Here is a 144,179-nt window from a genome sequence, read left to right as displayed (position 1 = left end):
TCAACTTTCATTTGTGATGGCTTAGCTATCAATTTACCCTGATAACAAGCAGCACATGAAAATTCACCACTTTCAAGAATCTTCAGGTTCTTAAGTGGATGCCCATTTGAATTTTCAATAATTCGTCTCATCATTATTGATCCAGGGTGACCTATTCGGTCATGCCAAAGCAAAAAATTACTTGAATCATTAAACTTCTGGTTTACGATCGAGTGTGCTTCAATTGTACTAATTTTTGCATAATACAGTCCAGAAGACAAAGTTGGCAATTTCTCCAAAACATATTTCTGGCCGGAGACATTCTTTGTAATAGCAATATATTCATCATTTATTTCGTTTAATGTCTCAGCGTGATACCCATTACGGCGGATATCTTTGAAACTTAACAAGTTTCTTGGGGATTTAGAAGAGAATAATGCATCTTCTATAACAAGTTTCGTCCCCTTAGGCAGAAATATAGTAGCTCTTCCGGAGCCTTCAATCAATTTCGAATTGCCAGAAATTGTATTAATATTTCCCCTTTTTCTACGCAAGTTAAAAAAGTATTTCTCATCTTTGAATATGGCATGCGTTGTTCCACTATCAATCACACAAATATCTTCATGATTGGTCATTGATCCAAATAAAATTTGAGGAATTTCCATAGATTCTTCAAAAATGAAATAATAAATAAAGTGAACATCGAAGTAGATATTATGATTAGACAAAGTATTACACACATTTTATTATATAAATATGAAAACATAACCACATACAAATGACACTTATAAAATATCTAAGTTTTCACAGATCCATCACCGATCAAATGATCTATTTTCCCTTCAGGGAGTTCAAAGAAATCTGCCACATCTAGATGCATGGACTCAACATTATCTTCAGAAATAAAATTTGCTTCAACATCTTTTTCTGCCTTTTTGAGAGAGGCTTGATATAGATCAACTAGGTGCTTTGGCGTACGACAGGTACGTGACCAGTGCCCCTTTCCTCCACATCGGTAGCATTTATTTTCTGAGTTTTTCTTTTGCACAGCTTTATGCTTTTCATCTTTCTTTTTACACTGCTGGTGGTGAAAGATATTATTTGGTGCAAAACGAGAATCATGATTAAAATTTCTTCCTCGACCACGATCATGACCACGACTGGGGCCACAATCTCTTCCACGCCTAGAATGGCGAAAATTTGCCTCATTCACTTCAGGGAATGGGGCAGTACCAGTGGGTCGGCTTTCATGATTTTTCATTAATAATTCATTATGTTGTTCAGCCACTAGAAGATGTGCGATTAGATCAGAATATTTCTTGAACTTCATTTCTCGGTATTGCTGCTGCAGGAGCATACTCGAGGCAGGAAAAGTGGAGAATGTTTTCTCCAGCATATCATGATCAGTGATATTTTCACCACATAATTTCAACTGAGAAATAATTTTAAACATGGCAGAATTATATGCTTTAATAGATTTAAAATCTTGTAGCCTTAAATGGAGCCAATCAAAACGTGCTTGTGGAAGTATGACCATCTTCAGGTGGTCATATCTATCTTTTAAATTATTCCACAGAGTAAGAGGATCTTTAACAGTGAGATATTCCATTTTCAAGTCATCATCAAGGTGATGGCGAAGGAATATCATTGTCTTGGCACGGTCTTGGTTTGATGCCTCATTTTTATCTTTGATGGTGTCTGCCAGACCCATCGCATTAAGGTGAATTTCGGCGTCAAGAATCCAAGACATATAGGTATTGCCGGATATATCTAAAGCTACAAATTCACGTTTGGTAAGATTTGCCATTAGTAAAGAAAAATAGAAAATCAATACCTTCGTGGCTTTAAAGTATTTTCTCGGAACAGCAGAGTCTCGTGCTGATAACGTGTTGTAAAATGAAGCTAAAAGAGTCACAATATTAAAGGATGAAAACCATAGAAATAGAATGACAAAAGAGGAGAGATTTTTACTATTCTTCCAAAATGTTTTTACAAGTGTATCTCATATGAAAATTTATGCCTCTATTTATAGTGATACATATGTCTTTAATATATGAAATGGTGGAAGAAAATGGGAGAGCCATTAACATGGTGGAAGAAAAAAGAAGAACCATTAACATGGTGGAAGGAGCATTATATTTGAGAAATGGACATTCATAATTTCATAACAGAATTGACTTTTTAAGCTCTTTTCTTTCCTCCAACTTGTCACCATAGTTGTTGAAGCAGATGACCCATTTGACAAGTCTTCTCTCCAGCCTGCCATTCCAGAACTAGTTAATTCCAACCTACCCCCAACCCCCAACCCCTTTCCAAGAAAAACCCAATTCATTTATTCCTTCATAACTAGCCAGATCAAATCAAAATCTTAACCAAAACTTAACTTGAGGCTTTTTCATCTATTTTTCCTAAGAATTTATCTAGTTCAACATGAATGATCTATTTTCAGCATCTTTTTCTCGTTTCAGAAATGAAGATCAACCACCAAATCAATAATCCCCTTGTATACAAATGAAACAAACAGGTGGTCATGTCAATCTTGACAAGTTCTTTGAAGATGTAGAAGCCATTAAAGATGAGCTTAAATAATTCTGAACCACCGGTATGACCTAAAAAGGCATTGAAGCAACTGAGTATGGACAAATATATAAAGTCTGGTGGAATTAAATCCTAGAGTGTATCAGTGCCAATCTTGATTTTCTGATCCCAAAATTAACATCAAGGACATGTAGTTCCCAAATGATTATGTATGCTGAGGTAACTCTAAGTAATGCTAGAAAAATGCTTAACTACTTTATGAGTCTTAATCCACTATTATTGTTGGTTTTTGAAACAAAGAAAATAAAGAGGAAGAAAACTTTAAGAATTTGAGCTGAATGCAGTAGAGTACAAGAAAGAAGAGAGCTTGTGAACTGAAGTTGAAAGATCGATACATTTTTATTGCCTTATAAAACTGCAATTTATAATAGAAAATACTAACTTAAAAATCTAAAGATAAGCAAAGAAAATTTGCTGAAAATAAAAAATTCTTAAAGACTAGGAAATACTATTTATTCAAAATTCAAATAGAAATCAACTCCTAAATACTAGGTCTAACTAGTTGACTAGGTAAAACTCAATAAATTATTGCAGTAAAAAGATTTGCAGTTCTAAAGCAAATATTCAACACTTCTCCTTGCTTTAGCAATTACAAAATTTTGGTCTTCTATCTTGGAATCTTCACACTTGATAACTGAACGTGACCTTGTGAATAAATCTGCAGATTCATCTTTGGACTTGTAGTGAATTAAATTCACTTCTCTACTTGATTGTAACGCTTGACTGCTAAAAATTTTTGACATGTTTTCCTGCTCTGTTTGCATCTTGACTTTAAGCTTGTCAATTTTATTTTCCTGAAACATTGACAACTCCTCCATTGCTTTAATTCTTTTTAGAACATTGTAAGCTTTTTTAAGCCTAGGTTCACTTTTTGCTTATACTTTTTCAATTGAAGTATCATCTTCCAATTTTTTCGGCCTTTGATCTGTTGCTTGTTCTACAGGAACATCTTCCATTTGATCAAATGAGAAATTCTTACCTCTCATCTTAATTTTTAAAATTTCTTTTCCAGCAACATCATTGATGAAACAATGCTTATCCTCAAAGGATACTTTGAATCATTTTTCTACCAACTGACAAATACTCAATCAGTTCTTATCAATATTAGGTACATAAAGAACATCTGAAATTGTCTTATTACCTGAACTTGTTTAATGACAACGGTTCCTTTTCCTTCAACAAGAATGTGGTCACCATTTCCAATCCTAACTTTAGATATTTCAGTGGGTTTTAACTCTTTGAACAAACTCTTGCCATAAGTCATATGATTAGTGCAACTGCTATCAATCAACCAAGAATTTGTTGAACCTTACTTGATATACACGTTGCAACAAAAAGATGGTTTTCTTTTTCTTCATCGGCGACACGTGCATATGCATCATGATTCTCTGACATTTGTTTTTGCAAATCACTGCTTCATGACCAAGTTCATTACACTTGTTGCACTTTGCGTTTGACCTCTTCCAACATATGAATAGTGGATGTCCCATTTTTCCACAGTGCTGGCAAGGTGGGTAATTTTCCAAATTTTTACCCCTGCTTTGAGTTTTATGGCTGACTGCTAAGGTTCTTCAACCATATCATCTTGCCTCATAAGCCTTCTGTGCTCCTGTGCCTGGAAAGAATTTAACAAATCTGCCAAGGTAATCTTGGACAGATCTTGTGTGTTTTTCAAGATGGTTATACATGTTTCATATCTTTCGAGCACTCTTACCAGAATATTTTCAACAATTCTTGAATCTTTAAATTTAATGCCTAGCAATCTTACCTTGTTAACAATGCCAAGCAATCTTTCCGTGTACTATTTGACAGTCTCAGACTCTTACATTCTCTGTAACTCAAACTCTCTTATCAAATTTAATACTTGCATCCCTCGTATTCTCTCATCTCCAACATATTCTTTCTTCAAATAATCCCAAATTTCTTTTGGTGATGTGAGAGACATAATTCTCGTGAAAATAGTTGTTGACACAGCAGCAAACAAAGTTGCTTTCGCCTTGGACTTCCTGGTTTTCTTTTCCTTGTGGCTCTTGATTTGGGCCATGGTGGGATTGTTTGGTAGGGGATTAATTTCATAATTCTCTTCCACGGCTTCCCAAAGATCAAGGTCCTCCAAGTAAGTTTCCATTCTAATATATCATAGTTGGTAATTTTTGCCATCGAAAGCTGGAGAAGCCATTCGTGAAAAACTATTTTCGGAATCCATTTCTTTACAAGTCCCTTAAGAAAAAAGGCTCTAGATACCAATTATTGGTTTTTGAAATAAAGAAAATAAAGAGAAAGAAAACTTTAAGAATTAGAGTTGAATGCAGTAGAGTACAAGAAAGAAGAGAGCTTGCGAACTGAAGTTGAAAGTTCGATATATTTTTACTGTCGTATAAGACTACAATTTATAATAGAAAATACCAACTTAAAAACCTAAAGATAAGCAAAGAAAATCTGCTGAAAATAACAAATTCCTAAAGACTAGGAAATACTATTTATTCAAAATTCAAATAGAAATCAACTGCTAAATACTAGGTCTAACTAGTTGACTAGGTAAAACTCAATAACTTACTGCAATAAAAAGATTTGTAGTTCTAAAGCAAATATTCAACAGTTATACTTATCAACTTGGGTTAATTGATTTGTTAAGTCAATACTTAATAGTTAATACTATTATATATTATCATGAATTGGTGTCTGTTAACTTGTGAAGTAGCAGTCTCAGATTATTTATTTATTAACATAAAGATGAAAGAAAATCTTACCTCCACTATTCTTGCTTGTCCCATCACCATCACAATCAAGAAATTGTTACTAATATAATTAAAGCACTTATTACATACCAAGAATTTGAGGCGTAATGTTATTGTTGTAATATTACATACCAAAGGATCTTTAACTATTAGTTGCATTCGGATATTTGACAAACAATTTCTAGTTAATGACTCGTAGAATTCATTCAGTCTAATGTCTACCATCGATTATGGTTTCAAAGTTACTAGTATGTGTTATACTTAATGCTAGAGTCTCATAAGACTTAAAGTAATACCATTACTAAAAAATGTGAATTCTATTGAATCTATCGAAATTTGGCTTGTGAGAAATGTTTCTAATGAACTTTTCGTGGAAAATCCCATATATCTGATATAATTTCGATTGAAACATTCAATAGAAAAATCACATTTTTAAGTAATGTGCAAAATGATTTGCTAACAACAGGAATATGAGTGCATTGAAAGTATAAGGAAAAATAAAATTAACATTCATCAAATAGTAGAGAGGTGTTTTCGATCCTTTTCCCCTTTCCATAAGCAAACTTCAAAGGTTGCAAATTTTCCCTGTCTTTATAATTTCTCCCTTTTCCCATTCAAAGAAGTTTTAAAGTCTTCAACATAAATGCAGATAAGTCCAAAGTTGGCTTGACCCTTTTCATAGTGGTTTAAAAGTTTTTATCATATATCCAGACAAGTCCAATGGTGGGTGCTCTCTAGCTAGTATGCTTTAATTTAGTGAAAAAGCTAAATCTTATGCAGATTGCAACAAATCTAGCAGCAAAGATAGTCATACATATATTATACAAACTTTTTTATGAGGCACTTATGATAGGATTCCATTTGTAGCCATCTTATAATTGCCTCCAGCAAATCTTCAAGAATGAACACTTGTAATATATCATCCACCAAAATGCATCTAGAAAAGTACTCTACAAGTAATTTATTTTTTTCCCAAAATTATCAAGACAGTATGAAATTTCTGAGAAAAATACTTATTCGTACAAGATATATATATTAAATCTGATCATTTAACCTTAAAGACTTATATCATAAACCATTTAAGTATAGCTAATCGACAAAATTATATGCAAGATATACTTATGTTATAAATGTTGAGTGCGAGTACCCTTTTTTTTTTTTTTTTTTTTTTTTCTTTTCAGTTCCAGGTTTGGAGAACATGCTGTTAAAAAATTGGGAATGACTTACATTCTAGTACCAAACCTTGAAACTCTTTTCCATAATTAGGAGTAGCACGTATACCGACACGGGAGATTGTAATCATATACATAATCTTTTTGCACATGTAGCCAATGAGTATTTACCAAAAAAGGTATCCTAGCGAAGTTACCAAATACGGCTTTACAAAAAGCTTTTTCTAGAAACAAAGGTCATTTTCATGGGGTTGATTGCTATGCTGTTAAGACTTTAAGTTTTAAACGGTGACAATTTTAAAAATATTTAAACAATCAGGTTACAAACTATAAGATAATTACATGCAAACTTTTTAATAAGTATTAATTGATAATTTAATGAAAATAACAACTGACCTACTATATTATATTAAACTATACTAACAATATAAAAACTTTTTACATGATTAATGTATATAATTTAAATACTACTTTTAATAATCTTCTAGAGTCTTTGAAATCTTAAATGGTTGTTGATCTTGCTTCCTAGTCACCAACCATTCTCTTTTATTTGATTTGACACATCGATCTCTTTTTAATCTTAGCTTATTGGAGTAGGTTTTATTTCATTTATATTTTAACTATATAGAAGCATGGGTTTAAACCCGTGCTTCGTCGTCCGTCTATATTAAAAAAAAAATGTGGGCCCCATACTAAACACCAACCAATATTTAAAAAAAAAAAAAATGGAACTCATCATCTCCAAACTCACGGAAAAAAAAAAAAGTAGACTCCATATTAACAAAATAAAATAAAAAAGTGAATCCCATATTAAAAAAAACAAACAATGTCAAAAAAAAAGTGCATCCCATATTAAAAAATCAAACAATATTCATGTAATTTCCAAAGTATCTCATTAAATCAATAATGATGGATTCATTGGCACATGCGTATCAACCCATTAGTAGGAGCAAAAGAAATTATTGTACAACAAAAAACATGGACCTCATATTATTGCTTTTCTTCAAAGGTTAAGTAGTCAAACCATACAATTTTCTTTCTTTTTTTATATTAGCCTGAGATGTAATCTAGATATTAAACTGTTGTATTTGCTATTCTGCCATGTTATTTATTTGTTGTGTTTACTAAAATAAATATACTTAAAATACTCATATTTTAAAATAAGATAGAATTTAATTACTTTTTCATTTTTTCCCTTACTCTAATAAATGTGAAAAGAGATTAATGTCATAAAAGAAAAAATAATATTAACTGGAGATCAAATAATTAATAAGGTCAATTAGTGAAATTATAATTCTAATTGACGTTTCCTTAAAAAATCGTGCAAAAGACAACATGACAAGTAAAATGAGCTAAATAAAAAATATTTACCAAATATTAAAAAATAGTAGTTCTTCATTTAAATAGAAAATCAAATTTCTACTTTGTTTCATTTTAAACATGTAAAATTAATACAATTTGAATTAGAATTATCCAAATCAAAATTTGATAAAAAAATAATAAGTATTGTTTAGGCCCAATCTACATACATTAACAATAGAATATTTTACACCTTTAAATTAATCGAATTAAAATTCAAAGTATCAACTGATGCTTAAATATTACTATTGTTTTATCTCAAAAAGAGGAAAATAGTTTCCTTTTAAATAAGTCTTCTCTTTTAAAAAGTATTAATAAATTTTTGCCAACTTTGTACTCGTAGCAAATAGTAATATAATAAAGTTTTGGATACGGAGCACAAACTACAATGTTATATTAATCGTGTTTTGAACATAATATATATATGCTATGGCGGAGCCAGAATTTTCAGTAAGGGGGTTCAAAAATATGAAGAAGTAAACATACAAAGAAGTCAAGGGGTTCAATATGTACCATATATACATAAAAAATTAATTTTAACCTTCAATATACACTGTAATTTTACACTTGGCTCCGCCCCTGTATATATGTATATATGTTACTTTACTACTATATAGAAGAGCCGGTTTATAAGCAAAATCGTCGTCCGTCCTTTGGTCCCACTTTTTTATTTAAGGGCAAAAAATCCTTTGTGGTCCCACCCACTTTTTTATTTAAGGGGCAAAAAATGACATTTTATACTTTATATTACCAACTCTTCTAAAAAGTAGATAGAAATACTTTATTATATTTCTATTTTTCTACTATATAGAAGCATCACCCATGCTTCGTCGTCAGTTAGTTTTTTTTTTTTTTAAAAAAAAAAAAGGCAGACCCCACGCTCTCCAAACTCATTAAAAAAAAGTGGACCCCACCCTCTCCAAACTCATGAAAACAAGTGGACCCCATATTAAAAAAAAACAAGCAATCTAAAAAAAACGTGCACCTCATATATTAAAAAATCAAACAATATTCATGTAATTCCCAAAGTATCCCCATCAAGTCAATAATAGTGGATTCATTGCCACATGCGTATCAACCCATTAGTGGGAGCAAATGAAATTATTGCACAGCAAAAAACACGGACCCCATATTATTGTTTTTCTTCAAAAGGTTAAGTAGGCAAATACATACAATTTCCTTTCTTTTCTTATATTAGCCTGAGATCTAATCTAGATATTTAATTGCTGTATTTGCTATTCCGCCATGTCATTTATTTGTTATGTTTACTAAAATAAATATACTTAAAATACTTATATTTTAAAATAACATAGAATTTAATTACTTTTTTCATTTTTATTCTAACTCTAATAAATGTGAAAAGAGATTAATATCAAATGGGGATCAAATAATGAATAAGGTAAATTAGTCAAATTATAATTCTAATTCACGTTTCCTTAAAAAACCATGCAAAAGACAACATGACAAGTAAAATGAGCTAAACCGAGAATATTTACCAAAACTTAAAAAATAGTATTTCTTCGTTTAAATAGAAAATCAATTTTACTTTGTTTCGTTTTAAACATGTAAAATTAATTTATTAATTTGAATTAGAATTATCCAAATCAAAATTTGATAAAAAAATAATAAGTATTTAACACTTTTAAATTAATCTAATTAAAATTAAAAGTATCAACTGATGCACTATAATCCAAAATGTTGGGCCCGTACGCAGCACGGGCATAAGCCATCTAGTATCATCAATATTCTCAAGCTCTGGACCATTTTGTAGTTCTTGAAAGTTACTCCTTTTTTTAGGGTGAAAGTTAATCTAATGCTCCTATTTTTTATTTTGTTGTTGTAGTTGCTGACACCCAATTTTGTCCCGCCTCTCCCCCGAAATACCTAGTTATGCTTCTAACATTTTTGGAAAATTAGAAAAAATATATATTATATTTTACTATAATTATTAATGTCGGAGTTTCACTATTCTATTACAATACTAATTATTATTATTATTTATTAATATTATTATTATTATTATTATAATTCACAATTTTATCATTTCGGCATTTTTGCCAGCTTACGCACACGCATCGCATTTATCTTTGCATAATTAAATAATAGTGTTTATTTACTGTGGATTTTCGAAATATTATTGACGCCATTTTTTATCTGAACACTAATAATTGCATATTTTATATTAAGTAATATTTTAACACAAGTTATTTAAATGGATCTTTTATTTAAATGTAGTAGCCCAATCAACTCATACTATTTTCGGACCAATGCACAAAACCAGTCCACATTTTAATTCACCTGACATCATTCTAATTTACCAGCCCAATTTAATTCACCCCAGCCCAAATAATTAACCAACATTTTCGGACCAGCCCATTCTTTTAATTTTTGCCCAGCCCATATTTTAGCCAATCCAGCCCATACCCGTTTAAACATGACCCGGCCCATCCATTTCAAATAAGGGAAACCCTAAAAGAGTTTCCCTTTCTTCTCCTTCGCCGCATCCCCCCCTGTTCTCTCTCTCTCCCTTCCTCTCTTCTCCCTCTCTTTTATCCTCATCGTCATCTCGCCTCCACCTCTTCCTGTCCCCCACGCCACTGCCACCCCCACTACTTCTTGTTCCCCACGCTCACTGTCATCTCCACATCCCTCTGTCCCCACGCTCCTCTCTCTCTTCTTCACACGAAAACCCTAACAATCCCCTATAAATAATCGTTTACCAGTCGTTGAAAGGAGAGGATTTTTGGATTGAAAGAACTCCCCCCAAGAACCCGGATGACTTTTTTTCAGTTCATGAAATTCCCCAAGAACAGATTTTTTTTCGGTTCATGAAATGACCCCAAGAAATAAGGGATTTTGAACGGAGAAATCCCCTGGAAAGAAAGCTCTCTGAGTCGCACGAAATCCCCTGAAAATTGAGTCCTTTAGTCTTAAAATCCCATAGAAATCAAGAACAAGTGGTTTAGCCGTAGAAACCCTCCCCTAGGATTAAAGCTGAAAACCCCAATTTTTTTTTTCAAATATCTAATTCGCAGTTCTTCGTGATAGTTCAAAAATATCGAATAAAAAAAGATTCAAACAATTTTCCTTCTGTTCTATTGGTGGCTGTTGAACCCGAGTCTCGCAACCTTGGATTCGGTAATTTTCGAGGTATATCGGAGACTCGAAACCCGCACCCTAGTTCGCTGCATCCCAAAAAGGTCTGTAATTCCCCTTTCTTCTCACTTTTGCATTTTTGTTCTGTCTCTTTGGTTATTTGTGGTCGATTATGTATTAAGTTAGCATGTTTTATGTGTTGTTTAGTTTAGTTACTGCATGGCATGATTTAGATGTTATTAGTCTTAAATTTTATATAAGTACATGATTGGTTCTATTTCTGCCTATCGCTTTCTCAGGCATTTGCTATATTCCTATTACGATCCTGTTAGCATATTGGTTTACTTGTGTAAGTGATTAATTTGATCATATTGTGCTAGCTTGAATATCTTGTTTAGTCAGCATCGTTGAAGATGCTTATGTAGTATGTTTGATGGTTTACCTGATCCCTTTGTAACTTGTCAGTAGTTGTTTGGTATTTGGAAGCATAAAGTAATCTTTAAGCATGCATATGTCTGGTTGCTAGTCAATATAGAGTTGTTATTTCAAATGATGTTTGGCTCTAGGAAGTTTAAATTTTTTTGTATGTTAAACCCTGATGATAAGTTGTGTACTAATTTGTATAGGGTTGCTTGGATCTAAAACTACGTTCATAGAGACTAAAAGACATGTAACTTGAGTTATTGAACTGACCAAGACCTTTGTAAACTCCTTTCCTTTGGTTTTAAGTTCCAGCATTCTGTATGTTTGTGTGTGTATAATATACTGTGTTTATAGGTGTATCAATCTAGTCTTATTTAGTTGAGGTTTTAGGCTAATATGCTGATCAAACTATATATGATCTACTTAGTCCTCAGTATGGATTTCTGTTCAGTCTTGCTTATGTTTAGTTTATCACATCTGTTTATTGTTACATCCGGCATTTTTGCATATTCGAAAAATTCGAAACAATTTGGCTTGTAATGGACAAGGCCACATTTGGACCTTGCTTGGTACGAATGTGTCGGTTATGAATACATTGGTGTGGAATTACGAAAGGAGGCCAAGGGCAAAGTTGAAATTTTGGAAACTTGTGCCATGAATTACAAAAAAAAAAATTAGCCAAGTGGACTCAAAAAAAAAAAAAGAGAAACAAGGCCCAACAAGGGAGCCCAACCGGCCATGGTGTGTGAAAATGGCCCAAGTCCATAATTTAATTATGTGATATTATATATATGCATCCCTATCCATAGAACCTTCAAGAAAAATAAAGCAAAGCAAGAACAAAAAAGAGGAGAGGGTTCGGGTGAGAGAAAGAAAGGAGAAAAAAAAATCTTGGAGCTTAATCCTTGGTTCAAAAACTCATTTCTTGTGGGATTATTACCAAGTGCAAGGTTCTCTACAAGATGGTATAATTATATTGGCAAGAAAGTGACTTTTGTAGCAAGTAAAGAACTTGGGAGAAAGGTAAGGATTTTATGCTTTTGTTGTGATATGGAAGGTATATGTATGTTGTAGTGTGTGGAAATGAATAAAAAACATGAAAATCTTGTGTGTTGAGGTGGTATGCATGTTGGCCGAAAGTGTGCATGTATTGTATGTTCATGAAGATTTGAATTTTTGTTGAAATCTAGTGTAGTTATGATAGAAATTGTATTAGAAATGAAAGTGGAATGAATTAGTGAAAGTTGGAAAATATAGCATGTGGCCATGTGATGCTATGGTGATGATGGAATGTGAATTAAATTCCGTTAGTATGTTAATTGTGTTATTGTGAAATGAATGGAAGGATAATGGTTCTTGTTGTCATGGAAAACTTGTTGTTAAGTTGTTGTAAGAAATTATGCAAATTTATTGTAACTTATGTAAATATGGAAAGAAAAGTAGTAAGAGGTAAATTATGATTGTCATTGATGAAGTTGGAAGATAGAAATATGTCATGAACATATATGCTAAAGATTGGAAGTTGTGGGTAAAATATGACTTTGGTAGTAAGCTTGTATATTGTGTATACCTTATGTATATTTGGTGAAAACAATAGGATGTGCCTCCGAATTATGTTGTAATGATCTTGATGAGTGACGAATATGAAAATGGTAAGATGGGTTTGGAAGTGTAAGGTCGGAATGAAAGATGTTATGTTATGCCATATTATGTGTTTTGTAATGCTTGTTGTTGTTATTGATGTTGTTGTTGGGTTGCTGTGTTGATATATTAAGCCGAGCTAAGTCTCGGGGATGTCACATATATAGGGGAAATGCTGCCGAAATTTCGGTAGGCAATTATGTGATTGAGTATGGAATCTTAAAGGCTTGAATTGAGAATTGGTAAGCTTGACCATTTGTAGATTCTGGACGAAATTGGAAGTGAAGCTAAGCGAGTATAAGGCGCAATTGAGGTATGTAAAGCCTACCCCTTCATTCTTAGGCATGTTCTGAACATAATAGGCTCGGCCGCGAGCCTTAAATACGACTCCGTTCCTCGGAATTCGAGATGGAAATCCGCTCCAATTCCTTCAGTAAGATTGAATCCATTTTCTTATAACTTGTCTTCAAAGTGAGCCTTAAGTATGCAACCTTCCTAAACGGAGTCCGAATACTTCCAAATCATTATGGACGACCTCATAAGGTCTACTATCTGTAATTTACGTACGCCTCCTCGGGTTGGTCCGAGGTGGGCCCACAAGGCCCCGACACTTTTTGTATGACCTAAATTGCCCTATTTCTGTCCGTTTCTCACAGGCAACATCTGGACTATTATTCTGATCATGCTATGACTATTTTTTATATAAATTTTACAAAATGGCTTTGACATCTGAAAATCTGATTCTGGTAATAATCCGTCGTGCCTTCCCAAGCAGGATATAGGCGCATATTATGAACGCTATCCGAATACTCTGATTTGACTCGCCATTTGGCCTACTTCAGTTTGATTGAGTCGGTATAACGATCTGTATGTATGTGGTTTCTCATTAATCTGTTTGTGGATGTCTTAAAGCTTCCTTTCACCGGATCCTGGGCCGGTTTATATCGTGCGGATGGGCCGCCGAGTCCCTTGTCGGGGGCCGGGTCCCATGTATGAATTCCGAAGTATGATGTGTCCGGTTCCGGGGTACTGTGGTATGTGTCCGTCCCCAGCTACCGTGAATATGTTACGAAGTATGATGTGTCCGGTTTCCCGGCGTGTGATCTTTCCCCGGGGTTACCGTGGTTATGATGTGATGTGTTATGTGACGGAGATGTTCGAAAATATGAAATCTTCTGAAATATGATATGTTGTGGCGCCAAAGACAGGAGTGGCGACCACGTTCCTATGCCCTGTTCTGATTCTGTCTGTCCGTATGGATTGTGATTCTGCCCGTCCGTCTGGACCATGATCCTGTCCGTCCGTTTGATTTATGGTTATGTCCGTTATATTTATGTGCTTCCGATTCAGACTATGATTATGTTTGTTATGTTTCTGCTTTACATACTCGGTACATTTTTCGTACTGACCCCCGGTTCTTCGGGGGCTGCGTTACATGCCCGCAGGTACAGACGCACCTGAAGATACGCTGCCAGTCTAGGGCTCAGATTCTGCTATTTTGAAGAGCTCCTTTGTTCCGGAGCGTGTACTTTTGGTATATATATCTTCTGTCTTCTGTATATTCTGTATGTATGGCAACTCCGGGTACGGCGGGGCCCTGTCCCGTCATATGACTTTGTATGTCTGTTAGAGGCCTGTAGATATGTTTGTGGGTTAGGGTCTTTCTGTACGGATGTGTGTATATGTTGTGTTTGGGGCGACCCCATTCGCCGCGGCGGCCGGTCCGCATATGTTTATATATTGCTTTGTTGGCCGGTGTGGCCTTTGTTGGTATTTTCTGTGCGCAGGGTTATTTTGGATAGTATGTAAAACAAAGGAAACTCTGCCAAAATGTTTCTGGAAATTATCTAAATTTAAAATATAGCCTTGACGGCTTCTGCTTTATACTTGAATGCGTTTGATAACAGTTGAGATAGCGTTGGATAGATGTGTTTGGGTGCCCAGATCGGGTACTAGTCACGGCCTACGGGGTTGGGTCGTGACATTTATGCTTCGCTTAGTTAATGGTTTGATCAGGTGATTCACTTGTAGGATAGCTCAAACCCATTTTTATCTCTCTTCCTGTACTTGCATGTGTCTGTTTTCTCTGAAAGTGTCTGTCTCAAACACATTGTATGAAACTGGGAATATGTCATCCTCTCAGAAAGCTATCTGAATCTTATTAAACAGGGCATTTAGTTAGTTCCCCTGTTTGTATGCACTTAACTGATTGCACTAAATACTTATGATCTTAACGTCAAGCGCTTGTCACAATGACACCCCCTTTGCCTCAACTCGTTTGCTGCTAGTGACTGCAACCATGTAATGAATAGGAAGCATCATCACTGATTAATTGAAACTTGGAAGATCCATTTGATTGAACCTATTAAAATTTACTTACCAAGTAAACTGTATGCGTGATAAGTACATTAGAGCATAGGCAGTAAGGTCTGTGTGACATATTGAAGATGTTTGAGGCCTTTCTTAAAATCATATGGTTCAGATATACACTTAATTACTGTCTTGGGTTACTTGTCTTAGTATCCTAATTCTGGGTTTCTCTCTTGAAGTGAATATATACTGATATACATAGAATATATGATTCATGAAGGCACTCGCATTCTATAAACCTCTGTTCGTGTTGTTGTTGTGCATAATATTTTCCTTAGTGCATTGTGCTTGCTTGACTGCTTTGCTGTTCCATCTCCTCATGCCTACTGTATTTTGAGATTGAATCTGGTATATTCTAAAGGACTGGTGGTTGCTGTTGTGTGGATAAACAATCGATGGCTACTTTGTCCTTGAGAAAAAAGGGATACTAGGATTGTTGTAGTTATGAGTCAATTTACTACAGTATTCTTGGACTGCCACTTTTTTGTTATACCTGCCATAGCGGTCACTGCTTATGGCTACTTAACAGTGTTCTTAGTTACTTCATTTTGCTGCTATCTAGCAGTTGCTTCGGGATTAAATTCACTACGTTCTTTCAAACTGAATATATTCTTTCATAATATGATCCTTGTTTGCTGTTCTTTTCCTGTCATTTGGTTTAAGAGATTTCGAAATACAAGCATGAACCGACTTAATTTATTTCACAACTTTGCTTTTCAATTCTGTCCAAGTTTAGCATAAAAGTCTTAGTTCTGTTTGTTTTTGAATTAGATACTTGGTCCTTTTTGTATTTGAAACATGATTTAGATGAGAATTGCTGGTTCTATTTCCCCTTCACTAGAATTAGGTTGAACTATTTTATTTCGATAATTAAGAGTCGACTCGTCATTTTTACCTATTTGCGGGTTTTGAAGCAAGTTATTACATTTTCAAAGAATAGAACATCTGGTCTGACCCTTCCTTTATTAAGATTCTTTGAATTATATACTAATTCTTTTCTTTTGTTTCATGCATGAACATCGTATACGAGTCCGAGGGACTCGTTCCTCTGCCGCGTTCGATGTCGGGTTAAAACCCAACGAGATAATCTTCTCGAGTCATCCCTCATTCAATCCATCCGCAGCAAATAAGAATTCTGGGCCGAGGCCTATATGGCAAAAACAGAGCTGCAGTCCATTTGAGGCTGTATTAAAAGTTTCTGGGCCAAAGCCCAGAGGCAGAAAAGATTGCAGCAGTGGCCTAGATGGGCCAGACCCATTTGACAGCAGCCCTTTTTAAAAAAAATGGGCTGAGCCCATTTCAAATTATCTCCTCCTTTATATATTTTTGTGCATTTAATGTGTATTGTATGACTAACATTTTTGTTTGTTAATTTAGATAACCATTAGTGACATTAAGGGTTTTAGTTTAGTAATGGGTAGTTAATGCCACAAAATGACATTCATTTCTATTTATGTTCTAAACTACTTATATAATATCTATAACATTTATTTGGAGTAATTGATTTTCAAATAGCATGGAATTATTTTTTTTCTTACCATCTTAGGATTTTCAAAACATCACAAATTATGCACTAATGTTAGCTTATTTTTGAGAAATGAAAAAAAGCAAGATAATTCAACGGATAACTCTTTCACTTTAATTCCTTCCAACACTTGAAATACATATTTGTTCAAAATAACCTTCGCACAATATACGTTGAACTAATAGTCTTTCTATAAAACTTTATTAAATAACTCTTTTAAATTTGTTAGTCATTTTCTCCAAAACATATAAACATTACACATCCTGTTTCTTTTAGAACTAAACTCTTTATGCAACTATTATTTTCTACAAGTTTTACGTTAAATAACTTTAGGAATACTTATAAGATATTTTCTTAAATATTTAACATCACATTTACACTTAGCCTAATTAAATTTTAAGTCCGGTCGGTTAACCATTGTTAATGGGTCTTAAAGGATGCCTAATACCTTCCCTTTAGACTAATTGAACCCTTACTTAGAATCTTAAGTTTCGCAGACCTTAAACAGAGTTAACTTTAAACATAATTTTAATAAACTTTAGGTGTCCTAATTCACCATAAATAATTAGGTGGCGACTCCTTAAAACAAATAAACAAAAAATAGGAATCACCAATATGTTGTACTCCTAAATCAACCCGGTTAAAATGGGGTATGACAGTAGTAATGATCAAAAGAATTTGAATTCCTTCTTGGCATACAATTCATGCTTTTAAGTTTTAACCCCAAATAGAACTGTATTTGGATTTAGATGTTTTCAACAACAAAATAAAGAAAATAACATTATTTTAATTGGTATAATAATTTGGTATCCGGAACGTACTAACCCATCTTATTTAGATTTGCACCGAATAGGATTCATTCATTGAAGAAGCGCTTCGTTTATCATGAATTTTTCCATTTCAAGGTTCGAAGTTAGACTTCGAATTAAGGGCAAAAAGTTATATATATATATCTCACGGCATTCCTGAGTGATGCATAAACTTATTATCAGTAGTGATCATGTAGAAATGCTAAGCATCCACCAACCAATTATAATAGTGGGGGCCAATTGTAAAGATCTATGCCAAGTGTAAAAACCAAAAAAGAACCACCTCAATTATCTAAAAGCCCTAGTCATCCCCCACCCAACCATTCCATGGGCACTTTATAAACAGTTGCAATGTATTTTATTGCCAGAAGGTATTCGGAGGAAATGAGATCAGCTTTTTTTAATCTCTTATGTGTTAGTTTTTAGAATCTCTTTTGTGTCTAGTTAAAGATAAAAAGATGGTATAGCCATTCAACCATAACTCTCGATAATAAGAGCTTGTTTGGAAAGCCACCTGGTAATTGGAATTGGTGTAATTAATAGGATAGTAATTACACAGCCTAATAATTACACAGTAGTGTAATTACAACGATCAATTTGTTTGTCATAACATAATTACAGTGTAATTACAAGCGTGCTGTTTGGTTGCACAACTGTAATTACACAATTAGTTTAATTTAAAAAAAAATATAAAAATTTAAATTTAATATTTAAAAAATATTTATCTTTATAAATGATATTAAATTATTTATTTAATAATTCATTGTTTCTTGAAAATATATTAATTAATAATCATATATTTGTAACTAATATTGTAAAAAATAATTGATATATATTTTTCAAATTAATAAAATTTAATTTAATTAATTATAAAACTTAAAAGAAGACTTTTTTGGTGAGAACGTCATGGATTGGATGTTTGACAAAAAAAAAATATTTATAAATATAATACCTTAACATTATTCAAATGTTTGGCACAAAAAATCCATCAAATGTAAGTGAAAAATAAACAAGATGCAATGTGAAAGCAAATAACTTAAAATTGAAAATATAACCTAAATTCAAAATCAAAAAGAAAAAGTTTAACATAATACTCTTATGACAAATTTCAACATTACATAAGTAAGTTCCAATATAACTTAAGTAAATAATTCAAAAGGAAGGGAAATATAAGCCTATAACCTCATTCACAACGAAATTCTACTTTAATAACGTCACTTGTTATATGCCAAGTTTGTTAATGACTCATTCTTTCTAATATTAAGAGGTGTAGTTTAAAAAATTAGAATAATAACACGGTTATGCCAAATGAATAAAATATAAAATAAAAAATACTGGCAATTACATGGAACCACAAGAAGCAAATGTTGGGAATGAGAAGAAAGGAAATGAAAAATAAATAATATAAAAAGAAAAATATATTTTAAAATAATAATTAAAAAGTAAAAATAAATAAAAAATAAAAAATAAATAAAAATCAAAAGAAACTAAAATAATAGAAATAAAAAAGAAATTAAAATAAACAAACTAAAAAGTAACTGCGTAATTACAGGGTGTAATTACACCCAATTCTCAACCCCCACTTGAGAATTGGAGAGTGTAATTACACCCTCTTAATTACACTGAATTCCCACCTAACTGTGAAATTACTTGGTCAAACAAACAGTCCAAACTGTGTAATTACACCCAATTCCAATTACCTGAGTGGCTTTCCAAAAAGGCCCTAATGCAAATAGTTACTGGATATACAAGATTATGGTTCCTATCCTCTTTCCATGCACCCACTAATAGCAGTAAAATTTACCACTTTCTTGGGCTCCTTTTCTTGCCCTTAACTTTTAAAATAAAATAAAAATTAAGAATATCAAACAATCTTCATCATAATTCATAAAGGTAAGAATACTAAAAGCATATGACATATCTATGCATTAGTGACGGAGATTCTCTTATTGCATCATCCAATACTGTTTCGTAAAAATTTCCTTGCTTAATGTGTAAGTAACATTGTTTTAGAAAATAGTATTGCAATGTAAGAGCTTAATATAGCGTGAATATAAATCTAACTAATGCGGATAGAGATTAATATGATGAAAGAAAGAGTAGCATTAAATTAAAACTCGAAAAATAAATGAGATTACCATAATCAAATTGTCCTTTTGAATTAGTAATATTTTTTTAAAGGGCATGCAGTAGACAAAACATAATACTAACTAAAATGGTCCGGAGGGAGTGCAAACTCCACTCTTACAACTACAAATGGGGTTTATATAAGTACTAACAAATAATTCTAAACTCTACGAACTTAATCATCTCAAAAAACAAAAAAGTATTGCCCTAGATAACATGAAAACTATACACCTAAACACATAGATATTCTAAAAGATATATGAATAATGTGATTAATTAATGACACTAACTGGGGCCCAAAAGGACAAAGATTAATTAGGAAAAGAACCAGACGTTTTTGGTGGGACAATGTGGGGTTTAAGAATAACTAAGTTTTCTTATGAAGTCTTTAGGCTATATGTCATAGGACACTTCTATCTATTTGTCCATCTCTCTCTCTCTCTCTCTTTCTGTATCCTAGCAAGTAAGGTTCCTCTTAATTCTCATACAATTACTACTGTGTATGTGTATGTCACTCTTCTCTTCTTCTTGCTGGTCTCTCTCTCTTTTTTTTTTTTTTTTCTCCAAAAAATACTGTTAAATCTATATATAGCTGATTTATTCCTCTCTTTTTTCTAGCTTTCTGCAATTTCTGGTTCATGATGTACAGTAAAGCTCTTGTTTGTTTTCAAGTATATATCTTTTATATCTACTAATTTTGTCTGATCCATATCTGATTAATGGTCTTAGTTATGTTCATGCTCTTAGAATTTTTATGTGGTGACTCATAATTTTATTTTAATTTCTTAATATGTTCTTTTTTCTAAGTATCTTGCTTTTTCTTACAATAATTATCTTGTTATCTTGGATATCTTAACTGGTATTTCTTTTGTTCTTTTTCTCTAAGAATTCATTCTCTAGTTTCTTTTCTCTGTAAATTGTGATTCCCTTTTCTCCTTTAGTTTCTTTAATTTTTTGAACACTAAGATTTAAAAGTGTAGGGGAAAACTTAATTAATAGTGGCGAAGATAGAAATTTAGTTAAGGATATTCAAGATTTAATATATATCTACTAATAATTTTTGACATATATACGTAGTACAATTTTTTAGTAAGAGGGTATTCAACTGACCATCATTCATTTTATGTGGCTCCGCCAACCACCACAGAAGAGTAGATTTAACTTATATACATTATATTTGTAACACCTCGTACCTTTAACCTAAGTTTTGACCATGATCCTAGACTTAGAAAACCAGATAAAGAATGTGGCAATTGGAATTTCCTCTTCAGTTGTAAGATGGTGGTTTACGCCCATGAACAGTGACCGTATTTCAGTATACGACTCGTATTTCAAGTCGTAAACTGGTACCAAAGATTTCTGAGCATTCTGGAATTTGACATTTGGAGGCTACATTGTTAAAACGGACCGTATTTCAAAATACGGCCCGTATTTCAAAATATATTTGAAATTTGGGAAAACTTCCTTAATGAAAGTTGTAGAGATTTGAAATACCTTTCCAACGGTATATTATGAGGGTCAAACGGACATCTGCGCAAAGAGTTATGGCCATTTCACTGAAGAGACGCAGTGCAGTCCATACGGAATACGGACTATATTTCAAAATACGGCCAGTATTTAACTGGGCGTAAAATTAAATTTTCCAGAACAGAATATATTCGTCCATATCAGTTCAAATCATTATTTTTCATTCCTTCAAGCCCTAGAACAACCTCCTACCCTCTCCCATCATCAAGAACACCAAGGTAAGCCTACTCTAATTATTTCAAGTCAATTCTAATACATACCCTTGTAATCTAAACAAGAAATCATCATTCCTAAACTAGGGTTTTCAAGAACTCAAGATTTTGGAAATCTTCTTCAAAGTTAAAATATTTAATTCAAGTTTGGAGCATTACCAGGTATGTAGAGTTACTATCTACGTGTGGGAACATCATTGTTCTTCCCCACGCCTCATAATCCATAAATTATGATTCTTTACGAAAAATAGGGTTTCTATGTCATGCTCATGATAACCCTAGGTCCATGTCCATGATTATATTATGTATGAATTGTTATAATTCCATCATTGAGTTCTTAATATTTCTTTATGATTATTAAGAATCTGTCCGTAATCTATGAAAAACCCATATATCTCATTCCATGGGTTCACGCATGCTAGTTTATGATACATTATGTTATTTTCAAGAAAATACTATACATGTTTTATAAGTTCATGCAAGCAAGCTATAATTCATGATATCCATGTACAAGCAAGTTATATTCATGAAAACCATGGCAGCAAGTGCCACTTATTTTACATGTTCATGTTTTGGGAGTTGCTTTAATTACCGAGGAAGGCTTCAGATAGCCTGAAACTACGTAGCCACCGTAGGATGAGGATCGCTCCACCCATGTCTCTCGCTCCACCCATGTCTCGGACGATCTCTCATAATGACTGGATCCTTTCATAATATTATTAAACCTCATGTCCCTGGCAAGGTATGAGTGTTCTGCTGGTAGGACGCAAGTACCAGACCATGTTATCGGTTATATTTATCGCTCTCCCTAATCACGATACTTTACGCATGATATATATGTATATGTACTCATGTTCATGATCATGTTTTTAGTTTCAGTTCTTATCATGTTATTCCATGTCCCATGTTATTTCTTCAGTTGCTTTACATACCAATATATTCAATGTGCTGACGTCCCCTTTTATTTCCTGGGGGCCTGCATTTCACGATGCAGGTACTAATTTACAGGACGACGCATCTGCTCAGTAGGATAGCATTCGTATCAGCTTATTGGTGAGCCCCATCTCATTCGGGGTTTACTCAACTCTTTATTTAATGATTAGCTATGCATCTAAGGTATGCTGGGGGCCTTGTCCCAACGAGTATGTTTTCCATGTTCAGACTTATGTTAGAGGTTTCATAAACTAGACAAGTCAGTTATGTTATGTCAGACTTTCGGAGTCGTATAGCCATTTTGGCTCATTCATGTTATTTCAGCACTCATGTTTAAACAAGTATTATGACTTATTGCGTTTTATAAAGGCTCATCATGCATTCACGTTATATTTCACTCATGTTATGCCTCATGATAATTTAACAAGTCATGTGGTTCGCTCGGTCACGTGCAGTAAGGCACCGAGTGCCGTGTTTCGCCCAGTCCATGGTTCGGGGCGTGACAAAGCTTGGTATCAGAGCCCTAGGTTCAAGTGTCTTAGGGAGTCTATGAAACCGTGTCCAGTGGGGTCACTTTTATATGTGTGTGGCGCCCACACATATAAACAGTTGACCACCAAGGCATTTAAGATTGTCTCACTTCTTTCAACTCTAGATCGTGCAATAGAGCTATGTTCTCAGAAATCACTAGGACTCGTGTGTTGTTTCCCATTTTACCGAATACACCACGTCTCAATGGATGAGAAAGATATAAATCTAATCATTATCGATGTGTTTCTTTCGGATGGAGTCATCAGGAATTATTCTAATTTGTGCCATGAAGCTTAGAGAGCAGTAAGTAACATTCTTTTTCCATCGAATTCTGAACGTATCAAATGTGTAAGCGGCAAGAAGGAAATTCGAGACCCAAGACTTGCCAAATAGTGCATGGTGTGTTTATCAGGTGTTAGTACCATTTGAAAGACAAATTTCGATATGGTAGCACACGTAGGTTATATACCCTATAGGGTAAGTTTATTTGGACTCTTTGACCATGAAGCTATAGTTTAAGGGTGATGGCTCATATTTAAGACCCCACGAGGTAGCTTGTTACGAAGTTAACCGCAGCAGACATAAATTGTCCACGGTAGTTTTGAGCAGGGGAATAGCCTAAGAGCCAACCACTTGTAATACTAGAAAGTCTCGACTTTTTGAAGGATATATATAGTTTTTCCATATGATCTATGCACATTACTAGGAAGGGACTGATGCGATAAGAAACCATGAGCAGACAATATTGAATTTTTTTTAGTATTAGTTTCAAATTATTTCAGCTTATTCAGATTAGACCTAGAGAGTATGACGTTAGTAAGTTCCTACAAGAAGCAGATATTACTATGAGATAAAAGATATGACAATTCCCTCTAAGGTTATGTGATTAAGTATTTATCCCTGATGTGTATAGTATGATATAATTTTGAAAGTGTATAGGGAGTTTGGGGTTAGTTTTTCCAATTCCTTGTTTGAAACAGATGAAATTTCCCTAAGTGCGATCCATGTCTATAGTTCAGAAAGATAGTATACAACCCCATAATAGAGTCAGATAAGGAAGAAAAGTTAAAAATAACCTTATGCTTCACTTTAGTACTCAGAGAAGAATTAGAGAATATGATGCTTGCAAGTGGTTAACAGAAGCATAGTGAGTGAGTTTGAATAGATACAGTGAATTAGAAATTTTCAGCAGAGTTAGTAGAAGTACGATTTGAGTTACTTAGTCAAGTTAGCACTACTAAGTGGATAACTATATGAATACACCGAAGGCGTATTAGAACCCAAAGGGTTTAAGTTAAATTTGAGGTATAGAAATTGGTGAAAGAAGAAAACCATCTAAGCAATAAGAGAGCAAGCTACAGAAGAAGAGCCTTTAAGGGTTATCAGAAAAGAGTTTTCCTCAAGACTGACAAAGCTAGTATGCCTGTTATGTACATTAGAAACCCGTTCATTTAAGAAATCCAGTTTTCCCAGTAAGTAAGGCTTGCTTGAAGTAAGCCGAAGAAATGAGTCATCATTATGTTAGAGGAAATTAGCAGAACCACTAGATGACCACTTATCGCTAACTCAAGGGATCCACAGGCTTTAAACGTCAACTTTTGAACTAAGGGGGAGATCGTGCGATAAGGTGTCGATATAAACTATGTGTTTTGTAAGTTGATAGGTGTTAAGGAGATTATGTTAGAGGGTCATAGTTTCATGTAGCCAAGATAAGGTGCGTAGAATGTGATTTTTGTCATGCTGTTGAGATCAGTACCAGGTAATTATGTTATAAGATAAAGTTCTAGATCGAATAGCGGGTTTTAAGGGTATAACGGTTCCAATTCCAAAGTAATTCATGTACTATGTGGTACTAATGCCCAGACGTACTCTACTCATGCCTTTCATACCCATATCATGCCCATGTTAGAGCTTTACACTCCATATTTAAGATACAAGAATTAAGACTTCATACGATGGTAAGCTATGCAAGGGAATGTCCTTTCATGTTTCGCACATCAGGTGTGCTCATGTCAAAAAAAAAAATCGCATTCAGGTCTCACATATCTATCATGCTTTTATACTCATGTTCATGTTCTAGCATCTAAGTGCTTTTCAAATCTGATGATGATCTTGACTCCTATGATTATGTTCTCTATGTTACCACATACTCGTGTCCCAATCCATTTCATTATGCATCCCACTTATAGCGGTATCGTAACAATGATGTTGTTAGATAATAATGAAGGTGAACCAAGATGGATGTCCTACCCATGATTCTATGTAATTCGTGCTTATGTTTCTTTGGCTAATGTTTCAAACCATCTCAAAGGATGCCCTTATCTTTTCCGAAGTACCGATGCCATTTTTATGTTCAAAGTGACTTTCTACCTATGTCTTAGATGCTCGAGGAACGAATTATTCATGCCTATAATCTATTTTTTCATGAGCCTTATTTATAACAAGGGCAATTACTCACGGTGATAAGAGTAAGCTATGTTGAATCATGTCCCGTCATTTCAGTATATCTAAGTTCTAAGGGTAATACTTTATCCATGCCTTACGTCTATGAGTACCCAAGAGTGAGCCTACAATTGTACTCCACGCAAATCACACGTATGTCTTATTAATAGCTCAATACTCATGAAATTAGGTCCACACGCCACGATATGCATCGATGATGTACTCATGTAAATGTCAGGTTGCTCATGGTCCCATGCCCCATGTCATGCTATTCACGTTTCATGACATATGAATCGCGTTCCCATGTACGCATGTTTCATGTTACGTCCTCCATGTACAATGCACCATGTCATGTCTGTTCTCTAAAGCAAAGTATCTCATGTGAATAGTACTAATAATTTCTTTTCTCTCAATCCTCTATAATTCGCTCACGAGAATGAGCAAGATGAGCTAAGGTATTCATAATCATGATTAACAGCTAACAAGATAATCAGAAGTAAGGTGCATTCCTATATTCAAATAGATATCTTTTCATGTACCCTGTGGTACTTATCTCAGGAGTATTCTACTCAGATTCGACGTATTCATGTCATGCCTATGCTAGAGATTTATGAATACCTATGTTAGGATCATATTCTTGTTATACCACTCAAGTTTATCGCATTCACATCGAGTTGCGTTTACATTTAAAGCCTAAGTCATACTCCTATCTCATATTACCATGCCGACATACGAACGTCTATGATCAAGTCTCTAAGTATCCAAATCCTACCCGCGCTTAGTATTCAATCCTCATGTTGTAACAATTATGTTTTCGACATTCAGATCCCATGTTACGATATCCATGTGTACACGTATTTGTATCTCATGATAGTTTAGCACTCATGTATCCTTGTCATCCAGTCTTCATGCATTTATGTCCCACGTCATGTGTCTCACGCCCAGGTAATCATGTCATGTTCGTGCCTATTCCAGTACTCATGTCATTCGTGCATACGGGTTTTCTTCCAAACCCCATGTATAGTAATCATGTAATCATTCAGCCAATATCCATGTGTTCAAGCCAGCTCAGTATTTATGTTAGCTACATTCAAGATTCAGTAATCACGTTATGTCACATCATGCCTATTAAGATACCCTGTGAGTTCTGTGTTGGTACTTTAGTTAGCTGGCAGGCGTTTGAGAAATGTCGTGAGGGTCCGAATTATGAAGGAAATCCTACCATAAATTTTGTAGATTCCAGAGTTAGTAGCGATTCTTAACCACTAGTCATAAATCGAGAACAAATATTTCATGATTCTCATTCATGTAGGTGCTACTCAGTTTCATGTTCCCCATGTACATGTTTCCATGTAATCACGTATTCAGTTCTTATGATTCATGACCATGTTCCCACGTAACCATGTCAGACTCTTATGTTTTATGTCATGTTTCTTTCATGTTCATGTATTCAAGCAATGTCCAACCATATTCTTAACCATGACCCATCATTCGAGGACGAATGATCCCAAGGGGGAGATATTGTAACACCTCGTACCTTTAACCTAAGCTTTGACCATGATCCTAGACTTAGAAGACCAGATAAAGAATGTGGCAATTGGAATTTCCTCTTCAGTTGTAAGATGGTGGTTTACGCCCATGAACAGTGACCGTATTTCAGTATACGGCCCGTATTTCAAGTCGTAAACTGGTTCCAAAGATTTCTGAGCATTCTGGAATTTGACATTTGGAGGCTACATTGTTAAAACGGACCGTATTTCAAAATACGGCCCGTATTTCAAAATATATTTGAAATTTGGGAAAACTTCCTTGATGAAAGTTGTAGATATTTGAAATACCTTTCCAACGGTATATTATGAGGGTCAAACGGACATCTGCGCAAAGAGTTATGGCCATTTCACTGAAGAGACGCAGTGCAGTCCATACGGAATACGGACCGTATTTCAAAATACGGCCAGTATTTAACTGGGCGTAAAATTAAATTTTCCAGAACAGAATATATTCGTCCATATCAGTTCAAATCATTATTTTTCATTCCTTCAAGCCCTAGAACGACCTCCTACCCTCTCCCATCATCAAGAACACCAAGGTAAGCCTACTCTAATTATTTCAAGTCAATTCTAATACATACCCTTGTAATCTAAACAAGAAATCATCATTCCTAAACTAGGGTTTTCAAGAAAACCCATCTCGAGGTTCAAGAACTCAAGATTTTGGAAATTTTCTTCAAAGTTAAAGTATTTAATTCAAGTTTGGAGCATTACCAGGTATGTAGAGTTACTATCTACGTGTGGGAACATCATTATTCTTCCCCACGCCTCATAATCCATAAATTATTATTCTTTACGAAAACTAGGGTTTCTATGCCATGCTCATGATAACCCTAGGTCCATGTCCATGATTATATTATGTATGAATTGTTATAATTCCATCATTGAGTTCTTACTATTTCTTTATGATTATTAAGAATCTGTCTGTAATCTATGAAAAATCCATATATCCCATTCCATGGGTTCATGCATGCTAGTTTATGATATATTATGCTATTTTCAAGAAAATACTATACATGTTTTACAAGTTCATGCAAGCAAGCTATAATTCATGATATCCATGTACAAGCAAGTTATATTCATGAAAACCATGGGCAGCAAGTGCCACTTATTTTACATGTTCATGTTTTGGGAGTTGCTTTAATTACCGAGGAAGGCTTCAAATAGCCTGAAACTACGTAGCCACCGTAGGATGAGGATCGCTCCACCCATGTCCCGGATGATCTCTCATAATGACTGGATCCTTTCATAATATTATTAAACCTCATGTCCCTGGCAAGGTATGAGTGTTCTGCTGGTAGGACGCAAGTACCAGACCATGTTATCGGTTATATTTATTGCTCTCCCCACTCACGATACTTTACGCATGATATATATGTATATATACTCATGTTCATGATCATGTTTTCAATTTCTGTTCTTATCATGTTATTCCATGTCCCATGTTATTTCTTCAGTTGCTTTACATACCAGTACATTCAATGTGCTGACGTCCCCTTTTATTGCCCGGGGGTCTGCATTTCACGATGCAGGTACTGATTTACAGGACGACGCATCTGCTCAGTAGGATAGCATGCGTATCAGCTTATTGGTGAGCCCTATCTCATTCGGGGTTTAGCCAACTCTGTATTTAATGATTAGCTATGCATCTAAGGTATGTTGGGGGCCTTGTCCCAGCGAGTATGTTTTCCATGTTCAGACTTATGTTAGAGGTTTCATAGACTAGACAAGTCAGTTATGTTATGTCAGACTTTCGAAGTCATATAGCCATTTTGGCTCATTCATGTTATTTCCGCACTCATGTTTAAACAAGTATTTTGATTAAGTATTATGACTTATTGTGTTTTTCAAAGGCTCATCATGCATTCATGTTATATTCCGCTCATGTTATGCCTCATGATGATTCAACAAGCCATGTGGTTCGCTCGGTTATGTGCAGTAAGGCACCGAGTGCCGTGTGTCGCCCAGGCCATGGTTCGGGGCGGGACAAAGCTTAACTGTAACGGCCCAGGCCACCATTATACCCTTAAAATCCGCTATTCGGTCTAGAACATTATCTCATAATATAATTACCTAGTACTTGATCTCAACAGCATGATAAAAATCACATTCTACGCACCTTATCTTGGCTACATGAAACTGTGATCCTCTGACATAATCTCCTTAACACCTATTAACTTACGAAACACATAATCTATATCGGCACCTTATCACACGATCTCCCCCTTAGTTCAAAAGCTGACGTTTAAAGCCTGTGGATCCCTTGAGTTAGCGATAAGTGGTCATCTAGTGGTTCCGCTAATTTCCTCCAACATACTGACGACTCATTTCTTCGCCTTACTTCAAGCAAGTCTTACTTACTGGGAAAACTGAATTTCTTAAATGAACGGGTTTCTAATGTACATAACTGGCATACTAGCTTTGTCAGTCTTGAGGAAAACTCTTTCCTGAGAACTCCTAAAGGCTCTTCTTCTATAGCTTGCTCTCTTACTGCTTAGATGGTTTTCTTCTTTCACCAATTTCTATACCTCAAATTTAACTTAAACCCTTTGGGTTCTAACACGCCTTTGGTGTATTCAGACAGTCACCCACTTAGTAGTGCTAACTTGACTAAGTGACTCAAATCGTACTTTTACTAACTCTGCTGAAAATTTCTAATTCACTGTATCTATTCAAACTTACTCACTATGCTTCTGTTAACCACTTGCTAGCATCATATTCTCTAATTCTTCTCTGAGTACTAAAGTGAAGCATAAGGTTATTTCTAACTTTTTCTCCTTATCTGACTCTATTCTGGGGTTGTATACTATCTTTCTGAACTATAGACATGGATCATACATAGGGAAATTTCATCTGTCTCAAACAAGGAATTGGAAAAACTAACCCCAAACTCCCTATACACTTTCAAAATTATATCATACTATACACATCAGGAATAAATACTTAATCACATAACCTAAGAGGGAATTGTCATATCTTTTATCTCATAGTAATATCTACTTGTTGTAGTAACTTACTAACGTCATACTCTCTAGGTCTGATCTGAATAAGCTTAAATAATTTAAAACTAACCTTACAAAAAATTCATTATCGTCTACTCGTGGTTTTCTTATCGCATTAGTCCCTTCCTAGTTATGTACATAGATAATATGGTAAAAATATATATATCCTTAAAAAAAAGTCGAGACTTTCTAGTATTACAGGTGGCTGGCTCTTAGGCTATTACCTGCTCAAAAACACCGTGAAAGTTTATGCCTGCTGCGGTTAACTTCATAATATGTTATCTCGTAGGATCTTAAATCTGAACCATCATCCTTATATTATAGCTCTATGGTCAAAGAGTCCAATTAAACTTATTCTATAGGGTATATAACCTATGTGTACTACCATATCGAAACTTGCCTTTCAAATGGTACTATCACTTGATAAACACACCATGCACTATTTAGCAAGTCTTGAGCCTCGAATTTCCTTCTCGCCACTTACGCATTCGATACGATCAGAATTCGATGGAAAAAGAATGCTACTTACTGCTCTAAGCTTCCTGGCACGAGTTAGAATAATTCCTGATGACTCCATTTGAAAGCAACACATTGATAATGATTAGATTTACATCTTCCTCATCCATTAAGACGTGGCGTATTCAGTAGAACGGGAAACAACACACGAGTCCAAGTGATTTCTGATAACATAGCTCTATTGCACGATCTAGAGTTGAAAGAAGTGAGACAATCCTAAATGTCTTGGTGGTTAACTGTTTATATGTGTGGGCGTCACACACATATAAAAGTGACCCCATTGAACACGGTTTCATAGACTCCCTAACACACTTGAACCTAGGGCTCTGATACCAAGCTTTGTCACGTCCCAAACCATGGCCTGGGCGAAACACGGCACTCGGTGCCTTACTGCATGTGATCAAGTGAACCACATGGCTTGCTGAATCATCATGAGGCATAACATGAGCGGAATATAACGTGAATGCATGATGAGCCTTTATAAAACGTAGTAAGTCATAATACTTAATAAAAATACTTGTTTAAACATGAGTGCGGAAATAACATGAATGAGCCAAAATGGCTATACGACTCCAAAAGTGTGACATGACATAACTGACTTGTCTAGTCTATGAAACCTCTAACATAAGTTTGAACATGAAAAACATATTCGCTGGGACAAGGCCCCCAGCATACCTTGGATGCATAGCTAACCATTAAATAAAGAGTTTACTAAACCCCGAATGAGATGGGGTTCACCAATAAGCTGATACGAATGTTGTCCTACTGAGCAGATGTAACGTCCTGTAAATTAGTACCTGCATCGTGAAATGCAGGCCCCCGAGCAAATAAAAGGGGACGTCAGCACATTGAATGTACTGGTATGTAAAGCAACTGAAGAAATAACATGGGACATGAAAATAACATAACAGAGACTGAGCTGAAACATGATCATGAACATGAGTACATATACATATATAACATGTGTAAAGTATCGTGAGTAGGGAGAGCAATAAATATAACCGACAACATGGTCTGGTACTTGCGTCCTACCAACAGAACACTCATACCTTGCCAGGGACATGAGATTTAATAATATTATGAAAGGATTCAGTCATTATGAGAGATCGTCCTAAGCATGGGTGGAGCAATCCTCATCCTACGGTGGCTACGTAGTTTCAGGCTGTTTGAAGCCTTCTCGGTAATTAATGCAACTCTAAAAAACATGGACATGTAAAATAAGTGGCACTTGCTGCCCATGGTTTTCATGAATATAACTTGCTTGTACATGGATATCATGAAATAACTTGTATTTAGCATTTATGTATCTTGTATCATAGCATGAAAGTAATTATATAATATAGTTGCATGAAAACTTGTAGACATGTAGGATATTCATGAAATAATCATTTTAGCTAAAACATGCATGCAAGAATCCATGGAATACAAGATATGGGTTTTCATGGATTACGGACTGATTTTCAATAATCATATAGAGCTATTAAGAACACAATGATAGAATAATAGCAATTCATACATAATATAATCATGGACATGGGCCTAGGGTTATCATGAGCATGGTATAGAAACCCTAGTTTTAGTAGAGAATCATAATTTATGAATTTTGAGGCGTGGGGAAGAACAATGATGTTCCCACACGTAGATAGTAACTCTACATACCTGGTAATGCTCCAAACTTGAATTAAAGATTTTAACTTTGAAGAATATTTCCAAAATCTTGATTTCTTAAACCTTGAGATGGATTTTCTTGAAAACCCTAGTTTAGGAACAATTATTTCTTGCTTAGATTATTAGAGTATACGTTAGAATTGAGTTGAAAGGGTTTGGATTGACTTACCTTGATGTTTTGGATTGTTGCTAGGGCTTGGAATTGTGAATAATGAAATAAAAGAACTCAAGGCTTGAATTTATACAAAAGTGAGGCGGAAATTATATGGACATATTATACGGTCCCTATAAAGTTACACGGTCCGTATAATATGACCATATTTTATCTTGGCACAAAACAGAACGTCGGGTTGAGGTTTCGTGAAGTACGGACGACTTATACGGTCCATATAATATTATATGGGCCGTATAAGTAGTTCGTATAACATGACCAGTGAACGGACTGCTCTGTACTCCTTCAGTAAAATGGGAGCATGCAACTGAGTCGTACCTACCTGAATGAGAATCGTGAAACAACTTTCCCTGATTTATGAATAGAGGTTAAGAATCACTACTAACTACGGAATCTAGAAAATTTTATGGTAGGACTTTTTTCATAATTCAGACCCTCACGGCATTTCTCAAACGCCTACCAGCTAACTAAAGTACCAACACATAACTCACAGGGTATCTTATTACGCATGATGTGACTTAACGTGATTTCTGAATCTTGAATGTGGCTAACATGAATACTGAGCTAGCTTGAGCACACGGATATTGGATGAATGATTACATGATTACTATACATGGGGTTTGGAAGAAAATCTATAGGCACGAATGACATGAGTACTGGAAATAGGCACGAACATGACATGATTACCTGGGCGTGAGACGCATGACGTGGGACATAAATACATGAAGACTAGATGACATGGATACATAAGTGCTAAACTGTCATGAGATACGAATACGTGTAAACATGGATATCATAACATGAAATCTGAATATCGAAAACATGATTGTTACAGCAGGGGATTTGTATGATGAGCGGAGATGAGATCTGAACACTTAGAGGCTTGATCATAGATGTTCGTATATCACCATCACGATTCACATATAAGATATGAGTACGACTTAGGCTTTGAATGTAGGCGCAACTCAATGCGAATGAGACAGATTTGAGTCATATAATAGGAATATTATCCTACTTACATATTCATAAAGGTCTAGCATAGGCATGACATGAATACGTCGAATCTGAGTAGAATACTCCTGAGATAAGCCCCATAGGGTGAAGGAAAGGAACTCTTGTTTGCTCTGAAACATAGATAGGAACACCTTGGCATACCTTGCTTATTATCGTGAGCGGATCATAAAGGATTGAGAGCGAGGAATCATTCGTTCGAATCATAGTAGGCACTTTGTCTTAGAACATAAACGTGGCATGCGTACATCAAACGGAAGGACGTAACATGGAACATTCATGGTAACAGGATTAATATGGCATAAAACATGAATACGTGAGTGGCAGGACATGGGACATGGGTACATGAGAAGCTTTGTCACATTCCGAACCATGGCCTGGGCGAAACACGTTACTCGGTGCCTTACTGCATGTGACCGAGCAAATCACATGGCTTGCTGAATCATCATGAGGCATAATATGAGCGGAATATAATGTGGATGCACGATGAGCCTTTACAAAATTCAATAAGTCATAATACTTAATCAAAATACTTGTTTAAACATGAGTGCGAAAATAACATGAATGAGCCAAAATGGCTATACGACTCCGAAAGTGTGACATGACATAACTGACTTGTCTAGTCTATGAAACCTCTAACATAAGTCTGAACATGGAAAACATACTCACTGGGACAAGGCCCCCAGCATACCTTAGATGCATAGCTAATCATTAAATAAAGAGTTGACTAAACCCCGAATGAGATGGGGCTCACAAATAAGCTAATACGAATGTTGTCCTACTGAGCAGATGTGTCGTCATGTAAATCAGTATCTGCATCATGAAATGCAGGCCCCCGGGCAATAAAAGGGGACGTCGGCACATTAAATGTACTGGTATGTAAAGCAACTGAAGAAATAACATGGGACATGGAATAACATGATAAGAACTGAAACTGAAAACATGATCATGAACATGAGTACATATACATATATATCATGCGTAAAGTATCGTGAGTAGGGAGAGCTGTAAATATAACCGATAACATGGTCTGGTACTTGTGTCCTACCAGCAGAACACTCATACCTTGCCAGGGACATGAGGTTTAATAATATTATGAAAGGATCCAGTCATTATGAGAGATCGTCCGGGACATGAGTGGAGCGATCCTCATCCTATGGTGGTTACGTAATTTCAGGCTATCTGAAGCCCTCCTTGGTAATTAAAGCAACTCCCAAAAACATGGACATGTAAAATAAGTGGCACTTGCTGCCCATGCTTTTCATGAATATAACTTATTTGTACATAGATATCATGAATTATAGCTTGCTTGCATGAACTTGTAAAACATGTATAGTATTTTCTTGAAAATAGCATAATATATCATAAACTAGCATGCATGAACCCATGGAATGGGATATATGGATTTTTCATAGATTACGGACAGATTCTTAATAATCATAAAGAAATATTAAGAACTCAATGATGGAATTATAACAATTCATACATAATATAATCATGGACATGGACCTAGGGTTATCATGAGCATGGTATAGAAACCTTAGTTTTCGTAAAGAATAATAATTTATGGATTATGAGGCGTGGTGTTGACACCCAATTTTGTCCCGCCTCTCCTCCGAAATACCTGTTTACGCTTCTAATATTTTTTGGCAAATTTAAAAAAAATATATTTATATTTTACTATAATTATTAGCTCATTATTAATACCGGCATTGCATTATCCCGCCATTATCTTTTATTACCGTTTCTACTACCCTTATTATTATTATTATTATTATTATTATTATTATTATTATTATTACCAGCTTTATTATAATTCATAGTTATTTTTTTTATTTTATCATTTCAGCATTTTTTACCAGCTTACGCACACACATCACATTTATCTTCGCATAATTAAATAATAGTGTTTATTTACTGTGGACTTTCGATATATTATTGCACGGCTATTATAACTTCATATAATTTTATTTTTTATCTGAACACCAATAATTGCATACGTTTATATTAAATAATATTTTGGCACCCGTTAATATATAATTAGTTAAAGTAGGTCTTGTATTTAAATTTCATTAACCCAAATCAGAGCCCAATCAACAACATTATTTTCGGACTAGCCCATTATCTCTTAAAATAATTACCAGCCCATTCGTTTTAATACCCAACCCAAAAATTGATTAACCCAACCCAATTATGTTCAAAACAAGGGAACCACTAGGGTTCCCTTCCCATTCTTTCAGCCGCACCCCATCCCGCTCCTTCCTCTCTCTTCACCGCTCCCTTCTCTCTCTTTTCTCCACCACGCCGCTCCCCCCCACTTCCGTTTGTCCCCCACGCCTCTGCTCCCCACTATCCCCTGTCCCCCGCTCCTCTCTCTCTCTCCCGCTCCTCCTTCTCTCTTCCTTCAAACAAAGCGAAAAAACCTATAAAGAGGGGGAGTTGAATCGTTGAAAGGGAGGAGATCTTGAACCCGAAATCGCTAAAAATAAAGAGGTCTTTTTTGGAGTCATGAAATTCCCCAAGGACAAGTTTTCAGCCGCATAAAACCCTCCCTGAAAAATAGTTCTTCAGCTTTGAATACCTCTGAAAATACAAAGTCTTTAATCGTTCAAATTCCCTTTTAAAATATTAGTTTCAGTTTTCTTGATATTATCTCAAAAATACTAAATCCATTCTGTTTTTGCTCGTTCGAATCTGAGTGCCAAGAACTCGGAGTTTGTGTTGTTTCGAGGTTAGATCGAAACCTTCGCCTCACTTCGCTGCACCTGAAGAAGGTCAGTAAACACCCCTTTATTTATTTAGCAGTGGATTAAGCATTTTCTGATTCTGTTATGTATTTATGTGTTTCACATATTTTTGCTGATTTACTGTTAGGTTAATTTAATAGTTTGACAGTGTCAAAAGATGTTATTCCAATTCTGTGTTGATTAGGCTCGTGTAATTTCTGCCTATGAATCAGTTAATTAGTGTAGTCTTAATGTGTGTTAGCATTAGTTCTGTCTTAGTTTACATATCAACGTTAGCAGATAGCAGCTGAGTTCGATTAGCCCATATGTAAACTTTCTCCCTTCAGTTATTCTAGTTCTGTTTGATTCTGCTTGTTGTCATGCTATGGGTTAGTTTGTTAGTTAATATGAGTAGTGCAAGCATGACTAGGGTTGCCTTTAGGTATTTGTTTGGTGGTTAAATTAAGTTAGTATGCTTAACTTGTACTGTTTAGTCAAAGCTATTGAGGAATGTCTATCCAGATAAGCTTGTTTATGGGTAGTGACTTAAATATGGTAAACAAACATTCAGTTGCCTTATTGGTTAATTTCCTGATTGATAGTTGCTTAAGCATGGTCAAATGTGTATAAGTGTGTTTGGTTGTGATTATTTAATCCATGTTAACTCTAAAAAAGCTTTGTTTGTTTGCCTAAGACCAAATGTCTGTTTATGTGATATTCTTCATGTCTGAGCAGGTCTTTTCCTTTTCTTTGAATATTAGTATTTTGTCTTAATTGTCCCATATGAATTGGGAATGCATTGTTTCCCTTTTGAAGTTTCAGTGTCCTATTTGCCTGTTAGTCCTTTATGTGGAAACTCATGCTTATTTTGGTTTCCTATGGTCATGATAAGACTGCAAATAATGAACAAGCTATCTAGCGTGCATATCCATCTGGCTATGTGCCATACTGCTAGAACATGGTGTTCATTTGCACCTGTGTTTGCTTGAACTCATCTAGACATGGATTGCATTTAGTAAAGTTTATTGGATTAAGGATGGTGTTAGTTTTTGTTTTAGTAAGTTGAGTAGGTCATTATTTGCCCAATTTATTTCCTCCAGTGCTCCCTGTTCGGTCCAATCTCCCCTCTGGGCAAAAATGTATTTTATCCAGCTTATTCGTGTACTCCTATGAAAAAAAAAATAGTGTGACTACCTGATAGAAAGGCTAGCTGTTAGTAATATTCTATCCATTTTATATTTTTTCTGTATTTATTCATGTGTGTTCTCATGTTTAATGTGCTTAATTTAGCTTGATGTGCTTGTTTGTTGCTATTAGATTAGTCCAGTTAGGTATTTAATAGTTATGCTTGGCTTAACAAATTAGTATTGCTCAACTCGTATCGTCTTGCTTTGTCTCGTCTTGTATGCATCCTTATTGGTTTGACCTTATTGTTCCTTTGACAACTGATCCATGCCTACCTATGTTGCTGTGTGATGTTGTGACACAGATCTGTTGAACTTAATGGTTTTCAGTTATGGCTTCTTGTTGCCTATCTAACAGAACTCTATATATGTCTACATGGTGAATATCAAACTTGTGTGTCTCTGCTATCTCAACAGATATCTATTGTGCTAGTTTGTTTTGATGTTACCCCTGTTATCGATTTGCTGAACACTGAATCTGTGTCCTACCTGAAGTCTGTTGAATTTACCTATCGCAAACATATTTAACTCAGCCTTAATTGTGCAATAAGATTGTTAAGAAATATTTATCTGAGGTTCTCTGTTATGTGTAGGATCTGAATTAGCCCAATAAGAGGTCTATAGATCTCTGAATATGCCTATTTCCTCTCAGTGTGATTCAGCAAGATATGATATCTTTGTGTCTTATGTTTAAGTTAGAAACTTATTTAAGAGGTTCGCATAGTTGTTTATCGCTTATATAATCTCTTGTATGTGCTATAAGGTTAATAATGTAGAGATTAAGGAATTGAGAAAGAAATCTCTTTGTCTGATAATCGTTATTGTCTCGCTAAAAGAAAAGAAGTTTATTTTGTTTGTGGCTTTCAGTCATCTTATGGGGGATATTAATAAGAATGAATGACATGAGCCACCAGTAGGCTTTGCTAGTAATGTTTGTTATGTTCAACTTCGTAAGCATGTAATAGGCTTAAATTTGTACAGGAGGATAAGTTGCAAATTCTGAGCTTGTATGTGTCATCTTATCTGTTCTGGTATGAAAAAATGAAATATTAAGCCCTATCACTTCACTTGGCTTGGTTCTGTGATTCACTGTCTCTTAAGAAGGAATATTACATGTACTTTTGAGTAGTAAATCAGTCCCTAAAAGGTAGTTTGTTCAAGGCCTTAGACTGTTAGCTTAAGTTAAGCACTTTGTCTAGGATTCGACTTATTCAAAAGAGATAAAATTGATAAAGAGGATTAGGGAAGTTTTGAAGTGATAATTTGATATTTGAATAAGTATATTACGGCTGAATCTATATGAATGGTTTAGGAAGATAATGCAAATCATATTTGTTGCAACCCCTGCCCTACTTCTTTGGTCTGTTTAGTTTACCTTGGAATACTGAGATGCTCATAAATTATTCTATTGTTTCTCTTGTCAAATTCCTTTTGAGCTGGTGTTGGTTTCAGAGAAGATGTTCATGTTTATTCATACCCTAAATAGATCTAAGGTGTAAGATGTGTTCTTTGTGTGTATTTTCCTATTAAAAGTAATAGAACTGATGTATTGAATAGTTGTTCCCTTTTTTACGTGACATGTTTTCTCTATGCTGTGGAATATAAATCTTGAGTGTTGCCTTGTTTTTCTATGCTGTAAGTATGTAGTGGCTGAATTGCGTATATATATGAAATATACCCAAATATACACAGAATATGCACAGTCTACTGATCTACTTTGAATTCATATTCTACATATTTAGCCTTACTCATTGATTAGATACTAATCCTTTTTTTTTATGCATGACCATCGTACACGAATTCGAGGGACTCGCTCTCCTTTTCCGCACTCGGTATTGGGCCCAAAAGCCCAGCGCAATCTCTCTCCCATGTCAGCCCATCCACAGCAAAATAAAAAGGAATTTCTAGGCTAAGCCCAATAGCAACAGCAGCAAACAGATCGTAGCAGATCTAAAATGGGCTGAGCCCATTTTAATTATCTACTCCTCTATTTATTTATTTTTGCATTTAATTTATATTATGCAACTAATTCTTTATTTGTTTCATTTTCTTAGTTTAGATAAATCCTAATGAATTAGTACGTTTAGTTTTAGTAGTGGGTAGCTAGTTTGATGAAGACTAACAATTAACCCCATAAATTTTATTCTCTTCTTTCCGTATTAAAACTATTTATAATGTCTAATATTTATTGTATTTGGAACAATTGATTTGCTAAATGGTATGACTAAATATTTTAAGTAAAGGGAATCATATTTTATTCTTGTTATCATATACATTTCAAAACGTCATTGATATGCAAATATAAGTATGTTTTTATAAACATTGTTTCCAAGGTTCACCCAACTATGCATATTTTAACCAAATATAGTTAAATAAAGAGAAAGAAAACTTAGTTCCTTTGCATTTTATTTAAGTCTAGATTTTTCTACACCGCCATATTCACATAACATAAGCTTGTTTCCCTCCCCTGCTTTGTGTGGGTCTGTGTCCTTGCCAGATATGTCTGAATTTTGAATAAAATTCAACCATGCTAATGTAATCCTGAACATTGTTGCCTAAATCTCTGGGGATAATTGTTACAAAAACGCGTCTCAATTACAACCAACCTCCCTCTCCTCCGTCTATTTATTTACAACTAATCCTACTTATTTTGTTCTACGAATGCTAACTAAATAGCACTATGGAGATGTAACACACGCTTCATCTCTATGACCGTCATATCTAATCTAGAACAGTAAAGGGTTCACAAACAAAATATTAATGAGTGGGGATGCGATTTGCTAAGTGTAGCTCTATATAGTTGCTTCAGAGTTAATGTTGGTACTCCTTATCATTATATCAATGCATAATAAGCTCTTCATACTACCAATTATTACTACTATTCTATAATAATATTTTTATTATTAATATATGTAATTTTTCATATTTGTCCGTTGCATAAACAACTTTTGCATTATAATCCCTCGATAGTTAATATGTGATCCAAAGCCTCTCAGATCAGAAGATTCTCTCCGTACTCAAAATTCTTTGACGTATAAACCCCGCCCCTGTTTAGACCCAATCAATCTTAACCAGACTTTTGAACCTTATCCTTACTTCCTACCCCCACAGGCCACAGTCTTGAGCCTCTCTATATATATTTATTTTTTAATTTTACTCAATGTCTGATATTGACTTGATTCCAATCAGATTAATTTGAATTCGCATCGAGAAGTTCACTCCAAGAGGTAAAATGCTCCTTTTAAAGGCTACTCAATACTCACCTCTGATTAAAAATAGAGGAATAATCATCACTCCACCACAATTTTTGGTCTCTATATAATAACTTTTTCGGTTTCTCACGATGTCGGGTCTTTTTTGGGGCCCGACTAATTCGAATTCATGTTGGGAAGTTCCAAAGCACGGCAAATGAAGAAAGATTTCATATCCAGAGCTCGAATCCAAACATCTAATAAAAAATGGAAAAGTACTTACCATTCTATCACAGTTACTCTCTTTATATTTATATTGAAGACTAATACATTAAATATGAATTGACTTTTTAAGCTCTTATTTTTCCTCCAACTTGTCAGCATAGTTGTTGAAGCAGACGACCCGTTTGACAAGTTCTCTCCAGCCTGCCATTCCAGAACTAGTTAATTCCAACCTACCCCCCACTCCCATCCCCCACCCCTTTCCGAGAAAAACCCAATTCATTTATTCCTTCATAACTAGCCAGATCAATCAAAATTTTAACCAAATCTTGAGCATTTTTTTCTCTACTTTTCCTCAAGAATTTATCTAGTTCAAGATGAATGATCTATTCTCAGGATCTTTCTCCCGTTTCAGAAATGAAGATCAGTCACCAAATCAAGAATCCCCTGGTATACAAATGAAACAAACAGGTGGTCATGTCAATCTTGACAAATTCTTTGAAGATGTAGAAGCCATTAAAGATGAGCTTAAAGATCTTGAAAACCTTCATTCCCAACTCCACAATTCACATGAACAAAGCAAGACTTTACACAATGCTAAAACTGTTAAAGATCTCAGAACCAAAATGGATAACGATGTTTCCATAGCTTTGAAGAAAGCCAAGTTCATCAAAGTGAGATTAGAGGCATTAGATAGATCTAATGCTGCTAATAGAAGTGTACCTGGTTGTGGACCTGGAAGTTCATCTGATAGAACAAGAACTTCTGTTGTGAATGGATTGAGGAAAAAACTTCAAGAATCTATGAATCAGTTCAATGAACTAAGGCAAAGAATGGCATCTGAGTATAGAGAAACTGTTCAGAGAAGGTACTGTTTAACAGTTTCAATTTTGCATCTTTGTTATCTGAAATTGAGCAACTTTGACTTTTGATTCATTTGTGTCCTTGCTGTTAGCAAATTGTTGTGTATTTGTCCTTGTTATTAACGAAGCTCCAGCATGAAATGGATAAGAATACACTTGTCCAAATTCTTTGATAAAAAAGTCAACTTTAGACTATAGTTCAAAATTACTTTCGCGTTGGAGCTTCGTTAAGGTTCATGACAAATACGAGACTTTTTTTCTAACCAGAGGATTAATATTAGACCAAAAGTCAAACAGAGGGTCTGAATTTTTATGACCGAAGATTGATAATGAGTGCCATTGAGATTCGAAATCAGGAACTCTGCCTACTTTCTTTACGTTGAAATATGTCGTATCTTATCTAAAAGTCTATACTGTTAGAGAAAGCACAATTTTGCTCTATACTGTTAGAGAAAGCACAATTTTGCTTACTTGATAAAAACGTCGTCAACACGTCCTTTCAAGACTCAAGTACGTGAAAATTCATTTTTGTAATGTATGCCGATGAAACTCGAAACCAAGATCTCTTAACTGCTCTAATATTGGAATAGATTGAAATATGTGATTAGCTCATCTAAAAATTCAAACTGCTAGAGTAATTGCACTTTTAATTACCTTAATATATTATGTGTTCCACAGGTACTATACCGTGACCGGAGAAAATCCAGATGAAGGTACACTGGATAATCTGATATCTACTGGTCAAAGTGAGACATTTTTGCAGAAAGCAATACAAGAGCAAGGAAGAGGACAAGTGATGGACACTGTTATGGAAATTCAAGAAAGGCATGAAGCTACAAAGGAATTAGAGAGGAATCTGAAAGAACTGCACCAAGTTTTCTTGGACATGGCTGTTTTAGTGGAAAGTCAAGGAGTTCAACTAGATGATATTGAAAGTCAAGTCAACAGAGCCAATTCATTTGTGAGAGGTGGGGCTCAGCAACTTGAGGGAGCAAGAAAGCACCAGAAAAGTTCAAGAAAGTGGACTTGTATTGCCATTATTATTTTGCTGATTATTATCTTGGTGGTGGTTCTTTCCATTCAACCATGGAAGAAATGAGATTTAGTCAAATGTTATTATAGGTTACGGGTTCGAATTGTGAAATCATCTGCTGCTTGCGTTAGAGTAAGTTGCCTACATAAATCCTTCTTGAGGTGCGGCCTTCTTTGGATCCTACATGAATGCGAGATGCTTCGTGCTCCGAACTATCCTTTATTTTTCATTTTTTTTAATGTTTAGTGTTCTCATTGTAATTATTGTTTTTTATAAGTAGAAATGGAGCTGAGGGAGACTGTTTAAATTTTTTCAACCCTCTATTTTGTCTTAATTGTTTGGTTATACACATTTGCATCTTGATTAAATGTAATCTTCTTTTGTCGATTCTTCTGTTTCCTTTTTGGACCTTTTCAAAGTCCATATATAAATGCATGTGGCATGCCACCAAGATTCAAGCCTTAATTGTTTGGTTATACACATTTGCATCTTGATTAAATGTAATCTTCTTTTGTCGATTCTTCTGTTTCCTTTTTGGACCTTTTCAAAGTCCATATATAAATGCATGTGGCATGCCACCAAGATTCAAGCCTGCGATTGTTTTACTAGACTTCAAAGAACATGTCATATTATACTTGTAAAAGTTTATTATATCATTAAGAAAGGTTTGACAATAGAACAATTAAACAAGACATTTAGCACACATCAATAAAGTATAATTAGCCAGCACATATGAGTTGTCTTCATATTTGTGGCATTAGCAGCCTAGCATTAGTAAATTATTCCAGATTTGAAGTGGAAACTGATTTCTACATGCCCTCTCGACGTCTTCTGTCCAGTCTTGTCCCATTAGTCAAAACCTTATTGAGGTCAGAATACTCCATGAACCTAGCAGCTTCCCGGACATTACCTCTTTTAACTTTTGCTACAAAGTCTTCAGGCGTACCTGGAAAAATTCATTTGACGGGTGGTCCAATTTTCCCCATTGCAAGATCCTCGGCCATGGCAGCACAGAGCACATCACTGCAAGCAAAAATATGTACATTAAAAGGCTGAACTGTAAAGAATCGAACAGGGAACATGGAAATGGTAGAAAACAACATTGAAGTGGTTGTGGAGGTATGCTCAAGACTCGCATTCTTTATGGGGGAAAGTGATCAAATTGAAGTATGGGGAGCTGGATTTTGGGCTACTAAGGAGGTCAATAACCCATATGGTGTGACTGTCTGGAGATCAATCAGAGCAGGGTGGCCTCTTTTAAAGAGCCACTCTGTTATCAGAGTATATAATGGCAACAAAACAATTTTCCGGAAGGATAGGTGGTCGGGAAACAGAAGCTTGGAGGAGCTATTTCCTGATATGTTTGCTCTGGCACAACAGCAGAACAAAACAGTGGCTGAAATGTGGTCACCTCAAGGTTGGGAGTTGATCTTAAGAAGAAAGTTGAATGACTGGGAAATACCTAGACTAGTTGAGCTTTATAAACATTTGGAGTCTTTCCAAGGACTGAAGGATGGGGTGGACTGTTTGTTGTGGACTGGGCATAACAAGGGGCACTACAAAGTGAGTTCAGGATAAAAGATCATGAATATGACTGAGCCACAAAACTCTAACTGGCCATGGAGACAAATTTGGAAAGTTAAGATACCTCTTAAGGTTGCATGCTTTACATGGTTGCTAGCCAAAGAAGCTGTTTTGACACATGAAAACCTGAGAAAGAGAAGGATTATCTTAGTTTCAAATTGTTGCTTATGTGGGGAAGCAGCCGAGACAGTAGGACATCTGTTTTTACATTGCAGAATTACTGACCAGCTATGGAAGACTTTTATCAATCTCAGAGGCATATCTTGGACAGTGCCTAGAAAGATTGTTGACACTCTTTCTAGCTGGGAGGAGGCTGGGATTGGGGCAAGGAATAGAAGCTACTGGAGGATCATTACAGCTTGCATATGGTGGACAATCTGGAAAGAAAGGAACTCCAGATGTTTTGACGATAGAAGAAGCACTCTACAGAAGATCAAGCAAGACTGTATGTTGCTATTTTGTTTTTGGTGTATAAAGAATCCCTCTGTAGGTGCAGAATCAATCCTAGAAGTTCTTGGCTCATGTTAGGATTTTACTTTCTTAGCTTCTTAGATTCCTTTTCTTTTGTAAAGGGGTTTTCAGTACTACCTAAGTACTGGTCTATAATACAAAGTTGTTACCTGTTCAAAAAAAAAAAAATGGTGAAAACAACTAGAATCAAATAAAAGAGAGCAAAGGGTCTGCACTCAACATCGAAGATCAATTGGAAGTACCATGTCAATGAAAAATCACAAGAAAAGAAAGTGCATACAGTATTTATAGAAGATGTCGAGGAGAAAAAGTTTCAAGACTTTATGCAAGTAAAGTCATGCATGAAGTATTTACCCTTTAAAAGAACAAGAACTTTTGCACCCAAGTAAAATTGAAATCCCCCCGGTGAGTGTACCTGTCTCACACTCCATATCTAACAAAAATCAGGTAGGACGTGTTCGTAGGGATCTAGTAGCTCAATTGGTTGGCTACCTGAACTTTCACCTTGTTGGTGGTTCGAATCCCCACATTGTAATCCCCTCCCCCATTTCCCCGTCCCCGGCCCCGGCCCCCTATGTAATAAAAAAAAAAAAAAAAAAGAAAAAAAAAAGGGTAGGACGTGTTCAATTACTTTACAGGTTAGCCTTGATGATCCTACAAATATATTTATCATCTTAATCATTGATGCATTGACAGTAATTCTAAAATCATTGTGCCACAGGGGAACAGTAAATAATGTCAATTCCATTAAAGTCCCTTAATGATGCTTTATATATCATTGGACAAAACGGAAAAAGATGCACTGACTAATGCCTATTATGCGTAACAATTTTTACATTCTTCATTAGTAAAATGTTCTACAGAAGGATTCTTACCCATGAAGAGAATCATCTGCATCATCTCTACCTCTGTACTCCGCACTTCATGACCAACTTGCCCGTTGCCAAATACATCCAAATTAAACCCATCAAGGTCAGTTTTGTGCTTTGCTAACAGATCTATCAATTCCCAATATCCCTTCTTGCAAATCATTTTGCCTAAGAAATATGCTCTTTGAGAGAAAACTTTCTGGCCGCTTTGTCTATCTGCAGCTGCTCTCTCCTATTTTCAGAAACTTTGGGATTGACACCATGAACATTGCAGACCAAAAGATTTGGGTAAATCCTGTGTAGCAGCAGAAAGGCGACGAACCTAACCAGTGAGATTGACACCTCAATTAGGACAAACATGAAATAAGAGGCAGGGTGTTTACAATTAAAGCATCTTCCATTGCTTAATGCTATGCAACCAACAGTTTTCCTTTTTCTCCTTTTCCCATGGAGAATTAGTCCATAGACTAAACATACCTTGTCAATTGTTAATGTGTTTCACAAAAAATGCTTGAAGAACCCCATTCTTTTCCCTCTTGACATATTCCAAATAGTTTGTGTGGACGATGCCAACAGCATGATAAAATTTATCAGTCTAACGTTTGCCAGGGTAGTACCAGTTGAGATGTTCTGGCTCCTCTAAAATTGCAATACCGGCATCCCTTGCTAAGATAAACTAAGAAGTGTCTCCAGCTGGTATTATATCCCGCCTTTCTTAGGAGAACTGGAAGGTAAAAAGTGTTTGTCAATAATTACATCCATCTCAACATATTTGCCTATCATATTATGATTTAGTTAGCTAGTTAAAGAAGGACTACCTTTCCAGGGTAAAACGAAATCTTGAAGTCAGCCTTGAATCCAATTCACTCCTCGAGTCAATTGTGTATGGAACCAGCAATTTAACATTCTTCTTTTCTGATTTGGCTAGTTAAGCAGCTCGGAATAGAAGATTTATAGGAGTTCCCATCATCCAAGGAAGCTTAGCAGCTGTGACTATTGCTAAACGCCTTTCATCACCTGATAGGTTCTGCTTGGTAGAATCTGCCCAAAATCCACCTTAATAACAGTGACCAGTACACTGAAGGACACTGACAATCTTAAATCTAGTTCATCATTCATAATTTCACTTTCAACCAGTTTAACAATAAAAAAGAAAAATTCACCTTTAATCAGTGAGAACCCTCCTTAATCTACCCTCCTTGAGCCGAGGGTCTATCGGAAACAGCCTCTCTACCTCCCAAGGTAGGGGTAAACTTTGCATACACTCTACCCTCCCCAGACCCCATTCGTGGGATTACACTGGGTATGTTGTTGTAATCAGTGAGGACCCTCCTTCAACCAGAAATGGGCATGACTGTCTAACTACTATGCCAACAGTTCCGGCACATCAAGTGGTGGCACTCCCTGCATAGATGAAGAACATGTGAGGATGGATAAGGAGAGGAAAATGTCTCTAGTCTAATTACTTTCAGTCTACTAGAATGGAATTTGATCCTAGTTCAAATTCACCAACAATTTAACCCTCAGAGAATAGTTCCTAGTTAATAAATATTATGTCCAATTTCCAATAAATGTTAAAATCCAAGAACAGACATTTTGTGTTGTTGACATTAGTCCACTTTTATACATGAAAGGAAAGAATAGTTCGTTTAGAATGTTCATTTCATACCTGGGGGGGGTCACTACCCAGTGTAATCCCACAATAGTGGGGTCTGGGGAGGGTAAGATGTACGCAGCCTTACCCCTACCTGGGTAGGGAGGCTGTTTCCGATTGACCCTCGGCAACCCTCCTCCTTTATCCGGGCTTGGGACCGGCAATGTGAGCGAGCTCACACAGGCGGAGTTCATTTCATACCTAATTCAATTAATTTAACCACATCAAGATTTTCAGAGAAGTAGAGGCTACGGGATAGGAGAGGGAAATGAAGAGAAAAGAAAGAGAAATGCTTTTCATTCCACTTGCTTGGAACAAAACTTGACCTCATCAAATGTTAAAAGATAAGACACCAACCTTTGTCTCTTCTGGTTCCTTCCAAACTGACTTTCGGAGAAAAATAATATATTAATCACATGGATCAACATACCTATAAAAAATAGCAAGGATCAACATCAAATATAGAAATGTGAGCAAAGACAACTTATTTAACAAAACAGCACATAAAGGTGAAGAAATCCAGCGACAGAAGGAAAGAGCCAAAAGAATTAAAATATAAAAAGCCACTATCTGTGCCTGACGAGTCGAACAAACCCAATCTTGCCTCCCAGTCGCGACCAAAACTACTCATGTACTACCATTTAACAATTAACACTACAGAGCCTGTTTGGCCATGAGAATTATTCAAAAAAATTCTGGAATAATTTTTACTTTATTTCAAAACAGCGTTTGGTTATAAAATTTCGAAATCCAACTTTGGAAAAGTGCTCCAAACCTGTTTCCCAACTCCATCTTCATAAATTCCAAATAAGGTGCTCTCTTCTCTAGGGCTGGGCATAAAATACCGAAAACCGAATTACCAAACCGAACCGGCTATTTCGGTATTCGGTATTTCGGTTTTCGGGACTGAAAATATAAAATTCGGTATTTAGATTTCGATATTCGGTATTTACAATTATATCTTCGGTAATTCGGTAAATACCGAAATAAATATCAATAAAGCCTAAAGGCCCAATTTATTAAATTACTAGTCCAACTCAAGCCCAATAGGCTAGGCCTCCCATCAGTTCACAGTGTTTCCCATAGACCAAAGGGTATATATGGTTGCTGCAGAACAACTTGATCATGACTGTAAGTCTACCAAAGCCACAGGCCCATACAGGAATGAAATGTTTTTGGTATCATTGAAGTAGGGGTGTTGGGTGTTATCCCTGTAAGTTACTGCTGTTAAAGAGATGTTGTACTTTGATACTACAATTGATAGCATTGCACTTTTGCATGACATATTTTGCTTCCAAAACTATGTTCGAAGCGTTGAATTGCTTTTTTCATGTAGCATTGGACAGTTCATTTTAAATTAGTATAGTAGATTATTGATCATTCTCTTTTGAATGGTAAATCCCGAATACCGTACCGGAATTTACCGAACCGAAGTTTAATTTACCGAACCGAACCGAACTTTTTTGGTTCGGTATTTGGTATCTATTTTTAATTACCGATTACCGAATTACCGAACCCGAAATTTAGAAATATCGAACCGAATACCGAACGCCCACCCCTACTCTTCTCTCCTTTGCAAAGAGTATAACCACACACAACTCCATCTTCAACTTCAACTTCATAAATTCCAAATAAAGTGAAAAATATTTGGAATCTATGGCCAAACGCCTACTAAGTTGAATGAAAGGAAACCATCAACATTTGACTTAATCCCACAACCCAAAAAGGAAATTCCAGAAATTATCAGCATAAAGATGAGACACCCCGTGGAAAAACTGACACCATTAGTAAGCTCATCCACAAAATGGAAGTTTCAAAAATAAGAGAAATAAAGTATCAAGAAAATATCTAGCAATATGAGAAAAACATGTGCCACCTAAAGAGACAGAGTAGTGCTTTATCCTGAAAAGGAGATAGAATTGCACATACAATCCAACTATTTTCTTGAGAAACTGGTACTGTGACATATGGTCCAACTATTGCTTTTAAAACTTTACCAGGAGAAGGCATATCAGATCATAATGAATTGTAGTACACATTATTTCTATTAAGAGAGGGGTGAGGAAAAAGAACCATAGGGGTAAACTTCCAGTGTAAATCCATCTTTAGTGCTGTATGAACTAAAAGGACACAAATGGAAAGCTAACAATGTGAATTACAGCACAATCTTAAAACGGATAGCACCTTGCTTAATAGTACTTATGTTTAAAAAATTGAAGAACGAAACTCAGACTCCATCTCTGATGAATAAGAGGTCTTTTAAGTTAATTTTCGCAATTTTTTTGGGGAGAAGAGGCAACTAGCTTGTTATTGAAAAGCTTTTGTGACTGTCAGTAGCAGCTCATAACCACTAGCCTAAACAGATCATTCATCAAAACCAAACACCTAACATATTTCTTCAAACTGAGCAATAAAATGACAAGCCTAAAGAGTTCACATCATTTGGAAATAGAATCCAAAAAAACATATTTTAGAACCAGAAAGTGAGATATAGTTTTTTCTCAATTTTATCACCCTTCCACTTAATAAATACCTTAAAGAACATGAGAAAGATGAAAATAGACGGAGGAGTGGAAGAAAAAGATAAGAAAGCAACGGAAACTTGCCTGTTACCTGTCAGAAGTAGCTGTATATACCATATGATGACTCCAAACTGATCTCATGGAAGGCAAATTCCCCTTAAAAGAATAGCCCACAGGAACGGAAATGAGAAATCATTATTCAAGCAACAGGATATTAAGGGAATTTCATACTTTATTTGTTGTCTGTTCTATCGAGTCCCTCTAGCAGCAATGAATATGTTTGGGAACTAAGTCGAGAACCATTTTTCTCCATAATATCCAACAACTCAGAACATCTATCTACAAGTCCCCTCTTAAGTAACCCATCAATTAGAAGCTTCCAAGCTACTTCATCATTATTGTACCCACAATCAAGAAGCCGGAAGAAGATCGCCTTAGCTTTATCATTGTTTCCATCATCATACAACCCGCATATAAGGAGCTTGTACGACTCTAACCGTGGTAAAAAACCTTGCGTAAGCATAGTGCCAAGAAATCTTGCTGCATCCTCATACATTCTCAACTTGCAACAACAATTTACCATTGAGGTGTATATATCTTCACAAGAAGACATTCCGCAACTCTGCATATGATCAACTAACCTCGAAGCTTCCTCGAGGCGTCCTTCTCTACAGAGTCCAATAGCAAGCGAACTAAAAACATTTGTATTTGGAGGACATCCATGTTCCCCCATTTTATCCAAGAGATTAAGCAAAGTTTCATATTTCACTACTTTCCACACGTCAGCAATATTAAGATCAAGTCCTCCTTGGGACAAATGTTTGATCAAAACGGAATAGGTGTAACCAGAAGGTTCATATCCAGCCTCAAACATACATTTTAGCATATCAAAGGCTCGATTTAATAATCGTGAACGACCATAACCATCAATCATTACTGTATAGGCCATCAAATCTGGCCTAACTCCTACCTCTTCCATCTTAGCCATCACATCTTCTGCTTCTTTCAATTTCCCTTCATTGTAATATGCAACAAGAAAGGAAGTGTAGATGCAGACATCAGGCTTGTGTCCCCTAGAAACCATTAAACTAAAAACTTTGTCTGCATGGTCAAAGGCACATTCTTTTAGTAGTTGCTCAATCAAGATACTATAGGATTCAATTGTGGGTTCAACGCCACTTTCTTTCATCCTTTCAAGTAATTGGGCTGCTTCTAGCTGCTTACCCTGTTTACACAACCCATTAATCAGCACGTTATAAGTACATGCGTTTGGGGAGCAACCTTCCTCAATCATTTTCTTAAACAATGTCAAGGCAAAATCAACTTTTTCAGCCTGGCAATGTCCATCAATTAGAGCAGTGTACATTGCAACATTAACCTTTATACCCTTCTCTTTCAGAGAACTAAAAACGGTATTAGCTTCTTCAAGTCTACCTCTTTCACATAAGCCATCAACTAGAGTACCATAAGTCCACTCATCAGGAGCCAAACCGTTCTCCTCCATCAATCTAAGCAACCTAAATGCATTATCTACTTCACCCTCTTTACACTGTCCATGAACTAACAAGTTAAAAGTGACATTACTAGGAGACAATTTACGCTCAAGCATCTTATCAAGTAACGACATTGCCTTATGCACCTTTTTCGTCCTACAAAAGCCAGAAATCAATTCATTGTACGTACGTACATTTGGGACACAATTATTCGATTCCATCATCATGCCAAAAATATCTAATGCAACATCAACCAAACCTTTCTTACAGTATCCATCAATCAAAGCATTGTACGTCACTACACTCGGAACTAACCCTTTTTCCGACATCAAACTTAATAACTTTCTCGCTTCGTCAAGCTTTGAGTCTTTACACAAACCATCAACGAGAACAGTATAAGTATGAACATTCGGCTCACAGCCTTTCTCCTTCATTTCATTAAACAAACACAACCCTTCTTCCCTCCTATCCAATCGACACAATGCATCAATAAGAACCGTATAAGTCCTAACATTAGGCGAACAAAAATCCTCTCCCATTTCCAAAAACAACTTCACAGCTTCATCGATCCTCCTCGTTTCACACAACCCATGAATCAAATTATTATACGAAACCACATTCCTTTGACAACCCTTTTTCGACATTTCCCTAAAAACCTTAAAAGCACTATTAACATCCTTTTTCCTACAATGCCCCAAAATAAACGACGTATATGTATGTGTATCGGGACTCAAACCAGCTTGCAAGATCTTACTCAAATAAACCTCAGCTTCAACAACATTACCCATTTTACAATATCCATTAATCATTGTATTAAAAGTATAAATATCAGGCTTAATCATATCATTCAACATCTCATTATACACACATTTCATCTCATCAACCATAACGAATCGCGATAACGACATCAATAAGGTATTATAAGCCCACCCATTAAGCTTAAAACTCAACCCATCACTACATTTATTCATATCTAACACAAAACCCATAACAAAAACAACATCTTCAGGTGTTACACATGATTTAATCATAGAAAGGCGGGTTTTTTCTGCAACCCGAAAAAGCTTGTTGGAAATTAAAATACGTATAAGGGGTACGTAAGATTGAACATTGAGTTTGAAAGAAGGGTGATGGGAAAGGTAATTAAAGAAAGAAAGGGCAACATGGGGATTAAGATTAGGGTTTTGTGAGAGGAAAAGGGAAAGATTTGAAGAGGAAAGTGAAGGAATAAGAGTGTTTAAGGAAGGGTGTTTTTGCCAATTCGGATGTGAAAGGAGATTGAGGAGTTGGTGTTCAATGGGGGGTTGTGATTGTGATTGTTCTTGGATTGAAGAAGAAGAAGAAGAGATGGAAAATGGGAAAGTTTTGATGAAGGAAAAGAAAAGTGAGATTGATGACTGACCTGAACGAAATGGGAATGGAGTATGCAAAGGTAAAGCAGTCCATTGTATCATTTTCTTGGAAATATTTGATTCCAAGAATGAAGAAGAAGAGAGAAGAGATCAAGTTTTGAGATTCATTGAAGAAGAGAGATTGGAAAAAAAAGAAGGTATTGCTTAAACGGAGCGGCGATTTTGTTGTGGCAAATACTTTGCTCGCTCAGTGACAGAGGTGGACTTGGGCAACAGTATGCTGACATTAGAAGGGGTTAAGTGCAAAAAAGAAAGACAGAAAACACGAATAGCCAGTTTTAAGACCTGATTTAAAATTTGGCCGAAATTTGCTAAGTTTTTAAGAATCGTTTGGTTGTGTTAAAGAGTTACTTAGGTATGAGATTAGTTATGCAAAGTATGAGTAATGTCCAGATTAGTTATATAGGTACTAGTTATTATGTAGAGATTAGTTATATAAGGTTTAGTTTAGAGGCGGAGCCAAGATTTTTATTAAGGGGGTTAATAAATGAAGAAGTAAATACAAGAAGAAGACAAGGGATTTCGGGCAATTGGCGCGAATGCCCTTCAAATGCGCTGGTCTTTAATTTTTGCCCCTGTAATGCGTGGTCTTTAATATTTGCCCTTCTGAGCTAAAAGATAATAAAAAAAAGAAGTTACTACCCCTACCCATAACATATAAAAACCTGAAAGTCTGTAACGAACCCCAAACATCCAATTAAACCTATCCATCATTCCAACAACAAACCTTTCAATCGTTCCATCGTTCCAACATTTCACCGAAGAAATCTCCATTAATTTTGCTGCTACAACGTCGGAAAAGGTAAATACATAATATATAGCGTTTCAATTTAACGTAATTCAACTCAATTTGATGCTTTATTAATTTTAGATTTGTTAATATTTGAAAATAACAACAAATCATCTTCTATGAACTAAACAACTGATATTCAGTTGAGATTCAACATTGTGAATCATAATTTTACTCAACAACATAGAATTGATCAAATTTATTACTTTGTTCTGATTTTGATTAGTTTATACGTTCCATTTGATTAGTATACAATGCTCAATGACTTACACTTGAAATTACAGTAACTTTAGTTGACAAAAAATAATCAGGCAAAGTTCTGAACAAGTATGTCAGAGGAGGCAGAAGTTCACCTTGCAAACGAACAAAGTATGCCGTTAGAGTCAAATTTTCATTTTCATAAGCAAAACATTAAGTATACAAGTGTTAAGAACTAGAAAAGTATGTCAGAGGAGGCAGAAGTTTACTTTACAAAAGAACAAAGTATGCTGTTAGAGACAACTTTCATTTTCATAAGCAAAATAAAAAAGTACACAAGTGTTAAGAATTAGACAAGTCTGTCGGAGGAGGCAGAAGTTCACTTTACAAAAGAACAAAGTATGCTGTTAGAGGCAAACTTTCATTTTCATGAGCAAAACAAAAATTTACGCAAGTGTTAAGAACTAGAAAAGTATGCCGGAGGAGGCAGAAGTTCACTTTACAAAAGAACAAAGTATGTTGTTAGAGGCAACTTTCATATTCATAAGCAAAATAAAAAAGTACACACGTGTTAAGAATTAGACAAGTCTGCCGGAGGAGGCAGAAGTTCACTTTACAAAAGAACAAAGTATGCTGTTAGAGGCAAACTTTCATTTTCATGAGCAAAACAAAAATTTACGCAAGTGTTAATAACTAGAAAAGTATGCTGGAGGAGGCAAAAGTTCACTTTACAAAAGAACAAAGTATGTTGTTAGAGGCAACTTTCATATTCATAAGCAAAATAAAAAAGTACACACGTGTTAAGAATTAGACAATTCTGCCGGACGAGGCAGAAGTTCACTTTACAAAAGAACAAAGTATGTTGTTAGAGGCAAACTTTCATTTTCATGAGCAAAACAAAAATTTACGCAAGTGTTAAGAACTAGAAAAGTCAGTAAGTAAACTTCAAAGATTCAACAAAGAGAAAATCAAAACGCATATCAAAATCAACTAAAACATATTACGACATTCAAAAAACCAAAATATATACATGGGGAATGAAACTAAAGTTCAAAAAATCATACAGACACTTTAACAAAACACTATAATTTTAAATAAAAAAGGATCAATTAAATATAAAAAACGACGAAGACAAAGATATCAATTCAACAAATAACAATTTAACATAAAAACAAATATTGAAACGAGCAAAAAATCCAAATTCGTACCTAAATTTTAGAACAGATAAGACAGACACAAAACAGAGGAGGAACGAAGAAGCAAAAAAGAAAAGAAAAGGGCAAATGACGAAATAGAAAGGGATTTAATGGGGTAAGGGTAATTTCGTTAAAAAAAATTCATTAAACAGGCGACAGGGGCAAAAATTAAAGAAGGCATAAATGAGGGGCAAAATATAAAGACCAGCCCAAAAGAAGGGTACTCCACGCAAAAAAAAAAAAAAAAAAAAAAAGAGGGATTTCAAGAATACGAACCAAACATTTTATGAGTATCACAATATTTTATGTAGAAAGAAAAAAAAAATCAACCAACAATTATACTCCTAAAATTTATGCTGGATTTTACGTGGGGATCATCTTTTCTCATTTTTGTAATCAAACAACGTATAAATTTATGTAAGTTTTAATACATGAATAACTCTTATCTAACCAGCAACCAAATAACCCCTTAAAGTTTAACCGTGTCAGAATCAACTTAAATATACAAGTTTAGAGTTTTCAAATTCAGACTTGCGAGTCTAGCGTATGAATCTTAACTGGGTTGTATGGACACCAAAAAGAAATCGAAATGATTACTACGGTTTCAAAAAGCCTAATTTTGATTTAAATATAATAGAATAATCGAACAATTGATATGATATAAATATCTTAAAGTAATGGGCCGAATCCAACCATTAACACTCTTATGTGAGTTGATATGTGGAGGGATGTTACTGTTCAAATGTTAATACATTTTTTTGCACGGATTGCCCTTCTTTTGGGGTGGTCTTTAATTTTTGCCCCTCATCTTTGTGGTCTTTAAATTTTGCCTTTCGCTTGGATACCTGAGGTTCTGGGTTCGAACTCCCGCTAGTGTATGCCGGATCCGACATAAAGTCCTTAAGGAAAAACTAAAGTCATGCCGGAGGAGGCATAACTTTTCCTCAAGGCATAGTTTAGCTATGCCTTATGGAGCAAAATTTTTCCTTAAGGAACTATGCCTTATGGGGCAGATTTTTAATTAAGGTATAACCAAAAGTATACCCCATAAGGCAGAACTTTTTCTTAAGGTATAGATTTTACCTTATAAGGCAAACTTTTAGTTATGCCTTAAGGAAAAATTCCGCCTTATGTGACATACTATAAAAGTTTGCCCATTAAAAGTAGGCCCCCACCGGCATAAACTTGTGAAGGAATTACCAAAGTTTTGTCGGATCCGGCATACTTATGCCAAGTCTGCCCATAAGGCATAAGTATGCCAGGTCCGGCATAAGTTTGGTAATTCCTTAACAAGTTTATGCCGGTGGGGGCATACTTTTAATGGGCAAACTTTTATGCCGGACCCGGCATAAACTTGTGAAGGAATTATCAAAGTTATGCCGGACCCGACATACTTATGCCAAGTCTGCCCATAAGGCATAAGTATGTCGGGTCCGGCATAACTTTGATAATTCCTTCACAAGTGTATGCCGGTGGGGGCATAGCGAAATTTAAACTCTGCCTCGCGAATTTTTTTTAAATTTTGACTGTGTGGGGGTTCGAACCTGGAACCCATGGGGTTTAGCTGAAGGGCAAAATTTAAAGATTTCAAATATGAGGGGTAAAATTTAAAGACCACCCCATAAGAAGGGCAATTCTGCGAATTTGCCCCTTGTTAATACTTACTGAAACAATGACTAAATTTTGATTAGTTTCATACAGGGACTAGATTTTAATTAACGGTCTTAAAACTGACTATTTTTTCAATATTTCCAAACCAAATAAGTCCCTCGTTCAAAGCCCACCATCTTCTATCGAGAGAACTATAACATGGACATTCGTACTGTTTTGGAAAAACTACGTATATATACATGTTAAGGAGAAATATTTACGAAATCTGACAATAGTTTTTCTTGTTTACAAAACATAACGATATTTTATGAAACATGACGAATTTTTATATTTTTATATTTTATTTTCAGAAAATAATTTTTTTAAAATAATTTTATTTAAAAAAACAATTTTATATTTTTTTTAAAATTTACTTTTTGAAAAAAGAATATTTTTCTTGCTCAAAGGCTTAAAAAATTACCTCAATTTTTTGTGCATGAAATGTGTATGTGTAAGCTAAATTTTTAATATAGTTTTTCATACACAAAATGTGAATAAATTCTAAGTCTTGAGCAAGATATACACATTTCATACCATTTTCATACATAAAATTTTGAGCCTAATATTTAAGCCTTGATCAAGATATACACATTTCAAACGTTTTTCATACACAAAATTTGAGCTAATTTTTTAAGCCTTGAGCAAGATATACACATTTTATGCACAAGAATTTAAGCGATTATTTTAAGTCTTGAATGTTGTATCAAAGTTGTATACAATGTTGTGTAGTTGTACTAGTTTTAGAGAAATCTAACATGAACTTTATACACGAAAATGCGAGCCAAATTCTAAGTCTTAAGCGAGACACAAATTTTATACTGTTTTCATACATACAATTTTGAGGTAATTTTTTAAGCCTTGAGCGAGATATACACATTTCATACATAAAATTTTTGAGCGAAAAAACTATTTTTTTTTTTAAAAAAAATATGTTTGTTATAGGGTTTGTAATGTTATGTTTTGTAAATAGAAAACCATCATCACGTTTCGTAAATATTTCTCTTTAATATGTATATATAAGTAATTCACCCTACTATTTTTTACTCATTTTTTCACGTGGATGTCCTTCTTTTGGGGTGGTCTTTAATTTTTATCCCTCAAATTGTTGGTCTTTAATTTTTAACTTTCGCTGAAAAAGGTAATCGAAAATATTTCGAGGTTTTGGGTTAGAATTTCCGCTTAAAAAAAAACAAGGCAAGGATTTTGCCAAAAGTCTGCCTTATGCAGCAGATTTTGCCTTAAGGCATAACCTAAAGTCTGCTTCATAAGGCAAAGTCTGTCGTCTCCAGCAGACTCTTAGTTATGTCTTAAGGCATAACTAAAAGTTTGTCTTACGAGGCAAAGTCTGCCTTCTCCGGTATAGGTACTATGTAACTTCTCCTGAATAGGCATAGCTTCATAGAAACCAATGCCTTGCGAGATTATTACTCTCTCTTTTCAATTTATGTGAACCTATTACTATTTGGGGAGTCTACGAGGTGGTTTTTTGACCACTTTTTCCTTATATTTTTTCTAAATTATTTGAATTATAAAGTATAATGACTTCTCGTATATTTTATGTAGTTTCTAAATATATAAATTTTATTTTTACAAACTTTAAAAATCTATGTCAAAATTCATGGTTAAAGTTATAAAGTTTGACCTTCGTACTTCGAAGAGGTTCACATAAATTGAAACAGACAAGTCTTGGATAAGAATCTACAACGCACTAGAACGCCCTTGTTGACGATCCTTTACTCCGACAGCAGGAGGGAGTATTTTTTTTACTCTGCTGGATTTCGAATCCAGAACCTTAGGATATTTTCGGCCACCTTTTTAAGCGAAGGATAAAAATTTAAGACCAGCTAATTGAGGCACAAAAATTAAAGACCAGTTCGTATGAAAGATAATCATGCAAATTGCCCATTTTTACTCAACAGAGTAAGGGGTGTCTTAAAGGGCTTTACTTTAGGCCCAGTATACAATTTGGGCTTTAAAATGAAACAGCCCCAACTATAATGCCACTCTACCACAATTTTTTGCGCGGATTTCCCTTTACACATACTGGTCTTTGAGTTTTGCCTCTGCTTTTCATTTAATAAAAAATTTATGGGCCAAAGTATCCTTATCCGTTAGTCTACGAAACGAGACATTTTGGGTTAGATCCCCAGCAGAGTCAAGAAAAAGGATTCGCAGGGCAAACTTTCATAGAAACTTCGCTTTTTCAGGCAAAGTTATATAGAAACTTTGCCTTGTTCGGTATAAGTTCTGTAGCAATGAAGTTATCCGGTATAAGTTGTGTAGTAACTAATTCACCCAACATAAATTTTTGTCCGATTTTTTTTTTCGATGTCAGTGATATTTTTGACCACTTTTTGTTACTTAAAGTGCTGAAGGAGGAAAATTAAAAACCATCGATTTGAGGGACAAAAATTAAAGACCACCCAAAGATAGGACATTCGTGCGAATTGTCCCTCTACCAATACTACCATGGGCTGCTGCAGATCTTGGAGCACCCTCTCATTAATGGGCTTTCATTTGATACGAAAATCTATTTCTTTTTCCTTCTAGTTCTGGGCTTCTAGCAATAAAATGTTAGATTATACTCCTAGCATATAATCGTGTAGAAAATCAATCATACGATGTTTTTATGTGCTAAATGTACTAGTAATTACTTTCCAGCATTTTAATCATGTAATCTATTTGTATAATTTCTTAAGAAGTATAATATTTACTTGTGAACATTGTCCCTCTTATAAATACCTAAGAAGTGATCATATTCGTAGCCATGTAGTTCTTCAATGACATAAGGTAGAAAATTATCTTTCTTAAAATTTTATTATATCATACTGCATAAATAAAAAACATGTTATAGTTTATAAAAGTACAAAACATAACTTTGCATCATGAAAGATGAATTACTGTCAAACAAGAAAAGGAAAAAGATCCAAACAAGAGCAACACAAATCAAAGTGTGCTATATATTTGTTCTTCTTCTTCTTCATAAGATACTATCGAATATTCCCATGGTAGGGGAACATTAATGAAATTAAAAAATAGGATAAAGATAACCTATAAAGTGTTAAAGAAGCAACAATATATGAAGCGTTGCTGTGCTTTGCTGTTTTCCTCTTTCACTTTTCAAATCCTTGTAGCTGATTATAATTAATTTTCAGAAACATTTTAAGTGTGGATAATTAACCATATTTTATCACAATAAGATGCCACATTTTATGAAACTTTTCGATATGAGTTGTGCATTTTAATTAAAAAGTACATCGAAAGGGCAAAAGAAAGAAACACAATTATGATGATGATAACATCATAACCCCAGAATTTCCTCGTGGATATTCCAACATCCAAATGATTTCTGTATATTTTCTCTTCTAATTACGTGTACTAGCACACAAAATTTGAGATTGTAAATTATAATAGTACTCAGATCCTATTTTCACTATTGAATGCTGACTAAGCTTGTAAAGAGTACATAACATAGAGATAATATATGTGGGGCAAATGTGATATATGCTTCAACAAATGGACCTATGAATAATTATAATAGAAAATGGAATTGTAGGACGGATAATATATAGTACTCCTATGTGATTTGCAAGTTTATTTGCATAATGCTACAAAACAATTTTTATTTTATTTTTTATATTAAGCCATCACCATTAGATTGTGAGCCTATGGTGTGAGGGATTTGGCTTGACTCCTACCATGTCTATTATAAGCAAAAAACTTGCAAAATAAAGGAGGACATGGACCTTGCCTCTTAGGAGCAAAAGAGGATTGATAAAACAATCCGGGGGTGAAGGATCAATCTGCCAAAACAAAGATCTTCCCCAATAAAACACTTAGCTCACAAAAAAATAACATTTTTCAAATCTTCTTCTGACTGTAGGAAGATGCCATTTGTCAAGTTGAAATAGACCCTTTGCCTCTCTAGGAAGTTGTTGAAGAGAAGGATATAAGGTCCTATTTCCACTTGTTGAGGCAAGTTTAGCAAGGAAATCCGCTACTTGATTTGCTTCTCTATAGCAATGCTTGATATCAAATTCTGCACCATTAATATTCTTGAAAATCATGTTGATGATATGTTTGATCTTGAGAATTGTTGGTGTGCGAACAAAGTACCACATTGATAGCTGAAAAGAAAAGGGAGTTGTTTATAAGGAGTTGGATACTCTTAATGATGTGAGGCCTTTTGGGAAAACCATGCGGGCTTAGCCCAAAGCGGACAATATCATATCATGTTAACACTATCTTTGGGCTGTTTTAGCCCAACAACTGGAATCAGAGCCAATGGTTTCGCGGGACGAGTATGAAGATGGCAGAGTGTGGCGTGGGGCCCGACTTAGTGTCTTTGCTGGTCTATGGGTCGGTTTACGACGTTTACCCATAGCTTTGAGGACACATTCGCAGTCTTTGGGCTTCGGTGACCGTAAATACTCTGACAATGTGGATGACACACAGACATGTTGAATCTCTGACCCGTGGTATGATAATGAGCCATGTAGAACTTAGTTCGAGGGGGAGATTATTGGGTGTGTGAACAAAGTACCACATTGATAGTTGAAAAGAAGAGGGAGCTGTTTATAAGGAGTTAGATACTCTTAATGATGTGAGGCCTTTTGGGAAAACCGTGCAAGCTTGGCCCAAAGCGGACAATATCATATCATCTTAAGAGCATCTTTGGGCCATTTTAGCCCAGCAAGATTGTCTGTCCCTTTGTTGATCAACATATTTACAATGATCTGAGAATCTATTTCTATAGTGAACTTATTGTAACTATTTTGCTTGCACCATTCTGAACCAAAATTTATAGCAAGAGCTTCAGCTTCATTGTTACTGGTGCACTGGATAGGATTAGAGTAAGCCATTAAAAACTCTCCTCTTCCATCTCTTATTATACCCCCAGCTCCAACACTGCCAATTTCTGTTAAGTAGCTCCCATCAGTGTTTATTTTGAAATCCCCAACATTTGGTTTTTCTAATAGACCGTGATGCACTTAGGGACTGGGCATAGTCTTTCAATCATGTCACAGATATTAATCCAGCTGCCCTCTATTTTGGTAGTAGGAAAAGCATGCTTTAGAGCAGGACAAATGTTCCACATACAATGCAACTCTAATTTGTAATCAAAGAACCTTTTTTGATCCCCATGAACACAAGCCGCCCATTCTTTTCAAAGTTGCCAGGAAATAATTACTGGACAAATTTGCAGAACCGTTTATGGACCTTGTTAATAGGCTTTTTGTTCCACCAAGCTATATACATAGGTTGATCCAAATGCACTATACCTAGAGGAGCACCAACCTTTTTCCATATCTTTTGAGCAGCCTGTCCATTCACAAAACAGTGATGCATTGAGTCTGTGCTTGGGATTCTACAGCATAAGCAATTTCTGCTTCTTCTATTATCAACCCAAGGCATATTTTCTAAAAAAGGATTTTTTTTTGTGATAAAGTCTCCAAGAGAGGAATGAGAATTTGAAAGGGATTGAACTGCTCTATTTATTATTGAGGAATGGATTTTTTTGGCTTACTTCTTCTGACCAATTGCCATGCTGAGTGATTAGTATAATTTTCATCAGTGGAACCTTTCCATATAGTATAGTCTTCACCATCCACATGACCAGTACCTATAGAGCTGACATGAAGAGCAATGTTCCAAGGAAGAGTATTGTATAGCTTGGTCATATTCCAAGAATTGTTACTGAGAAAGTCCTTGACATTGATCTTGCTGTTGTTTTTAGGAACCAAATTAGGACATAAGAGAGCAAGAGGTCCCTTTTTTGTCCAATCATCCCCCCAAAAATTAGAGCTCCCATTACCAATCTTCCAAGTAATATTGCTATCACATTTTTCTCCTGCCTTAAGAAGTTGTTTCCAAGCTTGGGAGTTACCAGGGCACCATTTCTTTCCTGCAGATTGAAGTCTTTGACAATACTTGGTAGTAAGAAATTCAGCCCATAGAGATTTTTCAGATCTAACTTTCCACCATCTTTTAATAGCAAGAGTATTAGTGATATCTTCCATTCCTCTAATACCAATACTTGTTTCATCTTTTGGATATGTCAAGTTCTCCAGAGAACTCTAGTGGTACTTGTTCTTGTCCCCAGAAGGAGTTTGCAATGTGTTTTTCAATCAATTCCAGACACTTCTTAGGGGGGTTGATAGCAGAAAGAATGTAAGTGAGGAGAGCTTGAATAACACTTTTGATAAGAATTTGTTTGCCACCAAAGGTTAACATATGACCTTGCCATCTATTCATTATTTTGATAACCTTAGTGACCATAATGTCAAAATAACAGATCCTTTTCTTCCCCATATAAATAGGGCATCCAAGGTAATTGAAAGGGAAATTCTTATCCATGAAACTAGTGCAATCTCTGATTCTATTAATTCTATATGCACCAATTTTAGGAGCAGTGAGAAAAAAGCTTTTGTTTTTATTGATCTTTTGACCAGAGGCATTTTCATATTTATGAAGAATTTTCATAATCATTTTTATAGATTTGGAATTGCCACTACTAAATATCACTATATCATCTCCATAAGCAAGATGAGTGATGGTAGGGTCTTTCTTATGCATAGAAAAAGGAACAAATTTGGGATTACCAGGAAGGTTGTTTAAAGATCTAGAAAGAACCTCAGCTGCGATGATAAAAAGGGAAGGGGATATTGGATCTCCTTGTTTAAGACTTTGAGAAGATGAGAAATTTTTTTGTCTAGTGCCATTAATAATAATGGAATACCAAACATTTGAAATGCATCTCCAAATTAACAAGATCCAATCTTTACTAAATCCAAATCTAGACATGACCTCAGGTAAGAAATGCCATGAAAGTTTATCATAAGCTTTGGCCATGTCTAATTTGAGAACCACATTACCTCCCTCATTTACCTTTGAAATACCATGAATTATTTCTTGAGTAAGCATTACATTATCTGTAATCAACCTGCCTGAAATAAATCCACTTTGATTTTCTGAGATAAGTTTGGGAACAGTGGATTCAACCTATTAGCCAAAATCTTGGAAATAATTTTGTTAGTGAAATTACTCAAGCTAATAGGTCTAAAATCAGAAAAACTGGTGGGAGAGCCAATTTTAGGAATTAGGGTGAGACAAGTATGAGTAAAAAACTTAGTCAAAGATTCACTAATGAAGTAGTCATGAATGAATTTTAAGAGATCTACCTTGATGATGTCCCAGCAAGTGTGAAGGAATTTACCTCCATATCCACCTGGACCTGTTGAACTTTCATTGTTGAGATTGAACACTGCACTTTTTATTTCCTCCTCTCCAGGTTTTTTGGTTAGCATGATATTGTCTGCATCAGTGACAAGCTTTGGAATACAATTTGCAATTCTGCTACTCCTTTGAGGTAAATTAAGATTAAACTGTCTTTTGAAGTGCTTGATAGCAATTCTAGCAATTCTGTCCTTATTTTGAATCCATCTCCCATTACTATTTTTAATCCTCATGATTTGGAGTCTTCTCCTTATGTTTCTAAGAACACTATGGAAATACTTGGTGTTTTTGTCCCCATCTTTGAACTAGTTCAACTTAGTCTTCTGCCTAAGTAATCAATCCTGCATAGCCCTTGTTCAAATTTTCTCTAGCAAGGTCAGTATTATCAGTGATATCCAAGTTTTCCAAAATCCCCATCTTAGCCTCCCAGTTAAGAACATTGTCATTGATATCCCCTATCCCTTCTCTTGACCAAAGACTCAATGTTTACAGAGCCTTTTTAACTTGTTCTGAAGAATCCACATGTTGTTCCCTCTTATTTCCTCATTCCAAGAATTTTGAACAATATCAAGAAAATCAGGCCGCTCTGTCCAGACATTTAAGAACTTAAAATATTTGATGAGCTATCTTGATCACCCTTGCATTTCAATAACAATGGTATGTGATCAGAACCAGTCCTTGCTAAGTGAATAACCAAATTATCTTGCCAACCTTGAGCCCACTTACCATTAACCAGAATCCTGTCTATTCTTTCCCATACTCTAACAGCCAATTATTACACCAAGTAAATTTGGGACCTGTATGACCAATGTCATTTAGCCCACAAGCATCCATACAGGTAATAAAACCCATACTGTTATGAGTTCTATGAGGATGCCACCTATATTTTCATCTTGATCCTTAATTACATTAATATCTCCTCCAATGCATCATGGACCTGTAATGACATTGTTCATTCTCTCCAAACTATCCTAAAGGTCTTTTCTCTCCAAAGCAGTACATTTAGCATAAATAGCAGAAACAGAGGTTCCAGGATCAGTATCATTGTCCTTAAGATTCAAAGTAATCTGCTGCTCATTATTTTCCAAAATATCCGTATGATCAAAGTTCTTCCAAAAACACCATATTTGCCCATTGGAGTTAACAATACAGTGATGAAAACTAAATATCTTTTATATCCTTCAATCTTAATAGCAATCTAGCATGATTGAAAGGTTCTGAGATAGCAACAAAAACAGGTTTGTTGATGATAACAAGTCTTCTGAGTCTCTAAATAGCTTTTTTGGACCTTACCCTTCTAATATTCCAAAATATTGCACTAATCATGGATTAAGGGGGCGGGGTGGTTACTTTGTCTTCTTCCTTTTCCTTTTTGTGATACAGTGTGGCTAACTTTCTTCTTCCCATCTTTTTTCTTGTTTCTGTTTCTACCTCTGTTGAGAGTATCTCTATCTTTCCTTTGGCTTTGTGCAGTATCTTGGTTCTATTCAGTAAGAGCTTTGAACTTGGTAGATTCCTCAGATAGAGTTTGGAGCCTGCCAAATCTTCTTTTCAACGTTCTTCCCCTTTATGACAGTTGCATCTCCCCATTGTGATTTTTACAATCCTTTCTACAAAACAACTTAAATTCAGTTTTGTCCTAGTCAGGGGCGGAGCCACATTGGCTCCAGGGGGTTCATCCGAATCCCCTCGGCGAAAAATTACAGTGTATTTTCAAAGTTAAAATTATTTTGTTATGTATATATAGTAGATGTTGAACCCCCTGACTTCTTCGTGTATTTACCTTTTAGAATTTTTGAACCCCCTGGATGAAAATTTTGGCTCCGCCACTGGTCCTAGTGTCGTCCAACTTATAATATAATATAGATTGCACAAAAATAAAAGAATAAAATAGAGATTTAAGAAAAGTAGGGGAGTCATCTTGTTCTTGTTTGTCATTCATAGTGGTCATCCTCAAGTCACTAATTACCAGTATGATGCTAACAAACTTTAGATACAAGTATGATGCTCACTAACTTTTGATGAACTCATTCATTTCCTTGGATAATCACATTTTAAATAAACACTATGTTTTTTATATAATTTAAGAGGAAAACATAACAGATTTGTACCTAAAGCCATAAAGATCTTGAAATCACCAAACGTAAGATTTGGAAGTCATCCTATTTATGATTGGAATCTGATTAAGAATTATAAAACAACAAATGATGATATAGACAACTACCCACAATTCAAGAGCATAAGAATAAGTTAGAGATGCAAATAAGTGTAAAATTAAACTTAAAATAGGATTTGCTCATGAGTTATAGGGGAGAAGCGATACAGCATATAAAATCTTATTATTGGATAGATAAAATTATTAAAGAATACTATACTTGTCCCTCACATTTGGTCATGTAAAAGGATATTCAAAGGGGGTTTAAATGGTTTTGGCTAATCTACCCATCATCTTAAGGTAATTATAGATATTTGGATTGGATGGTCAGATTGTATGACATGGTCACAGAGGTGGATCTAGGATTTAACCTTTTGGGGTTCAATTTTTTAATTTTTTTTTTTAGCATTGAACCATTAAATTTAAAGTTATGGGTTCATATCTATTATTTATTGTAAATTTAGTAAATTTTTACATATAAATTTGTACACCGCATCGAAAGTTTAGGGTTCAATTGAACCCCAAATTATAATGCTCCATCCGCCTCTGCATGGTCACATGGTATATCTTTGATGGTTAGATTTTATGACATGCAGGGTAGATTTAGGGAGAGGGGAGGGTGTTCACCCGAACTTCCTCGGCAAACTTTTTTACTGTCTATATAAGCTAATTAAAAAAAAAATCTGAATCCGCCACTGATAATACGATATATTTGAGGAAAAATGTTAGGTAAACCCAATTGCACAAACGTTATCTATCGCTTTACACTTCTCTCTCTCAACTTAGCACACGAATCTTGCTTAATTTGGATTTCTCTCTTTACTTCTCGATTCAACCCATTATTGAGCCACTACCGTTGCTCCAAGCCACACCCAAAAGTCAAATCTACGTTGCTTCAACCCACTCAGAAGTCAAATTCACATGTTAATATTATGCTCCCCTACTATAATACGATTACATGCACATACTTGTCCTAGATGAAAGTGCGTCAAAGAGAAGGATCGATAGGCTTTTAGTTAGGTAGTAAGTTCGTGAACAAAGTGTGCATGTAACATCTTAGAAGAATTTCACATCACAAGTTCACATGATACTATACATGCGTTTTTGGGTTCGACGATAGCGTAGTCTAAGGGACAAATATGAAATCTGTTGAGCACAATATGTGCTATGGACTTGGAATGCGACAATTTATTATCAGGTTCAAACACTTTTCCAAACATACATACATAACTGCTCAATTATAAATATCAATTTCATCATCTTTAACCATTAGACGCTTGTCAGCTTTTTTTAGTGAAGTATACTAGTAATTTTTCTCTATTTTTTTAACCAATCAAACATTTTAGTCATCTTCCAAACAAGTGAGTACACATGAGCTAAGGGAGTTACAAAAAGCTACCAACATTTCTAACCCTTCTGATAGATAAATAAAATTATCTTTATTACATCGAGAGATGAAGTACTGTATTTGGTAAACAGATACACAGGCCACTTAGCTATGAAGTATGAGGTATATCCCGCCTATACAAAAGGTTAAAAGCCATCCTAAAACTAAGTCTACACCATTATAGAGTGTATGGCGAATTCAAGGTTTTCACTGCATGACTAAAAAAGCAGCGCGACAGATTATCAGAAAATTCTATTAGCTACGAACCATTTAAGGACGAATTAGCGACGAAGTTCGTAGCTAATTCCAGTTAAACACATGAAGAAGTTAAGGCCTAAGTGATTCAACATATAATATACATATGCAATGTTTTTTTTCAACCTATCAACACAATACAATTTTTCAGCGAAGGGGTATCAAAACTGGCTCTACCATTGGTGTCCACAACCACAAGTCAAGGTGGTACGAAGGTAATGTCAATCATCTTCGTGTTAGAGATGTGCATAGCTGGTAAGCTCCATCTATCAACGGCTATGAGACCTTTGACTTGTGTTGGTAAGTGAGCAAAATTCTGGAAAGCTAATTAAGCCAAATTAGCTCTACGTCATGAATACATAAAAACAAACCAAAAGAAAGCAAGTTTTAGAAAAGAAAGAAAGCAAACAACATAGGAACTTGTAGTAAATAAGTGCAAAGTTTTCACACTTTTTACAGCTCTCTCCACCTATAGTAAGAAATTAATGGTTTTAGAATATACTTCTCATTGTCAGGGAGATTACAAAAGGCATTGAGCATTACCTTAGCAACACAATACAATACGTCAGAAAAAAGTAAAGAATGTCCTCAATATTTTTCTTAATTTCTGAAGAAAAGGCAGTTTTAAGTTCATTTAAATTAAAATATAGTTCAGATCCAAGTAAAATCCCAGTCATCCACTTCTGAAATTCCCCTCCTTTTTGATCCAGAAAAATGTTCTAAGCAAATACAAAAAGATAATTAATTAAAAAACATTTGTCCTTCTCATGAAAGATCTAAGAAGAGACAGATATTCATGTGTAAATGAATAAAAAATAGTTCACCCAACTTTTCTAGCCTACTATAAATAATTAGACTTAGCTTGTTGACGTATTACTCCATATAGTGCACTCTCCTTGACTTCTTCTCCATAACAACACCACCTTTTATTCAAAACTTAGCCATAATTTCCAAATTAATCATCCATTCCCAATGGAGATTAATAATTCTACAAGCCCAGCAAAAATCAATGTCATTTCCCATCTCATAGGTTTTCCAAAAAAGTTGAAGGACAAAGCTATTGAAATTGTGAAAAAAACAAAGAAAATTGGAAAAGATGATCCAAGAAAAATTTGGCATGCATTTAAAGTGGGATTAGCTCTCACTTTAATTTCATTGTTTTACTATTATAGGCCTCTTTATGATGGCTTTGGACAATCAGCAATTTGGGCTGTTTTAACTGTGGTGGTTGTTTTTGAATTCACAGCAGGCAAGTTCTTTTATCTTTTATCCTTTTTAATTTTTGTTGTGATAATCATGTGGTGTTTGAGTTAGCTTGGCTGCTCTTTGACTAATGTCACGGGACACCTATAATATCAGAAAAATTTATCCAGTAAAAATTGGATGGGAAAGAAATCACCTTGTATTCTTGACTCCGTTGGAATTTTTGTATCTTTTTTATTTTAATTCATGGCTTCATGCAATAATTTTCTTTCCAATTGATGATTTTATTAGTATATATTTTCAATTCTAGAGATATTAATTATTCTTTATTTTCTTTTCAGGTGCAACTTTATGCAAGTGTTTAAACAGAGGTTTTGCCACGTTGACCGCTGGGGCATTAGGTGTTGGAGCAAAATATTTTGCTGACTTGTTTGGAAAAGAAGGGGAGCCCATTGTTCTGGGGTTTTTGGTCTTTACACTAGGTAGGAAATTATGCAGGTCAAAACATATTATAATCCATAATAATCTTCGTGAAGTAATTAGGAGAGAATAAAAAGTAACTTCAATATCTCATTTACCAAAAGGAGCAGGAGAATGGTTCATAAAACAATAATTTAACTACAGAAATGACATATAAAAGATTTCTAAGTACATTATTACATTGAAGAGGAATAATAGGAACGTTAAAATTGGAACTTGTTGCAGAATGCTTGCAAATTAATTAAAGTATATGACCATTTCACTTAATATTAAGTTGTTAGAAAGAATCACTGTGTCTATGTTTAATGATCAATCGTATATGTCTTCAACTCTTGGCGTTCATTATCATTTAATGATGTCTATTCAACTGCAAATGCTAAAATCAGAAAGCCTAACCGACGTACGTAAGTGTATCTTCGCCATAATTCAATCCTTTTAATTTGAGCTAAAAAAAAAAAAAACTATTTACGTGATCGTATTTCCAACATAATCAGCCTGATTTCATGATCCAACTAAAATCTTGAATCACTAGCAAGAAGAATCTGAGGCAAGTGATCAGTAATTAGAACAAAAAGATTCATTAGATAATAAACGATTAGTTCTAACTCATTTCTAAAGATTAATCAACCATTCAAAGTGCTTTTCTTACCTATTCTTGATAAATGAAAATTTTAATCAAGTTTATTTTTGACATAACGCAGGTGCACTAGGTACATTTACAAGATTTTTCCCCCATATGAAGAGGAGATATGACTATGGAATTTTGATTTTTGTGTTGACCTTCAGTATGGTCACCGTATCTGGTTACCGTGTGGATAAAATATTGGAACTGGCTCATCAACGTCTGTCCACCATTCTTATTGGGGCTGCCACGTGCATGATCATTTCCTTGGTTGTTTGTCCTGTTTGGGCTGGTGAAGATCTTCACAAACTTGTTTCTAGTAATCTTGAAAAGCTTGCAACCTTCTTAGGAGGTCAGTGAATATTCATGTTCATTTTGTTAGATTCCACATTTCCGCTCGTATATATGTATTGATAGTATAATTTTTTATTTATTTTTGTATTATCAAGTTAAGGATAATTAGATTTTTTTTTTTTACAAAAGCGGAATTAGTTTCTTAAAAAATAAGATAAATTACATGCTATAACATATTAAATACACTGATAGTATAAATAAATTTATGATGTAAGTCACTCTCTCGACTTCAACTTCTGTGGCAGTATATATTCGGTACATAATTTTAAAAGAATAATAATTGCTTTTGGCGCTTCTGATCTTAAACCTCTTATAACATTTTTGTAGCTATACAGAACTAATTCGATTAAGGATAAAATAATAAATTTAAATTATTTTTATTTAAATATAAAAAAATATCATTTTGAGTAGATTGATAAGAAAATAGTGTCTTATAAAATAATACATGAGGATATCATTACTTATGGGAAATTCTTTTTTGGTGTATGATCCATGTGGGGCAAAAAAGAATGAAGGAATGAATTGCTAATGTACATTATTTAATGCAGGTTTTGGAAGTGAATATTTCAGCTTTTCAGAGATTGATGAAAGTGGAAAGGCCTGTAAGGAAGACAAGGGATTCCTTGGAGCCTATAAAGCCGTCCTTAATTCTAAGGCCAATGAGGAATCTTTGGTGAGTAAAAAAAATATTTCAACTCTCCTAATTCTCATTGACAATGTAAATCTTTTTAATATTGTTAGTGTGTATCATTTAATTTCTTCTAATTAACGTGTTTTAGAACGATGACAAATTAAGTTTTTTTTCTAGCATGAATGCCACTTCAGAATTACTGAGTAATTAATTTGTTGTACTGAATGTTTATTTATTAATTGTTACAGGCAAACTTTGCATGGTGGGAGCCTGGTCATGGGTCTTTTAGACTTCGTCATCCATGGAAGCAGTATTTGAAGATTGGTGTCCTTTCCAGAGAATGTGCCTGCCATCTTCAAGCACTTAGTGGCTACTTTAATTCCAAGCCTCAGGTATAATATTAAATTATTTAATTTAATCATATAAAATTAGTATAGTTTTAAAAAGTTTTACACAATCGTAAAGTGCAGACTTGCTTTCAAAGTGATACCATAATGGTGAAACACGATTCCTTCCCTGAAATAGAAGGCTGCTCCTCCTTTTGTTTTTTAAGGTCAATTTTGTCCATATCAAAGGAGTTACTGAAGAATATTCTGAATTTTCTTAATTACGAGAATTGTTTTTAGTATTTCATGTCACAATGTATGCGTCATACATTTGTTTTTAGTCTATGCAAAAAGAATATACTAATGATTTATTAGTTAGAATTTGCGCATGCTACTATGAACTTTCATTTTATCACTAATAAAATGATTTAGTGTAACACAGATAAATATGACTTGTTTTAGATCACATGCTTCAATTTGTTTTCTTTCTTAAAATTCAGTTTCCAATCAAACATAGCCACATAAATAGGAATCTAAATACTAATATAAGTTTAATCTAGTGATCTTTACATTATTAGTGTAATTTCACCTCCTATATGCAATATTACTTATTTATTCTGCTAAATAAAAAATTACCTTAATAAGTGATCCGATTGTGCAAATATTTTTTCTATAATATTAGTACATATATGAAACTTAAATACTTAATTTTATCTCAATCCCTAATTCTTCTACATTATTTTCAGGCACCAACAGAGTTCCACAAAAGAATAGAAGAAGCATGCACAAAAATGAGCATAGAATCAAGTAAAGCCCTAAAAGAACTAGCTTCTTCCATCAAAACCATGACACAACCGTCGTCCTCCGCCGCAGAAACCCACCTCCGCCACTCGAAAGCCGCCATCGACGACTTTAAATCCATACTAGCCCCCACTGAAACCCTATTACTCTCTAGCAAATTAGACCTTCTTGAAATATTCCCAGCTATAACGGTTGCATCCATACTCATTGACGTTATCAATTGTGTTGACAAAATCTCGGAGGCAGTAGAGGATCTTTCGGTTCAAGCACATTTCAAGAAAGAAAAGAATAAAAATAAGGAATCTTCTTCGTCACCGGAGAAACCGCCACCTCAGCAGCACCTCCTCCACCGTGGAATCGTGAAGCCCGTCGTCGACGTGGACGACGTTGAGGGTGGTGATTCTGTTGTGATTGAGATATGCGGTGGTGGCGCCGCGGCAGCGGTGGTGGAAGAGCAAATAGTGCGAGTGTAAATATTTTTGCTAGCTAACAATAGTTAGCGTAGGAGAGTTAAAAAAAAAAATGAGAGTAGTATGGGAGGGAAAGTAAAACGAACTTTTTATGTAGTAAAAACTTTCCCTTCTAATTTAGTTTTGCATTTAGTTTTATACTATGTTGCTTAAATTCTTAAAAACTGACGCTGAATGAATATTGAACTTTCCAAAAACAACGTATTTTTGGAGAATTCATTATGAGTGCGATATCATTTTTAAAGAATTTGATCAACATAGGTTGTATATACGAGTATGTGGCTTCTTGATAGGAGCAACATTTTGTTATTTCTCTTTTAATTAAGTAATTTGCTCTCGATCTTTTTCTTTTTGCAACAGTTGTATATATGAGTAGCGTCTGTGTTTTTTCTAATCTGAATTATAGATTAACAATTAAATCGATAGTGTTAGGCTGCAAATAAGTGAATTGTCTTAGAGATAACTATAGCTTTTGAAGATATGAACAAGATTATAATAATACAAAATAGACAATAAATTATGTAGACACAATAAAATAACAGTAAACAAAGTAAGAGTTATAAAATGTGCAACCACACATTTTAGAAGGGATAACTATACAATCGTTACAAGTAAAAGAAAAAGAGCGGACAAGTTGACTATGCAATTTAATCAGCAAACTTAGTCCTCTTTCTAATTCACATTACTAACCCGTCACCTCTGCATTCAGTGTGTTAACTATTAATCCATAAACTTGTACAAGTTTCCGATTCCTTGCTTCTGTTGTACAAACGTAGTTAACTTAAACTAAAGAAAAACAGTGAAAAGAAATCCAATATAGAGAACTTTAAATTAAGAGGTGAAATATAAGACTGAGTGACAATGCCACGTTTCTTCATTTTTGTCTTCGACTTCTTTGCTATATGCAACCCCTATTTTAAAATCAAAGAGGGGTTGGAGAGGAGCCCGGGGGGTGGGGCGTGGGGGTGAGGGAGTGGGGAGTTTGACAGGCTCTTTGAAATGGATAAATGGAGGTTTGCGGGTACATTATTTCGTATGAAAGAGGCCATTTTTAAGGAAAAAAATGATTTCTAGGGGCCGGAGTCGGTGAATTAATTTTTGGTGTTTAGTTACTAACATTAAAAGGGAGAAAATTAGTTTCTTACCTATGGATAAAAGTTGTTTTTCTTGTTACAAATTAAAAAAATTCAAAAGAATATTATCATGAAAAAGGACTTCCGTCATATCACATGACATTATAGTAGAAGGGAAAAGAAAAAGAAAGCACAGGTCAGAGAAAATGGCAAGTACGATGTTTCATTTCATAAGCAGAAGCCATCACATGATTTCCTTAGAATAAAAAAATGATAATCCGAAAATGATAGTACTATATGATAATTTTGATAGACATTTGAACGTATTAAAGGCGCGTAAGGTCATATTCTGTACGACTTGTACCAAAAATCTGTAAAGTCGATGGGCACCTGTTTTTTTCTTTTGGCAACACTAATGATGCTCACCAGTTGAAGTTAATTAAACGACTAGCTAGATTAGGACATTAGGTAAACATTATGGCTAAACGCATAGTCATATCACCTATATATTGATAACGGCATTGCTTCCACATTAATATATAAATAATACTCCAGTAATTTTATTTTGCTACTCCCAAAGTATGCCAAACAAACAACAGAATATACTAGGCCTTCTTGTACCATTTGTATCAACAACTCACTGATTTTTCACCTTTATTAGGAGTGTTTTATTCTCAACGAAGAATTCTTCGGACTCAGAATTTAGATTTAGTCGGACAGTGAAGTGGGTATCGGACACCGAATGAGAAATAGTAAAAAGATTCATTGTTTTTTAATCAAGTTATATATATTGGGTGATTGAAGCGCTTTTCTCTCAATGTAGATATTCTCAGACCCGAATCTAAATTTATCAGACCCTAATGTAGGTATTAGACGCCTTGAGGCTTGAGAGAATAAAAAAGAAAACTCACAATTTTTTAATCAAATAATATATAGTGAATGCAGTGATATTTCACACCCCGCTATATTAAATTCTAAATTTGCTTTCCGTTTATTTTGTTTCTTTTCTTATAATAAGGATATTATAATATTTATAGCTAATACACGTCATAACAAAAATCAGAATAACATCGGACCAATAATATAATTCGTGTGAGTTAGTGTCATCCTAGATAGTAATAATTACTATTATATGTCGTAATAATTCAAATAAAAACACTTCCTAATTTGTTTATCATTTTTAATAGTTTTTAAAAGTACATATAACTCCGATCCTTATTCGCTAATAGGTTCGCTATCTTATTTTTGCTCGCTGAAGCCACGTGTGAGTAAGTGAACCTCCTGGCTCTGTCATGGAAATCTTGAATGTCCGTTTTTCAACATTTCATAAAGCCTACATAATTTAACGTGTTTACTAACCATGTTACAGTATAAAATTGTGTACCTTTGTTTTCAGTACCGTCTAGTGTTCAACTTGCTTTTGGTGTTTTTATGGGACAAGTATAAGTGCTAATATAATTAACTGAGTTCCAACCTGTAGGCTTTTTTTTTTTTTTTTTACTAATAATCAAATACATAGGTTAATTAGACATCATCTTGGGCACTAGGGCTCGTTTGGTAGCTGGTTAGAATTATACAGGTATTAGTAATGCAGGATTAATTATGTAGGTATTAGTAATGCACGTATTAGTTATGCAGGGTTTAGTAATGTAAGTATTAGTTATGCATATGTTAGTAATGTAAGTATTAGTTATACATAAATTATTATTTTTGATGTTGGTTTGTTATTTTAAAAGTTAATAAATATTATATACTTTTTAAAATTAAAATATTTGTTTACAATTACAATTAAAATATTGTTTTGCGAAATATTAAAATAATATAGTAAAATATATATAAAAAAAATTGTTTAGAAAAGGAAAGTATTTAAGTGGGGAATGATAAGGGTAATATTGTCATTTCAACTTCTTATTCATGTATTAGTTATTCCATCTTCTACCCCGCATAAAATAATACATAGATTCTCTCATAAATTATACATGTATTAGTTATGCGGGTTTTTAAATTGCAAACCAAACGTTGTACTAATTTTATACATGAATAACTTACTTTCTAACTAGCTACCAAACGCTGTATAAGAATGCAGATATTAATACATGAATAAGGTATCTCTTTACTAACTACCAAATGTGATATAAATTAATGCAAAAATTAATACATAAATGTTATAGCCCGCATTTTGTACGTTCGGATAATTCGAGATAATTGCGAGAAGTTAAGGGCAAGACTATCTTCCAAAATTATTTTAATGAACAAGTTGTTTATTAGTATGGAAATATTGAGAAAGGTTAAGGGTAAAAAGGGAAATTCGCAAGATGACTCATAGAAATATGGAGGAAGGCTAAGGGCAAATTTGGAATTTGAAAAATAAATTTTACATGAATTACAAAAGAAAAAAAAATGATGGGCTTGGAAATAAAAGGGCCAAGTGTGGCCGTCCAAAGGGGTATGGGCCAAGGCCCATATGGAGGCTTAAAATAAATAACCAAAAGATGACTAATTGGGTCATATTTTTCATCTTCCATATTTAGAAATTTCAAGAAGCTTGAAGAAGAAGAACAACAAAGGCCATTCGGCCATAGCTCCAAAAAATTAGCTCCATGGAAAATTGATCAAAAAAATTATTTCTTCTAGTATTCCTACTAATTTGAAGGCCCTAATTAACATGGGGAGGTTGTTGAAGCAAGCAAATCATTTATTTGTGCAATTTCAATCCTAGCCGAGAAAGAAGATGAGTGGGAGAAAGGTTTGTATTCAATCCTCTTTTACATGTGTTATGAATGATTTATGTATGTTGAAGTATGTAGAATGGATGAAATTCATGAAATATGTATGTGTAGGGTGATGGCCGAATAGGGGTGGTATTGTGAAGATATGATGAATTGATTTTATTTAGTATTTTGATTGTTATAGATGTGGATTCCATAATAAAAATGGAGATTTGATGGCTTGAAATGAAGTTGTAATTGTTGTGGGAGTGTTGAAGGAGTTAAATTGACATTAGTATAGTTTCTTGTAATTATGAGAATGAAGTTGTTAATGCATAGACTATTATTATAGTTCATGAATTTGGAAGGAAAGAATGTGTTGTTGTTGGTTATGTTGAGTTGAGAAGAATTCGGGCGATAGGTATAATTCATGAACTTGAAAGAAGGAAATGTGTTGCTATTGTTCTTGTTAAATTTGGAAGGTCTTGGGTAAAGTGGTATGTTGATTGGGTTGTTTTGAATATTATGTGAATTGTTTGAAGTATTTTTGAATCATGTTAGAATGATTTCGGATTAATACTTGAATATAGGATCATTGGTGTTAACTTGACTATATGTGATTGAATTGGATATAAATGAAATGTCGTTGAATTGTATGACAAAGGTTGTTAATGTTAGAATGCGTCTTGAATTGATTGTTGATGTTGTTGGCATGATTGTTGGTATTGTTGTTGATAATTTGGCCGAGTTGAATTCTCGGATTGTTGGTTGATGATTTGGCCGAGTTAGATTCTCGGGGATGGTGTATTTACAGGGGAAATGCCGGCAGAATATAAATGAATTCATTTGAAGGACTAAGACTAGTATATGATGATGAATCTAACGATTATGCGAATCTTCTTGAATGTAGACTAGCAAGCTTGGACAATTAAGCGTAGCTAATTGGACGTGGGACAGGTATGTAAGGCTTACCCTTTCTTTCTTTTGGCATGATCTTTGTGAAACGAACAGACGATATGTATATGATTCCAAAGGAACTCCCATTCTTAGAGCTACTAGGATGGCTAACGTTCTTGATTTCCATAAGCTGTCCCATATGGTTTTGATGCGTACTTATGATGTCTGAAGTTCAGTTTGATATGTTTCCGAATGGCATTCGAGAGATAATTGATGTGATTAATGTTTTGGTTTTCAAATGATAGCACGTTTGGTTATTCCATCGAGTCTTTGATACATTTTGATACGTACATATGGTTCCAAAGGCTCTGTCGGATGTGATCCATAACAATATTCGAAGGGTACCTAACATGATTATGGCTTTGGTTTTCCAAAACTGGCTTCTGAAACGCTTGTAGAAGGTTCTGTACTTCAAACGCTCATAACTTTCTTATACTAAGTCGGATTGACCCGAAACTTGTTTCTGAGCCTTCAGGGGTCGGTGAGTATACTTGTCCATCGAGTCTTAGAATTGATTTATATACACATGGTTCTCACTACTCCGCTCGTGCGTGCTACTATTATATCGTTCGCCGAGCCTCGGGCCGGTTATATCATTATGTGCACTATGTTATACTCGCCACTAACATGTTATGTCATATATGGATCGGAGCCGACGCCTCGGCAATATTATATGGGGTTAAAGGGATCGGAGCCGACGCCTCGGCAACATGATATGTTCTATTTTCTGTATATATATGAACAGGAAATGTTTTTTTTTCAAAGGAAGTATTACTATGGATATATGTATATAATATATATATGGATCGGGCTGCACGTTCCGCAACAGTATAATATATGTATGGATCGGGCTGCACGTTCCGCAGCAGTATAATATATATATGGATCGGGCTGCACGTTCCGCAGCAGTATAATATATATGGATCGGGCTGCACGTTCCGCAGCAGTATAATATATATATATATATATGGATCGAGCTGCACGTTCCGCAGCAGTATAATATATATTTATGGATCGGGCCGAACGTTCCTCGGCATTAGTATGTTATATATATATATATATATATGGATCGGGCCGTACGTTCCTCGGCACTAATATGTTATGTATGGATCGAGTCGTACGTTCCTCGGCACTATCATATTACGTATGCATCAATTATATGTATAGGTATATGGTGACATATGATGTCGGCACGTATGATCTGTGTTTGGAAAGTAAGTATTTTGGTACTTTGGATGTTTTACTCATTTTCGGTACTTTTTCTGACATATAACATCGGTAAGTATGATTTACGTTCGGAAAATAAGCACCTTGGTATTCTGGTTAATGTACTTACTTTTTGTACCGTTGTTCCGATTATGGTTCTGTTTTCTGTATTCCATGCCTTACATGCTCAGTACATATTCCGTACTGACCCCTTTTATTCGGGGGTTGCGTTTCATGCCGCGCAGGTACACCCAGATGAGTAGAAGCCATTATAGAAGATGTTCCAGCGGCGTTGGCAAGCTCCCTTTGCTCCTGGAGTGCTGTTGAGTCAGAGTACACGTGTTATGATTTCTGATTGGAGTTAGAGACTTTGCAGACAGAGTCGTGGGTATAGAATGTCAGTTTTGTAAGCGGCTCCATCAGCCGATATGTCACTCTGTGTTATGTGATAAATTCTACATGATTACAGATTTTGTTTGATTTGAGAATAACGATGAAAAAGAATATTTCTGAAAGCCGTACTATGTATTTCATCTTTATTTGATTTAAAAGTCTAAGAAGATTATGTGTGCACTAAGGGTCTGAGGGTTCGCTCGGCCCTAAGTAAGGGTCGGGTGCCCATCACACCCTAGGGAGATTAGGGTGTGACAATAAATAACTTGCCTCTTGTCCAGCTACCAAATGACCCCAACAGGTTTTGACCCAAATTGAGGAAAACTTAGGGTGTGTTCGGTATGGAGGAAAATATTTTCCAAGGAAAATGTTTCCTGTAAAAATGTTTTCCTAGAAAATAAGTGAATTTCCACTTATTTTCTCATGTTCGTTTGGGTAGTGGGAAATAAGTGAATTTCTTACTTATTTTCTCATGTTTGTTTGGTTGATAGAAAACGTTTTCCGAAAAATAGTCATTCAAGCCGCACCAACTCCAACCCAACCCCGTACCCCCAACCCCACACACACCCCACTCCCACTCACCCACCTACGCCCCCACCCTTCCCCGTCCAAAAAAAAAAATCTTTTGATTTTTTTTTTGTTTTTTGCACCCCCACCCCAACCCTCACCAACTCCTACCCAACCCCATACCCCCAACCCCACCCACACCCCACTCCACGCACCCCCGTACACACCCCCTCTAAAAAAAATTCTTTTGATTTTTTTTTTGTTTTTTGCACCCCCACCCCAACCCTCACCAACTCCAACCCAACCCGATACCCCTAACCCCACCCCACTCCCACCCACCCACCTACACACCCCCTCCAAAAAAAACTTCTTTTGATTTTGTTTTTTGGTTTTTGTACCCCCACCCCAACCCTCACCAACTCCAACCCAACCCCATACCCCCTACCCCCACCCCACTCCCACTCACCCACCCCTACGGCCCCACCCCCTCCATTTTTTTTTGGGTTTTTGCACCCCTACCCCCAACCACTCCCTCCCCCCTCCCCCCACACCCTACCCCTTCCCACCAACCCCTTCCCACAACATTTTTTTTGAAGTTTTTTTTTTAAAAAAATTTCTACACGACCACATCCCCCATCACCCCCCTCCCCCCTTGCATGGAACCCATACCACACCAACACCCCTCCTTTCCAACCCCAACATTTTTTTTGAAGTTTTTTATTGTCTTTTGCTGGTTTCTACACCCCCTACCCCAAAAACAAAATCTTTTCACCACACACCCCCACCCCCCCCCCCCAACCCAAAATACCCCATCAACCCTTCCAAAAATTTTAGTTTTTAACCACGCAAACATTCAATTTTTATAATTGTCAACTTCTTTTCAATTTTTTTTGGAGGGGGGGGGGGGGGTGGGGGTGGAGTGCAAAAAACTAAAACAAATGTCAAAACTCTTTTTTTCAAAAAAACATTTTTGTAGGGGGGGGGGGGTGGGAGGGAAGGTGTGGGGTGGGGGTGCAAAAAACCAAAAAAAAAAAAGGTCAAAACTTTTTTTTCAAAATTGTTTTTGGGGGCGGGGGTGGAAATAAAAAAGTCAAAACTTTTTTTTTCAAAGAAAATAATTTTTTTGCTGGGGGGCGTAGGGTGGGTGGTGCAAAAAAAAAAAGGTCAAAACTTTTTTTTTCAAAAATATTAATTTTTTAAGGGGGGGGGGGGTTAGGGGGTGAGGGGTTAGGGGTGGGGGAGGCGTGGGGAGCGGGGTCGGGCGGGGTGTAAAAAAAAAGTCAACTTTTTTTTGTCAAAAAAAATAATTTTTTGCGGGGAGGGGGGGAGGGTGGTGGGAGGGGTAGGTTACGGGGTTTGAGCGGGGAGATGCAAAAAAATCAAAAATAATGTCAAATGTTTTTTCCATAAAAAAAATATTTTTTGGCGGGGTGGTGGTGGGTGGGGGTAGGGGTGAGGTGGGGTACGGTGGGGTGGGGAAGTGTGGGGGTTGGGAGTGGTTGGGGTTTGGTGGTTGGGATTGGGTTAGGTGATAGTAGGGTTGGTGGAATGAACTTGTAAACTTGTTTTCCATACTTTTATTAGGGAAGTCATTTTCTAAATTTTGAGGAAAGTGTTTTTCAAAAAAAATATTTTTCAAATTTTTTTATCAAACGAACATGAGAAAATTAGAAAATATTTTCCTCCATACCGAACACACCCTTAACTTGGAAGCTAAGGGATCAATTCTAGCTACTTCTGGACTTTGAGTTGTTTCCCACTAATATGCCGGCCAAAATTTCAAGTGGGTACGATGATGAATATATAGTAATATACTAGTACGTTTCTTTATTAGAAAAGACTAGGAATCATCCTAGGGATCAGTTCAAAGTGAAATATTCACTAGGAATTGACAGCACTTATGTTACAAAAGCCTTTCGGTTCCATATTGCACCTACCCATAAATACATGCTGGAGCGCAATATATTACTACCGTACAATAATTTAGTACAGTACAAAACTTTTTACGGAAGTACTGCTAAACGTTTCTCTTTTATTATTATTATTTTTATTTGAAAGTTACCCATGAATTAGTAAGAATTCGAATTAGTAAAGGTCAAGAGGCCACTAGATATATTTGAACTCTCGACATTGTTGTTAATTGTGACGTCTTGACCACTTGACTATATTTCAACACAGGTATATTAAACCATTTTAAATCACGATCAGCTCATGATAAGACTATTTATTTTAGATCGACATATGATATATGGATTAAAAGAAGAGAGCACAAAGCGAGGCGTTTAATTTATCGTTGTGTTGGATAACTAGAAAGCATGGTGCATGAGCCAACGAGTTTCTACTTTTACTATTTTGAAAAGAAAAAGTGACAAAATAGTATCAAATTATTTCTTGAAGTGTATAAAATTTAAAATTGAAGAATGTCCAATAAATATATGGTTCAAATATCTAGCTATAATAACATAAAGAATATCCCCAACTCTTTTCAAATGTGTAGACTGATCTAATCATTACTTTTTGACATTATTACATGTACATATTTGACTAGAATCTATTGAAAACTAAAGCAAGAAATCCACTATAATTTGTTGGCATGATCAGTACCTCTCCTTTTCAAATAATTCATCTCTAATGCTGAAAAGCAGGTTTACTTATGCCTTTTTGTTTGTTACAAACGAAGCTCCACCCTTCAAATTAGCATGTTTCAAGTTTAATTAATGCAAATTAGAGAAGACAACATGCATCCAACAATTATTATTTTCAAATGTAGATGTAGGTTCCCTTTTTAGAACTTCATAGATGCTTTTATTTGGATGCACATAAAAAATAAAAATAAAAAAGAAGTATCATTGAGTCATGTGAAATGCAAAAGGAATGTAGAGACGTGGGTTTGTCTTGCCTCGAGCACATGATCTCATTATGCATTTCAAGTTTTCAACATGCTCAAGTTAGGTAAAAAAGAAAATGTCAAAAGTGGATGCTCAAGTTCGGCATTATATTTCAATATAGCTCGTTTTAGCTATTCATGAGTTCGCAATTAAATATTTATACATATTAAATAACTTTTTTTAAAAAAGAGACAATCTGATGCACAAAGCATCTCACATTAACAAGGTTGGGGAAGGGCCGCACCCGCATCCTAAGGGATGTGATGTAAACAATCACTTTTTCATGGCTCGAATCCGTGACCTATAGGTTACACAAAGACAATTTTATCGTTGCTCCAAGACTCCCCTTCAATATTAATTTTTTTTTAAAAAAATATATAGATATAAAATCGAAACAAAAGATATTAGATTCATCTGAACCTGTAAGACCGACCGTACCTAATACTAGCCCCCGTTCAAAGTCCATCTGCCTAGACAAGAGGTAGGAGTCCGGAGCCTAAATGGCATAAATTTGCCACAAAAAAACCAAAAGGGGTTTCCCTTTCCACAATAAACCAAAAGGGGTTTATCGTGGAGGGGGCAACGTTTTACAAAAAAAAAATTGTCAGATCGGAATTAAAAAAAAAAATTGTCAAGCAAAACGTTGGCTGGCCAACGTTTTTGCAAAATCTTATTTTGTAAAACGTTGGTTTTTTTTTTTTTTTCAGATGAGGTGCCTTTTGATTTTTCTCTTTTAAAATTTAAGTGAAGCTTCTTTTTAATTCAAACATACACCACAAGTCATATAATAATTAACTCAAAAAAATATTCTAACTCTAACCTTTCATACAATAATCTAAAATGCGTTTTCTAATATGTGAACATAAAAAAAAATATTAAAAATATAAGTTAAATAAACGTCACACATTATCTGAATAGTAAATGTTAAATTAAATACGTAATTAAACACCACAAGACATATTATATATTTATTATAATAAAGACAACAACATATTCTTGGAAGATTAAATAAGAAAACAACGATCGTACAACTTAGGCAAAAACATAAAAACCAACAAGCAACAACAACTACTGATTTCTATCGGGGCATCGATTCTTGTTATGACCTGTTTGCTTGCACGCTACCCCGACAGAAATCAGTAGTTGTTGTTGCTTGTTGGTTTTTATGTTTTTTCCTAAGTTGTACGATCGTCGTTTCTTTTGCAATCTTCCAAGAATATGTTGTTGTCTTTATTATAATAAATATATAATATGTCTTGTGGTGTTTAATTACGTATTTAATTTAACATTTACTATTCAGATAATGTGTAACGTTTATTTAACTTATATTTTTAATATTTTTTTTTATGTTCACATATTAGAAAACGCATTTTAGATTATTGTATGAAAGGTTAGAGTTAGAATATTTGTTTGAGTTAATTATTATATGACTTGTGGTGTATGTTTGAATTAAAAAGAAGCTTCACTTAAATTTTAAAAGGGAAAAATCAAAAGGCACCTCATCTTCATAAACAAAAACAAACAAAAAAACAAAAAAATCTTTATTTAACATTTACTATTCAGATAATGTGTGACATTTATTTAACTTATATTTTTAGTATTTTTGTTTTATGTTCACATATTAGAAAACGCATTTTAAATTATTGTATGAAAGGGTATAGTTAGAATATTTGTTTGAGTTAATTATTATATGACTTGTGGTGTATGTTTGAATTAAAAAAAAAAAACTTCACTGAAATTTTAAAAGAGAAAAATCAAAAGGTACCTCATCTTAAAAAAAAAAAAAAAAAAAAACAAAAAACTTTAGTTTGTAAAATGTTGGGTGACCAACGTTTTTGCAAAATCTGATTTTGTAAAACGTTGACCAGCCAACGTTTTACTTGACCCTTTTTTTTTTTTTAATTTCAATCTGAGAATTTTTTTTTTGTAAAACGTTGCCCCCTCCACGATAAATCCCTTTTAGTTTATTGTGGAAAGGGCAACCCCTTTTGGTTTTTTTGTGGCAAATTTATGCTATTTAGGCTCCGGACTCCGAGAGGTAGGGTACGTGAAGATCAAGAATTGCCTAGTCATTATTTTTTTAACATATAAAAAATGAACTAGAGATGCAAATAAACCCTAAGTGCCAAGAAAGCTGAAAAAATAGCTAATTTACTCCCACTTGTACTGCAGCTTACGTTTTACTGTGCAAAAAAGGAGAAACAGAAGTGAGTGAGGATTAGAAGTGGAGGCTTCAATCCCACTGCATAACCACTTTCTAAAGCCAAGCTTTCTGCATAGTCACTATGTGTATCATCAGAAGAATATTAATTTAGGACTACATTTGGGTCAAGTTCATGAATGATAGTGAAAATAAGGCCTGATTTCACTCAGAATTAATTATATACCATAAGGAATAGTATAAGTTATTTTCATTTTAGTCCCATGCACCTTAATATGGAATCCAAAGAATCATAAAGAAGATAGCTTAACATTCTTAGTGTTACAATTAGCATCAATTCAACACCTAGTCTAAAATCATTCTCATGTATATGCTAACAGTATTATTCATGTAGTCTTCTTTTTAATTTGCGTTGTTATATCAGGACCGGCTAGTGTGAGCTTATTAGTGCACCAAACTATACTAATTATTTGTATTTAATCATAGGCTATCCATTAACCTCCAATTAGAAATGTCACATTTTGGTTATTAAGTTGAACTAATATATTCCTTAATTGGAAGAATTATTATCTCTCTCGATTGATATTGCATGTAGAAGACTAGAAGCTCCTCTACGTGTTGAAGGGTCACTGCGAAATTACTCCAAGAAAATGGTTGTCACATGATTATACCACTTTTAACTTTTCAAGAAATGAATTGAATTATATATTAATTAATATATTAGTTCCACATCCATGCAAAAAGAATATTGCTGGGGAAAAAACAAGAATGCATGACAGTCAACTAAGTGCTTCTCAACATCAGCTTCTTCATGTTTTACATATATCTACTTATTTTCATACACCCTCCCTGTCGCACCTGGGATCCCACAACTAGAAAGAACAAAAATAAAGCATAGTACTGAAAACTAAATGGTAATTCATAAAATAAAATAAAACACCGGTAAAACAAAGGAAAATTAGGGTGTGTTTGGTATCCAATATTTTCATATTTAATTTGATTGGTCAGCATATTTTAGAAACATTTTCTATAAGAAAACAAGTTCATTATTAAAAATCAGGAAAATGACTTACATAATGAAAATAGGGAAAACAAGTATAGCATTTCATGCTAATTGTCTCCACCCACCCAACTCCCGCCCCGCCGCCTCGGCTAGCACCCTAGCCCCTTCCCTCCCCCCACTCCCCCTATGTACCCCCAATTAATTACCTCAACTCGTCAACCCTTACTTACCAATTTGACAACTTTTTATTTCAACATCTCACATGATATGTTTAAGATCACACAAGATTAAAGGGTATGGTACATTATATATATTTTTAGTTTAAGATCAGAAGATTCAAAAATCTTCTTTATTTTTAAATTTTCATATCAAGTCAAACTAAGACAGACAAATTAAAACACACAGAGTATATGGAAGCAATTGTTTGCTTACAATGCACGATCTATGTACCTTGTACGGTCGTTAATTCTTTACTTTACTTTTTAAAATTAATTTTAAGGGGACAGTCATCCAAAGTTGATGGACAAGAATTGAATGCTCTTTGCAACTAGGAATAGGTCATAGGTGCACGAAGAGAAAAATTAGGTTGAGTGGTTTGAAGGAATATCAACAAGGCATAGATAAAGAAAGATAGAGCATGCACAATAATTCTAATACATTATCAAATAAGTAGCTATCACGAAAACTTAAAACTTTAAAGATCAGATAGGATTATCATGCTCCAGATTATAGCGAGTGTACTCCTAATTAGAAAAACATATTAATATGGGATCAGTTTTATGACAAAAAATCCCTTGACATAATGGCATACAATATCCTATTTACAATAAACTCAAAACCCTTTATTTGAAAAAGAATTAGGCTCGAAGTTAGCTCTATAGATTTATTAATGCTTTAATTCAAAAAAAAAAAAAGTCACATATATATATATCAATAAATGAATATGAAAACAATTAGAGTGCGCGTGTGGAGGGGCGGAGGGGGGGGGGGGGGGGTGGCAGTGGAGGAGGACAGAGACAAGTAACAAGGTAAAAGATACTACGGAAATTGCACGAATCAAATTGAATGTATTGATCGTATTTTTGAATTTGAATTAACAATGACATCAACTCTTATTTCAGATTGCTTATGATAAGAAAATTACCCAATGAAGAGGCGATCACCCAGTTCTCAATAACGTAATACCAAACTCCAAAAACTAAACCAAACAATGGACTCATTTTTACTCCCCCTCATACGATTTATAGTATCAATTTTGTGATACTGAAATACAATGTTCGTTTGAATATGAGGTTTACAGTAGATTTCAACGGTGGTATCATAGAGAGAAATTTTGATATACCAACAAGGGTTGTGGTGTAATGACTGGTACTACTCCATCTTTAACCAAGAGGTCTCAAGTTTGAAGCCCCTTGGTACGGAGTCATCATTGTTAGGAAGTGCTTTGCCCCCCAATGTGGGACTACCCGACACGAATCCGGATTTAGTCAGGCCCCAATGTGGGTACCGGACACTAAATGAGAAATCGAAAAAAAGACAAATTTTGATATGTACTTAGCAGCTAAGTGGTACGTGGTTGACAAGTTCATAATGTGTCCATACATATTCCCCAATAAAAACTTGATTCTATTGTAAATATTTATGATTCCATTAATAAGAACCAACTTATGAGTAAATTACTAAAAGTCATGTCTGAGAACCCCAAACACTATAGAAGCATAGTCCACCTAAAGATTGTCAAATATGTCTTTTCTATAGATCCTTGTTTTTAATGAGTCACTTCAAAAGATTCCATAGCTCGTCAAAGAACCACAAATTTTGGAAATGCTATCCTCAAACATTACTATTAAGAACCGAAGATCGTATTATCCCTCGTAGCTTACGATTGAGCCCTTTCACATCATGAATATGGGCCCCCATTCATCAAACAGTTCTATTATACGCTTGGAGCTGTAATAAAAACTCTTGGCCCAGTATTAAATATAGAACTGGGCTAACAAAATAGCTGTTGATTTCATTTAGTTCCTTCGCACCCACTGACCACTGTTACATACACTTTCTCACAAGTGAATGAATTACTTTACCTGCTATGCAACAAAGAAAGAACTACAAATTCTCAAGCATAGCAGCCTACTGATGTAATCAAAGACAACATTATTCCCGTATAATCCCACAAGTGGGGTACTGATATAATCAAAGACGTTATGCAAAAAGTGTCAAGGAATTTAGAGTAATATTCATGCAGCTACAGATCACAACTACAACATAATAACAGTCGTACAAGCATAGTCCAAGTGACCAGTTGCTTCAGCTGATGGAAATTTTCTAACTGCAAAAGAATTTAAGAAACAACCTAATCCTAAACTTGGAGTACCCCCGACACCATTAACATGGAAAAAGAGAGGTATGACTATTACAAGTTATAAACTTTACGTATGATCCTATAAACTACCCCTGCGGGTTTAACTGCATCAATAGCTAGAAAGCATATAGACCTAGACCGTTAGCATTGTAGCTAAGGATTAACCAGCATCCAGTTTACCTAACATCCTATAATACACATTCGAAATAATGATATACATGTCAGTTACGTATTCTATTTACCATCCATATATTGGGTTTTCTACCTGAGGTGGCAAGAGACGGAGATCATTGCAATGCTGCTGGTCATAATCCCGTGTTCTAGGTATCGCGCCAGTACACAACCTCAAGAACTCATTTCCTGTGAGACAATTGTGAGCAAACGCCAGACCCCCATCAACCATCTGTTCTAGGTTTGGCATGGAAACTGATTTACCCATGCCCTTCCGATGTCTCCTATCCAGACTTGTTTCACTACTCAAAACCTTATCGAGGTCAGAATATTCCATGAACCTCTGCGTAGCAGCTTCCCATGAAAGCTTATATTGCTCCTCGGGAGTGAGAGGATGAGGCTCACTAAACATTGCCTCTTCAACTTTTGCTACAAAGTCTTCAGGTGTCTTGTAAGTAAAACAGTTGGGAAATGCCTGGAAAAACTCATTAGATGGGTGATCCGCACAGACTACAAATTTCCCCATTGCAAGAGCCTCAGCTGTGGCAGTACAGAGCACATCACTGATGCTAGGATTTATGAAGACTTTGTAACTGCATTAAAAAAAGTGAACTTTAAAGAATCAAACAGGGAACACAAAAATGGGAAAGTTCAAGTACTAGCATCAAACGAAAGTCAGCAAATTATCTGTATTCGACCTTGTTGATCAAGCACAAGATCTAGCAGTTGGAAGCACCATGTCAATGAAAAATCCCCAAAAGAAAAAGAACAATTACATTCAGTTTTTTGCAAAAGATGTCGGCGAAAGTTTTAAAACTTTATCCAAGTAAAGTCGTTAATTAGGTATCTAGTATCTGCCCCTTCAAAAGAAGTAGAAAATTTAAACCCAAGTAAAATTGAAACCCTTAGATAGGAGGGTTTGGAGGACCCAGATTAGGGTAGAAGGCTAGTAGATAGTCTCATTTATCCTTCCATATTTGTAGTCACACTATCGCGCTATAATTTCTTGTGCTTTCATTTCTGCTGCTATCCGTTATTTCTTGTAATTTGATTATCTTATTTAATCTGTGTCAGTTTCGTTATTTGCATTTCCGTATCGCTTTGAATTTCTTGGCCCTATCTGACCTCTTTTTATGCTTTCTATTGAGCCGAGGGTCTTTCGGAAACAGCCGTCCTACCTTGGTAGGAGTAAGGTCTACGTACACTCTACCCTCCCCAGACCCCACGTGGTGGGATCTCACTGGGTTGTTGTTGTTGTTGTTGTAAAATTGAAATCCCACCATAGAGTATATCTGCCCCGTACTAGACATCTAACATAAATCAGGTGGGACATGCCTTAATTACTCTTGAGGTTACCCTTGGTGATTATAAGAACATCTTTTTACCATCTTACTCACTGATACACTAACAGTAATTCTAAAATCATTTTGCCACAAGGGAGCAAAATGTTACTATTGCCAGTTCCATTAAAATTCCTCTGTGATGCTTTATAGATCATTACACCAAATGAAACGAGACGCATTGAATAATGCTTATTCTGCTGAACAATTTCTACATTCTTCAATAATAAAAACTTCTATTAAAGGATTCTTACCCGTGAAGAGAATCATCTGCATGGTCTCTGCCTTTCATAAAGTTGACATTGAGATTTAACCTCTTTGCCGTACTCTCTACTTCATGAGCATCTTCGCCATTGCCAAACACATCCAAATTAAAGCCATCAAGGTCAGTTTTGTGCTTTGATAACAGATCTATCAACTCCCTGTATCCCTTTGCCCATACCATTTTGCCTAAGAAATATGCCCCTTTAGAGAAAACTTTCTCGCCACTTTGTCTATCTGCAGCTGCTTTTTTTCCTATTTTCAGAAACTTTGGGTTGACACCATGAACGTTGCAGACCAAAGACTTCGGTAAATCTTGTGTAGCAGCAGAAAGGCGAAGAACCTAAACAGGAAAATTGACATCTCAATTATGACCAACATGAAATAAAAAACAGGGTGATTTAAAATTTCAAAGAGGGCATAGTGCTTTTAAAAGCTGTGTTAAAGCATCTTTGAATGCTCAATGATGCATGTAACCCACAGTTTCCCTCTTTTTCCTTTCAGGTGGAGAATAGAATAGTCCATAGACTAAACATACCTTGTCACAATATGCTCTCGTGACCCAATTGTTAATGTGTTTCACAAAAAAAGCTTGAAGAGCCCCATTCTTTTCCCTCTTGATATATTCCAAATAGTTCGTGTGGACGATGCCAACAACATGGTTAAATTTATCAGTCCAACGTTTGCCATGGTGGTACCAATTGAGATGTTCTGGCTCCTCCAAAATTGCAATATCGGCATCCCTAGATGGGATAAACTGAGAAGTGTCTCCAGCTGGTAATATACTTCGCCTTTCTTTGGCGAACTGGAAGGTAAAATAATTCATCAATAATCACATCCATACATCTTGCTCATCATATTATAATTTATTTAGCTAGTTAATCAGGGACTACCTTTCCAGGGTAAAATGAAATCTTGAAGTTGGCCTTGAAACCAATTCGCTCCTCGAGCCAATTGCGTATATAAAGCTCCTGATCTTCAGGAGAACTAAAAGTAAGTTGGTTTGGATAAACTAACTCTTGGTCAGACTTACATAACCATGGAACCAGCAATGTAACATTCTGCTTTTCTGATTTGGCTAAGTAAGCCGCTCGGAATAGAGGATTCACAGCAGTTCCCGTCATCCAAGGAAGGCTAGCAGTTGTAACTATTGCTACATGTCTTTTATCACCTGCTGGGTTCTGCTTAGCATCTCCCCAAAATCCACCTTCATAACAATGACCAGTACTCTGAAGAACACTGGCGATTCTTAAATCTAGTTCATCATTCATAATTTCACTATCAATCAGTGAGGACTCTCCTCCGGGTAAGGAATGTAGCAAAAGCTTGCTTTGTCCTTTGCTGTATAAGCTTTCCACTATCTTCTCTGATATATCTGCAAACAAATTAAAGACAGAGAAGATGGCTTATAGTGTCAACAGACAGCAGATAGACATTTAAAAATTAGAACAAAATAAAAAAGAAAGCAAAGTTCAGTTTATGCTTGTAAATCATTAGAACCCAGAATTGTTATTTTATATTGAGGATCTGACACATCAAGCTTCCTTATTAAATTCTGTTACAGTTTTTCTTATACATGTAGACTGTGTTACTCACATATATCATGCAAATGTTCTGCATCACCATGTTGGACATGTCAAGGTCACATTATGGAGAAACTATCTGATTATACTTGTTGAAAGTTTGTAATTAACAGAGCTACCACAGATTTCACACAAGATTTATGTGCAACAATTTAGTAATTTACTATAAATAAAAAATGAGAATTAAAAAAAAAAAAAAAAAAAGGGCAGCCCGGTGCACTAAGCTCCAGCTATGCGCGGGGCCCGGGGAAGGGCCGGACCACAATGAGAATATTTTTTGAAATATATCTTGATGCAAAAGTAAGCTAACCATCCTAGTTAACGTGCAACAGTAGGCTATTCATCCTACGAAATGAACAAAAAGAATAAATGATATCTAGAGAAAAGTGAAAGCACAATAAAATATCAAACCAGGTGCGTATAGGTAGCATCACCAATTTGACTTATGCTATTGAAGAATATCTACCTTCAACAGATTAAATAGACTAAGCATTAAAAAGAAGAAGAAAAATGAGGACATTCACGTAGAGTCATAGACTAAATGCATAGGTTGAGCATTGGAAACGGAACATAAACAACAAAGACAATGCAAAATCACAAGACGTAATTTGTAAACGCCAATTGAACTATTACCTCTTTTTATTCCAATTTGATCCAAAAACGGGCTCGATTGTCTAACTAAATATGCCAACAGTTCTGGCACATCAAGTGGTGGCACTCCCTGCATAGATGAATATCATGTGAGGATGGATAAGAGAAAGAAAATGTCGCTCCTCTAATTGCTTTCAACCTACTAGAATAGAATTTGATCCTAGTTTAAATTCGCCAATAATTAACCCTCAGAGACTAGCTCCTAGTTAGTAAATATCATGTCCAATTTTTCAGTTAAGGTTAAAATCCAAGAATAAACATTTTATGCTGTTGACGTGCAATCCAACTTGTATACATAAAAGGAAAGAATAGTTGTTTAAAATGTTCATTTCATACCTAAGCTCCAGTCAGATTCACAGAGGGAAATCAAGAGAAAAATAAGAGAGATAATTTTCATTTCACTTATTTAAATAGTGAGAAAAATAAGAGAAAGTGAAACGAAAATGATCTTGGCTCTCGCTTATCAAGAAAAAATATCTCTTCCCCATGTATTCCTACTAAATTTCCATCAACCTCATAGATAATAAAGACCTGTTTGGCCACAAGAATTATTCACTTTTTTCCTGAAATTGTTTTCACTTTTTTCAAAAATTAGTGTTTGGCCATGAAAATTCCAAATACAACTTGTTTTTGGAATTTGAAAAACAAGAAAAACTTGTTTTTCACAACCAAAACAAGTACATTTCAACAAAAAAAATTCTATTTGCAAAAACTATGGCCAAACACAACTCCAACTCCAAAATTCCAAAAAAAAGTGAAAAAGTTTTTGATTTCTATGGCCAAACGCCTACTAAGCGTACAGCCAAGCTAGGCAGGAGAAATGTTTTTATTTTCTCTTTCAATTCCTTTCCTTTTCTCAAACTATTTCAGCAGAGTATTAAGTGCAGGCACAGTCCAAATCAAATGCATAGAAACCCATGTAATGTAAAACTTCATCCAACGTTAAAAGATAAGACACCAACCTTTGTCTCTTCTGGTTCCTTGCAAATTGATTTCTGGAAAACAATTAGACAAATAGAAGAAAAAATTAATCACATGGATAATATCAATGTAAAACAAATGTGGGTAAAGACAGACACATAATTGTGAAGGAATCGAGAGACAGAGGAAAGAACTAAAAGATCTAAATGAAGAAAGCAACTGTTCGTGCCTGACGAGTTAAACAAACCCAAGCTTACCCTCCCGTTGCGACCAAAACTATTCACGTATACCATTAAACAGTGAGCTGAATATGAAAATCAACCCCATCAACTATTTGACTTAATCCCACAACCCAGAAAAGAAATTCCAGCAATTACCAGCATCAAGATGGGACAACCTAGCCCCCAAGGTTTTAGGGTTTTAGTCTAGTGGTAAGAGTACAACACTATGTGTGGGTTAAGCGCACGCCACAGGTCTGAACCCTGTCGCAGACAAAATTGATATTTAAGTGGAGATGGGTAGAGGGGCAGACCCATTACCCACCAAGTTTCCAACCATGCATGGCTCCAAGGATTTCTCGGTTAACAAAAAAAGGGGACAACGGGAAAACTGGTAGCACAGTAAACCAGAAGTTTCAAAAATAAGAGAAATAACGCATCATGAAAATATCTTGCAATTTGAACCTGAGACCTCATTGACCACTAGGCCACAGCCTAGGGTGCTGGTTGTGCTTATCCCGAAAAGGATAAGCACATACCTTCTTTCTTAAGAGTACTTGTGATAAAAGCTGAAGAACCAAATTCAGATGCTATTCCTCTGTCGAATTAGAGGTCTTTTAAGTTACAATTTGCTTAAAGTTTTTTGTTTTAGGGAGAGAGGCAATTAGCTTTCTATTGAAAAATCTTTGTAACTGTCACGGAGTAGCAGCTCATAACCACTAGCCTAAAAAGATCATTAATCAAAACCAAACACCTACCCAATTTCTTCAAACTAAACAATTAACACATACATCAAAAGTTTCATACCAATTTTTACTTGACAAAATCAAAGGTATTCCAACAAATGTAAACAGGAGGAAAAGACCATCTATATACTCATCAAAGATTCATTTTTTAAAATAGCAAATCATTTTAAGTACCTATGGTTTTAGTCCATGAATGAAAACCATAGATATGTTTCATAATAAGGAATGATTAACAAGAATAAAGCATGGTAATCAGAATCAGAAATTACCAAGCTTGACTTCACTTTCACCACAAATTCACTGTTCTTAATCCCTTCAAAAATATCCGCCGCGGATGAACTTGATCCCGTTAGCTCCACCTCCAGCTCCCTTAACCGAGTTTTAAAAGCTTTAATTGGCTCCCAATTAAACTCCCCAAATTGCCCTTCTTCCTTAAGCCTCTCTCTCCTCCACTTCCTCCACCTCTCCTCCTCTTCCACTTCCGATACAATCGCATTCTTTATCGCTGATAAATCTATCTTAAGCTTCCCCTGTGTTGGCCACTTGAACTCCGGCGACGAGTAAACCCTGCAAATAGATGTGTCAAAATTAGCCCAAAAAACCTTGATCCGCCCAACCCGCCCAAATTTACTCGTCCATTTTGACCCGCTCACTTTAGCCCATTTAAAACTGGGCTGATATTTAGTCCAAATTCACTCATGAGTAACTTTCAAAATATTTTTAAAATAAACTTCTTCTTTTTTTCTGTTTGTTTGTAGCACACCTTCCTTGTGTCACCTTTCTATAACTAGAAACAGCTTAACTTGAAAATTTCCCTTTTTACCTTAATGAAACGATTTTATATCCACACAAATGTCTAAGGTTTATTTTAGAGCACAAATTTCATAAGTCTTCCTTTCTTTTGCCAAGTTAAATTGTGCCACATAAATTGGGAGAACACGTTATATATAGCTCTAACAAAAACAAAACAAAACAAAAAAATCTTATTTGGCAATTGAGCAATCCATAAGGAATCAAATAAATCAACTAAAACTTGATATGAATTGGGAAGATGCTAAAGTAACTTATTGACCCGCTCATTTGTCCATTTTGATACACTTACCGACGAATCTCAGAAAGCTTGGGTTTAAGCTTCTTAACAAAATCAATCTCCTTCACCGGTGTCATCGTAGTGGCAGATGATGTAATTACTGGAACAACAAAGGGCGATGATATTGAAGCTGAATTTAGGAAATTCTCAAATTCTCTATCAGCTAAGTTTTTAAACGAATTCGCTCGGTTTTTAATGAGCTGTAGATCCGCGTCTGCAGAGGATCGTACCTCTTGCCATCCTTTTGATATAAACGACAACGCTTTCTCTGCTGTTACGGATGAATTTGAACCGTTAGATGGACGTGTTCGAGTATCCGGTGGCCGGAAATTCATCATTTTTTCGGGTCGGGTTATGGAATTTTCTACGGGTTTTGAAGAGATATTGGAGTGTTAGAAGGAAAGTGTTGTCCTCTTTCTTCTCCGATTGGGGAAGAAAGACGTGAAAAGGAGGGACGGCTGAGAATTTAAAGGCTACGATTTTGGAGAATTAGGTGGCATTCGAAAGTGAAATTAATTTAAACTTTTTGATCTAAAATTTATTTTCTGGGAAACTAAGTAAAATTTATTACTCCTCCGTTCATTTTTACTTGTCTAGTTTGAAAAACTAAAAGATAATTTAACATTTTATACATATTTTATCCTTATTACTGAGTTGAAAAGTTCAAGAAATTCTTAGTGGCTGCATAACTTTTAAAGTATGTGTTATTGATTTCAATCGTTGGATTACTTTGCAATAATTAGCAATGATATAGTAAAATTATTATTCTATTATTTGCTCGTTAAAGAGCGTGTCAAATCAAAACATGATAAGTAAAAACTAAACAGAAGGAGTATATATCACCTCTAATTATTACTAAGTCATCTAATTATTGAAATCAACTAGATATACTTTAAAATTTGTGCAACCACTAACAATTTGTTAAAGTTTCCAACCAAATAATTAATAGCAAGGGTGAAACAAATATGGAATGATAAAACAGATATGGAATGATAAATAATCCCTTGATTTTTCAAACTGAACAAGTAAAAATGGACATTAACCTTTTAGTATAGAGGACAAGTAAGACGGCGGCGGGAGTACATATTTAAAAATTATGTAAAAATTATTATAAGTTACAACAATTTATAATTAGAAATATTTAAAAGATATATATAACAAAATTACGATCAATTAAAGATTTGTTCGAATTTTGAAATCCGAAAGTTACCAATTAAATTGAAATGGAGGGAGTAATTTTTTTTTTCCATATGGGAAATTTTTAGGCTTAATATAATGGGCGAGAGATGAAACGTGAGTGGACACGTAGGATGAAACCGTGTTGATTGGATACGCGGGAAATGAGGTGGAAGTATGGAGTTCACTGATGTGGATTTGGTCACGTGAGCGGATAACGGAATTTATATTAGCATATTCGAATTTACTTAAGATTCGAGCATAATTAATAAGTAATATATAAAGAAAAAAAATAAGTTCGCAAAAATAATCTTATTTCCTGATTGTCCTATATTTTTTTGACCTTTTTTGTGGTTTGTCAATACTCATATAAAGACCCATTTTTCCTTTATTTTGCAAGGATTGTTCAAGTGAAGAAGTCTGTGTAACATATATAGTTATGTTCAAATAAATTCATCTCAATTTTTCAAGTATTTTAAGATGGAATTATGAAATAGTCTACATGGGTCATATAAGAGATGGACGTATATAGGCTTGGACAATCCATGAGTATGAAATAGTCCCACATCAATCATTTAAGGAATGAGTGTTCTTTTTATATGAACTTGGACAATGCTATTGTTACATATGGCTTAATCTGAGATAATAATAAAGTTGTTGCCTTTTAATTTAGTATATTTGGGAAATCGGAATATGCCACGCTTTGGAGCTTTGTGTGAACAAGCTGCATTTGGAAAAATAGAATTAATTTAAGCATCTGTATACAAGGCTACCTGACACGTGATGATAGGTCTGTGTGATTTTAATTTGTTTGGCTTTACTTAGCAGTCATTTTAATAAGTTGAAGAGAAGTTTCAGTTTGCTTGTTGAACAGTGTTATTGAAAGTCATTTAGGAAGAAAGACGATTGTTTCTTTTTTTCTTTTTTGTCTTTTGCTTTAAGCATTTGATTCTGATGTCGACAAAAATACTAGTCGACTGTTTACAGGTCCGACTAATAAATAGATTAATGCCGAGTATGTTTATTAAAGAGGATAAAGGCTTCATACTAATTTTATATTATATACTCAAAACTCAGTCTGATTGGAATTTCTAATTAAAGACAAAGAAATCCTAACCATTACATCAAATAACAGGGTGAAATAAAGATTGGCTGGTTCCACAAAATTCTTTCGACATTTCCACAATATTTCAGTAGGTTGTTCAACAGTAATATTGAAAATTGCTTTAGGAAGAAAGGCTGGCTGGTTTTACACTCCTTTGACATTTCCATATGTGATATATTTTTTAGGATAAATTATGTCCTAACAAGGGGTTGTTAAGATTAATGTTTCAATTAATTTTGAAACACTTTATCTGATAAAAGTTTTTTTCAAAGTAAATGAATGTGAATTTGAAGATACATTCTTCATTTAGTATTTTACATTTTGGGTTATTGAAAGTTACATGTATTTTAAGAAAAATTCATGAACGTATATTAAATTCTAATTAAGGAAAATTTTTATGTTATGTAATTTTTATCCTATAAATAGTGTTTTATTCTTTTGAAAGAGGTAAGCACTTCAAGAAAACAATTTCCCTTAAAAACTTCAAAGAGACATTGATCAAAAGGTGAAATCACCAATTCAAGAATAGAAGAGCAACTCTCTTGAATGTTACTTGTTGTGACTTAGTTGAATCCCGAGGATAGAGTTGTTATCTATTCTTCCAGTTCAAAGAAATTTCTTGTTTCAAACTATAACAACAACAACAACAACCCAGTGAAATGCCACAACGTGGAGTCTGGGGAGGGTAGAGTGTACGCAGACCTTACTCCTACTAAGGTAGGACGGCTGTTTCCGAAAGACTCTCGGCTCAATAAAAAGCATAAAAAGAGGTCAGATAAGGCTAAGAAATTCAAAGCGATATGGAAATGCAAATAACGAAAGCGACACAGATAAAATAGAATAATAAAAGGAAATAACAGATAATAGCAGAAATCAGAGCACAAGAAATTATACTGCGATAATGCGCCTGCTAATAAGGAAGGATAACGAGACTATCTACTAGCCTTTTACCCTAATGTGGGTCCTCCAAACCCTCCTATCTAAGGTCATGTCCTCGATAAGCTGTAACTGCGCCATGTCCTATCTAATCACCTCTCCCCAATATTTCTTCGGCCTACCCCTACCTCTTCTGAAACCATTAATGGCCAACCTCTCACACCTCCGCACTGGGGCATCTGTGTCTCTCCTCTTCACATGCCCAAACCATCTCAGTCTCGCTTCCTGCATCAAACTATATGGAGTTCAAAATGGTTGATGATAAGTCAATCACTGAACAAGTGCAAGAATTCCAACTTATAGCTAATAAAATTGCTATCTCTGGAGTTACTCTTGATGAAAATTTTCATGTTGGTGCTATTGTCTCGATACGTCCTTCCTCTTGGAAAGAATACAAAAGCAAACTCTTACACAAGAAGGAAGATTTGACTCTTGAGAAATTGTTGCAGCATTTGCAAATTGAATAAAAGACTCGATATCGTGACAATAATATTTTGAAGGAACCCGTCATGAAAGCTCATATGGTTGAAGAAAAATCAACCAAGAAGGAATCTATTAATAAGAAAATTCCGAAGGCAAAGAGAAGTGCGAATTTCAAGCGAACTAGTACCAATTCTAAGTCAGTTGAATGTTACCACTGTCACAAATTTGGTCACTATGTGCTTGATTGTAAAATTCTTAAAGCTAAAAAGAAGAAAAAAAAAAAGCAAATAACCATGGAAAAGATGAATTTGTGGAAATGGTTATAGAAACATTTGTAGCTGGAAATCAAGTGGAATGGTAGATAGACACTAGTGCAACTCATCATATATCAGGTGATCGAAATGCTTTCAATACCTATGCATTAGTGGGGGACGATAAAGTTTTGTATATGGGAAACTCGTCCTCTGCTAAGGTTTTGGGAAAAGGAACTGTTGAATTGAAGTTTACTTCCGGAAAGATAGTCAAGCTGATGGAAGTATCGCATGTTCCTGATATTCGGAAGAACTTGGTATCAGGTACGCGTATTTCAAAGCATGGTTTTAGAATGATTTTTGAGGCAGATAAATTTATACCGTCTAAAAATTGCATATTTGTTGGAAAAGGCTATGCTACAAATGGAATGTTCAAACTCAATATTGATAATGAAAATATTAAGCTTGTATTGTGGAGTCTCTAGATTTATGGCATGAACGTCTTGGTCATGTGAATTTTAGATCCATACAACTTATGGTGAAAAATGGATTAATTAAGGGTTGTGGAAAAGATCATACTACTAAGTGTCTTACTTGTAGTAAATTCAAGATAACAAAGAAACCTTTTAAGACAGTTGAAAGGACATCCGCACTTTTGGAATTAATTCACACCGATATCTGTGAGATGGATTGTTTGTCACGTCATGGAAAGAGATATTTTATCAATTTCATTGATGATTACTTAAGATATACATATATTTTTCCATTAAGAACAAAAGATGAGGCATTTGAGTCTTTCAAAACATATAAAGCAGAAGTTGAAAATAAATAGAGTTTGAAGATTAAATCAATTAGATCTGATAGATGTGGAGAATATTTAAGATCAGATTTTATTGATTTTTGTGAAAAAGAAGGCATTGAAAAATAATTGACTACATCTTATACACCACAACAAAATGGTGTAGCAGAAAGGAAAAATAGGACTTTCATAAAAATGGTTAATTCTATGCTTTATGGATTTGGTATGCCTGGAAATTTGTGGACTGAAGCCTTATTTTCAGCCTGTCATATTTTGAATCGAATACCTTCCAAGAAACTTGAGGCATCCCCTTATAAACTTTGGAAGAACCGAAGGCCAAATATAAATTATTTCAAAGTATGGGATTGTTTGGCTCATGTTAGATTACCGGATAAACATTTGGCTAAGGTTGGCTATAGAGGAGTAGATTGTGTGTTTATTGGTTATTCTCAGACCAATAAAGCTTATAGATTCTTAAATCTTGAGACTCCAAGTCCTCACACAATTATGGAATCCTTACGTGCTAACTTTTTTGAGCATATATTTCCTAAGAAAAAAAAAATCTTTAGAACAAGATGCAAGTTCTTTTACATCTCCTCTTAAAAGGAAATAGTTGAGTCCTTGGAAGAAAGCCATATGAGGCGCGGTACAAGATCAGCCCAACCAAAGAACTTTGGACCTGATTTTTAAGTCTATTTGGTTGAAAAAGATCCTGAAGGTTACGCTGAAGCTATTGATGATGAAATGCATTCTATCATGTCAAATAATACATGAATTTTATCAGATCTTCCTCCTGGGTGTAAACCTATTGGTTGTAGATGGATTTTTAGGAAGAAATTAAATCTGATGGTACTATAGATAAGTACAAAGCTCTCTTGGTAGCAAAAGGTTTTACTCAAATGAAAGATATTGATTATTTTGATACCTTTGCACCTGTAGCTCGGATGACATCTATTCGGCTCTTGATTGCTTTACCAGCAATTCATAATATGATAATTCATCAAATGAATGGCAAGACTGCGTTTTTGAATGGAGATCTAGATGAAGAAGTTTACATGAAACAACCGGAGGGGTTTATCATTTCTTGTCAGGAACATAAAGTTTGTAAGCTTCTTAAATCTCTGTATGGATTAAAACAAGCTCCAAAGCAATGGCATGAGAAATTTAAAAAGGCCATGATTTCTAATGGCAATTCAATTAATGGTGGCGATACATGCATATTCAGTAAAATTCAAGAAAATTCTGGAGTTATACTCTGTCTCTATGTGGATGACATGTTGATCTTTGGAACTGAGTTAAAGAAACAAAATCATTTCTTGCTTCTCATTTTGAAATGAAGGATCTTGGAGAAGCTGATGTAATTTTGGGCATTAAAATTGTGAGATCAGCTAATAGTTTGACTCTTACTCAACAACAACAACAACAACAACAACAACCCAGTGAAATCCCATATCTTGGGGTTTGGGGAGGGTAGTTTGACTCTTACTCAAGCAAGTTATATTGAGAAAGTTCTGAAGAGGTTTGTCATTTTGATGACAAGCCTGCTCCTACACCATTTGATCCTAGCATCAAACTAGTGCGAAATTCTGGTGACGTTCTTGATCAATTGACGTATTCTTAGCTTGTCGGGAGCCTTATGTATGCCATGCATTGTACCAAGCCAGATATTGGTTATGTAGTAGGAACCTTGAGCAAATTTACTAGTAACCCCGGAGTTGAACATTGGAATGCCTTAATTCGTGTTTTAAGGTATCTAAAGGGCACGATTAATGTTGACCTACATTATTCTACTTTCCGGCAGTTCTTGAAGGCTATAGTGATGCTGCTTGGAATTCTGAACCGAATGACTCTAAATCTATTATTGCTTGGATTTTCACTTTGGCTGGAGCAGCAATATCTTGGAAATCAAACAAACAGACATGTATTACTCACTCAACCATGGAGTCAGAATTTATAGCTATGTCTTCTGCTGGAGAAGAAGCTGACTGGATTCGAAGTATGCTCATAGATATTTCTCTGTGGAGTAAGCCAGTGCCACCTTTAACTATCTACTGTGATAATAAAGCTGCTATTTTTCGGGCTTCAAGTGATTGTTACAACGGCAAATCGAGGCAAGTTCGTCTGAAACACAATCACGTGAGAAGACTATTGGAGGATGGCATAATATCGCTTCAATATGTGAAGTCCATATTTAATCTAGCAGATCCTTTGTCTAAAGGGTTAGGCAAAGAGTTAGTAATGGAAACTTGTAAAGGGATGGGAATAAAGCCTGTTGTAAATTAATGATACTTTATGGTAACCCTACCTAATGATGTAATCTTAGGTTCAAAGGGAAAAACAAGTAAAGTTACAATTGTGGTGCACATCAATAAAGTTTTTATTTCTTCAAAGAGTGAGTAAATGTGCATAGGTTTGAGATTATATTTTCTTAATAAGTCTATAAACCGGTCTCGGTTGGAGTGTGTAGGGATCCTTCTTGATAGATTGTCGACACTTTGCTGTAAAGGAGGATGAGATTAAATTCTCGTAATGAATTCATAGACTATTTGGTCAGAGTATGCAAAGTTACTCTTGATGAATTCATCGCGCTAAGTGCGAAGTGGAGGCCGCTTCAATAAGATTTTTAACAGGGAAATCTTAAAACACTTAGTTTAAAGGATTCAGGACACATGGCCGTAACGTGTCAAAAGATTACGATTTTCATCGAAACATAGTAATGTGCGTGAAAATTTTTCTACTTCATTAAATGAATTGCTTAGTTCAAGATTCGTTCACTAAGTAGTCAATGATTTAGAAAGTATTCACTAGCTAATGGTTCAAGCCCAAAGACACCATTATTGATGCATATTACTAGATTAATGTCTCAAAAATATTTTCAAAATTTCTTGAAACAAGTGGGGGATTGTTAAGATTAATGTTTCAATTAATTTTGAAACACTTCATCTGATAAAAGTTTTTTTTCAAACTAAATGAATGTGAATTTGAAGATACATTCTTCATTTAGTATTTTACATTTTAGGTTCTTGAAAGTTACATGTATTTTAAGAAAAATTCATGAACCTATTTTAAATTCTAATTAATGAAAACTTTTATGTTATGTAATTTTTATCCTATAAATAGTGTTTCATTCTTTTGAAAGAGGCAAGCACTTCAAGAAAACAATTTCCCTTAAAAACTTCAGAGAGACATTGATCAAAAGGTGAAATCACCAATTCAAGAATAGAAGAGTGACTTTCTTGAATGCTGCTTGTTGTGGCTTAGTTGAATCCCGAAGATAGAGTTGTTATCTATTCTTCCGTTTGCTCGTGAAAAGACTCCAACTATCTTTAAGAAATATCTTAACATGCCTCTAAGCCAAATAAGTTTATTTTGGATTTCTTATACTATTATCATCCTTGTTCTAACAGGGGTCAAAGTCAATTTCTCAGTTAATTGAAATTGTATAAAAGAGAGTATCAACAAAATATAATTGGCAACAATAAATAACTGGATAAACACAATTGAATCTCATCTTGAACAAGAAAAAAATCAAAAGATAATGTCATAGGACAGATGTTTTCTTGGAGAGGGACTAACAAAGCACCATGATTGATGATTGACAATGTTTTTCTAATTTTTATTGTATTTTTTATCTGTTCAATTCCTAGTTGCCTTTCAGATACCACACATGTTAAAAATATTGTCCGTCAAAAAGGAAAAATTCATGTTTCCACTAAAATAACAAAAATATTTAATGGTCTTCAGGTATACCAGACAAACTTAAGTGGGTCAGTGGGATTCTGAAAGCTACTGAACTTTTTCAGGTAAGTGGCTTATGCTTGTTGAACAACTTTGCGGGCTACGAGAAAAGTGAGCCCACAAATCTTTGTTCCATATGGGCTTCACCGTGTGTGTCTCCATCTACAAACTTTTATGATTTCAAAACAGACCATTTGGTTGGTATTAGTTTCATTTATTATTCTGAAACTTAATTTGGAGTTTACTCGTGTCACTGATTTGAGATGATCAATTCAGTTGAATCAATTTCATTTTTGCAATTTACTAAGATTTGGATCCCCATCTGTACTTTCTTTTGTTTCTTTTAATCAAACATGAATAAGTTTTCAAGTTGTGATGGAATATGAATAAGATTTTTTCATCCTTAATTAGAGGTTCTGGATTCGAGCCCAGAATATGAGAAAAAATCTTGATGGGAAGCACTTCCCTATTGTCACAGGCCTTACACGACCCGAATCCGAATTAGTTGAGGCCTCAATACGAGTATCAAGACACCGGGTGGGAAATAAAAAGAAAAGGTTCCATTTAAGGGACAAAGATGTGCAATTTGAAGTGAAGAAATAACATTTCTTGGGGATGGGAGATGGTAGAAATTGGAAATTCGGATCACGAAAATTAAACTCACACATTTTATATGATAGATTAACGGTGGAGGCGGATTCAGAATTTCAAGTCTATGAGTTCTGAATATAACGTTTATGGATCCTAAAGTGCATTCCATGTACATATTTAATAAATATATATATATATATATATAAAGCTGGGATTTAGGCCCGCTGATGTGACACGTCTAAAAGATCAAGAAAGCTATTTATCTTTTTCCTCATTTTTTTTGCCTTTTCTTTTCATTTTTTCCCTGCTAAAATTCTGTTAATCTCAAAAGGAAAAGCCACACCGGTTTGTAACAATTAAAATAACGACACATTTATTATTGTAAAGAGGGAGACATTCATGAATCGGTGTAATTCTTCCATTTAAGAAGTTCAATAGCCACCTTAACACCGTTCAAATTCCTGTACTTTGCTTCTTTTTTCCACTCCTCTTATTCCTTCCATTTTTCATCGGTAATCCCCTTCTCTTCCTCTTCTCTTTTTATACAAATGATGATGTGAAATTGTGAATTTATCCTTACTACTTATCTGATAATTGTTGAAGTTTATATTAAATTTTTTTGATCAATAGGATACATTTTTTTTATTTTCCCAGTTCTGTGTTGTGGCTACCCTACGTACAAAGAATGCATTCGCATTTTTTATTTTCTACGATCAGTTAGATTTGTAGGATAAAGCAAAATATGAAGTAATTGTTAAATTATTAAACTATTAATATTTTATGCATATCATAAGTGAAGTAAATATAGAATAAAAAAGATCAGCAGCGGAATGAAAGTTCATTAATTTTATTTGAATGGATTAAAACTGTTTCGTTAATAATTACAAGTCTTATGTTTTTACAGTTTTCTAATGCTCTGTTCTTAGTTTTAAGAGCTTTTCTTAACCTAATGTACTCCCTCTGGTCCATTTTAGTTATTGCGATTCTTTTTACACGTCTTTTAAAAAATAATAAAAAAGTTTTTTTGACTATTATAATCTTATTTACTTTAGTCATTCATAATATTAATCTCTCTTCAACAACTCTGGCCCATTTTAGTTATCGATCATGCTTATTACAAATAACCAATAAAATATAGTCATTTTAGAATATAAGATTACTACCTCCTGTACATTTTAGTTATTGTATTTTTCTTTTACACGTCCCTTTAAAAATAATAAAAAGGCTTCTTGACTATTACAACCTTATTTACTTTAATCGTTCATCATATTAATCTCTCTTCGATAACTCCGGAGGGAGTAATCAAATACTCCCTCAAGTATATCTTGATTTTCTAAAATGATATTATTTCTACCAGTTATTGTTTCGTAAGCATGATAACTATAATGGACCGGATAAAGTAATAAGTAAAAACTACTTAGAAACCAGGAGCATAAAAATTTATGTTGTCATTTTTGTTATCATTTTATCTCTTTGTATAATTACGGCATGTTACCAATATGAAATAAATGAAAATGGAGTTTCAATAATGTGTTCTTGAAAGGAACTTATTTTGTTCCATCTGAATACAAAAGAGTTATTCCATTTTACGTAAGAAATCATTTTAGTGATCTTAGTCTCATGTTAACACTCTTCCATGTATGTACCAGCAGCAAACTAGGCAAAAATTTTGAATGCCTCAAAGTATATAGTAGTAATATATAAGTTTTCTTAAACTTGGCACATTAATTATTCAGATTCTTCATTTTGAATGTCAGCAGTATCGTATTTTGTTATATTTTTTTCTCTGGATAAGTATTTTACATATATTTTCATTTTTCATAAATAGAAATTTGTTTCATTGAGAAATATTGCAAAATATTCACTTTAACGTCACATAATTTTTCTTCCACGTGATTTTTCTTCTACCAATTGAATTAAATAGTTCCGATTACAGAAAAGGAGTATGATGAGTATCAATTACTATATTTTTGTGAAAAGTTCAAATAAAGGAGGTACATGAACTTTGAAAGAAATTAAAGAAGAAATGTATTAATCTTAGCTAAGAATTTTCTTGCCGAACAAATTGATGCTAAACTTCATGATATCGATCTTTGTCGACGTATCTTTAATTTTATCAGATAAGTAATTGTGACTTATTAGATGATAATCCTTTTAATATCTTAGGAATTTAATAAAGTTAGATTTGGTTATTTTGTTTCTTTGTAACCTATAAATAAAATGGTAATTTAGGTTCTATTGACCGAAACTTTAAATTATTACTTTTTTTATAAAATTTGTAAGGTTTATAATTGTGACTATCAGATAAAAAATATTTTAAAAGCTCTAAACTAAATTAATTTTTAAATAGGTGGTATTCAAATTTTTGGATTTCTTTAGATATGTGACAATGCCGAATCTTCTCATTTATGTTTGAAAATATTGTCACTAATATCTTTACTTTTTACAAGAAACATCTGTTAAGTTATTTTTATTATATAATCGAATATGCTTAATGAGGTCATTCACAACAACGCGAAGCGCGAAAAAATTACCTATTTTCTCAATAAATATACATAGTTTGAACCAAACTTATTGGGTTCTGTACCCGTACTTCTCATATTAGCTCTGCCCCTATTTGAGGGTACGAAAGAGAAAATGGGAAATAGGATACTGAAAGACAGATTCACACATTTTGTGTAATAAACTTTAGAGTTTGCATTGGGCCTTTGTGTGAATAGACTTCATAATCCCTAGCTTAAATAGCAAAACTAGTTCATTCATATTTGGTCCCTCCTAAAACAATATACTAGTATAATTTTCTGCTCATTAACATTTACTGGCAAGTGTAACTTACTTTGGGAAGTAACTAACAATGTACAGCTACACGTGTCTGCTCATTAACTAAGTATAACTATACACCAACTCTAATATAAATCTGTGACTTGGGAAAAGCGCCAGAAGAATTTTTCATAACCAGAAACACTCCTGAAATTCAAAATGTTTGATTCCAAATCTTTGACTATATGTTCATCCTACATTGGAGCAATGCACCACTATGAATACCAGTCATCTGAAGTATAGGCATCAGATTTAGAGAGAGAGAGAATCATCACCAAAATGGCATGTTTAGTAAACATTTCCAGACATTGTTTGTAACTTCGGGGGAGGATAGAGTCCGGAATCAAAATAACCCAAAAAAAAAGGGTATGAACCAAAATATCCAGGAAAAAAGAGGTACAAAAGTACCTTTAACGCATGAAAATCATGCGTTAAAGGCATGTCTTATTTTTTTTTTCTTTCATTCTTTCTTCCTTCCTTTCTTTCACACCTTTTTACATACTTTAGCCATAGATTAATCATGCTTTGATACTCCAAAACTTAAATATTTTATATAGAACCCTATTTATTTTTGTGCGATTAATAAGGTAGGCTCAACACATCGAGGATACACAAAACTTCGGATTGTCGTTTTAGTGGTTGAAAAGTGCTCGAAATCCATTTTTATTTGAAGACTTGTTGTCATTAGCTTTAAGTTATTTATGTTTTAGGGTTTCACGTTATTTTTATATTAATGCATAACTTTATTTTTAGTGATTATAACTTTATTCTTATAATCAATTAACAAAATATCAATTCATGATCAATTATTTATGTGTATTTTTTTTTGCGTTATACCCTTCAACCCCCAACTAATTGGAGTCCGCAACTTAAATAACCCAAAAAGTGAATTTGGTTACCAAAATAACCCATTAAAAAACCTTTTGCGCACTAATTTATTTGTAAGTTGGTGAAATTTTAAATGGTCATAACTTTGCGCTAGGATGTCCATTTGATGCGATTTTTTTTTTTGATTTTGGGTATTTTTTCGAGATCTATGCGTCTAAACTGCCGCAAGGCTGTTTGCCCGCCCCAAATTTTCCAAAAACGTCCGTTGTCCCATTCAATTTCAATTTTCCCCCAAATTCATGCGCAATTTTCATTTATTTCTTTTTTAAATCTAATGGTGAAAAATATATTTCAATTCCATAATCCCGTGATAATGATGTTTTCAATGTCAATTTCAAGGTTCCAAATTCAATTTAAGAAAACAAGTTAGATAGCATTAGTGAACATAGAAAATAATAAAAAGTGTCTACATTGTTACTTTAACCAACTTGGCTTGGTGGTAAAGCCTTTGGCTTTTGACTTTTTTTTTATCTCATCCACCGGGGATCAAACCTCGACGGGAGCGTTGAGAAGATATTATTAGTAAAAAAACGAACTAATTTATTTAACGATTAACATGTGATAATCAAGAAATTAACATGGGAAAAACAATTTCAGAAATAAATATATTAACAATGAAATAATTAACAAATATTAACAATGCCATAATAACAAATAATTAACGGAGATCCATGGAGGTGTCATATTTGTAAATACTAAATTATTCATTATTCTTGAAATTAACAAAAAAAAAATTCTCTAATTAGAACTTACTTAACTAGGATAAGTTATGGAGGATTTAATTAGTTATTTTGAATAATCCATGATATTGTATTGTTGATTATAATTTACTTAACTCATGTAGTTAAAGTAATAACGAACAAAAAATTATGTTAACTAACTAATCCTTCGTCAAAAAATTATGTTAACTAACTAATCCTTCGTCAAAAAATTATGTTAACTAACTAATCCTTTTTAGAAATTCTGTTAATGTTAGCTTATCGTTTGTTATTCAGGATTTAGTTTATCGTTCGTTATTTGAAATTTAGTTTATTATTCGTTATTCGAGATTTAGCTTATTGTTCGTTATTCGTTAATGGATTATTTTGGTACCCAAACCCACATTTGAAGTTATTTAAGTTGTGAACTCCAATTAGTTGGGCGTTGAAGGGTATAACGCAAAAAAAAAAAAAAAAAAAATTACACAGAAATAATTGATTATGAATTAATATTTTTTTAATTGATTATGGATTATTAATTTGTTAATTTTTTATTTATTGTTAATTTATTTATTTGTGAAATTGTCAAAATAAAATTACGCATTAATATAAAAATAACACGAAACCCTAAAACATAAATAACTTAAAGCTAATGACAACAAGTCTTCAAACAAAAATGGACTTCGAGCACTTTTCAACCACTAAAACGACAATCCGAAGTTTTGTGTATCCTCGATGTGTTGAGCCTACCTTATTAATCGCACAAAAATAAATAGGGTTCTATATAAAATATTTAAGTTTTGGAGTATCAAAGCATGATTAATCTATGGCTAAAGTATGTAAAAAAGTGTGAAAGAAAGGAAGGAAGAAAGAATGAAGGAAAAAAAAAAAAGGACATGCCTTTAACGCATGAAAATCATGCGTTAAAAGAACGCGTCCGTCTCCATTAAGTCCTTTAACGCATGAAGCATGATTTTCATGCGTTAAAGGTACTTCTGTACCTTTTTTTTTCCTGGGATATTTTGGTTCATACCCCTTTTTTGGGGTTATTTTGGTTCCGGACCCGACTACAACGTTAGACCCAAAATCTTGCCAGTAGACCAGACGTACTCCCCACTCTTTTGCAACCCTCGAATCAATAGAAGCCTCAAACAGGCGATACAAGTTTGGATCACAATGTCTCATCACAGTATGCTGCCAGTGCGTCCGTAATGTATGGGCAATGCACAAACAGCAACAATAAGTGCGTGACACTGTGCCCACTTTACATCTTGTCTCCACTACCTTGAGTTTCTCTGAACTATTTTCGCAAATCAACTTGGTGTTGACAAAACAATAGTCATGATTCCCAGATAAGCTCCAATCAGGACAGTACACACCATCTCCCATGTAAGTGCTGCAGCATACAACAAACCCAAGGAAGTGATCATTCCACCAATTTTTGGGCAAATGAAGCGAGATTTTTTCCAATGTGCTATGGTACGTGAACCACTTGGGAATTACACGTTCTGGATAGACGACTGACCAAGCAGGCATTCCATCATGATAACCAGCCTGCAACATACCATGAAGATCAGTTTCGATTTCAATAACTTGAGTGCATTTGTGCGCGCACCCTGTAACATTTTAGAGAGAGAGAGTGAGAGAGACCTGTTTGCGTTTGACAAACATAATGAGAATCTTGACCAACGTATTATGAGAATCTTGTTGGCAGTTTTCGTCCATCAGTGAACTGTTATTGCCCTCGTCTGAATAAAGTTGTTCGTAACTAGAGTTTGTAAATGAGATCAAATACAACTGTGAGTATCGAAACATACTGGCACAATCTTGGGCTAGAAAATCATCAACATACAGTTCCCGAAGACTTGAAGGAAGTCTGGGAAGTTCCTTAAGCTCCTCACAGTATGTTATGTTGAGATATTTTAATTTCTCAGAAAGACAGATGTTCTTTAAAGAAACAAACTTGTTTCTGCTCAAATTTAGTTCAGATAAAGAAGGAAACATACTAAAATGACTAACATCTTCGTCAAGTAGATTGCAACCACTGAGATCTAATTTTTTCAATTGCCACAAGCGGTATTCCTGGGGAAACTTCAAATTCAGAGCAGATGGACATTTAGTCTTGCGTCCCTTTTTCAAAGATAGGACAGTAAGCTTATTTAAGTGGAGGATAGAATCTGGTAGTTGCAAAATGGCAGTATCATCAACATAGAGTTCCTCTAGCTTTACCAGAATTCCAATCTTACTTGGCAGGGTCTTAAGTCTTGAGCAGCCAGTGAGAATCAGAACTTTTAGTTCCCTCAAATGACAAACATTGGCTGGGAGATCGACAAGTTCCTCACAGAAACTCAAATCAAGTATGCTAACTTTAGAAAGATGGCCAATTGATGAGCTTAGCTCCCGTATTGCAGTGCATGCTAAACGGAGGTCTAAGAGAGAATCCATATTCTCTGAAAGTTCTGGAACTTCTTTTAATTTCAGACAGCCAGAGAGGTTGAAACTTTCAAGAGATTCCGTCTGAATGCTGCTTGGAAGGAATTCAAGACTTTTGCAGTTTTCCAAATTCAGCAAAGTCAACTTCCGGAGATATGCAGTTGATGAATGGATTTCTTCCAAGCTTACACATTGTTTTAGCATCAACCTCTGTAAATTCGGGGTCCCAGAAAGATCAGGGGTTCGCCGTAAATTCTTGGACCAACTTAGGTTGATGGTTGTCAAGCTATCAAATACCTGTTTAAAACAACATAAATATTTGAATAAGCTCTTGACCTTTTTTCACATGGCTAAATTTAGTATGATATTCATGATGAATTTTACCTTCAACCCCTTCCACAGTTCAACTATAGAACTTGAAACCATGTTGAGCCCGACAAGCTTTCTAGGTTGAAAATTTTCTGGCAAAGATTCAAAATGGTAGTATGACCAATCAAGCCACTGCAAGCTATTAGGGAGGCAGTCAATAGGGTGAGCAATAGGGTCATGATATCGAATCTCATCCCCTTTGACTATGAGTATCCTTAGGCAATTCATTTTTCTGAAAGCTTTGCTCCTATTGCAAACAAGTGATTCCAATTCAAATGGAACCATTATGCCGTCAATTGCTTCTGTGCCCTAAAAGGATAAAGAGAAAGTCTGTAAAACCTGATATTGACCTCAATAGGAAGTAGAGCACATATTCGAAGAACTTATTCAGAAAAACAAAATGTATAACTGTCAGAATTGTTTTCGTACCAACTGAGTTATTGAGCAAACAGTTCCATTTTCTGCATTCTCTCTTTAAACATTATACTTCCTTCAAGTGAAGAAAACATCATAATTTGGTGAACGTGTAAACATTAAGAGCGGTTATTGAAGAAACAAGGTTCTCTTTTTATAGAAGCTGAATTATTGAGAACCTGCACAACAACTACAATTTCCTAGATGCCAAGAGAACTGTTCAAACTCCAACGTATGTTATGCGATTGAATAACTAGTACATATCAAAAAGACAGGACTAAATTTCTCAGTCACTATTACCAACATACCGTATTTTCTGTAAAGACATCACATACGTCCTCATAGAGCCACAGTCTACTGTACCTTCCTGGAATATCAGGGTAAACCTGGCGTACCACCTGCCGACCCATCTCCTGTATCAAATCATGCATCTCAATGATTCCTCGTGAAACATATAGAAGTGATTTTTGAGCAAGGACACTTATCCCAATCTTAGAGTGGAAACGGCAACCGTCTAGGATTCTTATCACTTCATCTTCCTTTTTCCCTCTAAAGAAACACGCAATATCTAGAAACAGATTTTTCTCTTTCGGGCTCAACCCATCAAGACTTATTCTGAGTTGCTTAACAATTTCTTCTTCTGCAGTGTCTTTTAATCTGTCTAATGCACTTATCCACTCACCCATATTCCTTCCATAAAGAAAAGAACCCAAGACCTTAAGAGCTAAAGGAAGACCTTTAGCATAATGCAGTACCTGGGATGAGAGTTCTTCAAACTTTTTCTCGGGACTCACTTTCTGAAAAGCATGCCGGCTGAAGAGTTGAAGAGCTTCCCTGTCAGACAACAAACGGACTGCGTACAAGTGGTTGTGCTTATTGAGCAAATGCTTGTCTCTAGTTGTTGTAATGATTCTACTGCCACTACCAAGGCAATTACCATTTCCAATTAAGTTTTCTACTTGGTCTCCATTATCCACATCATCAAGGACTATTAGAACCTTTTTAAAGTGAAGCCTAGCCTTTATCATGTTGATTCCTTCATAAACACTCCCTATATTTAGAGAATTTAGCTTCAAGATATGTGAAAGAAGTGTCTTTTGCAAGTATTCCAACCCATGCTTCTTTGAAACTTCCCTAATATTTGCAAGAAAACAAGACCCTTCAAATTGACCAGACAGCGTGTCAAAAATCTCTCTTGCGATAGTTGTCTTCCCTATCCCGCCCATCCCCCATATCCCCACAGAACAAACACCTCCAAAACCCACATTCAACAATGACTTTACTTCAGCCAAACGAGATTCCACTCCCACAAGATTCATCGTGACAGCTGAAAGTGAACGGTCCAAGCTATTAAAAATATGGTTTACCATTAGCTCTATGCATTCTGATTCATTCCTGTGGTTGGTAAGAAAAGTTCAAACTTTTAAACACTAAAGGGGAAAAAAAAAAACTTGAGCCCAGAGAGATGCAAGGAATTCTACGGGGTTCCTGTAATATAAAGCAAATGCGGTCCTCGAGCCTTAAAAATTATAAGTACCAGACAGATAGAGCATCCATTTATGCATATATGTCACAAAGGAATATTACTAAATCTATCCCTATCTTCTTCTGGGAGTGTAACTCTTGGAAAGGTTTTAAAGCAAGAGATTCAATGTATTCAGAAATATAACTTCTCACAATAGTTACAACTTAGTTATATCTCACTCTGGACACAATTTTCAGTTCTGGATCAGTAGACCTATCTTATATACATGCATTCTGACTTTATATTCTATGAGACATTTTCATTGCAGTAAATGAAATCTTGATTCTCAGCTACCACTGCAATTAGTTAAATTGAGCATGTGCATACTGAATATTTTAAGAGTGTGTTTGGTATGGAGGAAAACATTTTTCAGAAAATATTTTTCAATTTTCCCATGCTTGGTTTGTCAAAATGTTTTGCAAAACATTTTCTCTAGGAAAACAAGTTCCCTAAAAATGAGGAATATGACTTCCCTAATCAAAATACGGAAAATAAGTTATACAAGTGACATTTCAAGTTCATTGTCTCCTCCCCACCCATCCAACACCCCAACCCTTGACCATCCCACCCCTACCACCCCCAAACCAGGGGCGGAGCCAGTAAGGGGCAAGGGCGTTCATCCGAACCTCCTTCCGCGAAAAATTGAAAACTCTCTGATGATCTTTTCTATAGGTAGAACTATGTGAGCGATCTAAACTAATCTACCCCTCTCTACGAAATCAGAAAACTTTCTCAAGAAAGGTGTCTCAGTAACAGCTGAATGTGCTAAACTTGTGATATTTGAGTAGATGTTGACTTTATTTCTTTATATCTTTGAACCCCCACATCCCACCCCCACCCCCACTCACCACCACAACCACCACCCAATAGTATTTTGCTAGAAAACGTATAAACACTCTTGGAAAAATATTTTGGTGGTTACTACTTAACAAACACTAGAAAATAAGTAAGAAATCCACTTGTTTTTGGAGAAAACATATTCTAGGAAAATATCTTCCATGAAAAACATTTTCCTTCATACCAAATACACCCTAAATAGAAACACAAACAACAACCAGAAAAGAAAAATTAAAGAGAGTCTTTTTTGTTCTACTAACCCATTGGCTGTATTACGTACATCCCATCCTGCTATACTTGCTGCTTGAGTAACAACCTTTCTCCATATTTTCACCTTCTCCAAATCAGTTCCTTTTAGATGTGCCTCGTGCTTGGCAAAAGCTTCACCAAAGCTAATTCTTTGATTCCTTACATCTGATGGATCAACATCATAGAAGACTGGAATTGGAATTTGTCCCTTCTTTTGAACACATTCCATGATCTTGACTAGTTCTTCTAAGCACCAAGTGGATGAAGCATAGTTTTTAGAGAAAATAATAATGGCAATTCTTGATTGCTCAATGGCTTTTGAAAGTTCAGGTGAGATGGATTTTCCTCTGTCAAGTTCATTGTCATCCTTGAATGCATAAATTCCTTTGAATTTAAGAAATGTGTAAAGATGGGAAACGAAGTTCTTACGTGTATCTTCACCTCTGAAACTCAAGAAAACATCATATTTCCATTTTCGGGTCTCTGTGATGGAAGCCATGGTGAATTTTGAGCTTAGTAATCAGCTAAAAACAATAGAAATGGCCTGTAGAAACTCAGATTTACAGAGACAATGAGATGGATTGGGTCCATGGGACCTTTGTAGGATGGACTTGATGAGTCAACTCCGACCTCTCTAGTCTCCCTATCTTCGAGAAAATGACATAGATGGTCCCTTACCTACGAGAGTGGGTTCAAAATAGTCCCTCAACTATGCACTTAACGGGTTTTGATCGTTTAATTTTGCCACAAGTTAGTAAAAATAGTCCCTTAACTATAAGGGTTGGTTAAAGATAGTCCCTTCAGTATGCACTTAACAGTTTTGGTCCTTTAAGTTTGCCAAAAGTTAATACTTTTATCTCAGACAAAATATTCATCGAACTCTATATTTGACGAGAACTATGAAAAAAAATTAGCGAGAACTCACATTTAGAGGTACACGTTATTAAAGAAAAGGCCAAATATCTCAGAACTAAACTGACGGACATCAATCGGTTATAGGGAAAAACCTACAGATTTGATAATATCAGAAAATAGTATCTCAGAACACAAAGATCGACGAGCTCTGTCGATTAAAACCGAAAGAGTCTATCGGCTAAGTAAAATACACTAGACTCGTTTTTACTGAAAATTCGGTATAAAAATAAATACTTTCATTGTAGTGATTCTTTTTTAAAAATAAATAAATTGTTTCCTCACATTTTTCCTCGAAAATAACCGCAGACGTCCGTTGGTTTTCGTAAAAAACAATAAAAATTAAAAAAAATAGTGTCCCTCAATTTTATCCATCGGTTTCCGTCCATCGTTTTTTCGCTTGTTTTTAGTAGTGACAATTTTTGTTGTTTCTGCTATTTATAATTTATTTCTAAAGTCTGGTGTATTTTACTTAGCCGATGGACTCCCTCGGTTTTAATCAACAGAGTCCGTCGGTCTTTGTGTTTCGAAATACTATTTTCTGACATTATCAAGTCTGTTGGTTTTTCCCTATAACCGACTAACGATCATCGGTTTTGTCCCGAGGTATTTGGCCTTTTCTTTAGTAATGTGTACCTTTAAATGTGAGTTCTCGCTAATTTTTTTCATTTTTTTCATAATTCTCGTCAAATCTAATAAATAAAGTTTGATGAATATTTTGTCGGAGACTATTAAATGATACTTTTGGTGAACTTGAAGGACAAAAACTGTTAAGTGCATACTTAAGGGACTATTTTTAACCAACACTCATAGTTAAGGAACCATTTTTGTTAACTTGTGGCAATCTTAAAGGACCAAAATCGTTAAGTGCATAATTAAGGGACTATTTTGAACCTACTCTCATAATTGAGGTACCATTTATGTCCTTTTCTCCTTTCTCTTTTCTTTATTCAAACCAATAAAAAAAAGGCCAAAGGGTCAAAGTTACCCTCCAAATATGATTTATAGTTTAAATTTGTTCTCCGTCAAAGTTTGGGATCAAATTTGTCCTCTCTATTAGGATACTTGGTATATTTGCCCTTTTTTGAATGGAAGTGTGACTTAGACTCCACAACATAAAATAATTAGCCACGCAGGCTCCACCTAGACTATCAAGGGATTGGTTTAAGAGAAAAGGAAGAACTCTAATTCGCCTTTCAGATCTCTCTTTGTTCCCTCTCTTTTCTAAAATAAAAAGGGACTAGGGTTGTATTATTTTATATGATGAGTAAACGGGTCACGGGCCATGGGTTAAAATAATTGGGATTGATAGTTTACGTGAAGCCTACGTGGCTAATTATTTTGTATTGTGGAGTCTAAGTCACACTTCCATCCAAAAAAGAGCAAATATACCAAGTATCCTAACGAGGAGGGCAAATTTGATCCCAAACTTTGATGGAGGGCAAATTTAAAATATAAACCATACTTGGAGGGTAAATTTGACCCTTTGCCCTAAAAAAAATCCCTTCGTTTTAATTTATTTGTGTGGTTTTGACTTGACACGAAATTTAAGAAAGTAAAAAACTATTGAATGTTGTGATCTTAAACTAAAGATATATAGAATGTACCAAAATGCTCTTTAATGTTGTGTTATTAAAGGATTGGAATTAAAGAGTTGTCCAAAAAGAAAGATACATATTTTTTATCTTTAATGTTGTGTTATTAAAGGATTGGAATTAAAGAGTTGTCCAAAAAGAAAGATACATATTTTTTAGTAAAGTAAGAAAAACAAATTGGAATGAGTAGAGTACTAAAATCCCTCAAAAAAGAGTGCAAAAACAGAGAGTTCTCTTTTAACAACGACATGCACAACATAATCTCATAAATGAGGTCTGGGAAGAGTAAGATGTACACAAACCTTATCTCTATTTTTGTGGGGCAAAACGGTTATTTTTTAAAGACCCTTGACTCAAAAGAGAGGAAATTAAAGAAAAGAAATGAAATAAAATAAAAGGAAAATAAAGGAAAAGGTATCCAACGCAAACACCAAATATGACATCAAAAGAACAAGATATAAAGCAAAAGCACAATAGATAGTGATACACAGAGAGTTTTCTTTCAATTTTTCATTTATTCTTGTTCTTATCATTAGGGATAGTTTGGTTCGATAAGGTGAGATATGGCAAAATTAAGTTTGAGATTAGATTTATTTTTTGTTTGGTTAAAAGTATAACTAATTCCAGAATAAATTTAAGTGTAAGGAAGTGAAATAAATTCATCAAGGATTATACTTCGAGAACTATAATCCGGGATACTTTGTCCGAGAATCTAACGACCATAAGTAATTAACGCGCTTTGTATCCACATAGGGGAAATAGCTACAGTGCACCCTAACGTTTGGCCGGATTATTTATAACACACTCAACCTTTACCTGGTCATATTTTTGTGTATTTTAGACACCATTATCAGGTAATGTGGCATGGAACGTGAGAACACGACCGAGGAACGCTTGATAAGTATATTGAACTGACCTCAACCTCTAATTTTTTTGCCACGTAGCGCAAATAACGGTAAAAAAATAAATCCCTTTTCATTTACCCTTTTATTGATTCGATTTGGACTCCATTTTTGCTTAGAACTTCAATCAAAAACCTTCAAATTAGCTAATGGATTCAAGTGGTAAGCTAATCTTTATGTAAATTTTTCTCCTATTTTATTTATATCTTATATTTCACTGAAATTTCTTCTAGTTTCACTGAAATTTTTGTCTAGGGTTCTTTATGAAAGAGGTGAAATCAGAGTTGAATAAGCTTTGTACTGATAATGAAGATCCTAAGATGAAGCTTAAGGTGCGATGCCATCACGGGTATTACTGAAAATGCAAATTTCTTGGTCTCTTAACAATTTAGTAAGAAGATTTTGGTCATGCCCCTTCTATGGTGTACAAGTTTTTTTTTTTTTTTTTGGTGTAAATGAACAATTATGGGCTTGGTTTGGTGTAAATGAATGATTAAGGGCTTTTTGGCATTTTATTAGGCACGTGTGTCGCACTTAAGTGGAAAAAATTCGGGGTCACTTAATAATCACCTGATAATGGTGTCTAAAATACACAAAAATATAGTCAGGGGGTAATAGCTCCCCGTAAAGGTTGAGTGTGTTATAAATAATCCGGCTGAACGTTAGGGTGCACTGTAGCTACTTTTCCTATCCACATATGGCTGTGTACTGTGGATTAGAGAACGGACTAATAAAATTAATCTCTTTGAGTAGTAATTCTTTTTCATTTATTTACCATCTTTGCTATTAGTTTCATCTCTAAACGCTACAAGTTTAGAATTTTTTAAGTTGCAGTAGTGAAGAATAAAATCATTCAATTACTTTTTTTTTTTGCTCTGGTATATATTTTTTTTAGTTACTTTTACAGTTTGATGGAATATGTTATACGATATAATTTTTTATGGAATATGATGTTGCCTGCCGCAGGGAAAATTTAAGCTCTTTATTCAAAATTTAGGATCAAATCTAGATCATTTCACAAAGTTCAATGGCAAATTTAAGTCTTCTCTTACTCCATAAAAAAGCCAAGTCATCGAAAGCTTTAATCGTTAGGTAATAAAATCATAATTACATCAACTTTATAAAGGCAGGGTATTTTACCCCAACTATTAAAGGTGCTCCAAGCTAGAATCATGCGCTTCCACAGGAAGCTAAGCTCATCAATTGGCCATCTTTGTGCTGTTAGCTTACTTGATTTGAGTTTCTGTGAGGAACTCTTCAGTCCCTAGCCAATGGTTGTCAGTTGATGGAGCTAAAAGTTCTGATTCTCACCTGGCTGCTCAAGACTTAAAACCTTGCCAGATAACATGGGCAATCTAGTAAAGTTAGAGGAACTCTATGCTGATGATACTGCCATTTTGCAACTACCAGATTCTATCCTCCACTTAAATAAGCTTACTGTCCTATCTTTGAAAAAGGGACGCAAGACTAAATGTCTATCTGCTCTGAATTTGAAGTTTCCCCAGGAATACCGCTTGTGGCAATTGAAAAAATTAGATCTCAGTGGTTGCAATCTACTTGACGAAGATGTTAGTCATTTTAGTATGTTTCCTTCTTTATCTGAACTAAATTTGAGCAGAAACAAGTTTGTTTCTTTAAAGAACATCTGTCTTTCTGAGAAACTAAAATATCTCAACATAACATACTGTGAGGAGCTTAAGGAACTTCCCAGACTTTCTTCAAGTCTTCAGGAACTGTATGTCGATGATTTTCTAGCCCGAGATTGTGTCAGTGTGCTTTCTATATTCAACGAGCTGTATTTGATCTCATTTACAAACTCTAGTTACGAACAACTATATTCAGACAAGGACAATAATAGTTCACTGATGGACGAAAACTGCCAACAAGAATTTATACATAATACGTTGGTCAATCTCATTAAGTTGGTCAAACACCCTAAGGTCTCTCTCTCTCTCTGTCTCTTTCTAAAATTTTACAGGGTGCACACACAAATTCACTCACAAGCTTACTCAAACAGTAGGTGATTGGTCAATCGTCTAACCAGAACATGTAATGCCCAAGTGGTTCACGTACCATAGCACAACGGAAAAAATCTAGATTCATTTGCCCAAAAATTGGTGGAATGATAACTTCCTTGGGTTTGTTGTATGCTGCAGCACTTACATGGGAGGTGGTGTGTACTGTCCTGATTGGAGCTTATCTGGGAATCATGACTATTCTTTTGTCAACATCAAGTTGATTTGGCAAAATAGTTCAGAGAAATTGAGAGTACTGAAGAAAAGATTGGGCACAGTGTCACGCACTTATAGTTGCTATTTGTGCATTGCCTATATTGCATTTAAGACTCTGTGGCAGTATTCTGTGATGGGAAAGAGCGATCCAAACTTGTATTGCCTGTTTGAGGCTTCTATCGATTCTAAGAGTGCAAAACAGTGGGGAATACGTCTGATCTACTCGCAAGACTTAGAATCTAAAAGACAATGCCTTCTAAAGGTAGACGAATTGGAAGATGAAACGTCTTCCATGGACAATGTGGATGAGATCATAAGGAAGTTCATGTTGTAGAGTATCATTAATAATCCATCGCATATTATACTGAGTGCAGGTATGGAGACAGGACTCTCGATGTATTTCTCCGTGAAGTTACAAATAATGTATGGAAATGTTTATTAGCCGTTTTGGTGATGATTCTGCAGTTTTTTCTCTCTTTGTATTTCTAAATCTGATGCCTATACTTCAGATGACTGGCATTCATAGTGATGGCTCCAATATGAGAAGGAAATATAGTCATAGATTTGGGATAACATATTGAATTTCAAGAGAGTGTTTATGGTTATGAAAAGTTTTTCTGTCACAACTGTATATTAAGCTAGTTACTCAGACTCAGGTGCGGGTGTCCGATACGGGTGCGGATCTAGATGTCGGATCCTTTATGATCTAAATTTTAAGATTTGGGGATATGGATCCCGTTATGGATACGGGTGCAGGGATTCAGCTAAAAAAATTTAAATATCTAAAAATAGAGTTATAAAACCTAAATTATGGAATATTATGTGGAAAACTAGAGGAAAAAATATTGATCAAGGGGAGAATCCCCAAAGGACATAAAAAAGAAACAGAGTGACATAGATATTTTTATATACAAGGTATTCCATTTTCTTCAATTTCACCTTAGCTTTAGTTTTGATTAAAGAAATCATTGAATCTGTCCAGAATTTCTACATCGATTTTGGTCAAAGTATTCAAAATCAGTTGACCAGATCGGGTACGGATCCCACACCCACACCCCTGTCGTGTCGACAAGGGTGCGACACCGAAAGTGAAGAGTTCGAGTAACATAGATATTAAGAGCTCGTTTGGTACGAGGGATAAGGGATAAATAATCCCGAGATTAAATTTGAGATGAGTTTATCCACGTTTGGTTAGGATAAAATCGCGGTATAACTAATCTCCGGATTAGTTATCCCGAGATTGTAGTGTTACTTTATCCCTGTGGGAAGGTGGAAAAACTAACTTGTTTTCCAACCAAACGACCCCTAAGAGTTTGTCTTAAGTTAGTTAATGAGCAGAGACATACGTAGTTGTACATTGTTAGTTATTTCCCAAAGTAAGTTACACTTGCCCTTCAATTCATATAAACTGCACCAGATTGCAATCTATTTCTCGAATGAATGAATATACTCTCTCTTGTCTCTTGATTTAATGTTTTAATGTTTTCATCTTTGATCAGTTCCATCAGAAATCAGTTCTCTTCTTGCCCTTGATTCTCAACAATTAGGTTAACAGGCTATTTAGAAATAGGTAAATAGAAACAGCAAATAACATTTCCAGACTAACAAGTAAAAAATGATGCTTCACCTTGTTTATAGACCTTAATCATTCTCAATTAACTGTCTTTAACAGAAGTGAAAAAGTCATTGCAATAAACACAATCTATTTTGACATAATTAAAGAAAACTGCCAGGTTTCTATCTTCCATGGAATAAGTATTGCTAATGACAGTAATAACTCGAGTGCAATTCTTGAACATACCTGATTAACTGAATAGGAGGATCCAGTTTTGTGATAATTGTACATAAATATAACTTTGATAACTTGAGTGGGACAATGATAAGCTCCATAACTTGGTTCCTCAATAAAAAAAGTTACTACTATAAGGTCTTACTTTGAATTAGGACAAAATATCACCTGAATGTAAAATATGAGCGAAACTAGTTTTGCTATTTCAATTAGGTAGTACTATGATAATATCAAGTCTGTGTGAGATTTTCGCCTTGCAATTTATGGATGTAGGATATTTTGGAGCATTTTAATAATAATAAAAAAATGCATTTGTTTGCTGCCTTTTCATTCCCCACGTCCAGAGGCAGAATGTGGAATGGGGTCTTAAGTTTGGCTTTAACCACATTTGTTCGTGGTAATAATATGAATTTTTTTATGATAGTAGAGGCTCAACCAACAACTTCTTTTGACATGTGTCTTTGTGGGTCCCTTTCATAGTTAGCACCCTATGTTCTTTTCTTCTTCTCTCCAGCTCCTTTCTCTCCTCTATTTCATCTTCCCTCCTCTTTTTCATAGTCTATTTTTTCATTTGCTAAAAATCAAATAAGATAAATGGATCAATACTAACCCAAATATGATTGATATTTTTTGTCAGCGTTTGCTACTCCTAATATGCCTAAAAGACAACTTCATAAAGATTCTAGGGACCCGTTTGGCCATGAGAATTATTCAATTTTTTAAGGAAATATTTTTCACTTTATTTGAAAACGCGCCATGAAAATTTCAAATACAACTTGAATTGTAATTTTGAATATGAAAACATCTACAACCAATGGCGGAACTAAAATTTTTACTAAGGGGTGTCAAAATATAAAAAAGTAAATATACAACAAAATTAAGGGGGTTCAACACATTGTATATACACATAAAAAATTTATTTTTTCGTATTTACACAGTGTAATTTTTCAGCGAAGGGGTGTCGAACACCCCTTGGGTGCATGCGGCTCCACCACTGCCTACAACTCCTGTCATTTTTTTCACTGTCAGTACATTCAAACAACCAATAATTCTTTGCAAAAATTATAACTAATTAAACACAACTTCATCTTCAACTACAACTTCAAAAATTCCAAATAAAGTAAAAATATTTGATTTCTATGTCCAAACGCCTTTTAATCTTCTTTTCTTTGTGATTTTGATTTCGTAACTTAAGAATTCTAACAAGTATAACATCACTGTAAAATTTTCAAAGGAATTTTATTTATTTATTTTTTAGACTTTTGTTATTTGAATTTTTTTTGTGATTATTCTACCTTTCGCTGCAAAAGTCTAAAAACAAATAAACAAAAAGTCTTTGTGATTTTCACAAAATATTTTTTTTTAAAAAAATTGATTTTCTATAATCCTACCTTTTCATTTCAGAAAAAGTGTATTAATACTACCATTATATATCTTGTGTCTTCACAAATCCACTTGCTTGACTCTTCTTTCCCATTAATTCTTGTACCCCAGGGGAAAAAAGTTAATTGGATCTTTGAAAGTTTCATTTCACATCTCAAGAAAACAAGTCCAAAAGAACGTCAAAAAGATAAGTTTTGAATGATAAATACAACAACAAACCCAGTGAAATCCCATAATGTGGGGTCTGGGGAGGGTAAAGTGTACGCAGACCTTAGCCCCACCTTGGGAGGTAGGAAGGTTGTTTCCGAAAGACCCTCAGCTCAAGAGAAAACAAGACAAAAAATTCAGGTAAGGACAAACATATCAGAATACTGAGAAAAATAAGAAATAACAAGAGTAAAGAGCCAACAAATATAAGCATAAATCAAAGGGCAATAAACGATAGAGCAAAACTACGACCACTAGTGCGGGAGAATAAGTGAGACTACCTACTAGCCTTACTAGCCTTCTATCCTAATCTGAGTCCTCCACAACCTCCTATCTAAGGTCATGTCCTCGGTAAGCTGAAACTGAGCCATGTCTTGTCTAATTACCTCTCCGCAATACTTCTTTGGCCTACCTCTACCTCTCCTGAGACCGTCCATAGCCAACCTCTCACACCTCCTCACTGGGGCATTTGTGTCTCTCCTTTTCACAGATAAAAGCACACCATAGGTATTCTACAACCTCACTTGTTGCTGTCAAACTTCATAACAAATAAATAAAATTGGTTTGATAATTTTGTAGTGATGTTATACTTCTTAAAATTTTGAATGATAAATAAATAAATAAAAGCACACCATAGGTATTCTACAACCTCACTTGTTGTTGTCAAACTTCATAATAAATAAATAAAATTGGTTTGATAATTTTGTAGTGATATTATACTTCTTAAAATTCTTAAGTTACAAAGTCTAAAAATTACAAAGAAATGAAGAATTAAAATCTTTATGAAGTTCAGTCTTTTAGGCATATTAGCAAAAGCTGAAAAGAAAATGATTGATCAAACTTGGGTTAGTTTTGATTAATTTATAGCATTTGATTTTTAGCAAATGAAAAACTAGACTATGAAAAGAGGAGGGAAGATGAAATAGAAAAGAGAAGATAGGTGCTGGAGAGAAGAAAGAAAAGAACATAGGGTGCTAACAATGAAAGGGACCCACAAAGACACTTGTCAAAAGAAGAGGATGGCCTCATACAACTATTGTTGGTTGAGCCTCTACCATCATAAAATTTTTCCTAATAATATGACCATTATTTTGTTTGTAACCTCCTATCATTAATCACCCATATTCATCCTTTTGGTCTTGTAACTCATGTAACCTCTAAATCATAATTCTCCATTATCTATCTACTTTACTACCTATTCATATCCTATTAATTCAATTCAAAGATGATTTTCCTAACTATAAATAGTTAGTCATCCTTACTTTGTGGTGGGTAGAAAAAATATGAAAGAAATATTGTGTTGTTGTGTGAACATGTTGTAAAGTGAGGTTAGTGTAGTGAAAGAGAGAGTTGAGAGTAAGTCTCCAACTAATTCACTACAAAAAGAGAGTAATTTTTTATGTTGAAGGAAGGTGTTCTTTGGTGGAGTTTTGGACACTTCAACTAGTCCGGAGTTGTTTGAGTCATTTGACGATGACGGGTTGTTGTATCCTGGAGGGGACAAGTCAGAGTTATAATGCTGGACCGGTGGAGATTATGCCGCAGTGGGCTTGAATCTCCTTAAAGAGAGTGAGATATCCGCACCTCAGCCTGAAGAATATTTACTTATTCATTTTTATTTATTGTAATTTTCAACTGTAATAATTTGTTATTCACCAACAATTTTAAGGAGATTCATCTTTGTTGCAGTTTGAAAAATTGCGGATATCAAGATAGGAGATCACAACATCATTCCGCTACGACGTTGCTAGATCTCTTATGGAAGGGTAAAGTATTTTCTTTTCTGCTTGCTCAACTCAAGCAGAGGAAAGGTACAAAATTTTTTACCTTATATATATATTTTTATGAATAAAGTGATACTACTTTTTCAGAGTACAAATTGTTATTTAAATTCTCAAAATAGTGGGGGCTAAAGAAGTGAGAAAAATATTTATCATGAAAAGTGATTTCTGCATCTTTGAGAATGTTTTAAAAAGTGTGGGAAGTGCATGTATTAATCTTGAAAAATTCACATGGTATTTTTGCCTTGTTGATCTTTGGCTCTAACATTGGTGTTGTTAAATTAAATTGAAAATACGTGTAACAGCCATTTTGACGTAAGAAATTTTAATGAGGCAAATATCATTCTTGGAATGAAAAATATAAAAAACATGTGATAAAACTTTTCTTAGCAGTCACATTATGTTGAGAAAATTGTGAAGTACAATTTTGTGGATTGTACATGTGTTGCAACACCTTTGATTAAGTGTTTATTTATTTCCAATTCAAAGTGAAGAATTGTGATAAATAAAAAAGGAGTATGCTAGCCCAAATATGAAATATGTGACTGACTGCACATGACCTGATATTGTGTATGCAGTAGAAGTACTTAGCAAGTACAAGCAAACCAGGTATATTTACTTGGTAAGAAAGTTGGTAGCTTGTTATATAAAAAATATCCTGTTGTACTCAAAGGCTTTTTTGATGCAGATAAGAATATTTGGTGTTGTTTGTTGGAATAAAAAAATTGTTATTGTTAACTCTACCATGTGGGCTCAACTAATTGCTTTAGTTTCAGTTACTAAAGAAGAGATTGGTTGAGAAATTTATTCATTAATAGCACTAAGATTATTGGTAGAGTTCAATACCGTATCACAACGGTAAATTCAGACCCATGAGGAGAAAATATAATATTGCAAGATTATTTGTGAAAAGTGGTATACCATAAATATTGATTGTGTTAAATCTTGTGATAATCTTGCAGATTTATAGACTGTTATACCCCATTTTAAACGGGTCAAATCGGAGTACAACATATTGGTGATTCCCAATTAATTATTTTAAGGAGCCGCCACCTAATTATTTTAATGGTGAATTAGGACACCTAGGTATTAACTAAGGCGAAGCTAAACTAAACCTCCGTTAATGGTCTGCTTAATTAATGTGATTCTAGGTAAGGGTTCTCGGTTATTCTAAAGGGAAGGGGTTAGACATCCTTTAAGATTCGCTAATTACGATTAACCGGTCAAACTTAGGTTAATTAAGTTTGTTGAAAAGTGAAGCGTCTTGAGCATAAATGTAACTAGAATGACATTTTATAAGTATTACATGACAAACTAATTTTATACTTAAAACTTCACGAAGTAGATAAATAGTACATGTAATAATACCCTTTGATATAATAGTATAGATTAATAAAGCACTTGGACATTTAAATGTAAAATGTTTTTCACAGTCTTATACTCAAAATAAAAAAGTCATTCTTGGCCACAAGTGCTTAACAAATTCAAAATCAACTTAGCTATAAAGTAAAAAGTCATTTTTCATACCCATTGAAGAAGTTTGTGGCTAAACAAGAGTTTTAAATTTTAAGGATAGTTTAAGAGCTAGCTCCTTAATAAAATGTCAACCTTAAGCTTAACTACTTGCCCGCATATAGATATCTTAAACTGGTATAACTAACAAGCATACCTTAAGTTAAAAAAAATAAAATTGCCTTGATTATTAACTAGATGTTATTCTAAATGATCAAAATGGTTAGATATTCAAACTCCTATAAAGAAAGAAATAAATCACCACCAAAGCCATAACAAACAGAGGAAACAGGAGATATAAGCAACGAAAGTAGGCTATGGTAGAATGTTCCCCACTTTTCCCCGCCTTCCCTTCATTTTTGGCGCGAGTCGTAAATAAAGAGGATTGATGAAGAAATGCTGATTTTGAGTCTAGCGGCGACGAATATTAAGTCTCAATGCGAGACTGCTTGGGGCGGTGAGAGTCTTTTATGAAGACTCCATGTTGCTCCCAATGGAGTCTTTTAGTCTTCTTGATCAGTTGTAAACTGCTTCCTGTTATCAGCATATCATCAACATACACCAAAACTATAGTAATTCCTTCTGCAGTGTTGTTGATGAATAGTGAGTGATCATATTCACTTTGGTGAAACTGAGATTGGAATATAGCTTCAGTAAGCTTTAAACTCCACTGTCTTGGTGCTTGTTTCAGTCCATACAAGGATTTGATAAGTTTACACACCTTCATCTCCCCCTGACTTGAAAATCCTTGTGGCGTTTCTATATAGATCTCATCATTGAGATCACCTTGTAAGAATGCATTAAATACATCCATCCATTTTATGTATACGCCATTTCTTAATTGCTGATATTACTAGTACTGTTCTTACAGTTTTCATTTTTACAACAGGAGAGAAAGTCTCTTGATAGTCAATCCCCTCTTCTTGACTGTAGCCTTTTGCTACAAGTCTAGCTTACCTTTATATCTCTCCTGTTGCTTTGTACTTCACTTTGTAGATCCACTTGCATCCTGTTGGACTCTTGCCTTGTGGAAGAGTAACAGTTTCCCATGTGTGGTTGCTTTCAAGAGCTTCTATTTCACTCTCCACTGCATCTACCCATCTAGGGCCCTTAACTACTTCAGCATATGTTTTTGGTTCAATAATGTTTGATGTAGCTGCTATACAAGTTTCGTAGTTTGATGCGAGGTTTTTGTAAGAAATACATTTGGATATGGGATCTAACTACTGAGTTAACAAACTCAGTCCCATTGTCTGACCTAACTACTTTAATAGACTATCAAACTAGTTTTTGACATAGTTAATGAAATACTGTATAATCACACATACATCAAACTTCAATTTGAGAAGAAACACCCAATTCATTCCTGAAAAGTCATCAACAACAGTTAGAAAGTACTTATTTCCATCATATGTGGTAGACTTATAAGGACCCCATATATCTATGCGCACAAGTTCAATGCATTAGAAGTCTTAATAGAACTGATAGGAAATGCTAGTCTAGCCTGTTTTGCACAGGAAAAAATAGTACATTTGCTGACCTTTTCAGCTATTGTTTGTACATTTATTGACAATACTTTATTCAATGAAACAACAGACATATGTCCAAACCTTCTATGCCATAACTGAATATCTTCTGCATTGTTGCAAATGTACTTCTGTTGACATGTGTTTCCAGCTTTTAGAGCAATTCTTCTGTGTTTGTTATGAACTTGATTTACTAGATATAGAGACCATTTTCCCATCTACCAATCTCCTTCACCTTCCCAGTGTAAAGATCTTGAAATACATAGAATTCAGGAAAAAAGTTTGACTGAGAAACATAATTCTCTAGTGATCTGTGACATGAACATAAGATTGTATTGAAACTGAGGTATGTGAAACACATTCTTAATGATGCTTCTATCTGAGAGAGTACTAGAACCAGTGTGTGTTACAACTGAAACATCTCCATTGGGCAAGAACAACTTCTTTGGTTCATTTGTTTGAACAATTGTTCCTTCATCTAATAGTCCTTTATCAGCTACCATATGATTAGTAGCTCCAGTATCAATTATCCAGTCTTGTAAGCTTTTAGATACAAGTAAGAAAGTACTAATACTTTTTAATGCAAGCAAAGTTGTATTAATATATGCAGTAACTGCTGAGAATGTAGTCTCAAAATTTCCTTTTAGCATATGCACAATTTGCTTATATTGATCCCTTAAGAAGTATGGTCCACCCTGTCCTTCTTGGTTCTGATTATATCCACCTTCTGCAGATGTTAACACTTGAGTTGAACCACCTGATGTCACACTTTGCAAGTTCTGAGTGGTATTAGACATTTTTACCAACTTGACCATTTTTTTCAGGAATCACATTATAAGCAGTTGAGTTTCCATTTGCCTTCCATGGTAATTATTCGTAGGCTGTCTATACTGATTGTTGTACTCAGAATTTAGAGCATAATTCTCTTCTTTGACTTGTAATCTTGAGGGTATCCAACTACTGTGTAACACTTCTCTGTAGAGTGGTTCCTCATTTTACATATTTCATAAAACTGACTTTGACCTTGACTGTAGTTTTGATTAAAACTTCTTTTAAACTTATGGTTACCACTGTTTCTGGTGAACATAGCAATATCAACATTTCCCATAGATGTAAGATTTGATCCTAATAGACTGTACTTGCAGTAATGAACTTCTGACCCTCATCACTAGTTATCATAGCATATGCTTGATTCAAGGTAGGCATGGGACACATCAATAGCAATTGGCTTCTTGCTTGATTATAAGATTCATTCAATCCCATGAGGAATTGAAACCGTTTCAATTTTTGTAAGTAGATGACAAATTCCTTAGACTTCTCACAATTACAACTAGGAGTAGAAATCAAGGCTTCAAACTCTTCCCACAAGTTTTTAAGTCTGGAAAAATATACAGATACAGAAGTTGTTCCTTGTGTGGTGGTTGCAATTTCTTTATGAACATTAAACACTCTTGAACCATCTATCTTATGAAATCTTTCAAACAAATCTTCCCACACAGCTTGAGCCCTAGTTGCATATATTATTCCTCCTAGCATTCCTTTTTCTACAACACTTAGAATCTAAGAAAGAACTATAGCATTAACTCTTTCCCACCTTTTCCACATCGATTCATGGAACTTATCTTTACTACAAGATCCATCAACTAGACCTACCTTGTTTCTTCCCAATAATGCAAGACGCATTGAATTAAACCAGGTTGTAAAGTTTTCAACACCAGTTAATTGAAATGAGATGAATTGTATACCACTTTGATTAGTAGGAGACAGATAGAGAGGATGATTGTAATCAATTTCTTGAGTTGCTCCTGTTTGCATGCCATTGTCGCCATTTTTGTCGGTGTTATTGATCGGAACTCCATTATTGATGTTGTTATTCAACGATTGTTCGATCGCCACTAACAAGAACTTCAAGATTTCTCAGAATTTGATTGTGTGGAAAAATTGAATCAACCTATCAACTTATTACGCTATGTAGGCTATGATACCATGTGATTTTAGGAATTAAACAAACGGAGATTGCAAAATTTAGAAGAAGGAAGAAGAAGAAGAAGAAGAAGAAGAAGAAGAAGAGAGATTGAGTCAGAGAGAGAAATATTCTTATTTCATATTCATTCAACTGAACTGTATATTGTGTATATATTGATATATATATACATATATCTAAATGACTAACTAATCACCTACTTAACTAACTAACTAACTTTGTAACACCATTAACTAACTTAATGACACAGTGAAATTGCAACTATGCCCTTCTAGTTATTTTATTCCATTTCTTCTACAGATCCGCGTCTGCAGAGGATCAGTCCTCTTGCTATCCTTTTGATATAAACGACAGCGCTTTCTCTGCTGTTATGGATGAATTTGAACCATTAGATGGACGTGCTCGAGTTTCCTATGGCCGGAAATTGATCATTTTTTGGGTCGGGTTTTGAGATTTTCTAGGGTTTTGAAGAGAAATTGAAGTGTTAGAAGGAAAGTGTTAGATATACTTTAAAATTTGTGCAGCCATTAATAATTTGTTAAAGTTTCCAATCCAATAATTAATAGTAAGGGTGAAACAAATATGGAATGATAAATAATCTCTTGATTTTTCAAATTGAGCAAGTAAAAATGAACATTAACCTTTTAGTATAGAGGACAAGTAAGACGGCGGCGGAGTACATATTTAAAAATTATGTAAAAATTATTATAAGTTGCAACAATTTATAATTAGATATATTTAAAAGATATATAACAAAATTACGATCAATTAAAGATTTGTTCGAGTTTCGAAATCCGAAAGGTGCTAATTAAATTGAAATGGAGGGAGTAATTTGTTTTTCCATGTTGGAAATTTTTAGGCTTACTAGAATGGGCGAGAGATGAAACGTGAGTGGACACGTAGGATGAAACCGTGTTGATTGGATACGCGGGAAATGAGGTGGAAGCATGGAGTTCACTGATGTGGATTTGGTCACGTGAGCGGATAACGGAATTTATATTAGCATATTCGAATTTACTTAAGATTCGAGCATAATTAATAAGTAATATATAAAGAAAAAAAATAAGTTCGTAAAAATTAGATGAAAAAAGATAAAAGAGATAAGTAAACTTATGCTGCAACTTCAATCCCACATAATAATCTTATTTCCTGATTGTCCATTTTTTTGCTTTTTCTTTTTTTACCTTTTTTGTGGTTTGTCAATACTCAATACTCATAATATAAAGACCCATTTTTCCTTTATTTTGCAAGGATTTGTTCAAGTGAAGAAGTCTGTGTATACATATATAGTTATGTTCAAATAATTTCATCTCAATTTTTCTAGTATTTTAAGATGGAATTATGAAATAGTCCACATCGGTCATTTAAGAGATGAACTTATATAGACTTGACAATCCGTGGGTATAAAATAGCCCCACATCAATTATTTAAGGAATGAATGTTCTCTTTATATGGATTTGAGCAATGCCATCGTTACGTATGGCTTAATCTAAGATAATAATAATGTTGTTGTCTTTTAATTTAGTATATTCCGGAAATTGGAATATGTTTCCACTGCTTTGGAGCTTTGTGTGAACAAGCTGCATTTGGAAAAAAAAGAATTAATTTAAGCATCTGTATACAAGGCTACCTGACAGATGATGATAGGTCTATTTGATTTTAATTTATTTGGCTTTACTTTATTTAGGAGCCATCTGGACATGATCTCATCATGAGATAAAATCATGTTTGGACATGCAATTTGAATTTCTTAAGTTGCGATTTTTTTTTTATAAACATAAAAACCCCATAAGTTATGAAAACCATAAAAAATTTTCTAATTCTTATACAATCTTACCAAATGAGTAAATCATAATTCATAATAAAATTAATACGCTACTATAAGGCCTTTCTAAAAATACAACATCAATTGATCAAACTTTAGTTCAATAAAAAAGAAAATTTAACATGAATAGTAATGTAACTACTCTTTAATATAATCCTCCCACATGATACGAACAATTTCTTCACATCGAGTATGCATTTTTCGGTTGGTAAATATATCTACCAATTTATGGGTCTTTTTTTTTTACAAAATATAAACGTATGGGTCAAATTTTATATGTATATTTTTTGAAATCATGATTTCAAATCCCAAATCATGCCTTTTTGGATGATTTGGAATTTTATCTCATGAGATGAAATCAGAGATGAAATTGCATGTGCAAACGCTGATTTCTTCTCATGAGATAAAACCGCATGTCCATGAGATGAAATCAAAGATGAAATTACATGTCCAAACGTTGAGATGAAATCAGAGATGAAATCAAAGATGAAATTACATGTCCAAACGTTGAGATGAAATCAGAGATGAAATTGCATGTCCAAACGCTGATTTCAAACCATGAGATGAAATTATGTTTGGACATGCAATTTGGATTTCTTAAGTTACGATTTTTTTTATAAACATAAAAACCTCACAAGTTGTGAAGACCATCAAATTTTTTCCAATTCTTATACAATCTTACCCAATGAGTAAATCATAGTTCATAATAACATTAATACGAAAGTCTTTCTAAAAAATACAACATCAATTGATCAAACTTTAGTTCAATAAAAATGAAAATTTAACATGAATAATAATGTAACTACTGTTTAATATAATCCTCCCACATGGTAAACATGATTGGTAAATATATTTTACCAACTTACATATTAATATTTAATACAAATGGTTGGTAAACATGATTGGTAAATATATCTACCAACTTATGGGTCTTTTTTAATAAAATATAAACATATGAGTCAAATTTTACATTTATATTTTTTAAAATTATGATTTCAAATCCCAAATTATGCTTTTTTGGATGATTTGAGATTTTATCTCATGAGATGAAATCCAAGATGAAATCGCATGTGATTTAGTATATTCGGGAAATTGGAATATGCTTCCACGGCTTTGGAGCTTTGTGTGAACAAGCTGCATTTGGGAAAAAAGAATTAATTTAAGCATCTGTATACGAAGCTACCTGACACGTGATGATAGGTCTATTTGATTTTAATTTGTCTGGCTTTACTTTACTTAGCAGTCATTTTAATAAGTTGAAGAGAAGATTCAGTTTGCTTGTTGAACATTGTTATTGAAAGTCGTTTTAGGAAGAAAGAAGATTGTTTCCTTTTTTCTTTTTTGTCTTTTGTTTTAAGCATGTGATGTCGACAAAAATAGTAGTCGCCTAATAAATAGATTAATGCCCAGTATGTTTATTAAAGAGGATAAAGGACTTCATACTAATTTTATCCCAAAACTCAATTGATTGGAATTTTTGATTAAAGATAAAGAAATCCTAATCATTTCATCGAATAACGGGGTGAAATAAAGATTAGCTGGTTCTACAATATTCTTTTGACATTTCTACAATATTTCAGTAGGTTGTTCAACAGTAATATTGAAAGTTGCTTTAGGGAGAAAGGCTGATTGATTTTACACTCTCTTGACATTTCCATATGTGATATATTTTTTAGGATAAATTATGTCCTAACAAGGGGTCATAGTCAATTTCTCAGTTAATTGAAATTGTATAAAAGAAAGTATCAACAAAATATTATTGACCACAATAAATAACTGGATAAACACAATTGAACCTCATCTTGAACAAGAAAAATTCAAAAGATAATCTCAATGTCATCGGACAGATGTTTTCTTGGAGAGGGACTAACAAAGCACCATGATTGATGATTGACAATGTTTTTCTAATTTTTATTTTATTTTATTTTTTATCTGTTCAATTCCTAGTTGCCTTTCAGATACAACACATGTTAAAAAAAAATTGTCCGTCAAAAAGAAAAATTCATGTTTCCACTAAAATAACAAAAATATTTAATGGTCTTCAGGTATACCAGACAAACTTAAGTGGGTCACTGGGATTCTGAAAGGTACTGAACTTTTTCAGGTAAGTGGCTTATGCTTGTTGAACAACTTTGCGGGCTACGAGAAAAGTGAGCCCACAAATCTTTGTTCCATATGAGCTTCACCGTGTGTGTCTCCATCTACAAACTTTTATGATTTCAAAACAGACCATTTGGTTGGTATTAGTTTCATTTATTATTCTGAAACTTAATTTGGAGTTTACTCGTGTCACTGATTTGAGATGATCAATTCAGTTGAATCAATTTCGTTTTTGCAATTTACTAAGATTTGGATCCCCATCTGTACTTTCTTTTAATCAAACATGAATAAGTTTTCAAGTTGTGATGGAATATGAATAAGATTTTTTTATCCTTAATTAGAGGTTCTAGACTTGAGTCCTATGGCAAAAAATCTTGATGGGAAGCACTTCCCTAATGTCATAGGCCTTACATGACCCGAATCCAAATTAGTCGAGGCCTCAATACTAGTATCAAGACACCGGGTGGGAAATAAAAAGAAAAGGTTCCATTTAAGGGACAAAGATGTGCAATTTGAAGTGAAGAAATAGCATTTCTTAGGGATGGGAGAGAGTAGAAATTGGAAAATCGGATCACGAAAATTAAACTCACACATTTTATATGATAGATTAACGGTGGAGGCGGATTTAGAATTTCATGTATATGAGTTCTGAATATAAAGTTCATGGATCCTAAAGTATACTATATGTACATATTTAGTAAATTTCTCAATAAATATACATAATCTGAACCAAACTTATCGGGTTCTGTTGTCCGGCCGTCGCATCGGTCATTCTATCGATGTGAGGTAACGGAAATGAGTCCTTCGGGCATGCCTTGTTTAAATCTTTATAATCGACACACATTCGAAATTTATTACCTTTTTTGGGCACCACCACCACGTTAGCGAGCCAATCCAGATATTTTACCTCCCGGATGGAACCTATATTTAAAAGCTTTGTTACCTCGTCTTTGACGAAGGCGTGTTTTGGCTCCGCCATGGGCCTCCTTTTTTGCTTCACCGGGGGAAACTTCCCGTCCAAGCTGAGTTTATGTGATGCTATTTCTGGTGATATACCTGTCATATCTATATGCGACCATGCAAAGCAATCGGCGTTAGCTTGAAGAAACTCAATTAATTTGCGCCTGAGCTCCGGGGTGAGCCCCGTGCCCAGGTATACCTTCCTGTCTGGTAAGAACTCGAACAGGATGATCTGCTCCAGTTCCTCCACGGTCGATTTGGTCGCGTTCGAGTCATCCGGCATGACAAAAGATCTGGGTACCCCGAAGTCATCCTCTTCATATACCGGATCTGACCCGGTATTCTTTGATTGCTATTGGGGGGCTTCCCCTCCGGTTACACCCCTTTCTTCGTGAGCCGGCTCCCTGGACCGGGGCGTTGATTCCTCCACAGCGAACATTTCCTTTGCTTCGGGTTGCTCACCGCGGATGGTTTTCACCCCCTCTAGGGTGGGGAATTTCAGCAACTGATGCAGCGTTGAAGGCACTGCCCTCATGCTATGTATCCAAGGTCTGCCCAATAATGCATTGTACTTCATGTCCCCTTCGATCACGTAGAACAAAGTTTGTTGAATGGAGCCTTTAACGTTCACGGGCAATGAGATCTCCCCTTTTGTGGTTTCGCTTGCCATGTTGAACCCGTTGAGTACCCGGGTTGCTGGTACGATCTGATCAAGCAGCCCCAGCTGTTCGACCACTCTCCACCGAATGATGTTGGCTGAGCTACCTGGGTCAATCAAGATACGTTTAACCTTAGTTTTAAAGATAAGTATAAAAATTACCAACGCATCATTGTGCGGTTGAATGACGCCCTCTGCGTCCTCGTCGTCGAAGGAGATAGAACCCCCGGGTAAATGATCCCGGGTGTATTTTTCCCGAACAATGGAAATCTTTGTCCGCTTCATTACCGGACCCCGAGGGATGTCAATACCCCCTACTATCATGTTGATTGTATGCTGATGTTCAACCGGTTCGACCCTCCGTTGAGCTTCCCTTTCCTTGTAATGGTTTTTGGCTCGCTCGCTCAATAGATCTCTGAGGTGGTCGTTTTTCAATAACCGGGCTACCTCATCTCTCAACTAGCGGCAATCCTCAGTTTTGTGACCGTGGATTCCGTGATATTCACACACCATATTCGGATCCCGTTGTCCCGGATCTGTCTTTAGTGGTTTCGGCCATTGCACATCCGGGACGCGACCGATGGCCGAGACAAGATCCGAGGTACTGACGTTGAAGTTGTACTCTGAGATCTTTGGTGGAACCTTATTGCTGCCAGAACTTCCGGCGTCGCTCCTGAATGAGAGCCCCCGGCTGTTTGATGGACGCTCGACCTGTTTGCTACCTCGACCTGAGAAGTGGCTCGGGCCTTCCCTTGGCTTCTCCGACCTGAAATTTGATCTCTCTGAGTGTGAGTATGGCCGAAACCTTTCTTTAGATGATTCGCATTTCCCTTCACAACCCTTCCTCGGTTTCTCGAAGCTTCCATTCACTTTTAACTTTACCGGAGAGAATTCGAGCTGATCGTCCTCCACCCAAATATTTGACTCGTACCGATTGTGGACGTCGGCCCATGTGACGGCCTCGTATTCCAACAAATTTTCCTTCAATTTGGCCGAAGCGGCTGAACTTAGCATGTTGAGCCCCTTTGTGAAAGCTTACGCGACCCATTCTTCAGGTACCGGGGGGAGTTCCATTCGTTCCCTCTGAAACCGGTTAACGAACTCCCGCAGTAGCTCGTCGTCCCTTTGGCTTATTCGGAAGATATCGGCCTTACGGGCCTGCACCTTTATGGCACCGGCATGTGCCTTTACGAAGGCATCGGCGAGCATTTCAAAGGAAGTGATCGAATGCTCGGGTAGGTGGTCATACCACGTCAGCGCCCCCTTCGACAGAGTTTCGCCAAATTTTTTCAGCAACACCGACTCGATCTCATCTTCCTCCATGTCATTGCCCTTTATGGCACAGGTATATGAGGTCACATGCTCGTGCGTGTCCGTTGTGCCGTCATACTTCTGTACATCGGGCATTTTGAATCTCTTCGGGATCAGTTTCGGGGCCGCACTTGGCGGAAAAGGTCTCTGAATGTACCTTTTCGAATTCGGCCCCTTCAACAAAGGTGGGGCCCCCGGTATTTGGTCTACCCGAGAATTATATGTCTCGACCCTCTTTTCGGTCGAATCTACCCGTTTCGCCAAAGTTTCGAGCATCTTTAGAACCTCGGTAGAGGAGCCAGCTCCGGAACCGTCGCTCTCAACCATTCGTGTCTCATTTCTTCCGATCTCAGCAGTACCCTTTGCCTTTTCCGGCCCCGGTTCACCTTTCCCGCTCTGTAACCAGGCAATCGCTATTGCTTGCTCGGCAATCTCCGCTCTTTGTTCCTGCAATATTTCAAAAATTAAACTTAAGCTCACACCGTCATTTGGCGCATCCGGGTTTCCTCGGCCCTGGGTCCGAGACAATGTAGCGAAATTGCGAGTATTTAGAGGATCGGTGGCCGGCAGGGCGGCATTCTCTTGATCCACGGTATTTTTCCGATCGAGTCCCTCCCTTGAATCGACGGGGTTCGGGTCAGCGGGGTTTGGCAGTCTCCGTAATCCGCTGCCTGCGTTTTCAGCCACAATTTCGGTATTGTTGACATGACCGGATTGCTCAGCGTCGACCATTTAGTCCGTTTTCGTAGATACGGGCAGGGGCGTTTTCGATTTTGATGAATGTGATATAAGTCAAGATCGAAAGCCACTATTATCCTAGCCCCACGGTGGGCGCCAAACTGTTTATCCCGAAATCGGATAATCAATTGAATTTGTAAGCGGGTATCGGATATGGGCTTGGATCTTAATATATATATGAGATAGAGAAAGTATATATGCAAGAGTTCTTTAATGAAATGGCTAGTGATGGCAGTTTGCTTACGAACACAAGTGCTTATGAATAGCGTAGAATGCTTGATGGATTAAATACGCTAAAAACGTGAACAAAACTGTCGTGGTCGGATCAGAAATTGAAGGAAAGATTGTATATATGGGCTATTCTATTACAAGTGTTCTTGGAGAAATGTAGGAACCAACCCCTTTAAGGAAGGAGGACATGCCCTATTTATAGTGCCACCCTCTGGATCTCACACAAATGAAGACTAATAAAATAATCATGACAATGACAGCCCTGCACGGATTTGGTAGGATTAGACTGACGGCGCCGTCTGACACACGCATGGTAGGTAGTTGACTATGACAGCACGCCACTGGTGCAGGGTCCGCATGCGACGGTTATGCGGACCAACGGCCACTCGGTCCAACGGCCACCCGGTCAAACGACTATTCAGTCAAATGGCTATTCGAGGCAATGGCCACAGACGCTCGGATCAGCAGACTTGGCCGTTTCGATAACGGAGAAGACAGACTCGTTCAGCTCCGGTACAGACGCCTTCTCCGAGTAGGACCGGACAACATCCGGTATGTTCTCGCTCCTTTTCTATCATCGATTTACCTTACCACCGTTCTGGCTCATATCCGGTTTTCACCGTATACAACATTGTTTGTAACTTCGAGGAGAATACATCGAGAGGCTTATCTCTGTTCCTGCTTTCAGTATAATATGTGATTGATCATTAATGATACTCTACAACCTTACCTACACAAGGTGTAATAATTTGAAGAATAGGACACTGAGTATTTGAGAATTCTCTGTGTATTTCATATGAAGAAGAAGAACACCTATACATACAAGAGTACTATTTATGAATACAACAACAACAACAAGCCCAGTATAATCCCATCATGTGGGGTCTGGGGAGGGTAGAGTGTACGCAGATCTAACCCCCACCTTGAAAGGTAGGGTGACTATTTCCGAAAGACCCTCGGCTTAAGAGAGGAGAACAAGAGAGAAAAACAAGACAAAAGGTCAGATAGGACCAAGCATATCGAAAACAATATGAAAACAAGAAATAACAAAAGCGAGAAAGTCATGTTAGAACAGTCTGGAGAGAAAGGAGCATTAATTACTATAGATAAATAAGATAGCCAAAGTACAACGGCCCAACAAATATAAGCAACAATCAAATGCAGAAATCAAATGGCAATAAACAAATGAGCAAAACTACAACTACTATGGTGAAAGGATAAGCCACCTAGCCTTCTATCCTAATATGAGTCCTCCACAACCTTCTATCTAAGGTCATGTCCTCGGTGAGCTAAAACTGTGCCATATCCTGTCTAATCACCTCTCCCCAATACTTCTTCGGCCTCCCTTTGCCTCTCATGAAACCGTTCATAGCCAACCTCTCACACCTCCGCACTGGAGCATCTGTGTCTCTCCTCTTCACATGCCCAAACCATCTCAGCCTCGCTTCCCGCATCTTGTCCTCCACCGATGCCACTCCCACCTTGTCTCGGATATCTTCATTCCTAATTCTATTCCTCCTAGTGTGCCGACACATCCACCGCAGCATTCGCATTTCCGCGACTTTCATCTTCTGAACGTGTAATTTCTTGACTGGCCAACACTCCGCGCCGTACAATAAAGTCGGTCTAACCACCACTTTGTAGAACTTGCCTTTAAGTTTTGGTGGCACTTTCTTATCACACAGCACTCCGGAGGCGAGCCTCCATTTCATCCACCCTGCTCCAATACGATGTGAAACATCGTCGTCGATATCCCCATCTCCCTGTATAATAGACCCAAGATACTTGAAACTTCCTTTCTTTTGAATGGCCTGGGTACCAAGCCTCACTTCCTTGTCAGCCTCACGCGGTAGGCCACTAAACCTGCACTCCAAGTATTCCGTCTTGGTCCTATTCAATTTAAATCCTTTAGACTCCAACGTCTGTCTCCAGCCCTCCAGCTTATCGTTAAATCCGTTGCGAGTCTCGTCAATCAGGACTATGTCATTCGCGAACAACATACATCAAGGCACCTCACCTTGTATTTGTCGCGTCAATTCATCCATCACCAGGGCGAATAGAAACGGGCTAAGAGCTGATCCCTGATGCAACCCTATCATAACAGGGAAGTGCTCCGAGTTTCCTCCTACCGTCCTTACCCTGGTCTTAGCTTCATCATACATGTCCTTTATCGCTCTAATGTACACCACAGGTACACCTTTAGCCTCCAAGCATCTCCATAGGACCTCTTTTAGCACTTTGTCGTAGGCCTTTTCTAGGTCAATGAATACAATGTGCAAGTTCCCCTTCCGCTCCCTATACTGCTCTACCAATCTCCTTACAATATGAATGGCTTCTGTAGTCGAGCGTCCCGACATGAATCCAAACTGGTTCTTTGAAATAGACACACCTCTCCTCACCCTCATTTCCACCACCCTTTCCCACATTTTCATAGTGTGACTTAGCAGCTTGATACCTCTATAGTTGTTGCAGCTTTGAATGTCTCCCTTGTTCTTGTACACGGGAATCATTGTACTCCACCTCTATTCTTCCAGCATCTTCGCTGTCTTGAAAATGACATTAAACAACCCAGTCAGCCACTCCAGGCCTACCCTGCCTGCATTCTTCCAAAATTCCCCAGGAATCTCGTCAGGTCCGGTCGCTCTTCCCCTGCGCATCCTGCGAACAGCTCCCTTAACCTCCTCAACCTTTATACTCCTACAATATCCAAAGTTGCGACGCCTATCCGAGTGCTCCAAGTCTCCCAACACAATGTCTCTGTTCCCTCCTTCGTTCAAGAGTTCATGAAAGTATGACTGCCATCTCTGTCTAATGCGAGATTCCTGTACCAACACTTGGTCATCCTCGTCCTTGATGCACTTCACTTGATCCAAGTCGCGTGCCTTCCTCTCTCTCGCCTTGGAGAGCTTAAATAGCTTCTTATCCCCATCTACGTCCTCTAGTTCTGCATAAAGGCGTTCAAAGGCTGCCGTTTTAGCCGCCGAAACTGCCACTTTCGCCTCCTTTCTCGCCATCTTATACTTTTCCCTGTTCGTCCGCTTCTCTTCATCATCCTTGCTATCTACCAACTTCACATATGCCTTCTTATTTGCTTCTACCTTCCCTTGGACTTCTCCATTCCACCACCAATCCTCTCGGTGCCAACCACGGCGGCCTCGTGAGACCCCCAATACCTCTGTAGCTGCTTCCCTAATGCAACTAGCCGTCCTATCCCACATACTGCTCGCATCCCCCCTACTATCCCACGCTCCCATAGCCATCAACTTCTCCCCCATATCTAGGGCAGTAGACGGAGCCAAACTTCCCTACCTAATCCTCGGTCGGTCATCCACGACCCTCTTCTTCTTTTTCCTTCTTATCTCCAAATCCATCACCAATAGCTTATGTTAGGTCGTAAGATTCTCACTCGGTATGACCTTGCAGTCCTTACTATTTATGAATAACAAAATAAAATTTAATCTTAGACAATTTTATCTCAATTCTATTGGCTAGTGTCTAACTAACTTATTCATTTACAATGCAAATGATAATGACATGTTCTTGTTGATCAAGATTTGTTCATCACACGGCTATTGTTGTTTTGTCAACTTTGTGTGGGTAAGATTCATTGAAGAAGGAATCTTGATGTTCCTTGTATACAGCCATGTATACTTCTTTACCTTTGGACCAAGTTTAAGCAGGCATGCCCAAATCATTCAGCACTCTGGCCCATTTCTCCATTTTACTGAACGGGCCCATTTCCTTGTTTTCATGACTTCCTTTGTCTTTTAAGTTTCCCAAATCTTGTGAGTAGACCAGACGTACTCCCCACTCTTTTGCAACCCTCGAAGAATCAATAGAAGCCTCAAACAGGCAATACAAGTTTGGATCAATATACGGCCAGTAAAAACTTTTTTATTTTTTTATTTTTGGATGAGTATACTGCCAGAGCATCCGAAATGGAATATAGGCAATGCACAAACAGCAACAATAAGTGGGTGACACTGTGCCCACTTTACATCTTGTCTCCATTACCTTGAATTTCTCTGAACTATTTTCGCAAATTAACTTGGTGTTGACAAAAAAATAGTCATGATTCCCAGATAATGGAATCCGCGACTTTTGTAGTACCAAAAAAAAAAAAGTTGAACCAAACTAGCACAAAAAAAAACATTACTACGTTTCACGCACTAAACTAGTGCGTGAAAGGATCAAACTGCAAAAATACAACTTGGGCCTTTCACGCACCAATTTCGTGCGTGAAGGAGGAAACAAAAAGTCGCCCCCTCCTTCCCCACCACAAACCCGACCCTTTCACTTTCCCACCACAGAACCCGCCATTAACGCCCCCTTTCAGTGGTCCCCAACCCCCCAAAACGTTATTTTCGTGTTGTTTTTTAATCCAAAAGTTAATATTCTTGGTATATTGAAGTGTAGGAACAAGTTTCTAAGGTTAGATTTTGGAATAGAGCGGCCCGGAGCTCATTTTGAAAACTTAAAAACACCTTCATTCTAGGTATTTTACTACGAATTTTTTATTACATTGCTAAATATATTATTACCTTAGGTATGGTGGGAGGGATTTGTGGTGGATTGCGCATTTTTTTTGTGCGTTTTTGGGCAGTCTGCACTTGCGACTGCCCCATTTATTTTATTTTTTTTAATTTGTTTATCTATTGTTAATTAGTTAATTATTTATTGCTTGTTTATTTAATATTTGTTAATTGTTCGATTAGCGACTTATGTATTTATTAATTGTTAGACTAGCTATTTCAATTGTTAGACTGGCTAATTATTTATTTAGTTTTTGTTAAGCCAATTGTTTATTTGTTAATAATTCCTTAATTATTTCATTAGTTAATTAATTGTTTATTTGTAAAATATACGATAATAATTTATTAATTTTTTGATTAGTTACTTAATTGTTTATTTATTAAATATATGATAATAACTTGTTAATTTTTTGATTAGTTAGTTAAATGTTTATTTATTAATTATTTATACTAATTGTATGCTAACTAATTGTTAATTAATTGACTTATTAATTTTTAATCTTTATATTTTAGGATTGAAAACCCTTAGTTTAGGATTCATAACCCGTAGCTTAGGATTGAAAACCCTTAATATAATTTTCGATAAAAGATTAAATAACTAATATTACTTGTTAATGATTTATTTAAAATACGTAAAACAGATGGGTCACCACAATCCATAATAAAATTTTCGATAAAAGATTACATAACTAATATCACTTGTTAATGATTGATTTAAAATACGTAAAACAGATGGGTCACCACAATCCTTAATAAAATTTTTAATAAAGGCTTACATAACTAATACTACTTGTTAATGATTGATTTAAAATGCGTAAAACAGATGGATCACCACCCTCTTGATCCGGGGCCCTTCGACCGAGAGTTATTGTATCTTTAGCCCGAGCATAGGTCGCAACATATATGGACATCCGACTTGCAGCCTGAGTCTCAGGTCCGTACCTGGTTAGGGGACTCAAGCATAGGAGATCTTAGCTGCTCGCCCCCCACATCCTCGTGTCCTGGATATACTACGTCGAGGCGGTATCTACCGGTGCGTCAAAGTTGGTCGGGTACAGCACGATGGGTCGCTAGTGACGGCATTGATTGAGAGGTGGCGATCGGAGATGCACACATTTCATCTCCGCACCGGTGAGGCTACCATTACCCTTCAGGATGTGGAGGTCATTTATGGGCTACAGGTTGATGGACGCCCATTGTATATTGAGGAGCCTCCTGTGTTGCCGCCTTACCGGGATGAGTTGAATAGGCTCACCGATTTCGCGGCTCTGGATGGTCATATTTCCGGCCAGAGTCGGCTTTTGTTGTCGGCCCTTTACGCTCACTTGCGCCTCACAGACATGCAGCATCTGATTGGAGAGGACACGCCTCAGGCTGATGTTGACCGACGCGCGCGTCTATACCTACTCATCATATTCGGGGCCATCCTGTTCCCGAACACTTCGAGTTCGCATTTGAGCTTGAGGTATCTTCGGTATATCGACGATCTCGCCGAGATAGGATGTTATAGTTGGGGCGCTGCTGTGCTGGGCTACATGTATCGAGGATTATGCTCATGTTCTATGGGCACGAGAGTAGAGGTCCCTGCATTTTGCTCGCTCCTTCAGGTAATATATTTAAGTGTGTGTAATTAAACACAAAATTTTTTTTTTTAAAACGACGACTGATAAAATGTTTTTTAAATGACTATATCAGATATGGGTGTGGACTAGGTTGAGAGATTTTCAGCCTATACCAGCTCACCCTCCCGCTAACTATCTTACTGTGCTGATGCCATACGCGTGGAGATGGTAGCGAGGCGTACGCCGACGTGCGGAGACGCATCACAGCCTTCTCCTGTTTAGGGATCAGCTAGACCGCATGACGGCGCAGACAGTATGTTCATATTTTGGATCCGCACGTTAGACCACATAGCTACTATTTTAGTCTTTTATTGTTAACCAGTTCAATTCTTTTTACAGGCTTTTATATGGATGCCATATGATCATATTTTGGATGAGCTGCCGGTGTTTTGTAGGGCTGGTCAGCACATGTGGATGTCGCGGTGTCCATTGATACATATGCATATCGTTGAGTATCACGCGCCCCACCGCATGTTACGGCAGTTTGGGTATGTACAGAATATACCCGCG

At 35.3% G+C, this 144,179-nt stretch overlaps 5 protein-coding genes and 1 long non-coding RNA gene across 13 annotated transcripts; 3 read left to right on the top strand and 3 right to left on the bottom strand.

Annotated features, from left to right (window-relative positions):
- The first annotated feature begins 20,309 nt into the window (after positions 1–20,309).
- On the top strand, positions 20,310–28,557 carry LOC132607233 (uncharacterized). The gene is made up of 3 exons (XR_009570225.1): positions 20,310–21,582; positions 21,664–21,738; positions 22,571–28,557. It is a non-coding gene; the product is annotated as an uncharacterized LOC132607233 (long non-coding RNA).
- Positions 28,558–40,863: 12,306 nt separating this feature from the next.
- On the top strand, positions 40,864–43,007 carry LOC132607232 (syntaxin-121-like). The gene is made up of 2 exons (XM_060321113.1): positions 40,864–41,592; positions 42,266–43,007. Exons 1-2 carry the CDS (start codon positions 41,102–41,104, stop codon positions 42,684–42,686), a joined length of 912 nt encoding a protein of 303 aa, XP_060177096.1. The 5' UTR covers positions 40,864–41,101; the 3' UTR covers positions 42,687–43,007.
- Positions 43,008–43,244: 237 nt separating this feature from the next.
- Positions 43,245–52,878, bottom strand: LOC132607231 (pentatricopeptide repeat-containing protein At5g65560). 8 transcript variants are annotated; one of them, XM_060321112.1, is made up of 7 exons: positions 49,812–52,878; positions 47,556–47,628; positions 46,363–46,948; positions 46,022–46,268; positions 45,551–45,866; positions 44,269–44,330; positions 43,245–43,643 (listed from the first exon to the last, which is right to left on the bottom strand). In XM_060321112.1, exon 1 carries the CDS (start codon positions 52,665–52,667, stop codon positions 49,953–49,955), a length of 2,715 nt encoding a protein of 904 aa, XP_060177095.1. In that variant the 5' UTR covers positions 52,668–52,878; the 3' UTR covers positions 43,245–43,643; positions 44,269–44,330; positions 45,551–45,866; positions 46,022–46,268; positions 46,363–46,948; positions 47,556–47,628; positions 49,812–49,952. The 8 variants fall into 8 exon arrangements, 7 of the variants coding, with proteins under 7 accessions (XP_060177095.1, XP_060177091.1, XP_060177092.1 ...); XM_060321108.1 differs by lacking the exon at positions 44,269–44,330 and having other exon boundaries at positions 46,363–46,622; positions 46,708–46,948; XM_060321109.1 differs by lacking the exon at positions 44,269–44,330 and having other exon boundaries at positions 46,363–46,600; positions 46,708–46,948.
- Positions 52,879–68,460: 15,582 nt separating this feature from the next.
- On the top strand, positions 68,461–72,414 carry LOC132605456 (aluminum-activated malate transporter 8). Its single transcript, XM_060318599.1, has 6 exons — positions 68,461–68,741; positions 69,037–69,177; positions 69,877–70,149; positions 70,700–70,824; positions 71,031–71,174; positions 71,855–72,414. The coding sequence occupies exons 1-6, from the start codon at positions 68,465–68,467 to the stop codon at positions 72,380–72,382; spliced, it is 1,488 nt and encodes a 495-aa protein (XP_060174582.1). The 5' UTR covers positions 68,461–68,464; the 3' UTR covers positions 72,383–72,414.
- Positions 72,415–87,491: 15,077 nt separating this feature from the next.
- LOC132607230 (digalactosyldiacylglycerol synthase 1, chloroplastic-like) lies at positions 87,492–95,063 on the bottom strand. The gene is made up of 8 exons (XM_060321104.1): positions 94,631–95,063; positions 93,798–94,095; positions 92,606–92,638; positions 91,626–91,713; positions 90,303–90,784; positions 89,948–90,214; positions 89,403–89,752; positions 87,492–88,401 (listed from the first exon to the last, which is right to left on the bottom strand). The coding sequence occupies exons 1-8, from the start codon at positions 94,954–94,956 to the stop codon at positions 87,876–87,878; spliced, it is 2,370 nt and encodes a 789-aa protein (XP_060177087.1). The 5' UTR covers positions 94,957–95,063; the 3' UTR covers positions 87,492–87,875.
- Positions 95,064–106,605: 11,542 nt separating this feature from the next.
- LOC132607229 (TMV resistance protein N-like) lies at positions 106,606–114,527 on the bottom strand. The gene is made up of 5 exons (XM_060321103.1): positions 113,882–114,527; positions 111,568–112,654; positions 110,861–111,154; positions 109,694–110,773; positions 106,606–109,597 (listed from the first exon to the last, which is right to left on the bottom strand). The coding sequence occupies exons 1-5, from the start codon at positions 114,367–114,369 to the stop codon at positions 108,863–108,865; spliced, it is 3,684 nt and encodes a 1,227-aa protein (XP_060177086.1). The 5' UTR covers positions 114,370–114,527; the 3' UTR covers positions 106,606–108,862.
- Positions 114,528–144,179: the final 29,652 nt, after the last annotated feature.

The sequence above is a fragment of the Lycium barbarum genome, chromosome 8, assembly GCF_019175385.1.
Source record: "Lycium barbarum isolate Lr01 chromosome 8, ASM1917538v2, whole genome shotgun sequence".
NCBI lineage: Eukaryota > Viridiplantae > Streptophyta > Magnoliopsida > Solanales > Solanaceae > Lycium > Lycium barbarum.
Note: the sequence above shows the minus strand (reverse complement) of the source record. Positions and strands in the feature narration are given on the sequence as shown.

Coding starts and splice junctions, on each gene's coding strand:
- LOC132607232 (XM_060321113.1), top strand. CDS start 41,102: ATGAATGATCTATTCTCAGGATCTTTCTCCCGTTTCAGAAATGAAGAT. Junction 41,593..42,265: donor AGAGAAACTGTTCAGAGAAG/GTACTGTTTAAC, acceptor TGTGTTCCACAG/GTACTATACCGTGACCGGAG.
- LOC132607231 (XM_060321111.1), bottom strand. CDS start 52,667: ATGATACAATGGACTGCTTTACCTTTGCATACTCCATTCCCATTTCGT.
- LOC132605456 (XM_060318599.1), top strand. CDS start 68,465: ATGGAGATTAATAATTCTACAAGCCCAGCAAAAATCAATGTCATTTCC. Junction 70,150..70,699: donor GCTTGCAACCTTCTTAGGAG/GTCAGTGAATAT, acceptor TATTTAATGCAG/GTTTTGGAAGTGAATATTTC. Junction 70,825..71,030: donor AGGCCAATGAGGAATCTTTG/GTGAGTAAAAAA, acceptor TAATTGTTACAG/GCAAACTTTGCATGGTGGGA.
- LOC132607230 (XM_060321104.1), bottom strand. CDS start 94,956: ATGATGAATTTCCGGCCACCGGATACTCGAACACGTCCATCTAACGGT. Junction 90,785..91,625: donor TCAAATTGGAATAAAAAGAG/GTAATAGTTCAA, acceptor ATTTGTTTGCAG/ATATATCAGAGAAGATAGTG. Junction 90,215..90,302: donor TTTCATTTTACCCTGGAAAG/GTAGTCCCTGAT, acceptor TTTACCTTCCAG/TTCGCCAAAGAAAGGCGAAG.
- LOC132607229 (XM_060321103.1), bottom strand. CDS start 114,369: ATGGCTTCCATCACAGAGACCCGAAAATGGAAATATGATGTTTTCTTG. Junction 112,655..113,881: donor GTACGTAATACAGCCAATGG/GTTAGTAGAACA, acceptor TACCAACCACAG/GAATGAATCAGAATGCATAG. Junction 109,598..109,693: donor TGTTTGTCAAACGCAAACAG/GTCTCTCTCACT, acceptor GGTATGTTGCAG/GCTGGTTATCATGATGGAAT.